The sequence below is a fragment of the Crinia signifera genome, chromosome 5 (assembly GCF_055691185.1).
Source record: "Crinia signifera chromosome 5, ASM5569118v1, whole genome shotgun sequence".
Taxonomy (NCBI): domain Eukaryota; kingdom Metazoa; phylum Chordata; class Amphibia; order Anura; family Myobatrachidae; genus Crinia; species Crinia signifera.
Window position 1 is genome coordinate 221636207 of NC_139221.1, and position 144179 is coordinate 221780385.

General features: G+C 43.7%; 1 protein-coding gene across 10 annotated transcripts; it reads right to left on the bottom strand.

Annotated features, from left to right (window-relative positions):
* Window positions 1-59693: 59693 nt before the first annotated feature.
* On the bottom strand, window positions 59694-120722 carry LOC146080876 (uncharacterized). 10 transcript variants are annotated; one of them, XM_083188566.1, is made up of 5 exons: window positions 67575-68067; window positions 63418-63445; window positions 61810-61894; window positions 61668-61711; window positions 59694-60671 (listed from the first exon to the last, which is right to left on the bottom strand). In XM_083188566.1, the coding sequence occupies exons 1-5, from the start codon at window positions 67651-67653 to the stop codon at window positions 60605-60607; spliced, it is 303 nt and encodes a 100-aa protein (XP_083044692.1). In that variant the 5' UTR covers window positions 67654-68067; the 3' UTR covers window positions 59694-60604. The 10 variants fall into 10 exon arrangements, 1 of the variants encoding a protein (XP_083044692.1); XR_014475022.1 differs by lacking the exons at window positions 63418-63445; window positions 67575-68067 and adding an exon at window positions 120161-120722 and having other exon boundaries at window positions 59694-61711; XR_014475015.1 differs by lacking the exon at window positions 67575-68067 and adding an exon at window positions 120161-120722 and having other exon boundaries at window positions 59694-61894.
* Between the last annotated feature and the right edge of the window lie 23457 nt (window positions 120723-144179).

Consider the following 144179-nt stretch of genomic DNA (forward strand, 5'->3'; position numbering starts at 1 on the left):
GCCCGACAGTTGTATAGATGTGTACCCAGATTTACCTGAGAGATAGAATGGCAGAACAGAACAGGAGAATTGCACAGCAGAATAGCAGGGAGATGGAACGCTGGAACAGGAACAGCAGAAGTGTAAAATTCACATTGAAACAATTCTGCTCATGTGCAGCACCCGCAGCTCCCATGCACAGAGATCAAAGTGCAATATCATCCCGGAATGATGAGATCGTAGTTTGATTGGAAGCGGGGGGGGAGCGGTCTTCGGGGACCCTAATTATGGCGGCAGTGCACCTGCATCCCAGCCAATCTGGGAAGGCAGGGGGCTACCCTTAATGCCTGGTTCTGTGATAGGATCACACTTGAATTATGATTGCATTGCTGAGAGGCACGGTGTACGCTGGGCGGCCTTGCTCTGTGCAGGGCAGTCCTCAGAATGCGAACTACCTCAATTGCAGAATTTCTGCACGACCCCCTCCGCAGTCGCACCCGGAAGGCGTCACCCAGTGCACCCGTCACCACCATTTTACAAACTGGAACAATACATAGATACAGCATGGAAGTACTGGCAAACTGAATCTAACGTACAGATATAACTGTATGTACTAAAAAAACATTAAAACACACAGCACTACAAAAAACACTGCAAACCCAGGTTCTCATTGAGCCCATGGGGACTCAATGAATCAAGCAAAAAAATCCATCTTGCCTCCCTCTGTAATAATACCTTGGATCTATTCCCTCCCCTTTGTAGTGGGGGTATGTGGTCAATGATAATATGACGGAGGGCAGTGGGAGAATGACCAGCTTCAACATAATGTCTAGCAACAGGTTGTGTGCTAGACCCTGACATAATAGCTGCCCTGGTGGCCATACGATGTTGCGCCATCCTGGTCTTAAATTGACAATCGTTTTTTCCACACGGTCAAATAAGGGCATATATTACAAACATCGATGTGCACGGTAATCGGTGCTGTATCTTAAATGTCTGGGCAGTATATGGGTGTTTTATGCTGGTACCTGTACGCATGTAGCCACATGTCACACAGCCCACACATTTGACGCATCCCAATTTGGGGGTCCCAAAGAACACCTTAGGGTCCTGTTTCCCCATCTTGGTAACGTCAGCATGGACAACAAAGGCCCTTATTCTGGTTGGTGCGGTCAGAGCCGCACACGGGGCTCCGACCGCACAAACCAAGGGCCGCCCACCAGACGGATCGCCACGGCCGTCCGTACACGGACGGCTGGCGATCCGCATTAAAATGGTGGAGGCTACGCCTCCACCATGGTGGGAGCTGCCCCCTGCATTCGATGGTCGTCGACCATCGAAGGCAGGCCCGCACGCCGCGGCAGCTCCCGCAAGCTAAGACCACACGGACAATCGTCCGTGTGGTAGCTTGTATGGGGGCTGAAAGCTGACATCCGGCGACGTCAGCTTTCCGCCCCCATGTCATGGTAATGAGGGCGTCATGCCCTCATTACCATGCATACGCCCCGCGTTTGCATGGGAACGCCCATGAAACGCGGGGCGTACACATAGGGAAATGAGGGCATGAAGCCTCTCACGCCCCTATACGCCCCCTTTGCGGCGGACGAAATACGTCTGCGGCGAAGGGGGCTGCACATGCGCAGATTGACCTCTGCGCATGTGCAGAGTCCAAACATCGGCGGTACGGCCGCACGCGGGCCGTACCGACCGAATCAGAATAAGGGCCAAAGTCACGTATGTTTTTACCACGAGAGTAACTCGGCATGATCCTTTTCTTATTAATGGCAGTCAAATTAGTGTCTGAGGAGACAATGGGCAAGAATTTAGTGATGGCTTTTCTAACAGATTTACTGGAAGTGTTGTATCTCGTCGGCCAAATGATAACATCATTGAGATCTTTTTTAGGCCGTACCACGAGCGGACTTTCCCTGGTTCTCCTCATCACCTTCTCTTTGGTCTGTAACAGTTCAGCCCTATCATGTCCCCTCTTGACAAATTTCTCCACCATAAGGTCTAATTGCCTATCAGCATCAGAATCTGTGTTGCAGATTCTTCTGACCCTCAGCATCTGCGATAGCGGAATGCCTTTGTGTACTGAGGGGGGATGAAAACTAGATGGAGGTAGAAGTACATTACGGTCAGTGGGTTTAACAAATAGTGTAGTTTTTAACCCTTCTGATGTTTTCTCAATTCGTACATCCCAAAAATCGATGGATGTCTCTGAGATGATGGATGTGAGTTTGACCGGACTCATACTGCCATTATGTGCATTAAGGACACTCTCAAATGTGTCACGACTGCTCCCCGAAAACAAAATCATATCATCAATGAACCGAGAATAGAAAATGACATTACGAGATACACCTGCAGCAGAAAAAAAAATATCATGTTCAATCGCTATCATGTAGGCATTTGCATACGCCGGGGCCCCCATAGCGCACCCCGACGTCTGCAAATAATAAGCCCCATCATAGAAAAAATAATTTTTTGTCAAAACCATTTCAAGAAGAGCACAAAAAAACTCAACATTGGGTCCCTTGTATAAATTGTCCGCAATCAGTTGTCTAACTGCTTGTATCCCCTGAGTATGAGGTATACAAGTGTATAGTGAACTGCGGAGGGGGTCGTGCGCGACGCTGAGAGGGAGGTCTGGTGATGGCAGCCACTTGGATAAATGGTGAGTGTTATCTATTATGTATTGTTGCCCTGACGAAAAATGTGTTATTACATTTGAAACGTTGGCGAATAGCTGGCTTGTTTGATTTCTTTATCTGGGTGCCGCCGCTGGGGACTTGTATTCGGCCGTCTGTGTGGATACCAGTGCAGCTGTGGGAAGGCACCGGAGCAGTTAAGCACCATTAAGCAGGGAGTGCCAGAGCTGTGCTGGACTGTGTTATGGGAATAGTTACTCATCTGTAAGTACACTTATCCCTTGCTTGGGCACCCTGGTGTTATATACAAACCGTCCGAGGGCTGCGGACTGCTGGACCCATTGAGATCCTGTATGCTGTTCAGGTTGTGAGAGACACCTGAACAAATCTGCACGTGTGTGTGGTGACATTTATCTGTACAATCATGGATTCATCCACAGAGAGGGTTGTATTGGACATTGGAGATGTGCTGTCCTTCTCTGAGGTAGAAGCTTCCAGTATAGTTTATACAGAAAAAGTAATTGGTGACACAGAGGGTGTCCCATTACAGGATCTATACAGAGACTGGACAAAACTAAAAAGGAGAGAGACAGATTTCTATTACCATGCAGTGACTTTGTCTGAATATTTCAGCGCTAAAAAGATACCACGCGGTTTCCGCGTGAGGAATATCCCCACGATAGGATGTAATAATGTCGCGTTTTGTAAAAAGTGGTGTGCTGTGCTTAATAAATGTTCCCTGGATCTTCTCCTCCTGGTGATAGAGGAGTCGACCAGGGAACGTAACATCACTAAGGAGAACATAATTGCTTTTGAGAGTAAGCACATGCAGCAGTTTATAAAATGACCAATCATGTGATTGGCTACAAAAGCTTCAGACCCAGGTTGAGAACTATAAGCGGGATCTGATAAAGTACAAATGCGAGAAATTCACTAAAGTAAACAGTGACTATGAGTCCCATAATGTATATGCTTGGTTGACGGGAGGTGGGTCTAATCCCCCATAGTCCCAATATAACAGGAGACCCAGACGTGGCTATAGATTTGATACATCCAACGAATCAGCCACTTCAGCGAGTGAGGGGGAAACAGTACCTCGTAGATGCAAAGCTGCGCCGGTCCCTTTTGGGACGCGCACTGGGGCACAGCAAAGATTGCCAGACATAAGCACAACCGTAGAGGCGGCCAATGCAACCGGATCAAGAGGTCGCAAGCCGCCTGCTCAAGGAAAGAAGAACTTATCTTTAATCTCTTGACTACCCCGCTTACCAATGATGAGATCAATGTGTTTGAATTTTGTCCCCCACTACTCCATTTGGGATTCAGTATTGAATCCCAGGGGTTGGGATCCCGGCGTTCAGAATCCCGACGCCGGAATCCCGACAGCCGAAATGCCGACAAGGGGGGGACGTGGATCGCCCCCCCTTGCGGGCACGCTGCGCTCGCCACGCAGCGGGCCCGGTGCCTCGCTACGCTCGGCACACTAATTTATTCTCCCTCCAGGGGTGTCGTGGACACCCCAGGAGGGAGAATGTGTCGGCATTTCGGCGGTCGGGATTCCGGCGTCGGGATTCTGAACGCCGGGATCCCGACCGCCGGGATTTTAACTGCATCCCCTCCATTTGACCCTTTCATATGGAAGACTGAAGTTTATAAGCTCAACAGACAGCTTAAACTACAGGAATACTTCAAATCTGCCGATAAATCTGCCCAAACCGAGAAAATACCTGCTGAATTAAGGAAATTGAAACCTAAATCACAGTTTGATCCGCCTTTGATGGACCCTTCCATCAGATCATTTACTCGTACCTTGGAAGCCACAGTAGACACCCCGCCAGCTTATCCAAAATACCAGAAAAATCTGAGTAAATCAGAATGGTCAGCGCTTAAAGCTTTGGAGAAAAGAGAGGATATCATGATACGATCCTTAGATAAGGGTGGTTCTATAGTGGTCCAGGACATTGTTGACTATAGGAAGGAGATAGAACGTCAATTGGCGGACAGCCTGGTGTACAAAAAACTCACTGGTGACCCTACTAACATCTATAAAAAACAACTGGAACAATTCCTAACAGATGCGTGCGAACACCTTGATAAAGGGGGCAACTGTCCCCGAAACGTCGGACACTGTGTTTTATATGCTTTAATATACTATTGCACAAGACTCCTAGTGCCGCTTTATTTCTTAACCGTATATATATATATATATATTATTTTTTTTTTCTTTATAACTATGACAGAAGAGATGAAGCATTCTGATTAAACGCAAAATACAGGTCAGGTGTATATATCCAATACATTACATCTCTGACAGGACAATCTGATCCATATAATTTCCTCCTATGTAGCTGTTTAGTCTGTTTAACTTTTACATCATTTCATGTATATTAAATAGAAGCAGTAAATTGTTTTTTTAACATGTTTAAATTGGATTTTAATTGAATAATTAAGCTATTGTAACATCCAAAGTTGTTAGAAGTGTGTTTTTGCAGGTCTCCCAGAGCCAGGTTTATCCTTAGGCAGCTGTCCAGGATCTGGGGGGCTACACCAGGTCTACCTATCACGGAATTAAGTATGCCTATGAGGAAGACATCCTTGATGTACGTAATGCAGGTGCTGGCTGTGGTATTTCTAAGATACCACCTCCACATTTTCACGTAAGGTGCTGGAAAGTGAGTATTAACCTTAATGAGATATCCAAATTCTGTTTTATATTTTTATATTTTCTTGAATCAAATAAGTTTGTGTGTCTCCTACAACAGCACCTGTGGCTCATCTTAGGTACTCATAACCTGAGGAAGTTTGATATATTTTGTTTTTAATGCTTGTCAACAGCGAGGTTGCTATTATTTTTAGACAGCTGAAAAATTGCACCATATTACACAGGTCACATGTGCGATTTTCAGCCAAAAATCTCACATGTAATAGGGTGTGAATTTTTAGACAAAGTCGGAAATCACTTGCTATTTTTGGCAATATTTTAGTAAGGGGAATGTGCGATTTTAAGTAAAGGTGCAATTTTTAGTAAAGGTGCAATTTTTTGTAATGGGAATGTGCGATTTTTTTTTTTAATATTGGGAGTGTGCATTTTATTTAATTTTTTTTTAAAGACTATGCCTTCAGCATAACTGGTTCTAGAGCACGATGCTGGTTTCTTAAATACCCCCCCCCCCCCCCCCCCACAACCACCTGCATTTTGGAAACCAGGACTGGCTCAGTGAGCCCAGAGTTGGTTATGCTTCGGGGGACCACACGCCATTTTTTGGTACTTTTACTTTTAGACACTTTTTATACAGAACCATGAACAGATTTCACTGATCTTTACATGGTTCTGTGAAACTCACCCTATTTCTTTTATTTGCGATTTTTGGTAATGTTTAGGGTGCAATTTAAAAAATCACACCCTGTTACATTTGCGATTTGCTGTTTTCTAAGAGAAAACATGTGGATGTGATTTTTTTGGTCACAGCAAACCATGCAAATTTTACCTCTAATCACACACTAGTGCGATTTCCAGTAAATGTGCGAATTCATCCATTTTTGACCAAAAAATCCAATATCTAAAAATCTCGCTCTATTACCTTTCACCTCAAGCATCCATTTGATTTCATTGTTGCATCTTCTTTCGGCTGTGCTTAGTAGACTGTCCTGAAATCTATTGTTCATGGTTTGTTATTTACAGCAAATTTTCACTTTCAAGGGATAAATTGCATTTATCTTTTTTTTTTCACTCAACAGTTTGTAGCCATTTTTTTCCATTGTGACATTTCACTGTATTAATCGTTATTCACATTAATTTAAATGTTCATTAGTATTTTCAATTAATCTTTTAGACTTATTGAAATGCACTAGAGCATGTTGGTGTTTTCCAAAAAGCTTATTTCTGTGAAGTTTGGCATATGTTCAATGTTCTTGAGTTTTATACATAAATTATGAAATGTATTATTGTGAACAGTTCAGTCCTTAGTTCTTGTTATCAGTTATCACACATTAATTATTTGACATTTTGTTCACATGAATAAAATAAGTTTATATTCAAAAATGTTTGCAAATCTTATTCATAATCATGTACAAGTATAATTTGTAACTGGCTACACATATGTGATATTAGCTGGATGGGGTTTATTTCATAGACGTGGGGCACAATTCAGAGTGGATTGTTGATGTGTGAAATCACATTCTGCTACATTACTGAATGACTGCACATGCATAAGGATCGTAAATCTCATGTTCGAGCCCAAATAGTGACAGAAATAGCGAAAATACCTAAACACAATTGGGGGTGAACACCAGCCATTTTCTGGGAGTGTCTGAAAAAAAGCAGATGTGCTCAGGCATTAAGGGAGGGTTTGTGATGACAGCACCGGCCTCGATCAGTGGTTGCAGAGTTGTAGAAGGGTCAGATTAAGGCTCCAGTGGCCTGGGTTTTTTTAAGACAAAGGGGCCCCTAAAGACTAAACAACCACATGCACATAGAATACATTCCCCCAAACACGCACTACATACACATACACACACAAAGCATACTTACATATATAAAAACACGCTGCATACATACAATACACACACACCGCATACAGACACATAGAGCATACACACTATATACATGCATACATACAATATACACACATAGATCATACATACAGGACATACATGCATACATACATACATACATACATGCATACAAAAACACACACATCATACAGCACTTACCCAGGGCCTTTTCAGGGCACCGGAGTGCCCCAGGTGGGGGGGCGCCCCCGCGCTCACCCGCTCCATGGGGGGGGTGCGGCTGCACCGGAAGTGGGGGGTGGAGATGCAGCGTAGCTCCACGGGGGGGGGGGGGAGAGGGAGAGTGAGCACCATCTCGCTCCATGGGGGGTAGCGGGAGATGCGGAGATGGCCGCAGCATTGCTCCATGGGGGGGGGGAGAAAAAGAGGGAGATGCTCACCTTGACCTTGATCAAGGGTTTGCTGCTCCCAAGTGGCCACCCTCCAGTGGCCGGCACCCTAGGCAAATGTCTTAAGCTGCCTAGTTGTGGCACTGGCCCTGCACTTACCAAGAGAGGACAGGAAGAGATCCCTGAGTGCTGGAGGCTATGTGAGAGCAGAGCTGCTGCTGCTGCACGTACTCAGAAGCTCCCCCTGCTGGTGTGCCTGTATCCCATAGTCACTACAGAGAGCTCTGCCCCTCAGAGATTGGGGCCTGGGGGTACACAAACCCCCCCTTTATCCGGCTCTGGTCAGACTTACCCACATTTGCACAGGCTGGAAAAATCATTTGATGGTTAGTGAATTGTGCATGGAATTGCGACAGGATAGAAAATTGCCCATTTACACAGGGCAGGGTTTTCTCCGGTCTCAACCGTCTGTCCAGAGTCCATGCCGGTCCCAGCCGGTTCAAGTATCATCAAGACCCTGCCGGTCCTAGCCAGTTTAAGTTCCACCAGATGTCCTCCGGTTCCAGCCAGTCAGAGTTTGTCTACGTCCAAGCCTATACCGTCCTTCTGCCCAGAGACTCTTGCAAACTTGCCTGGTCCTGATAATTCCAGCCAGTCTTCTATTGTCTCCTATTCTGTTGAACAAACAGTTGACACTCCAGACACTCTTTACTTTGATGGGGATGTAGCTCAACTACGCATGATCGCCTGTCATCTCCTCTCTGAAATGGAGTCCAATCCATCAACAAATATCACTCCAAGTTATGCAGTCCGACATCTCTTTCGTTTTTTCAGAGGCAAAGCCTTGGATTGGGCTAATCCCTTTATAGAAACCAACAATCCCATCTTGAATGATCTTCCTGCATTTCTAAAATTAGTTCAACAAGAGTTTGCCATAAAACGAACTGGTTCAAAGTCTTCCCAAAAGTCTCAATTTATGGACATTAATTAATTAGCCTTGTCTCCTGCTTCCAAAGATTCCTCTAAGATTTATAGTCCTCAGTCATCCAAGATAGAACTTCCTGAACAAGATCAAGTTCTTCTTGACCAGTATATCAAAAATTTTCGAGCTGCTAGAAAACAAGCTGGTTCACAGTCGTCGCCAAAGTCTCAGTCCATAGATATGAAATTGAATTCTACAGCTCTGTCCCCTGCTCCTGAAGATTCTTCTAAGTTTGCAAATCCTCAGTCTTTTCCTTGCCAGTACTCATCGTCTTCAAATTCTACACTATTTCTAGAGTCCTCTGGAAAATTCCAGTCCACCAAAGCCTGTATCCAAGGACTTGAGAATTGGTACTCTCTCTCTCTGTCTCATCCTCAAGTGGAACCTTCTACGCTACCTTGTCCCAGCGAATCTTCAGAAACTTCCAACCAGAGTAAAAAGGTCTTAACTCTAGACATGGATTCTGATTCCGAGTATGATGAGGATTATGACTCTACCCCTTTCCTTGAAAATCCTGTTTCATCCTGCCATGTCTTACCTCTGAAAAAAATTGAGTTGGATGCTACAGATGGCTATCCGAAAGCCCCTGGTTATCGTACAAGATTTAATTTGAGTCCTAGTGGTGCCTTAGCCTCAAGGGCCAGATCTTCTCGTATCTCAGTTCCAGTCAAAAATACTTCAGTTATCCCCGATGAATATGATTCTACGTCTGTCTCCAGTGGTCCTCTTCGTCCTAGTCAAGTTTTCCTTCAGGACGGAAGTCATCCTCATTATCATGTCCGAGGGAACGGGAATTCTGTTTACATCGACGATGGATGGTCCACTTGTTCTGACGATGAGGTAGAATTGTGACTTTTCTTCAAAGTTTCCTGAAGTGTCCGGTGGCCACCCGAAAAGGGGGGGTACTGTCACAATCCTGCCAGAACTCTGTGTGTTTGTCCTGTCTTGCCTGCCTGTCAGTCTTGTATCTCAGCCTGCTGTAGCAAGATCTGAGTCTTTGCTAGTAATGAGCACCTGGGTGAGTTCTGTAGTTACCAGTGGAGAAGAGTCATGCTAGATCCCTGTTTGCCTCATCCAGAGACTGTGAACAGGTGTGGCCGTTTCTAATCACCCAGCTGCCCAATCAGTGCTGCTCTGAGGGGTTATCCTCCCAGCCCTGCATGAATACTGGGCTTTTGCATTGTTGTTAATCCCTTGGGAGAAAGCTTCAGCCTGTGCTCCTGCTTAAGCTCTGTGGTGTTCCAGTTACCCAGCATTTGTATCCTGCATTCCAGCACCTGCACCAGCATTCCTACACCTGTGTGCTTCCAAGACCCTGCACCAGCGTTCCTACACCTGTGTGCTTCCAAGACCCTGCACCAGCGTTCCTACACCTGTGTGCTTCCAAGACCCTGCACCAGCGTTCCTACACCTGTGTGCCTCCAACACCCTGCACCAGCGTTGCTACGCTTGTGTGTCTCCAAGTACCTGCACCAGTGTTCCCCTGTTCCTGCATTCCAATTACCTGCACCAGTGTTCACCTGTTCCTGCATTCCAAGTACCTGCACCAGTGTTCACCTGTTCCTGCATTGCAAGTACCCGCACCAGTGTTCACCTGTACCTGTATCCAGTACCTGCTCCCTGTCCCAGCACCTGTGCTTCCAAGTTGCCTGCACCTGTGCTTCCGAGTTGCCTGCACCTGTGCTTCCGAGTTGCCTGCACCTGTGCTTACGAGTTGCCTGCACCACCTGCCTCTGCGTGCCTCAGTACCTGCACCCGCGACCACCTTCACCGCTGCACTCTGTGCTTCCGGCACCTGCACTCCAGTTGTCCTACTCCGTGCTTCCGGCACCTGTGCCCCAGTGGTCCTACTCCGTGCTTCCAAGTAACTGTTACCAGATTCCAGCTTCCCAAAGACTATTACAAACTTTCAATTGTCTCCTGTACCAGTTTTCATTCTATGCAATAAACATTACCCATTTGTATCCACGTGCCTCTGTCCTGTTTCCATTTGGTTGTCAGCTAGCCACCAAGGTCACTCCCGGGTCCCAAATCCCCAGTCGTGACAGTATGCAATTAAAGTAAGGCATGATTTCTGCATTGCCCATCCCTTGCCCCGACCTTCTGGCTAGGGCAGGGACAATTTTTAATCTATGGTTTATGTGTGTTTTTGTCACGTTTATTTGTCTATAGGGCTGTCCTGCTATCATGAGCTGTCCTGCTATCCCTCCCTCAAAGGGAGAGCAGTGGTCTCTAATCCCCAGGAATGCTTCAACCAAACCTGGAGAAGTTGGGATGGCCCTGAGCCACAGGGCAAAGGGAAGTCTACTTATCCTAACTCCTTTTGGGGGTTGAGGGATTGAGTCTTTCCAAACTTCGGCAAGGAGGACCCACTGACCCTAACTCCTTCAGGAATTGAGAGTGGAGAAACAATGGTTGTCCATAATCTATGATATAGACATCCACCAATATTTTTTAACTGGTGCTGGGACCGACTGTAGGTGGCCGTATACCAGCAATGTTAATCAATACTTTTCTATTTTTCCACCTGTTGCTGGGACCATCTGTCAAAAGTGAGGGTATAGCTTCAGTGTGTTGGTAGCAGGACAGCCCATAAGGGTTATTTATATAGCCCAATACATGTAACAAAACACACAAGTAAAAATTATCCAAAAGGCTGGGGCAAGGGATGGGCAGTGAAATATTCACGCCTCGGTTAGAACTCATAGCCAATGAGAATTCCATTGCTTAAAGTTCAGCTGCAGATGGCTGATAACTAATGAATTGTTGATAGTTCACCTTGCTGGATCGCTTCTCTGCCCCTTTGGTGGGGTACCTGCAGGTTGAGGAGAGATCAGTTGGAGTGAAGGTTTTTGTTATCAATGAGTCTATTCTTTTCAGTAGAATGACAGGTGTGAGAAAAACAATTCGCCTGGAAGTTATGGAGTCAAGGAAAGACATATGTAAACTTAATTTAGTTGTGGAAGAAATCCTTTACAAGTTGGGTGGTCCCACTAAAATTTTTGTATTAAAGATTTTGTTTGATATGATATCAGTTTCTATAATGCAGACAAATGCATGAATGCTTTTGAGAATATGAGGTTTAAGCTGTTGCATCCTTGCACCCTTGTTTGCTGTTAGAGACACACCCATAACTGAGCTTATACAATCCCCGGAAAGATATTGACTTGGTTAGAAGGTTTCTGCATAAGGGTGAGTAAATGAGAATGTGTAATGTATGGGGCATTTTGGGTTAAATGTAGACCAGACCCAAGCTTCATTGGAGGTGTAATTCATTCCCCAATAACATTTTAATTAGAGGAAACAGGGGATACCTGTTTTATCCTAACCAGCTGTTGTGCAGGAACTGCCATGAATTTGGGCATACAAAAGATAGCTGCAAAAAAATCTGATGGAAATCTGATCTGCAGGAATTGTAATGCAGACACTTATAATGCAAGACTGAGCTTTGAAAGCAGAAAGTAGTACCTGTGTGGTGAGGAATGCCATTCATGTAAACCATGCCATAATTGCAGGTGAGGTAACATTATATTCCAGAATGGGGTTTGGAACGCAAAAGGACACCTGGGGTTTTGGTGGCTGCTATGGACCAGATTTTTTTTAACTGATCGATATAATATATTATACACTATGCGGTTTGAGTTAAACATACTTTTAAATGACCACACTATTGTGTGCCTCCTTGTTTCCTCTTTTTGAATATAGTTGTATATTGTACTGACCACTATACCCCATAGTTGCCTACCTTTCTGCCTCCTCCTCCTGGAGGGAAAAGCCTGGTCAGCATGTGGGGTAATGGCCAAGCAGGAAGACACTATGGGCCTTATTCTGTTTGGTACAGTGGGACCGTATACGGGCGGATCAGGGTTTTTTTTTTCATCTGTGCATGCGTAGCTTTCGCAATGCGCAGGTGCGGCGACCTCACACCGCTCACGGACGGGTCTCTCCCTGCGAAAAAACCTGTCCGCAAGAGTACGGTCATTGTGGGCGGCATGGAGGCATTTTTAGGGGAGCGGCCGGAATAATGAGGAAAACTGGGCGTAAACATAGGCGTACACGGGGGTGTGCACCTAAAATGTACGATGCTACAACCGCTCGATCGGCAAACGCACCGTGCATTTTGGGCCAAAAACAGGCGGATGCCAAAGATAGCTCCAGACCACCCCTAGAGATAACGTATGAGAGCGGACGCCTGGGTCTGCTAGTTAACACTGATTACTACACCTGAATGTAATAAGCAATGCTGCAGCCTATTAAGTGAAAACCATGATTTCACTACCTGCAAGCCACACACAGCCCTCAAACACATTGTTAGCATATCTTTCTACACTTCTCTACATGTGAAGGTTGTTTTAATTTTAGGTAAGATTCATTCTAAGACCTGCTTATATGGGGGAAATTTACCAATATGAAAAACCTAGTTTTTCGTATTGGTATTTTCCCTACGACTGCATACGACTGTTTAAGTCGTATGCAAAGTCGTGTTCCGGAGGGGGATTTACAAAGCAGTCATATACGACTGCTTTGTAACCCACCGATGTCGTAGGAATTCGTATTAGCGGCCGTATATACGGCCGCTAATACGAATTATTTCTAGCAGTCTGCACGGATCAGTCAGATCCGTGCAGGCTGCAATGTGTAAAAAAAAATAGAAAAATAAATAAATTTAAAAAAAAACCGGCGTGGGGTCCCCCCCACAGCCGAAACCAGCACCAGGCTGACAGAGCCTGGAGCCGGTAATTAAAAATCAGGGAACCCGACAAATAGGGGTTCCCCGATTTTTAACAACCAGCCCCAGGCTCCTGCTCTGGGGCTGGTTCCCAAAATACGGGGGACAAAATGACTAGGGGTCCCCCGTATTTTAAGAACCAGCCCCAGGCAAAACCAGCCGGCAGGGTAATGCCACAGCCGGGGGGAGACTTTTTATGCAAGTCCCCCCGGCCAAAGCATTAACACTACCGACCAGTCAGCCTGGCCAGGGGCCCTGGGGGAGTGGGGACCCCCCCAATAAAGGGGTCCCCCCCTCCAGGACTTACCTGACCAGGCTGAAGCCTGGTGCTGTCCTCGATGCCCCTGGGCGGTGGGCATCGAGCTGATGGTATGGTGTAAAAAATAGAATAAAAACCATTGTCTTTTACTGGTGAACTATGAGTCCCAGCAAGCCTTCCCCGCAAGCTGGGACTTGGAGAACCACAAGTCCCAGCCTGTGGGGCATTAAAGGGCCCGCTGGGTCTTGTAGTGCCACAGTAAAAGAAAGAGTTAAATAAACACACTGACACACGTGAAAAATAAAAGTTTAATACATACATAACACATACATACTGATACTTACCTTTCTTGATCCCGTAGGTAGCCCTGGTCCTGATGTCCTGTGTCGTCCATGTCGGCTGTCTGCGTCGTCCTCCAGGTCCATGTCGACGGTCCGTGTCGTCCTCCAGGTCCATGGCGGGGTCCGGGTCCGAAGAAATCCATGTTGGAGCTGTGGAAGGAAATCCTACTCACCTGTTCCTGCGCTGAAGAAGTCTTCTCTTGATCCGACGTAGTCCAGGTAATCTTCATGCTGTCGCCGGTCCCCGCTGTCTGCGCTGTCTCTGCATCGCGCTGAGGAGAGATGCTGAAGTTTCATATTCGGCGCCTCTCCTCAGACTGAATTCTATTGGCCGCCTAGCGGGCCAATCAGGAGCCGAGAAAGTCGGCTCCTGATTGGCCCGCTAGGCGGCCAATAGAATTCAGTCTGAGGAGAGGCGCCGAATATGAAACTTCAGCATCTCTCCTCAGCGCGATGCAGAGACAGCGCAGACAGCGGGGACCGGCGACAGCATGAAGATTACCTGGACTACGTCGGATCAAGAGAAGACTTCTTCAGCGCAGGAACAGGTGAGTAGGATTTCCTTCCACAGCTCCAACATGGATTTCTTCGGACCCGGACCCCGCCATGGACCTGGAGGACGACACGGACCGTCGACATGGACCTGGAGGACGACGCAGACAGCCGACATGGACGACACAGGACATCAGGACCAGGGCTACCTACGGGATCAAGAAAGGTAAGTATCAGTATGTATGTGTTATGTATGTATTAAACTTTTATTTTTCACGTGTGTCAGTGTGTTTATTTAACTCTTTCTTTTACTGTGGCACTACAAGACCCAGCGGGCCCTTTAATGCCCCGCAGGCTGGGACTTGTGGTTCTCCAAGTCCCAGCTTGCGGGGGAGGCTTGCTGGGACTCATAGTTCACCAGTAAAAGACAATGGTTTTTATTCTATTTTTTACACCATACCATCAGCTCGATGCCCACCGCCCAGGGGCATCGAGGACAGCACCAGGCTTCAGCCTGGTCAGGTAAGTCCTGGAGGGGGGGGACCCCTTTATTGGGGGGGTCCCCACTCCCCCAGGGCCCCTGGCCAGGCTGACTGGTCGGTAGTGTTAATGCTTTGGCCGGGGGGACTTGCATAAAAAGTCTCCCCCCGGCTGTGGCATTAGCCTGCTGGCTGGTTTTGCCTGGGGCTGGTTCTTAAAATACGGGGGACCCCTAGTCATTTTGTCCCCCGTATTTTGGGAACCAGCCCCAGAGCAGGAGCCTGGGGCTGGTTGTTAAAAATCGGGGAACCCCTATTTGTCGGGTTCCCTGATTTTTAATTACCGGCTCCAGGCTCTGTCAGCCTGGTGCTGGTTTCGGCTGTGGGGGGGACCCCACGCCGTTTTTTTTTTTATTTATTTAATTTTTCTATTTTTTTACACTGTAGCCTGCACGGATCTGACTGATCCGTGCAGGCTAAAACGCAAATACGACATGAAAATGGTGTTCTATTTTCCTGTCGTATTTGCGTGGGTGTTTTACACCACTAAGCAGCCGTATTATCAGTACGGCTGCTTAGTAAATCAGAAACCACCATTCTTTTGAATGGTGATTTCTGTCATATTCTATCGATGGTGTAGACATTCGTATTTGTAAATACAAATACGAATGTTCCATCTTTAGGACTACGAATTTTTGTATTTTTGGGATTGTAAATCCCGAAAATACAAATTCGTAAAAAAAAGGTGTATTTCTCCCTACGAATACACCTTTTTTCTACGAATCCATTTTGGTAAATGTCCCCCTATATGTCAAGGTAGTTATTTTATAACCATCTACACCCATTCAGTAAGTGTTTTTGTATACTTTAAAAAGCAGGACACTCAATTCACCGAAGTCGACACGTGTCAACTTTTTCACTGTAACACCAACATAACTTTATTTAAAAGTAAAACCAATGTGGGGACACATAGATAGTGATTAAAATGCAACATTAGAACATAATAAATATACATGTAATGAGGGTTAAAATGTTGTTTCATTAGGGTGTTTATTAAGGTAGACAATTGAGTTAATAGAAAACAATTATTGAATAACAGTTAGAATAATTAATTAATTGTCTTAATTATAGTTGAAAGGCAAGATTTGCAGTGCCATATATGTGAAGGGTATGTCACCGTGCACGGACGTACGCTCACTCTCATGATCGTTGATACACGCTGAGTTTTCCATTGAAAAAAGGCAAGACCCGTCCATGCACTGTGGCGTATGCTCAGATATACGGAAGTTGTCGGTGTGGAAACGGATGAGACCGTCCGTATACGGTGGAGTACGCTCTGTTGCACGCCAGTTAACGGTGTCTAAGAGGAGACCCGTCCGTATATGGTGGTGTACGCTCAAGTGTATGCCACTCCCCATTGTCGGTGTTTGTGACCGTCCGTATGCGGCTGATCTGTGGGCATACTTTCGCTCACTGTCCGCGTACGGGAAATGTACGGTGAAACGGACCATACGTACGTTTCACCGACCTAACCAGAATAAGGCCCTATGTGTACGAGGGAGTCGTGGAGACGCAAACAAGCCATTGTGGCTCTGCCGATACTTTAGAGTGCCATAAAACTAGCTTTGTATAGCAAAGGCGGGACTTTGATGATGTGATTCAGCCTGACCCTATTCATCTGATTATGCTAATAAGTGGGCACCGAAGGGAGATAGAGGTTGCAGGGGGTGCAGGGGTCCGAGGGGATGTGAGAGACCTGCCCACCTTCTCAGCTGTCCAGGCAGGACAACTGATTTCGGGTACCTCCCAGCCATTCCGGAAAGGTAGGCAAGTATGCTTTATACTACAGACATCATTCTAGAGCACTATACAAAACAGAATTAATTATTCTGTCCTATATGAAATGCATGTATTATTCTTCTGACCTCTATACATTTCAGAGACTATTGTATTGCATTTTGTTTAAATCTTTTGTGTCTATAGCATTCAAAAATCCAGAACTCTAATTAATATACAATATAGTTTTGGCCCAATGCAAGCATGTCATATTTTATTTTAATGAGTAAATAGAAACTGACTTCTGATCAGCTAATTCTAACAAACTGTGGGTGGGGTCGCTACATACTTTACTTACATTTTCTTCTAGCATTCTAGTTTGCAATGAAATGCATCAATCTACCATCAATCTGCTATTAATCTACTATGGTATCTGTTTAGGAATGCTGGATTCTGCTCTTGTACTTGTTAAATGTACTTGCTCTTTCCATCAATCCAGCCACATATCATTATCACTTAGAACTGCTGTTTCAGGCTTTAGACACCATGGACAGACTTTGGAAGTGCTTATTCTGTTAAATAGAAACTGCATACGCTTGCATATCTAATGACTATTTAAAAGTCATTTCCATTTTAAATACACTATGACTTCTGGAGTTCACTCAGCTACATTCTATACACATCATTGTAAACATGTATATTTGTAACAGCACCCCTGTGATGGTGAAACATAGAACAATAGATTTTTTTGTAAGGATATCAATATGCCTATTCCAAGCATGTTTACATTGTACTACTGTATTTTCCTCTACCACCTCTGATGGGAGGCTATTCCACTTATCTACTACTCTTTCTGTGAAGTAATTCTTCCCCAAATTTTCCCTGAATCTTCCTCCCTCTAGTTTCAGTGCATGTCCTCGTGTTCTGCTGCTCCTCTTCCTGTGAAGAATGTCTCCCACCTGTACCTTGTTAAAACCCTTGATATATTTGAAAGTTTCTATCATGTCCCCCCTTTCCCTTCTCTGCTCCAAAGTATACATATTAAGATATTTTAGTCTTTCCTGGTACGTTCTGTGATGTAGGCCATGCACCATTTTAGTTGCCCTTCTTTGTACACTCTCTAATGTATTTTTATCCTTCTGGAGATATGGCCTCCAGAACTTAACACAATACTCTAGATGAGGTCGTACCAATGCACAAAAAACAAAGAGTAGATTGTCCCCTCCACTGGCGCTTTAATAGGATGATACCTCCCTTGGAAACGAAGTACGATCCTCTTCTCCCAAATTAAACGATAGCAAAGGTATATAAATAAATACCGTACATCCCTCTTAGTACAGCAACGTTCCTCTTCTCCACCTCTGTATATTTGATTTCTGTATCACCAGATTGGGTACCCCTTTTCCTTAGGTGGTCAATGAGTGAAGTAGACTCTCCCCAAAACATGGCAAAATAGTGTGATACCATTTAATGTAAAAATTATACAATACAGAAGTGAAACGGTTTCACTTCTGTATTGTATAATTTTTACAAAAAAGCAAAAGGGGTACCCAATCTGGTGATACAGAAATCAAATATACAGAGGAACGTTGCTGTACTAAGAGGGATGTACGGTATTTATTTAGTACCTTTGCTATCGTTTAAATTGGGAGAAGAGGATCGTACCTCGTTTCCAAGGGAGTTATCATCCTATTAAAGCGCCAGTGTGGGAGACAATCTACACTTTGTTTTTTGTGCATTTTATGGTGTTAGGGTCACCATTTTCCCAGTTTTGAACCCACCATAGGCTGCTTTAGCGCACACACTCATTGACTTTTTTCTTGAGGTCGTACCAATGACCTATACAGTGGCATTATTACTTCTTTCTTTCTACTGCTGATACCTCTCCCTATGCAACCAAGCATCTGACTTGCCTTCTTCATTGCTCTGTTACATTGCCTACCTGTCTTTAAGTCCCCAGAAATAGTGACACCTAGATCCCTCTCTTCCTCAGTAGTTTCCATTATAGTGCCATTTATACTATATTTAGACCTTGTATTTTTGAGACCCAAGTGCTTGATTTTGCATTTTTGGGCATTAAAATGTAGTTGCCATGCTCTTGACCATTCCTCTAATCTACCTAGATCATCAATCATTTGTTTTACCCCTCCTGGTGTGTCTATTCTGTTGCATACCTTTGTGTCATCTGCAAAAAGGCACATTTTACCCTCAATTCCATTTGCAATATCACCAATAAAGATATAAAAAAGCACTGGTCAAATACAGATCCCTGGGGTTTCACTTGTAACCTTTCCCTCCTTTGACTGTACTCCGTTTACTACAACTCTCTGTTTTCTGTGCTGCAACCACCCTCTTATCCATTCAACTATCTTAAAATCCAATCCCAAGCTTTCAAGTTTATTTAACAGTCTGCGATGTGGGACAGTGTCAAAAGCCTTACTAAAGTCTAGATAAGCTACATCTACAGCCCCACCTTGATCTATTACTTTAGTCAACCAGTCAAAAAAGTGAATAAGATTTGTTTGACAGGATCTTCCCCCAGTAAACCCATGCTGTTTCGGATCCTGTAAATTGCTGGTTTTTAGATATTCTACAACTCTTTGTTTTAAGAGTGTTTCCATCAATTTCCCTACTACTGATGTAAGGCTCACTGGTCGATAGCTGCTTACCTCTTCCTTTCTTCCACTTTTGTGCAGTGGGACTACATTCGCCGTTTTTCAGTCCTCTGGGATTACTCCAGTAGTTAGTGACTGGTTGAATAATTCTGTTATTGATTTTTACCAGCTCCCCTTTAAGCTCTTTTAGTATCCTTGGATGTATCCCATCTGGCCCCATTGATTTATTCACTTTCAGTTCTGAGAGTTCTGTGAGGACTTTCTCCACTGTAAATGTACTTGTTTCTCCCTCATTTCTGACTATACTTGCAACTTAACTGTAGCCCCTTCCTCTCTCTTTCAGCAGTGAATACTGAGCAGACATAATTATTAATATGATCTGCTATTACATTGTCCCCCTCAAGAAGACTTCCACTTTCTGTCTTTACTCTTATTATTCCACTTTTTGATTTTCTCCTTTCCCTTATATACCAAAAAAAAAAGTCGTCGTCCCCCCCCCCCCCCCCCCCTTTACCCACTGACTGGCCCATTTTCTTTTCAGCCTGTGCTTTTGCACATTTGATTACCTTCTTAGCCACCTTCTGTCTAACAAGATAAACCTCTTTGTCCTTATTATTCTGTGTCTGCTTAAATTTCTTAAAGGCCAACTTTTTTGCTTTCACTTGTTACATCTTTCGCAAACCACAATGACTTCCTTTTCCTTGTGGTTTTCCTAACTGTGGGGGTTTTTCCTTGTGGTTTTCCTAACTGTAGTGCAATGTCGTACCTGGCTCTGGATCTGATGACTTCAGCAGCTTCAGAACTCTTCGCGGCCTCTTCTATGGAAGAACGGTATACCACAAGGAGGACCCACAAAAGGAAGACTACCACTAGTAGCAGCGACAAGGATTTATTTCACGACACACTGATTGGTCGCTGCAATATTTCAATGGTTATTTGCAAATTACATAACAAATACTTAACTGACAAGCAGTCGCTGTAAGGCATTAAATAAAGCAATTATTCTTCCAGTACTCTAAACATGGATAGTCTTTAACGGTTATAACTGACATTAGAACTTACCATATCAAGAAAGATCATTTCACTAAAATGCTATGACTGTAAATACCATACAACTGTTGAAGGAGCAATTAGAATTACAAGTGTTTCCTGTGTTTTTTAACCCATTCTGTGAGTATTGGCATACTCATTGGGACGTGTGCAGCAGTAAGTGCAGAAGTTACTATATACTGATTATTTTCCTGATTGATTCCCCCTGTGGACCTTTAATTAAGTGCCAGGTGTTTTTGGAGCCTGGATAAGGTTCTTGTAACCAGTCTCCAGTCTGCAATCTATCTCTATACCACCATACGACTGTAGGTTGAAGTGTCCGCCAGGTGGTGCTGCTTAAACTTTATATATTAAACTTCAATCTCTGGCTCTGCAGCCAATCTAAAACTCGCTAACAACTTAATGCAAAAAAGTAGCAAATCAACATACACTGTCCCAGATAAATAGTCACTGGCTCAAAGAAATGGTCTCACGAAGAAGGATCCTCAAATTGACATGTTAGGCCCTATAGTAGTGTGCACACTAATTTATGATCCATGGGGAAAGGCTAACATGGAGGGACAGGCAGGTTCCCTTTGCGGTGACTTCCTGTTTGGTACGGCCGGGAGGCACTGTGTATTGGGGGCCGGTCCCTGTGAGTCCCAAGGGAGTTGTGACTGAGGCGGAGCTAGGAGGCCGGCGGCGCCATCTTGGATGTAAAATGCGGATTGGACGCCAGGTTCAGGTTTCCTGCCTTCCTGCACCTTCTTAACCAATGACAGTCGCCCACTATGTATTTAGGGGATCTGTCCTGGTGAACTGGTGTCAGTGCAAAGGTTTACTAGCCTTGTGTAGTTGGAGACTCCTGGATACTCCTGTCCACTGCAGCCTTTACCTTAGTCCGCTCTGCTACTGACTCTGGGAATCCTGACCTTTCAGTGCCTTTCTGCTTGTGTGCCGGTGCTACCTGCCCGTGGGCTCCAGCCGGTACCCCGAAGTCCGCCTGCACCCCACAAAGGGACATTGCCTCCTGGGATATCCTGCAGCCTGGAAAATCACCCATTTACAGTCTTCTCCGTACCTTCTGGATCATCACCCATTTCTTTCCCGTGACCTTGCCTGAACTGTCATTCATTTCCATCATTACGTGTCTTTGCCATAAACCCTCCATTCCATCATCAAAGCTCTCTTTCCCGTATATAGGATCTCCATCAGTCTCACCGGTCACTTCGTGAGTTATGCAAGCTGTATTGCCTTTTATTATTATTTACATTTGTTTCTAAAGACTTTGCTCAAAGACGTTATTTGGGACTTTCTTTGTTTTCCTTATGTCAAAGCCGTTATTTGAATAAGTGACTTATTTTCATTTATGAAACCATCTATAATAAAACCAGCTCACTTTAACCCTACTCCATCTGGTCCTAAAGTGATTCCTGAGCACCACACGATCCAACCCAGCCCTCCACCCGTGACACTGTTCTCCCATGTGCCGACCATGCTCTCCTTCTACAGCTGCGGCACATGTGTCGGACACCAGCACCGCTTCCTCCTCTATGTGCGCTCCCCTGATGCCAGGCTGCCTCCTCTCTCAAGCTGCTCACACAGCTGCTGTGTGGCATGCTGCTCACTGGGCTGCACGGCGTCTCCTCTCCTCCTGTCAGCTGCAGTGCTCTCAGCTGACCTCTGACCTCCCCTTTGTGCGCCCTGGGCAGCCAAACCCCATGTGGAAAGTTTCCATCTCTGGGATCCAGGTAGGGACAGATGCTGGGTCCTAGTGGCTGCAATATGTGGGTACCCCCGGGGCATAGGGGGGTACCCACATGTTCTTAAACAAAATCAGTCTGTAGACTTTCAGGAATGAATTTACAAATCAAATATTGAAGACAATACAGCAAGCTTTGTTGAACTCAACACAGAATGGTTGGTACTCTTTTAGGCTTCAGGAGAAATTCAGGATTACATAGAGGTAACAGCAGGGGTGTAAATTCCTTCCAGGCAACTAGCGGAGAAATAAACTGGTGGTTCCCCTGCCTCTCCCTGGCCTACATTCATGTGCAGTTGCACAGCTGAGGGGCCAAAAGAGGAAGTAATGTGATCCCATTGTGATGGTAATAATGGTAAATAAATATTACTTATTGATGTGAATTGCAGCATTAAGGAATATTTATTTTAAGGGGCTTTTAACGCCATACCCCACAGGGAAAAAAACATATTGTCCCCCACAGGAAAAAAAATTGTCCCCCACAGGAAAAAAAACATTGTCCCCAACAGGAAAGAAAAACACATTAATTTCCCACTCTTGACCCAGACTTAACTGATACATCAGTTTGCTGAAGGAGAGGTGAGAGAGATGCTCCTAATCCCTCCCTGCCTTCAGATGCAGTGTGAGCGGCATTGGATACATCAGCCCAGCAGCAGCATCAGTGCAGAGTGCAGACTCCACTCCAGAGTACTGTGTGGGTACGATACCAGGGTGACCTATGAAGCCATACCACCATAGGTAACGGCCCGTGCCGCTTACGAAAAGAAAAACTGGCGGTGAGGCTGGCACTCTGCTTGCCTCAAGCACCGCCAGCTTTGATACGAAGATAACAATGTTGAGGCAGCTATAGTAGATATTTTTGTGTTTTTGACGTGTAGGTAACAAGAAGTGGTGTATTTACAATAGGTGCAGTGTTACAGGGCACACGGCCACTGAGTCCAGTGGGCCCAAATTGCACATGCTGCACCCATTTCTTTTCCAAAAAATGTGCAGGCAGAGAGGGGGGACTGGACAGAATCGGCTGCACATGAGCCTCTGCCTCTCTAAAATGCCCCTGGTAACAAGGTTGCAATAACTAGATATTTTGTCAAACTTAAAAAAAAACTTAAAAAGTTATGTTGCAAACAAGGCTGAATGAAGTAGCTGGCAACAAATATGATATGCTGGTTATCATTTTAAAGTTGCTAGATGTTCTGGCAATGGTTGAGCAAGTTGTATAGATAACAAGGCTGAAGCAACAAGCTGTTGTGCCTTCTATTTAGAAACAAAATATGATTCTACTTATTTATTTAGCACCTTCTAGAAGATAATAGATAGAATCTTATACAATCTTCAATAAACTTTAAAACTTTACCCCAGAGTTGCTCCCAGATCAGTCTATTATCTGTGAGTAACATTGTAGTCGCACAGTATGGCTGCAGAAAGTGAGATACTGAAGCCACTGTTACTGTATACAGATTGCAAACACATTTTCGGGCAACATGACACGAAAATGGTAACAGCACGCCTGCATTTATCCAGCCACTCCCTCAATTGGTCCATGAAGTCACTCACTTTGAAATAAATCTTCCCTGCGACATTCATCTCAGATGCCTTACAATATAAGTTTATTTAGGTCAGTATTATATTGCACCTTTTTGTTGTGTTCTAGTCCATCCTTTCTTGGCCAAAATATTTCAAGAATTCCCTTATATTTAATATTTTTTGTTTACTAAAAGAAATAGCTGAAGTGAATTCAGTTTAGAGTTAAATATATATAAATTTTATTTCAAGCTCCATTATCTTGACTCTAGACCTGCTCAGGAGTGTCTGCCTGGCATCCTGCAATACCAACCTGTCCCTGGGTCTATTCCTCATCATTTACTGTAGTTTCAATAAAAGCAGGTACAAAATTATATTTGCACCTACTTTTGTGGGAGGGAAGGATCAGGACCAATTATTTGTCCTGTAATGCATTATGGGCCTTATTCGAGTTCACTCTTTCTGACAAAATCCTTCTTAGATGGACAAAACCATGTGCACTGCAGGGGGGCAGATGTATTTTTTTGCTTCCTTATTTACAAGGGAAGAATCTTCAGAGGATCTCCAACAGATTAAATGCTCGGCTCTTGATTGCTCCCAAACTGTCAAAAATAGATTACAGAACCTAAATAGTAACAGATCTGCTGGCCCGGACTAAATACACCCTAGGATACTAAAATAATTGAGTTCTGTCATAGCAATATCATTATATCTGATATTCGATTAACAAAACTGGTGGACGTTACCAAGGGACTGGCGCATAGCTAACGTAGTACAGGTTGAGTATCCCGTATCCGAATATCCGTTATCCGAATTATTCCGAAAACCATACATTTCAGAAAGTGAACAAAACATTTTTTTTTTGCTAAAAACTTACTGGGAACATCTGTAACAGCACTAATGTGGGAATGATATGTAACTGGCACTATATATGTGCAAGACAGTGATTGCTTGGCATTTAAATTCAGTGCCTGAGATTGTACACAAACTATGTTTCATGTTTTGAAACCATGTTTTATGCACAAATAAAATATATTTGTGTTTATTTCATGTGTTTGATGTATATGTACAACATAAATGCAAGATACCTCAAGATACATCATTGAAATATTAAAATACTCCGAAATATGGAATAATCCGTTATCCAAAATTCTCCTGGTCCCGAGCATTTTGGATAAGGGATACTCAACCTGTACCAATATGGAAGAAAGGTAGCAAAACTATAGACCTGAAAATTATAGACCAATTAGCCTTACATCCATTGTGGGGAAAATATTAGAAGGAATAATAAGAGATAGTATCCAAAATTTGTTAGAACAGGAGGTATAAGTGATAAGTAAGGCTCAGCATGGGTTCGTCAAAAATAGATCATGTCAGACTAATTTAATTAGCTTCTATGAGAAAGTCAGTAGGAAGCTAGACTTAAGCCCCGTACAGACGGGGGAGATATATTGGTCAGCCACATATTGCTGAGCAATAATTGCTCAGTTTCTCCTTTTCATCAGCGACCAGAGATGGTCGCTGATGAAACTGCGGTGCCGCAGAGGTAATCAGCTGGTCGCAGGAGCAAGCGACCAGAACGGGGCTGAAAACAGGAGCGCGCAACCGACGATTTATCGCCGGGGCACACTCCCATCACTGGCAATATGGTCACCTGCGACCATATTTCCAGCGATTTCAGCCCCTAACGCCCCCCTGTGTGTACACAGCTTTAGGGAAATCTGGTTGCACAATTGGGGACAGAGCATGGTGGTAAATGACATACTGATTTAATGAGCCATTCGCAGTTTCACTGTACCGGCCGTGTGTACTTACACGTGCAGCTGGGATAAGGTCCAAAGTGGAGTCCTGCAAGGTTCAATATTGGGACCCACCTTGTTTAATATATTCATTTATGATATAGCAAGTGAGTAAAATTGCAATATTTGAGGACGACACAAAATTTAGTAATAAAAATAAACTCAGAAGAGGATGTGGATACACTACAAAGTACTTAATTAAACTGGAAAGATGGGCGGTAAGGTGGAAACTGCAGTTTAACGTTGATAAATAAAATAAATAAAAGTAATTCATTATGGGAAGAAAAATGAACAAGTAATTGAGCTATTTTAGGGAATTTTGCTGTAGAGAAGGACTTGGGGGTCATCATAGATGAAAAATTGGGTAATAGTGCACACTGATCAAGTGCAGCAGCAAAAGCAAACCGGACACTGGCATGCATTAAAAGGGGAATGGATTCAAGGGATGCCAATGTGATGGTACCTCTTTACAAGGCATTGGTGAGACCACACTTGAAATACTGTGTTCAGTTCTGGGCACCACACCTTAAAAAGAACATACATTAATTGGAACAGGCACAGAGAAGGGAGACAAAGCTATTAAAATGTCTTGAATCACTAGAATACAAAGATTGGCTAACCAGGCTGATGATGTTTTCACTGTAGAAACGGAGGTTCAGAGGTGATATGATTAGTATGTTCAAATACAGGATTGGGAATCATATGGAACTGGTGAGATGATGGGTGACATTTAATAGGATGCAAAGTTTAGTAACATTTCAAAATCGCACCTTATCGCACCGTATAACACTTTTTCAATTTGCATTTTTTCCTCTGAAACCGATTATGGGATGCGCTAATGCGCCCAAAAGTGCTGTGAAGTGCGAAGAGATGCAATGTGGTGCCATGTGGTGCGAATTTCTGACACAGTAATGTGCGATTTCTGGTGCTGGTCATGTGCGATTTTCTGACCAACCAGAATGCGAATTACAATGCGGCCTCTGCATACCAAATAACCCCCTAACTTATTGGCCCACCTAAGTCCCCTACAACACCCCTATATAAAGGGGCACAGGTGCCATTTTGACCTTTGAAAGGTAGTAAGGAGCATGGAGAGAAGGAATATCAGTGAGCTGAGGTATGTCCGGGAGTGCAGGTGGCAGAGGCAGCAGGGGGCCAGTCACAGCCAGCACTAGCAGAGGAGCCAGTGGAAGAGCCAGCAGAGGCACACCAACACCCAGCAGTGTGAGAGGAAGAGGCAGCAGTTTGGCAGACAGCATGGCCACATCAAGGCCTGGGCTAGGCTGGACCCCGGTGGAGCAGGCACAGCAGGAGGAGGTGGAGGACCCTCTTGCCTCCCATCTCATCCACTCACACAGGAGGACCTGTTCAGCACACAGTCCAAGGAGGAGCTGCAGGAGGGCCGCATGTCTGAGGACAACTGGCCTGAGGTGGAGGAAGATGGAGGTGAGGAGGGTGATGCTGCCCTGGAGCAGGAGGGGGACATGGCCGCAGAGGAGGTGGAGAAGGAACCAGAAAGTGGCCCCACCCAAAGTGGCCGCAAGGTGCGCTTCTCATGCGAAGAAAATGCGGCCCTGGTCCTCACCATAAAGCCCGTATTTGACAGGCTGCTGGGGAAGCATAACAACAGGACCACTGCGCAGCGGAAGAGGGCCATGTGGGAGTCTATCACTGGCGCAGTCAATTCCGTTAGCAGCCACAAAAGAAGCATAAGAAATGTCAAGAAGCACTTCAATTACATCAAAAGGCTACTCAAAGCCAAGATGGCCACCGAAATAAAAGAGGTCAGCCGCCCTGGAGGAGGCACCACCCAACCCGTGACATATATGTCATATGAAAAGAAACTCAAACGCATTATCCCACCAGAGGTCCATCCTGCGCCCCATGTGGCGGACACAGATAGGGCAGCAACGCCACCCCAAGCTGGTAAGTGTTCACACATTTTCAAGTACAGTACATCATCCATTGCAATGTTTTATAACTGTAATGCTTTCTTGTAATGTTTGCATAACAACAGGGCCGGCGCCACCACTAGGCAGCTCTAGGCATTTGCCTAGGACGCCGGCACCTGGAGGGCGGCAGTTCGCCCCTCACCCCCAGCATAGAGGGTTAGCGAACTGTGGTACCTGTGAAAAAACGTGCGTCCCCGGCGTCCCTGCAGTGCTGGTGCGTGCAGGGGTGTCCGTGCCGCCGGGGGAACCTGCGGCGCTGTTATTGTGTATAAGCTGGCCGCGGCCGGCGGGGTCCCTACAGTGAATAGAAAATAACTAGCGCTATGCGCGCGGCGGCGCGGGAAGCGCTAGTTATTTTCTATTCACTGTAGGGACCCCGCCGGCCGCGGCCAGCTTATACACAATAACAGCGCCGCAGGTTCCCCCGGCGGCACGGACACCCCTGCACGCACCAGCACTCAGCAGGGATGCCGGGGACGCAAGTTTTTTTACACAGGTACCACCCCACCCCCCCCCCCGGCACCGGGGCGCCCCCACCCCGACTCGCCTGGGGCGCTCCGGTGCCTTGCACCGGCCCTGCATAACAGTAGTGCTGGTGTGGAACTACATATCCCAGCAAGTTTAACTTATGTATATGTAATGGTCATAGATTGCAATTGTTGGTGATGCTGGTTCATGTAGTTCCACACCTGCTGGTATTGGTCAAATGTCTACCAAATTATGTTACAGGTTTAAATTGCTCAGGCCCCAAACATAGTTCGAATGTTGTAATATTTAAAACGCCACCATACAGCTTTATTGCGGGCATTTTTTTACAAATCTATTTTTTTTATATTTTCTAAAACAACAACATATTGGCCACAAATAATTGGTCAACATGACCCCTGAGTACCTATGGGGTAAAAAAAAAAACATTTTATGATGCATGCTGCTACGAAATGCTGTCCATGCAATATTTGTAACGGTTGTCCACCATTTTGTTTGCACGTACCACACACAGGACGACGCATATGTCCGGATGCAGAGGCTGCAGGTAAGCAAAATGAATGCAAAACCATTACACATACATTACACACAGCGTGTACAATGCACAATAGGCTACACTACAATCTACTCCTGCACCCTACTGTAAACCAAATATAGGTTAAATGTAAACTACATTGTTTAAAGAACTTTATGCAGCATGTTTAAATATTAATACATGCTCATTGATCCAATGTCATATTGGCTAATGCCAAACAAATGACCAGCCGAGGAGCAGTGAGCGATTGGTGCAGCAATGCAATAGCTCCAAAGGGGTGGAACCTTCTGACCACAGGTGATGACCAGCCGAGGAGCAGTGGACGATTGGTGCAACAATGCAATAGCTGCAAAGGGGTGTAACCTTCTGACCACAGGCGACGACCACCCGAGGAGCAGTGGGTGGTTGGTGCAACAAAGCAAAAGCTGCAAAGGGGTGGAACTTTCTGACCACAGACGGCGACCAGCCGAGGAGTAGTGGGCAATTGGTGCAGCACCAAGTTGGTCTGCGAGTGTGCTGTGCTGTGTATCTGTTTTTATCAGTTTAATATCCAATAAGACCAGTATCTTGCTTGATCATGTTTACCACCAGCCGAGGAGCAGTGGGCGATTCAGCAGCCTTCTGCAGGCAGTGGCAGAAACGCTACTGTCACTTAGGCCGTCTTCCGACGGCATCTGTTTGTGTGATGCAGGGTGAGAGCGGCAGCGGCAGACTCCAGGAATAATAAAGGGAATATACTCATCTGCATTACAGTGTCTGTGAATGTGACAGTCATGTAAATGTTATCTGTGCTTAAGGTATAGTGCCTTCATTTACAACACTGCAGAATGGCTTCCCAGAGACACCTGTAACACCCTATCTAAGACAGTAGATGCACCAGCAGAGAGGTATTATATGTACGGCAGTAGAATGGAATGGAACCTACGGACCAGACATAACCAGGTGACGACCAGCCAAGGAGCAGTAGGCGATTCGTGCAGCAATCAATGACTCTCAGCAGTGGCATTGGTCAGCTCTGTGATTATTACCACTTGAGCGCAAACATGTATGTGATTAAAGACGAGTCCACTTATCTCACATATCAATGACTCTCAGCAGTGGGATTAATGAATGGTGATGCAAGATGGAATTGTCCTTGGGACCTCCCACCCATCCATATGTTGCGGACATAGGACATGCACACTTTAACAAACCAAACATTTCAGCGACAGGTCCTACAAACTGTGGCTGAAATGGTTGGTTTGTTTGGGCCCCCCCACACAAAAAAAACAAAACAATTCATATCTCCCTGTATAAACTGGCTCTACAGAGACAAGATGTCATCGTCACTCGTCATCTTCCTCCTCTTATTCCTTGGCCCCTTCAGTGTGTACTTCCTGATCCTTACAGATTATCAATTTGTCCCCACTGGACTACTTGGATGCTGTCACCAAAGTAATCCTCCACCATTTTTTCAATGGCGACAGCATCCAATGCAGCGACAGTAAACATATCAGCAATCGTTGCCAGGTCCTTTAGTCCGGACCAGATGTCCAAACTCCCTCCTGCCTGCCCTTCATCCCCGCCAGCAGGTTGTGTGGGAAAGCGCAGCTGTTTCCTCGAAGACACAGGTGTGGGAGGAGCTTGGGTCATGTCACGGTCCCCTACAGGTGACAATCTCCTGACCAGCAGGTCTTTGCACCTTTGTAGACTTGTGTCTGCCGGAAACAGACACAACAAACGCTTTAAACCGAGGACGGTGGCCAGAATGTAGTCCTCTGACTTTAACAGACTGACCACCCTCGTATCCTGGCAATGCATATGTAGGGCTTCATCTACAAGAGCGACCTGCTTTGCGGAATCGCAATGCTTTAGCTCCTCTTTCACTTTCTCCAGCTGCTTCTGCCACAGCCTGATCATGGGAATCACCTGACTAATGCTGGCAGTGTAGGAACTGACTTCACTTGTAGCTAATTCAAATGGCTGGAGAACTTGCAAAACACGGAAATCAGCCTCCACTGCACATGAGTCAGGTGCAGCCCTGCTCCTCTGCCTATGTCGTAGATGGCCGTGTAGGCTTGAATGGCCTTTTGCAGCTCCTCCATCATCTGCAGCATATAGAAGGTGGAGTTTCAGCGCGTCACCACCTCGTTTAACCTGATGGCAGGGCAAGTTGAGGAGTTTTTGCTGCCGCTCCAGCCTTCGGCAAGCAGTTGCAGAATGCTGAAAGTGTCCGTGAATTTTTCTGCACCACCAAATTTATTGTGTGGACAACATCTGTTCATTTTTTGGGGGGTGTGCTTAGTGCTTCTGCACAGCCCCCTTTCTTGCACTGATAGATGATTTTATGCATGCTTGCAACATCTATACTTTGATCACCTGTTCCCTTGTTTCTCCACCTGCGGGATACTGCAGCCCATAGGTTTGACATTGGGACAGTTGGGAGGTATAGTAAAAAACTACCTAAAAACATTAGAAAAGCAAATACCAAAACACACATGGCAGATACTGTGCAAATAATTTGCTAATGACCTCACTTCACAATATCATAAATGTCATATCAAGAAAGTAAATATAGCACAATCATATATCACATGAAGCCTTCAATACAGTTAAGGAGACCTGTTTACAATAGAGAACTTAAATTCTTATACTTAGAAACATAGAATTTGACGGCAGTTAAGACCCATTTGGCCCATCTAGTCTGGCCTTTTTTTATCCTTTAGATAATCTCAACCCTTTTTGATATTTATTTCTTTGTAAGGATATTCATATTCATATGCCTATCCCAAGCATGTTGAAATTGTTCTGTTAGCCTCTACCACCTTTGATGGGAGGCTATTCCACTTATCCACTACCCTTTCTGTGAAGTAATTTTGGTACTCTTTACCTAGAACGGCGCCCATCGGGGTGATCGCGGGATCGCGGGCAGTACATAAACGGCCGCGACGCGATGCCCGCGATCACCGCGATTTTCCCATAGGGAACAATGTTAAAAAGCCAGATTGACCGCGATTTTGCATTCAATGCCTCAATGCCCGCGATTTTACCATAGGAATCAATGTTAAATGGGCTACAGAGCCCAAATAGGCTCAATTAACCCTTAAATGTCACCCCAATTTTTTGACGCCACCCCACGATCCACGCCAACCCAAAGCGTGGCGAGCGCAGCGAGCCCGCGAGGGGCGGCGGTACGCGTCCTCCGACCTTTTCATGCCCTACTATCCACGTCGGCGTGGAGTTGAGAATAGAATAGTGTGGCGAGCGCAGCGAGCCACCGAGCCCGAAGCGTGGCGAGCGCAGCGAGCCCCGCGAGGGGACGCGGATACCTTCACAGTTATACGCGTCCCCTCGCGGACTTCACAGGTGTCCGTGGCGACGCCGACACCTGTGAAGCCCGCGAAGGGACGCGTTTACCTGTGAAGGTATCCGCGTCCCCTCGCGGGGCTCGCTGCGCTCGCCACGCTTCGGGCTCGGTGGCTCGCTGCGCTCGCCACACTATTCTATTCTCAACTCCACGCCGACGTGGATAGTAGGGCATGAAAAGGTCGGAGGACGCGTACCGCCGCCCCTCGCGGGCTCGCTGCGCTCGCCACGCTTCGGGTTGGCGTGGATCGTGGGGTGGCGTAAAAAAATTGGGGTGACATTTAAGGGTTAATTGGGTCTATTTGGGCTCTGTAGCCCATTTAACATTGATTCCTATGGGAAAATCGCGGGCATTGAGGCATTTTACATTAAAATCGCGGTCAATTAGGCTTTTTAACATTGTTCCCTATGGGAAAATCGCGGTCATCGCGGGTACACGATTTTGATGTACCCGCGATTTACCCGCGATGCCCGCGATGACCGTGATTTTTTACCCCCGACGCCCGCGATTCTGATCGTGGGCGCCGTTCTAGGTAAAGAGTACCGTAATTTTTTCTAACATTTCCCCTGAACCTACCTCCCTCCAGTTTCAGTGCATGTCCTCGTGTTCTATTACTTCTTCTTGTCCCTGTAAAACACCTGGGGGAAAATTTACAAAGATGGGAGTTCTATTTAACCAGGGATGTTGCTATGGGCAACTATTCAGCATCTACTTCTTTATTTAGTACCTTCTAGAAAGTGATAGAGAGGATCTGATTGGTTGCCCATAGCGACATCCCATCTAAACTAGAATTCCCAATTAGTAAATTTCCCCCTTGGCGTCTTTAGTCACCTAAACCATTCCTGGATTTTAGAGCATTATCTGACTAAACATGTCATTTTTCATAGTTTCCTAATTATTAGATGTACAACATCAGCCCATCCGGCTAATGTTGGGATGGATGGTGATGTGTGATGCTAGAGTCTTAGACGATCAGCTACCGAGCTTACAATAGGAATTCCTGCACTGCTATTTTAAGGTACTACATCAATTACCAGATATCTCAGCAGGCACTGGAGTGGGGCTATAGAGACCTGTATAAGAAAAACATGGTGGATTATTTCTAACACATACTGTATCTCCAGCAAGTGTGTCCTTTAGGACATATACATAAAATATGTATACAACTCCATGTGACAAAGTGACACATTATACATTTTGGGGATGGCTGCCTTATACAGCTCAAGCAGAGTGTGATCAACTCTATTAATTATGTATATTTGTGTCAACCTTGGGAACAATTAAGTGAAATCTGTAATGGGGCATAGTGTTATTACAACTATCCCCTTCCATTTATGCTGTCTTTATGACAGCACTTCCCAATGTGTAGCATGTTATGTTGTTATCTAGTTTGGGAACTGAACAGCAGGAAATGATCATGATCACTGGACATGAATAAAGAATATATGTCACAGATGGAGTTATTGTTACAAATAAGCATTGGAAATGCCAGATACAGGAGGGGTTTCAACAATACTTTCCTCCAGTTTTTACATCTATATACACCTGATATTAAATAATATTTATTTAAAATATTTTACAGCATATGCTTTGGAAACATATATTTTGCCATTCTAAATTTTGTAATTCCCATTATATAATTCCCACACCTCAGTTTTTAACTGTGTGCATGAATCTGCCTGGAATATTCTACATCAGCCTCCATTTTATGGAATATACCATTTTATCCTTCATTAATTTGACTTCCTTACACTATGGACATTAAGGGGTAGAATAACTAAGGCTTCTAAAGCAAACAAGCAGAGGTGTTGCCCTTAGTAGCCAACCAGATTCTGTCATTCATTTTCTATAATGCAAGAGATGATGGATCAATGTGATTGGTTGCTATAGAAAGTAGTTTTAGAACTACAAATTTACACCATTGACTTTACGGGGGAAATTTACTAAAGGAAATTTGTAAAAAAATAGGTGTATTTGTATCCAGAAATACACTTATTTTTGACATTTACTATCCCGAAAATACGGTAATTCGTATTCGTATTGATAGCACATCCATACGAATACGAATTGCCGTATTTTCGGGATAGTAAATGTCACCTATTTTTTTTATTTTTTATTTCCTTTAGTAAATTTCCCCCTACATCTCTTTCCTACATTTATTTATTTATTAACAGTTATTTATACAGCGCACACATATTTCGCACAGAGAATAGTTGAACATTCACATCAGTTCCTGCCCCAGTGGAAAATAAAAAAAAGGGGGGGGGGCGATGTATGTGGGTGGATGACAAAAAAATTGTAAATACCTCAATTTTTATATAACACAATTTTAATTAAAAGTATATATTTATGGTTAAAATAGACATACAACATTTATGTGGATAAGAACTTAAATGATAAGAGACCGATAGCTCAAGGCGTCTATGTATATAGGTATAGTTACCCAATGGCATATCAATGGAGGGTGCAAGGGATGCCATTCCTATGGGGCCCGGCAGCTCGGGGGGCCCGAAGCCAAGCTAGCAATCCCCAGAACCCTTTTAACTTTTTTAAATAATGCCGCAGGCAGTGGCAGGAATCAGATGGCAGAGCTGCTGTCTTGTCCCAGTGACAGCGCAACGCCACTCACTGTAGGAGGTGTCCAGCTACTAGAATCCTGCCTCTCTCCTCGGACTCCTCCCCCTCTCTTCTGTGGCACAACATCAGTGACCAGCCCCGGCGTGCGATGTGAAATACAAAATCGCCTGACCGTCACCTGTCCAGCTTCCAGTGCTGACATGAGACTGTGCAGTATTGGATACCCGGAGGTGTGTAGTGGCACGCGGTGCAGAGACAGTGTTGTGCTCTGGAGACCGGGCGGTGTGACTGTACAGTGTAGGCACGGTGGAGATTTGGCTGTTCGGTGTAGAGACCTGTCAGGATTCTGCCAGAGGTAGTGTAATCTTCCCAAGGTGGGGGGGGGGGGGGGGGGGCACAGGATGGACCTTTACTGGGAAGGGTTGGTAATATGTACAAAGCAGCACATGTACTGCGTAAGGGGGTAAGAGTTCGAGGGAGGAATGATTGAAAGGTTAACAGCAGCACCTGTACAGGATAGGGAGGTCATAAATATGTACATAGCAGCACTTGTACTGGGTAGGAAGGGGGGTGATTAAAAGGTACACAGTGGCATCTGTACCTGGCATCCTACCCTCTCTCTACTCTCTCTTTCTTTCTTCTGTCTATCCCCCCAACCCCCCCCCCCCCCAAATGAGCATTGTAGTGACAATGGAGGGGGGGCCCTTCCAAGATTTTGCTATGGGACCCACATCGTTCTAGTTACGCCCGTGTAACTAGATAGTTCATGTGACCCTTTGTAGCTGAGTGTCTGTCCCTAGTGGTGCCTCATTGGTATGATCCTGGAAGCAGGTTGAAATGTTTATTTTATGGCTTTATGGAGGAAGCCGGCTCCTGTGCCTGTTGTAGCCTGGAATGTTGTGGCACTGGCTCACTTAGAAGTGGATGAGGACATCAACCGGGTCGTCACCCGGGAGAACCAATTGTTCCCCAGTGGAGCTTACAATCTATAGTCCCTAACACATATATACATACACACACATTAAATCTATGGTTAATTTTGTTGGGAGACAATTAACCTACCACTATATTTTTGGATTGTGGGATGAAACTGGAGTGCCCAGAGGAAACCCACTCAAGCACGGTGAGAATATGCAAACTCTGCTATATATACAAACTTTGTTAAGTTCTGTGTTCCCAGCTGCTTGAACTAATTGGTGGGAAAATGGAGGGATACTGGAAACTAGGCTGATTTAGGAATGACATGCAGCAACTGGAGATGAGCTGGGACAGAGTGTTGAATGTAACTAGGAACAGGAGCGCAGAGTCTAACCCACCAGTGGTCTTCACCAGGGAACCCCGCAAGGGGCTTTGGTCTTCGCTGCACCTGATAAGCAGGTCGTGGCCCCCTGTCCTGGTCCTCTGTGTACTGCTGCCAATGAGCTGGGATGTTGGAGATACAGGATACTTGGAAGGATGTATACTGGATGGGTGCCGGATGACTCTCCGACAGGGGGATGCTGACGTCAGAATCCCGACTGCCAGTGCACCGTCAAGGGGATCCCGACTCACAGGAGCTATTCTTCCTTGTGGGTGTTCACAACCCCCATAGAGGGATAATAGAACCTGTGCGCTGAACCTGTTGGAGTACTGGCAGTTGGGATTCCAACATCGGGATACTGACCGTCGGGATCCCCCTGTCGGAGCGCCATACCACACCATGCTGGATGACTTGAGAGGAAAGGTACTTGGTGGTGATGTTTAATGATTAGGGAGATGATTATCAGTGTACTGGTGTCGGTCTGGGAACCGAGGTGGGTACTACGCCTGGAAGCCTGTGAGCACACGGGGTGTGGTCTGAGAGCTGATAGTGATGCAGCCTTGGGGCCAATAGTGATGCGGCTTAGAAGTCGATGGTGATGTGGCTTAGGAGCTGATGATGTGGCTTAGGAGCTGATGATATGGCTTTGGAGTCGATTGTGATGTAGCTTAGGAGCCAATTATGATGCAGCTTAGGAGCCATTGATGATGCAGTTTAGGAGATGATGATGATGCAGCTTAGGTCCCGGTGGTGATGCCTGCTAGCGGATACCAGGTGGAAGATAATGAGGAGATTTACTAGCAGCACAGGTATAACGAATAGAATAGCCTGGAGGCCACAAAGCCTTGGACGGTGAGTCTAGAGGATATCACAGGGGACAGACAAGTTGTTCAAGACATTTTGATAGTGCTGGGGTCCTGACTTATATCCCCCGTGCTTGTCTGTGATTGGCTGCAAGTTGCAGCATCATTTAACCTGTGAAGTACCTGTGCATACCATGAGCATGTGATCGAGTGCACAGGTCGGAGGTCAGGGTTACCAGCTAGCACATTGGTGCAAAACTGTCAGCTGACAATGGTGTCATGGTGGTACCCATGCAACGGGAATCGGCATGGAATGCCGACTAGGCCCCTGGGGACCACAGGAGACATCTCACCACAGAATGCATCTGAGGACAGCGCCACCTGCAGATCTGCGCCGCAAGGCGCACCAGCATACAGGTAGGAGACACGGACGCACACTGCAATTCCTGACATCTGCATATCTGTCACATGACAGTCATACAGTGATAGCAAGTAAAGTTTTCAAGAAGATATTTTTATATGTACTCAATTAATATGCATATGGACTCAATAGCTCTAAATTGATCAATTAGTCGTTGGCTGAAAGAATGATATTAATTAGTCCATTTTAATAAATGTCTCAATAGAGAATATTAATTGAATCCTTTTTTTTACTATTATTGTTGTTTAAGTGTATTTTATGTCAACTTATGTCTGTGGACTAAATTTTTATAAATATTTGTGTGTACCTTTGAGCGCCCCCCGCTGTTTATATTTTTCTTGGTATATTTTTGGAGGTTGGCAATCCTCCAGGGTGGTGGCTGCAGGGTTACACTACACGTTGCGAGACTCCCTAGCGCCTTAGACAATTGTTCATTTACAGGGTAGCCGAGAGGAATGCTGGGCCCCGGTAAAATTTTGGGGCATGGCCTAAGTGTGGGGGGTGTGGGCACTTAGGCTGCGCCTATAAAATGTTTAGAGGAGGGTGAAAGAAAACTCTAAAAACTGTAATCTCAGCAGCAGCACACACCTACAGCATGTGCTGTGCTGACAGCAGGCTCAGCATGAGCTCTCATGCTGTCAGTGAGACACTCATGCTAAGCCTGCTGTTGCTACCCGGGAGGAATGGAGGGGGAAGGGAGGGGTCGGACCAGGGCCTCTGCAGTGGCAAACGCAGGATTTTCAGAAGGGGGTTTCCAGAGCGGCGGAGCAAAGCACGGAGATGGACACTTAGGTGACTTAGTATATGCCGGGTCAGTTAAAGTATAATAGATAGACCAAATGTATATAAATAATAATAATAATAATAATATATATATGTATATATATATACATACATACATAAATACATACATACATACAGGGGTGTCAACAGCAGAGTAGACCCCTGGGCATAGCAATGTATTGGGGCACCTACCGATCCTCCAGCGGTAGCGGTGGGGGAAGCTTTGATGTCCCCCGGGTGGTAGGGGGTATTATATCAACGGCTCAGCATGTAGGGCCTGCAATTACCCCTTTACTGCACAGATGGTGGGAGATGGGGTGGGAGAAGGGGGCATTGGGCTGAATGAAGGGGCCCTGATACATAACTTCCAGGGTGGTAGAGGATGTTTAATATGCAGAGGAGGGGTGTATAGTGGAGTGGGCTTATTATTCATAATTTTCTGGTGGGAGGACAGCTTGCTTGACTGCAGATATCTCCAGTTCTCAGAAATCGATTTCTAAGATTTTAATGGAATTAAAAACTAGAGAATCCCACCTACCAAATGGTATTGGGGACTAGGGGATGAGAATTCAGGAGGCAGAGCAATCTGCCAACGAGAATATAAAACTACATACCAGGTGTGTGGAGCTGGAGCAGTAACCATCTGCTGGAAGGCTGATATCTCTGGTTCTGGGCAAAGTAGTGACAAGCTACTAGTTTCCATTAAAGGGGAAGAGTCCCAGCTTTTGGAATATATGCTCAGAAAAACTCTAAATCAGACAGAACCTGAAATATCTGACTGGGAAGAGCAATTAACAGGCTTGGATGGGGACCACTGCTTTGAAGTCAGATATCTCCGGTTCCCAAGGGCCGATTTTAAAAATTCTTGTACGCATGGAAAGAGGGGACCCTCAGCTTTCAGATGAGGGCTGTTAGACTCCTGGGGGGTTTCTGAGTACTCAGAAACCCCTCCTGCGTGCGCTACTACCTCTGCGGGGCCCCTCCAGCAAGCCTGGGCCCAGGTAATTAGTAAACCCCACTCCTTCTCGGCTGTCCTGTTCATTTACTCTATTGCCAATTCTGTTTGACTTTCTGAATTTTAAACTAAAGAAAAAATTTATTTTATGAACATTTTTACACACAATGGGGCAGATGTATTAAGCCTTAACAAGAGATAAATGCAAGGGTGATAAGGAGAGATAAACGTTCAGCCAATCAGCTCCTTACTAACTTTTTTCAAACACAGGCTGTAACATGGCAGTTAGCAAGTGTTTATCTCTCTTTATCACCCTTGGATTTATCTCTTGTTAAAGCTTAATACATCTGCCCCAATAACCGAGCACTGCTATGAACTCATATGTAGCACCATCTTACACAAATTTTTTATACCAATAATTTTATTAGCTAAAAGAGGTTACAAAAAGATAAAAAGGGGGATTGATACAGTATGGATATAGCTCCGAAATCTCAATGAGAGAGGATTACTAATGAAGGAGAGGAAAGATGACGAGGGGTTCCGGGGCCATCAATATCATATTCATGCCACCAAAACCATTATAGGTGAGATTTTTACATAGGAAACAATGTTAAATGGGCCACAGAGCCCTAATAGTCACCGTGAACTCTGAAATGGCCCCCACAATTGTTAACGCCACCCCACGATCAACGTCAACCCGAAGCGTGGCGAGCGCAGCGAGCCCGCGAGGGGCGGCGGTACGCGTCCTCCGACCTTTTCATGCCCTACTATCCACATCGGCGTGGAGTTGAGAATAGAATAGTGTGGCGAGCGCAGCGAGCCACCGAGGCCCGAAGCGTGGCAAGCGCAGCGAGCCCCGCGAGGGGACGCGGATACCTTCACAGTTATACGCGTCCCCACGCGGGCTTCACAGGTGTCCGTGGCGAAAAGCGGACACCTGTGAAGCCCGCGAGGGGACGCGTTTACCCTATCCGCGTCCCCTCGCGGGGCTCGCTGCGCTCGCCACGCTTCGGGCCTCGGTGGCTCGCTGCGCTCGCCACACTATTCTATTCTCAACTCCACGCCGACGTGGATAGTAGGGCATGAAAAGGTCGGAGGACGCGTACCGCCGCCCCTCGCGGGCTCGCTACGCTCGCCACGCTTCGGGTTGACGTTGATCGTGGGGTGGCGTTAACAATTGTGGGGGCCATTTCAGAGTTCATGGTGACTATTAGGGCTCTGTGGCCCATTTAACATTGATTCCTATGGCCAAATCGCGGGCATTGAGGCATTTAACATTAAAATCACGGTCAATCATCGTTTTTAACATTGATCCCTATGGGAAAATCGCGGTCATCGCGGGCACCCGTTTTTAATGTACCCACGATTTACCCGCGATGCCCGCGATTTTTTACCCCCGACGCCCGCGATTTCAATCGCGGGCGCCCTTCTAGGTAAAGAGTACCTTTTATTCTTTACTAACAAATACATGTGGCAATAACAAACTGCAGTATGCCTTTGAGTCTAAATCTCACAGGTTGGGGATAATTATTCCATAATTGCATTCTTAATGCGGCATATGGTGCAATTAGTAATGAGGGTCTAAACGTTTCTCTGCCTCATTAGAAATGTGGCTCCAGGGAAGACACAAAGGGACTATGCAACTAATGTGACAGTGTCATGTACTAGTAGTGGATTCATGGGGGGGGCAGGTCCCCTTGTTGTTTATGAGAATTATTTTTATTGCAGGCAGCTGCATTTCCCTCACCAGCATGAGGCTGCTGCTGTCAGCCAGAGTTCCACTGAGCTTTTCAGCCCAGCTCCACCTCCAGCTTTCAGCACAGTGCTAGGTATGCAGTGATGAGGTGGACCTCTACAATATGATAAATCTATGGCTGGGGTAGGAGGCAGGCAGGGAGAATGCTCCTTGCTCCCTTCCATACCCAGCCACTCTGTGACAGTGCAGCTGAGCAGCTATGCCTCCCCCAGCTTTCCACTTATTCAGCAGTGCCATGGCAGGATGACCTGCCAGGTGCATCTACTCCAGGGGCATTAGTTATAAGGTAAGCAGTTGGTGCTGACTGTTTGGAGATATAACGGAGGAGTACTATGATGGGATGGTAAATATTGTAGCGGGTTAGCAATGTGAGGTGTATATGAGAGGGTTGTGCTGTGCTGAGACTTCCCAACACAGATGCTCTCACCTTTTCACCTGTATCATTTACCCTAGTGGTATTAACCCTGTCACCCACTGTACCTTTTGACATACTCACCATGTCACCCACCAGACCTGTCAACACACTCATCCTGTCACACACCAGGCATGTCCCCATTCTCACCCTGTCAACCCCCATACCTGTCCTTTCATACTTTCTCACCCAGTTACCCACTAGTCACTGTCAGCGCACACCTCTTGATGCACTCACCCTGTCACCCACATATTCTCTCACTAAGTGACCAACCAGACCTCACTATGTAGACCACCAGACCTGTCCTATCGTACCCAGTGATCCACCAGACCTGTTCAAACTCACTCTTTCACCCACCAGACTTGTTCCTGAATACTCATCCTGTTACCCACCATACCATCCCCACACATTTAGTGACCCACCAGACCTGTCTTTGTAAACTCACCGTTTCACCTATCAGACCTGTTTTTTCCTGTGCAACCCAAAGTTTGTTTGTTTTTCTTATGAAAATGTTTTTTATTTTTTCCTATGGTTGCTAATGTGTCTGTTTTTCATTCCTTTCAGGAACAATGTGTTTTTTATTTCCTGTGGGGGCCCGTCTGATTTTTTTTTTTTTTTGTGAGGAGCAATTTGTTTTTTTCCCCCATTGAATCCAATGTGTGTTTTAATTCATATTAAAAAAAAATATGCCAGTTAGTATGGCATTCCCTGTGCGGCCATGTCCCTTGTTGCAATGCATTCAGCGTACACAGAGGAAACGCCGCACTCCCCCTTCCCCTATCATGGTACCCCCTGTGATTTTGGCCCTTATTCTGATCGGTGCGGCCCGATCAGAATATGCGGCCACGACCGTGCAGGCGAATCCCCGCCTTCCATACGGATCGCCACCTGCCGTCCGTACGCGGATATGTGGCGATCCGCATGAAATTGGACGGGGATACGCCTCCTCCATGGTGGGAGCAGCCCCTGCATTCGATGGTCGCCGAACATCGAATGCAGGGCCGCACGCTCCACCAGGTCCCGCAACACAAGACCACACGGACACTTGTCCGTGTGAAATCTTGTATGGGGGCGGGCAGCTGACATCCGGCGATGTCAGATGCCCGCCCCGTACCCACGCGTCACGGCCTCATTACCATGCATACGCCCCGCGTTTGCATGGGAACGCCCATGAAACGCGGGGCGTATGCATAGGGTAATGAGGATAGGTAGCCCCTCACGCCCCTCTACGCCCCCTGTGCGGCGTATAGAGAATCCTTGCGGCGAAATCGCCTGCACATGCGCAGAGTGACCTCTGCACATGCGCAGAAGATAAACATCGGCGGCCCGTACGCAAGCGGGAATATCCGCATCGATCAGAATAAGGGCCTTTGTTATGAATCTGCCCTTGTCATTTACCCATGCATTATTATCTCTAACGCCTATAGAATTTTTCCAGCTCAGCATGAAAAGTCTTAATGTCACATTGTATATTATTCTAAGAGGAACAACTACACATAGAAAAATAAATGTGACAATGGTCACAAGTTTACAGCTACCATTAGTGAAATGTCCACACTTACACACTAGCACAGCAAGGGGGTAATGCAGCTTTTATTCTCCCAAACTGATGAGCAAAGCTGTCATTTCAATTAATTACTATCTTATTCTGTAAACAAGTCTGTACAGTCTCCTAAGGTGGATGTTTTATGTGTGTCTGATGAGATCTAGAGCTTATGAGAATCTGTCTAATGCTATTGTAAAACCTCATCAAGCCATTGATTCTCAGATCCTCCTTTTTAAGTGTTTTGCTTGTTTGTTGTCTGGGTTTTTCAACAGGCTACTTTCATTATAATGGTGCTATGGGAGCAATATTCCACAAGACAAAGGAAACAAGAGGCAGGGAAATAGTTTTACATCTAATTCCTTCAAAAACAGAAACTAGTGGTATTAAACCTGCTTAGAAATAAAGCTTTTATTGAAGATTAAAAAGCCTTCACTTGTGAAGATTTACTGTTGACTTTTATTTGTGAAAGTAACAACCAAAACAAAACAATGTCTCACAGTTTTAGATTACTAGATGTATAATTATGGTTATATGCATATGTGGAATATATGAATATGTCAAAAATATAAAAAAAATATACCCAGTTATAGAAAGAGATGTCTTATACCCTAAAAGTACTCTTATGGAATTTCTGGAAGAATTCACAATTTGGGGAAGTTCTCCTGTACCTCCACTTGGACTTGGATGTATCTGGATCTTTAGGAAGTCACCTTATAAAAGTAGCTGAGAACGATTCCTGAATCAGTGCTGAAAATATTGATTAGGTGGAGACTTAAGACTTAATAGGAAGGATATAATGAAAAAGTATCCTTACAGCAAGAACATTGCAAATAAAGATTGTCCACTAGACAGTGTCCCACAAACAGACACATAATTATACACTACATACACTGAATGCTGCGTACAACTTTAAATTGTAATAAAAGTAAATTCACCTGCAAAATACAGTGAGAAACACATAGACAGGAGCTAGTTAGGCCTCATATGGCTTTGACCGACAACAGCGCCATAAAGTGCATGGTATCTTGTCATCGTGCATAGGGGATTGGGCCTATAGGGGAAGTGCAGCGCCGCTCGGAGTGGTGTCCGACTGGAGTTTCCAAAGGACTCTCTGGGGGCACTACCGCTGCGATAGTGGCTGCCGTCAGCCACAAACAAGGTCATGCCCCATAGAGCCCTATGTTCTAGGCAGCTGCACCACTCTCACACCCCTAGTTATGGCCATAACTGACAGCAGCTATGACAACACAAGACACTTTTATCTGATGAAATCAACCTTATTTCATAAATATTTCCATTAGTCCTGTCTAACTAATCCACTTCATTTTTATTAAGCGTGACTGAGAGATACCATTGATTTCTCTCATAAAACTGCAGCGTATGAGTTAGATATAGTTTCATGTAACACTATTTGCACAATTTTGACAACACTCTGGTGGAAATTATCTTGTTCTGGACCAGTGGCGTAGCTTTGTTTGGGGCGCCCCCCCGCCGTTAATGGGGGGGCGCCCCCCCTCTCCCCCCCCCCCCCGGCTGCCCGTGCCCCCCATGCCCCCTCCCCCCATTGCCACAGGCTTACCTGTCCGACGCGCGTCCCGGCTCCCCTCCTGGCTTCAATTTATTCTATGCAGACGGACCACGATAAAATGGCCGCCCCCATACCGCAGACAGTTTCAGAGAACAGTCTGCTTTATGGGGCAACCATTTTATCGTGGTCCATCTCCATAGCATTGATTGAAGCCAGGAGGGTAGCCGGGACGCGCGGACTCTGGACAGGTAAGCCTGCGGGGGATGGGGGGCGGGGGGATTACTATAGCACCGCAGCCCCCCCGGCGCCCCCATATGCACAGCGCCCCCCCCCCCCCCCGCGACCGCGGGGGCTGCGGTGCTATAGCTACGCCACTGTTCTGGACTATGATTTATGACCTCAATGAGGGCCAGATGTACTAAGCTTGAAAAGTGATAAAATTGAGAGTGATAAACAACCAACCCATCAGCTCTTACCTGTCATTTTTTAAACCCAACCTGTGACATGGCAGTTAGGAGCTGATTGGTTGGTGGTTTATCACTCTCCAATTTTCACTTTTAAAGCTTGGTGCATCTGGCCCTGAGCTTGTCCAAGAATAACATTATAGAAAGCAGACCTAAAAGTGTGTGTGTTGGAATGGAAATAATCATTACTGTACTCTGTATGAAAAATGATGTCTAAATAGATTTAATCTACAGAAATTCTGTTTTATTCCTAAGAATTCTTTTGTAGAGAGTACTTATAGCCCCTGTAGTCCAACCACTGTGCAACCACAGATCAACCATATTGAATTATTGTTAGCTTGGCCGTGATGGTGCAGATTATGCATTTAAGTATCATCTAATGTATCTTTCTGCAGAAACCACTGTCAACAGTAAAGAAATGTACAAAGATACATGAATACATCCCTTTTACCAGTGCTACATGTCTGCTGGAATTACTACCATCACGCCACTGGTTATCTCTTATCGGTGCAAACATTGCTAGAAGAAAAGCACCATGTGTATTGTCATTCTTTACTGCAGCATGAAAAGCTTGCAGGCAGCAGACAAGCAAAGCTACATTTATCACCAGCCAGTCCCAGAAATGTATAAATACCATAGATCTCATATTTTGAGAAATGTGCAGGGAAAGTACCGTCCATTCATCTAACTGTATATGCTCCATTGTAAATGCCCAGTGTGTATGCACCTTTAGAGACATAGATTACTATCTTTATCTTTATGTTAAGCATTTTATTAACATACAAGGGAAGAAAAACACTACTCAAAATATACTGAAGACTAATACTACTAATACAAATATTAGCATTACTATTTTCTTATTTATTAGATAAGTGTTTGCATATTTTGAATAGTCCTTAGTATAAGTCACCGTGCATCTTATGCTAGGACCACATCCAGGGCTGGTATAAGGTTTCTTGGCCCTCTAGGAAAACTTTAGTCTACTGTCTCCCCGGCAACCCTACACTGCCACCAATACCCACTTGTGAAGTTGTCAGGGTGTGAGTGCGTGTAACCGGTACCTTGGCTTCCTGATTCCAGCTTTGTGCTATCAGCCTGTGGCCTGCCTGCTTCACTCGCCTGAATTCTGAGGGCAGAGGGACAAAGAACCCTGAAATAGCAATACCCCAAACACAATCACCAACAACACTGTCACCACACGTGAGGACGGTGATAGAATATTTTATTGTACAGCAAAGAATCACGGATCACCGCTGGAAGAAATACTGGATCATGCGAAAAACAGTGGCAATGAATGACAAAAGAATAAGAATGATTTGTGAAAAATATATCGTGCGCAATGGGACCCTCTCAAGCCACCGGGTCACAGTTCGCATGGTATGCTGCACAGCAAACGTTATTAAACAATTATGATATAATACGATCAATTAAATCACAGATTTGGTACAGCGTGTAATAATGATACAGTGCAATAAAACCAACCCGATGAGACATACAAGTGTCCTGAGTTTCAGTAATAAGTCCCTGAACTGCGCAGTTCACTACAGTGTAAGGTACCTTTTTGGCCTATGTGCACAATAACCTTAGAAGGTAATAATTGGATGTGTGCTCCTGAGCAGGTAACCTGCCATGCAGACTCAGCACAACGTTCGCCGTAGGTGCGGTGTAGTAAGCAGAAGCTGGTGAAACAGGTAAAAAGGGGTTTACTCCTCATGGTGAGCTAGATCAGGGATCAGCTAGACAAGGAGGGTTGTGCTGTGTCCCTTCACTAGTTTTTTAAAGGAGTGTCTATACCAAGGGTAAAGTAGCAATGACTCCCGGATGGGGCACACTTTCTTGTGTGAACAGCAAGCCTTTACGGTAGTGTCCTGAGGTTAAGGGTTAGCAAGCAGTTATAGTAAATGGTCCTTGTGCGGTGTAATGTCAACTCCCTGCGCAGCAGGATGACGCCTGCTTGAAGGGGGCTCTGGTTTCTTGGGGTCACCAAAAGAAGGGGCCTACTAGAGGAGATGCCCCAGGGGATGGTAGTGGGCCACAGCAGGGGACAATTGGCCAGTGGGCTGTGTAGAGCCAAGGTACCTGGTGGTCTGCTGCAGCTGCTGGCTCCTGCCAGTCACAACTCCTCTGCTGCCAATCACCACTGGGGGCCACCCTCTCTGTGGGGTGCACTGTGGGGTCTCAGGTGCTGCAGACCACCGTTCGGCTCTCTAGAGTCACGGTGGCTGTGCCGGCACACTGCCTCTTCCTCCTGGCTCCTGTCAATCACCGCCGGTGGTCTCTGATGCTGGGGACCGCTGTCTCACGCTGCCTGCGCATCCCTCTCTCCTTGCTGGTGCGCCCGGGGTCACTGTCACAGGGGTCATAGTTACATAGTAGATGAGGCTGAATAAAGACTTGTTGTATAGTATGTTCTGATATTTTAAAGACAGATTCCGTTACTTATTCGTACCCATGGATATTTTTAACTAATAAATGTTTATCGAACCTTATTTTAAACGTATTTATAGTGTCTGCCGACACCACTTCTCCAGGAAGAGAGTTCCAAAGTTTGAGTGCTCTGACTGTAAACAGTCTGTAAAGGGTCGCTGCTGTGTCATGCTGCCTGCACGTGCCTCTCTGCTGGCGTTTCTCTCCTTGGATGCCTCTCCTCTCCTTGGCTGTCAATCACCACTTGGGGCACTCGTCAAGGTTCTCAGATCACTCGTGCCATGTATGACAGGGCAGCAGTGCGACAGGGTCACCACTCTCTGGAGGCTCGTCTCCTCGCTTCACTGCATGGTGCTCCCTGCTCTTTCCTCCTCACCTAACACTGCTCTACTCTTTCGTGCCCAGCAACGCTCTGCCCCTTCTGTTTGGCGCCTACTGCCCAACAATCCCCAGCAGATCCTGGCCTTCCCGCTCTCCAGGAAACAGGCAAATATCCTGGGTCTAAAAGGCCGTCCTGTGGTGAGTAGGGATGGCCATCGAACATCGGTGATTCGAAATCATCGATGGTTCATGGCCGATGTTGAATACTTTTGCCATTGATGGGGGAGAAACAGATGTTTCCCTCCATCGATGGAACAGCAAAACAATGTTTTGCTTTTTTTTTTCAAAGTGCTCCGCCCCCCCGACACCCGCGATGCCACACACCGTGTTTTGATTGGCCCACAGGCCAATCAATGAAACACAATGGATGACCATCGACATGTAAAAATATCGATGATCAGCCATTGCATAGTTTAGCACTATCAATGGCCAGTTGCAGAATTGCCATTGATGGCACTGGCAACAATGGCCATCCCTAGTGGAGAGTGCAGCTGTGGGGTGGTTGCCTAGCAAACCCCCTGAGAAAACCTGTACAGCACCAGTATATCTGTGCCTATAGGCTGCGCTGGCCCCCAATGTCTTTCAGGGGAACCAAAAAGGGGTACTCCAATTGCAGGGTAGCACACACTTTTCAGTCCCCTAAGTGAAGGGGTTGAGGTGGCATCTTAGACATTCCTCAGTCACCACCTGCTTTAAGTACAACAAAGATGTCTTCCTCATAGACATCTGTACTTTTGTGATAGCCCCCCAAGATTTTGGTCGACAAGGTTCAAGGCCGAAAGGTCATTAGTTCAACAGGTCGTTAGTTCGACAGGTCATTAGTTCGACATTGTCTAGGTCGACAGTCAAAAGGTCGACATCCGTTTTTTTCCAGTTTTTTACCTGAATGTCAACACAGTGGACATGGACACAGTTTAACCCCTTCCCGACGGGGCCTTTTTTGTTAACTTTTCTTTTTTTTTTTCTCCTCGCGACACATGAGGGCTTTTTTTTTGCGGGACAAGTTGTACTTTTTAATGGTACCATTTACTATACCGTATAATATTCTGGGGAATCAGGAAATAATTCAATGTGGGGTAAAAAGGAAAAAAAAACGCAATTCCACAATTTTGCGCTGGTTACGGTTTTTTTGGAGTTCATAGTTCGTTTAAAATGATGGGTTATCTTTATTCTATGGGTCGTTACGATTCCGGTGATACCAAACTTATATAGTTTTCGTTACGTTTTACCACTAAAAAAAAAAATAGAAAATTTTACGGTTTTTCTAATTTGCGTCGCGTCGCCATGTTCTGCGGCTTATAACTTTTTTATTTTTCCACCTACGGACCTGGGTGAGGGCTCATTTTTTGCGGGCTGAAGTGTACTTTTTAATTAATACCATTATGGGATATGTGCGACTTTCTGATCTCTTTTAGTTACATTTTTTTGGGTAGGCGATGCGACCAAAAAACGTAGTTTTGGCGTTGGGAATTTTTTTCCGTTTACGCCTTTAACCGTGCGGGATAACTAATGTTATATTTTAATAGATCGGACTTTTAGGAACGCGGCGATACCAAATATGTTTCTTTTTTTTATTTTTTATTTATTTTTATTTGTGAAATGGGGAAAGGGGGGTGATTTGAACTTTTAATATTTTTTTTTTTTTTTATTTTTTTTAAACTTTTTTTTTTTTTTTTTTTACTTTTACTACAAGGCCCCCTAGTGTACTTGACCACTAGGGGGCGCAATCGCCTGTACTAGGTTCAGCCATAGAGCTCTATGGCTGAACATAGTGATTTTCAGCACTTCCTATTACATCCTGCCTCAGGCAGGATGTAATAGGTATGCTGACATGGCCAGCACAGGGGTCTACATTAGACCCCTGGCTGCCATGGCAACCGATCGGCACCCTCCGATCTCGCCGCGGGGGGCCCCGATCGGCGCCGGAGGGGGGCGCCCCCCCTCCGATCAGCAATTTAAGCACTGCGGGCGCTTTGCCCACGGTGCTTAAAGGGTTAAACGGCCACGATCGGCGAACTCGCCGCTCGTGGCCGTGAGAGCAGGTGCCTGGCTGTAATATACAGCCATTACCTGCTCTCTTTCAAGCCAGCTCACTCCGTGAGCTGGCTTGATTCCCCCGCAACCGTCGTATGACGTATATATACGTCATACGTCGGGAAGGGGTTAAAGTGCACCTCATCCCCTCGCATTGCTTGCTGCCGCTCATTATGCTTCAGGCACGGTGCCTTGCTACGCTCGGCACACTATTTTATTCTCCCACCACTCCCTAGTGGATGGTAGGACATGAAATACCGCCTGTCAGCACATGTTGGCTTAAAAAACAGTGAAAAACTCCATGTCGACCTTTTGACTGTTGACCTAGGCAATGTCGAACTAATGACCTGTCAAACTAACGACCTGTCAAACTAATGACCTTTTGACCTAGAACCATGTCGACCTTTTCCCATGTCGACCTAGACCCATGTCGACCTTTTCCCATGTCCACCTAATGGTGTCGACCTAATGACTGTCTTCCGTAATGTTGTAGACCAAATCCCTTAAAAACCTGTATCATCTCCAAACTGCAAATTAATAAGTGGGACTAGGGAGTTATTCAGTAAGTATCTCAAACCATGTGCACTGCAGGTGGAGCAAATATAACATGTGCAGGGAGAATTTGACCCCCATCCACTAGTGCAATTTCCTCCTTTTCATCTGATTCTTAAGCATCGGGCCTAGGAATTGGATGAAAAGGGTCACATGCAAATCGCATGTGTTTAACCTCCATTTCCGATGCACGGTCCCGTGTGCATCGGATAGGAGCCAGAGATTGTCACTGCTGTGCCAAGGATCCCTCGGATCCTGCAACCAGGAAAGGTATTGCATACGATACATGTATGTGCAAAAGGACCACATACAATGTATTATATGCAATTCTGCCACCCGGGAGCTGCAGGTGAGATTTCGGGGTATTGAATGCAACGTACGGCATGCAATGCATCACGTCAGTGAATGGGGGTCTTTACTGTGATCCTTACTGAATAACCCCCCTAGCTCCACTTATGTATTTGCAATTTGAAGATGATAGAGGTGTTGGTCCATTTTGGCTCTTGCTATCATTCTTCTTCCATTTAAGGTAATAAACTTTTTATTTTGGAATTTGATTCTGAGTCCTTTAAAAACGATACAGACAAAGCTAGTGACATGTAGCTAATCATCTATTAGCTTTGTCAGATTGTTCCTATCTGTATTGGAGTGTACATTCAGAAAGGTTCCTGGAGGTGAAATAGTGCCCTGAGTAAGCAAACCCCCATTTTGTCTTAATAGCCCCCCAACATCTCCCCAGCCAGTCTATCTCGCAGGCAGCCCCTCAGCCAGCAGCTTCTGCCAGCCCCTGCATCCATCCTCCTGCAGTCCACACTCACCTTGACTTCTGGGGGACTGCTCTTCTGTCATCGGTGCAGTCAGCTCCTCTGTTAGTATTGCAGCCTTTGTGACATTATGATGTCACGCGAGATGTATCCCCCAAAAAATATATTGATCACAAATCTATGCACAAGCAATCAGACAGGTGACCTTATGTTTAAAAGTTCCATTCCAATGACTTATGCATACTGGATGTCAGTGAGTTTCCATTTTAACACCTTTGTAAATTGGCCTATATCATTTATGCAGATCGCATTGATATCGGCCATATTGTCTTGTGTGTACACCTGATTTGTGTACATCCGCTGTCATTAGGAATGTCTTCTGGTTAATCCGAATACATCTTTAGGGATGACCGCTGTTCTATCGAGCTCCTGCGTGTCCCTCATTGCCTCCAGTTTGTACACCAGTTAAAGTTTTCTCTGTTGCTTTGATACCCATGGTATGCAATCTTTCTTTGGGCAGTATTCAATGAGAAAAGTTCTCCGTGTTTTGTGGAGAATTTGTGCTTTGTTCGCCTTGGACGGAGCATTTTGCTCTCCAAAAGCGAGCAACCCTATTCAATGTGAAATATTCTCCGTCTTTCTAAGTGATTTTCTCCGTGTCTCTCCGTGTAGCAATTCTCCATCTTTTGATGGGGAGCTGGAATGTGAACTTTTAAACTAAAAGGTTTTTTTTTTTTATTTTGGTGTAAAAAAATCAGGTTTTTTTTTCTGTGAAGGGGCATGTTATTTTTATTCATGTGCTTATAGCACATGAATATATATTTAATTTAAAAAAAAATATTTTTTTTAATTGTATTTTTTTTTTCACAGTGCAGCCAGCAGGGGGCCGGGGCGCTCGAGCCGCTCATTAGATATTCATATATTCACTGCACCCGATCGTTAATATGCACGAACGGGTGCAGTGAATACTGGGTCCCCCGCTGGCTATAGGGGGGTGCAGCCTGGGTCCTGGAGAGCCCCCCTCCCCTCCACAGTCCTCTGGAGCAGCCAGGGAGACTTTACTCTCTCTGGCTGCTTCCGTCCCCCGGCTCCCTGAAAGCTCCCTGCCGCGGACGCTCGTCCGCTGCAGGGGTTAAGACTCGCCGCGAGTGGCGGCGAGTCTTAACCACATTGAATAGAGGGAGCAGGAGTGGCAGCGAGCCCTCCGGAACACGGAGAGTGCATGGAGAGCGAAATAAAATGCTCTCCATGCACGGAGAACTTTGTCATTGAATACTGCCCTTTGTGTCCCCTTTTTTTTAAATCTAAAACCTGTTATTGCTTTCTTATGATGTGACTTTATACAGTATCTGAAGCTTTAAGTGCTATTCAAGTGTTACTATCAATGTAGTCATGTACAGTATGAGTTCTTCTTTAACCCTTTGTTCATCTATAAATCTGCATTTCGAAAAAATCTAGTGTTAATTCCACATCAGTCCTTGTTTTGATTACTTTAATCAGTGCACTGCATATTTCAGGTAAACCATGTGCGGCTTACCAGAATTCCGCTATTAATTGTGCAACTTCCCATTTGATATGGTTTCTTCTCTGTGAGAGATGCTCAAAATATCCGCTAAAAATGCCAGCGTTGCTCATATATGTTATATAAATGTAAGAAAAAAACATTGTGTTTATATATGTAATATTCTAGGTCATTATGACGAAAAAAGAAATTGCATTGTCCCGAATTTCGACACAGTCAACATGGACACTGAAACATAGAACCACGTTCGCTCACCATGCTTCAAGCACACTATATTATTCTCCCGCCACCCCCTAGTGCAGGGGTGTCAAACTCAAATTCATCGGGGGCCGCATCAGCAGTTTGGTCACCCTCAAAGGGCCGGTTGTATCTGTAGGTCCCCCTGTATAATTATAATTCCATGACACCACAGGCTGCTCCCCCTATATAATATAAAATGAATGCCATGACACCACAGGCTGCTCCCCCTGTATAATAATAATGCCATGACACCACAGACTGCTCCCCCTGTATAATATAATAAAAATAATGTCATGACACATAAATGATTATACAGGAGGAGCAGCCTTTGGTGTCATGGCATTATTATTATACACGGGGACACCTCAGGAAACAGCAGATATATATTTTTTTATTGTGAGTGTGATCCTCATCCTCACTTACTGTTTCTCCGTCTGTCCTGCAGCTGCTGCGGCTTCCAGCTTTTCTTCACTGCTTGCTGCGGCCACACTGTCCCCGACTCCCGGTCCAGCTTCCCTGCCTGCTCCTACTTCTCTACAGACGCATGGGCGGGCGGCGTCATCGTCATGACGTCCCCACCCAGTGTCTATCACTGCCGGGCATCAGAGGGAACAGGCGGCCGGGCCCTCCTCCACGTAGCCGTGGAGGCCGGCGTCCATGTTTCTGTAGCCGCATACATATGTGCCTACAGGAACATGGCTGCCGACAGTGGAGGAACAGGTAAGGCGGCCGCGGTGGGGTGGGTGAGAGGAGGTGGCCTAGGCAGGAGCTGGGACACACTGCCCTGCGTGCTATCTCCTCGCGCGGGCCACATGACAAGGTCTGGCGGGCCGGATTTGGCCCGCGGGCCTTGTGTTTGACACCCGTGCCCTAGTGGATGATAAGGCATGAAAATACTGGTAGATTGCATGTATTTTTATGTTGAGATGTGTCTAGGTGTATAACCTGTTGTACATTAGAATAGGCTTATTATTTCAAGCTTCAAATTGTTTGCAAAGCCATGGTAAATTTCCCTATCACAACATGCTGGATTACCAAAAAGGCTTTGGAAGACAATCAGTATACTATAACAACAAACAGAAACTAAAACAGTGACAAATTAAGACACAGCGCCACCTACTGTCCCTCTATTACAGGGTCTCATGCAGTACTCAGCCAGTAGCTGTTGCTGTACTCCAGCAGGATATTTTCTGTTTTCATACTCGTGGAAATAGAAATCTCTGTCATTGTAAAATCTTTGTGTTCAAGGTCCCTTTTCATTACATTTGTTCATTAGAGGCAGTTGTTAGATGAAGTTGTGACAGCTTAGGAAAATTGCTTTATTTTTTGTTATAAGTTCACTAATGTGCCCACAGCAGCTGATTACATACTATAGCTTTTGTTACAGAGCGATTCCATTGTTATACAGCTGGCAATATCCAGTCAGAAAACTGAAGTACACAAAGAAATAAAGTATTCGAAGTAACAAAAGCAGCACGGAGAGCTCTACACCAAACCAGGATACGTGAAATGACTTCTTTTGATAAATGGTGTGCCAAATAAGTTGACATCTATTGATATTTTGTGATACGTGAAATAATAAAACTACGTGACCAGGATAAAAACAATGCATGAGTGTGAAACTATGTGACCAGAAGGAGACATAGAATACTAATATATATAATGATTATCTGTTTATTTTTGTTGGTATATTACTAACTGTATAGAAAGGAGCATTAATGGTAAATTTATAATGATAAAAAATATATATAAAAATATCTGCCATAAAAATAATACTTCTAAAATAGAAATTTTAACTCTTTGTACCTTTATATTTGAAATTGAAATACGCTGTTTATGGTAACTGTTCTAAAATGGCCGGCCTGCCTGCATTCATCAATCAATCATTGAGCTTTGACTGTACAGTGGACAGCTATAATTGAAATCGTAACTCCTAAACTTTTCACAGATTAGTCTCAAACAATAATTCTGTTTGATTGGAAATAAAGGCTTTGGTGATTATTCTAGGCTCCAACTACAGGAAGTCTGGATGATAGGTTGACAATGTCTAATACAACAGTAAATAGGTCAACACCATATGGTTGACCTTGACAAGGCATGGCAATTGTCATGGCAATCGACATGGCAATTGTCAAGAAATGAAAAAGTCAACATTAGTTTTTTGGGATTGCATTTTCTATTTTTAACTTTGTCATACTTTACTGTCCAGTGGATGCTGGAGGTCTGTGAAGGAGGTTTTTCTACAGCCCTGCTGGGATGTGCGGAGACTTCTTTGCGGTCCCAGCATTCCTCCTCCATTAAAAATGTCCCTCGCAAACTGAATTGTCAGAGAAGACAATTACTAAGAAAGATGGAGGAGGCGGCCATTTTGGGGGAACATTGTAATAGGTTCAGGAGTAAGACAGGCAGTGCCAGCGGCAATGACTGCCAGAGTGGGGTATACCCTAACAATAAGCAGGATGTTGTGCAGCATCAGTGGCCACTGACAATCTTATGCAGCTGGGTTTAACATATAACACTACTGGCTAATCAATAATAATGATACTATAGGAAAATCATTAAGTATTGAGTCTTTAGTGGTAAATTATTAAAACATAAATGGAAAACGTTCCCCTCCCTCTACACCTACAGCTAAGCTCCCCTATAACCCACTAAGGATTCAAACAAGTATATAAGTATATATGCTGCCTGTAGCAACTGATTTCATTTTCTATAATGCAATAAAGAATCGATAGCTGGAATCTGATTGGTTGCTATGGGCTCCATCAATTTTCATTTTTAGAAGCATTGGGGGGGAGACGGGGGTGCGACAGAGGGGGCTCTAGAGGTGCTGCGCAAGTGGTGCACACCTGGACACGACTGGCACGCACCTATTCTAGATTAGTGGTATGCCCGGAAATTTTCCAGGACAGCCCATTGCAGCAGTGCAGCTGAGCCAGGAATATTTCCGGGCATACTGCCCAAGGGGTCCAAATAGACCACTCCCCTTTCTTGGCACGCGCGCCTTCGGTCCGCGCATTTTGTTGGCTCTTTAGCTTGACTACAGATATTTTTGGGCTCTTTACCTCTGACCGGATGGCCACCCCTGATCTAAGGAATATAGAGTAGAGGAGACCTGCAAAACAGGCACTGTGTGGGGTTCTGAGGACCGAGTTTGAGAACCTGTGGTCTAAATAGTACATTCAAAGTGTAGTAATACAAACCTACATCATTTGTTAAAACCTATTTTCTTTGGCTAAAAGAAGAAATAAAAAAGCCCATTAAATTGTTTAGCAGTGAGTGCAGAGTGAAATGCGCGATGATAATGTCTGTGAGACGATAGTACCAGCAACATAATTTATTTCCCTTTGGCCTTTGGATAATATATTATGTACCTGTACGTTAAATTACAAAGACAGTTCTATAATGTAAAAATCCTCTTATAAGGAAATATCTGGACATATAAAAGGAAAGAACATTCACTCAAGCACAAAGAGAGAGTATCAATATTCTGCAGAAGGACATTGGCGTTCTAGTGGCAAACATCCAATGTAACTTACATCTTCAGGGTCTCCTGTCAACACTTGCAAGGCAGTTTTGCACATACTGATACAGTTCAGTAGGTTTAGTGCCAGTAAAACTGATGGCACAACAGAGTCAATCTGGCAAAATGCAATATCTTTGTTCTTAAACTGATTCTAGAAGGTGCCCATTCAAAATATATATATCTAGAGAGATCCAAGGCTCTAAATAATGAAAAGGGCACATTCGGCCTGAATACAAATGTTTTCATAGAAAATAACATGATTGGTTCTATTCTCTGAGATTCCAATAAAGTATGTGGTGTTACACAAAAGTTTTCTCACTGGAAAGCAACTAAAGGAATGGAGCCTAAAATCTGCCAGACATACTGCTGCAAATATGCAACTGCTTTGGATGGATGTGATGCTGTTTTTGGTCCAGATTTATTCCACTGAAAGTATGACAGAAATGTCTTTGAAGTTTAAAATATGCATAAAAGCTAAAACTGTGTAAACAAAATTCATCCAAAATACAGTGGTCCATACCTACTCAGCTATACTACATTGTCATACAATTTCCAGGGATGAGTGTCAGAGCTTGACTTACTGTACCATCACTGTCATTACACTGTCATTATGGGAAATCACAGAAGGACATAAATTGAGGAGCCTGTGATCTCAGGGGACAATGGTCATTATTGTAAAATAAAGATTACTGAATAAAAAGATCATTTTGATTAGAGATGTGCACATTCATATTTACTCGGATATACTCTGATTTCAAAGCAGGATCTTATTGGCTATGCACCCTAGGCAAAACTTCAACCTACCCCCCCCCCCCCCCCCCAAAAAAAAATGGTGTGGTCCTCCCAGCCCCCCCGCCCCCAGGAAGGTGGGGAAAGTCCCCTGCTTTACCTGGAGGCCCTCTGCACCCTCCCCTTTGCCACCCACAACAGAGGAGGAGGGGGCAGCAATGTAGGGAAGTATGTCTCAAGGGAAAGTATGGAGGTGAGGTCTTAGAAGATCCACAGTCGCCACCTGCATTAAGCACAAAAAGGATCCTCACAGACATCCTTGATTTTTTGATTTGCAGACTTGGTGGCGCCCCCCAGATCCCGGCACCCTAGGCAGATGCCTAAAACTGCCTAATGGTAGAGCCGGCCCTGGCTATCCCAAATCACATGACAGTTGTTGACAGTTGATAACCAATAAGATTCTGCTTTGAAGAGTAAATCAGAGTAAATCAGAGCTTGCACAGCTCTAGTTTTGATAAAAGGTTTTCCATTGTAACCCCCCCCCCCCCCCCAAAAAAAATCAAATAATCGCAATTCTAACGATTATCGAACGACTGCGCATGTTTACTGATAGTAGCATGCTTACATGGGGTCAAAAAGCAACAAAACTATCAAAAATATCTAATAGCAATCCCATCACAATTTGACGCTCAGATGGTGGGTAAATTGCTTATGGATGTGTGACAGGGTAGCGGATTTTGAAATTTTCGCAATTCACTCGCAGATTTATACAAGGGGGCAGCTAAACACTGCAGTCATCTTCAAATTTGCAGATTAACGATCAATTCATAATCGAGCGCTTGATGTTTAATATTTTTAACTTAATTCTTTGAGCTCGTGTATCAGAAATTCCCATTTGTCCTAAAATTATGGGCAATCCTGGCTGTCACCTACAATTTTGACTAGTCTAGACGATGACTTCCTGTCACTCATGCTGGGCCAGATGCACTAATCAGCTCCTACCTGCCATGTCACAGACTGTCAGGTAGGAGCTGAATGGCTGGCTATTTATCACTCTCCATTTTATCACTTTTGAAGTTTAGTGCCCTTTGTCAGTAAAACCTCACTGTAACAGCACTTTTAAATCACTTGCTGCACATGTCTAGTGTGAAAACTCAACCTCTGGGGCAGATGTATTAAGCTTTAACAAGAGATAAATCCAAGTGTGATAAAGAGAGATAAACGTCCAGCCAATCACCTCCTAACTACCATGTTACAGGCTGTGTTTGAGAAAAGTCAGTAAGGAGCTGATTGGCTGGATATTTATCTCTCCTTATGACCCTTGCATTTATCTATTGTTTAGGCTTAATACATCTGCCCCAATATGTGTAGAATAGCTGCTTTTTACAGCCAACTCATGGTGTCTTCATATGAAATTATTTCAGCCACACTTCACAAAGTGACAATGGTTATAATTAAGTACCAACTTAACCCCTTCAGTGGTGTTTTTTTTTATAGGTAACGTTCCTCACTGGGCAAGTTTTTTAAGGGGAGCACTCTAACAAAAACCCACCACTCTGTCTCCCTGGGCCGGACAGCACCGATGAGCGCTATGTCAGCCACTGCCCGGCCCTGCCCCTGGCAACACAACATGGTGTTCCAGTCACATCGCAGACAGTAACTGGCACACACCAGGGGGGGTGAAAGGAGGCACTTCTGAGCAGCTGGAGCCGGGCAGGGCCAAAGCTGAGTTGCCTGATGCTAAACAGCGGCAATACCGAGAATTTCCTGGTTTGTTAGTCTGGGCACTGAAGCATAGCCCGGAAAATTCTCGGGATTACCACTGAAGGGTGCAGTGAGGCACAATATCCTGAGCCTTGCAAGCCATCTTAATCAGAGCTGATCGTTATCGCAGTATGCATACTCAAGACCAAACAGCGACAAAAACAAATTGGGGTTGGCAGTAGTAAAGCTACAGCTGCTGTTATTTTCGTAAACACAATTCATTGATACTCATTTGAATTTCAAGTTCTTTATTTCATTATACACGTTTGTTATACCAATGCAAGTTCACAAAATGTACATGTATTTTTTTCTGCATTTATTTTAACAATCTTAAATGAATACAAAGTTTAAAAATGTTTCTTTTCTCTACAATGATCTTAAATGTTTTCTTTACAATGATCTACAAAGTGTTGAAATGTTACATTTTCAAAATGTTACTTTGCTAATTGAACAAATTATCTTTCTGGAACCAAATTGTATCACACACATTGCATGTATGACCCAATTGTTTCTTAAAATTTAAATCAGCCACACAATATTGCCCAATACTATTCACTTGACAAGTTGATCCCACTGAGAGACCCATGGCCAGTCCTGCTTTGAGGGCCGATATAACACCCTCTATTTTTGTGAACCCCATCGTGTTTGGTATTGTTAGATTTGTTAGGCACATTCCATTGGTACTTTATTTTTTGCATTGTCCTTATCATAGCTCGATTTACATACAACGTAGATGGCTGGTGGTCGCAGTAGTTGAATTTTGGCATCATTCACAGGTACATTTTCTTAACCTGTTCTGTACTTTTTGCAGTTTTGGTTTACTATGGGACTCATTTACACATCATTTTACAACTTTTTTCTTCTTAGCCCTTGGCCATTTTACAAACAAGTAAGCCAATATTTTTCAATTTAGCTCCACGGTAATTATATATTAATTGTAGCTAACAGTCTAATGTACAATGATTAATATACATAATCTACTAAAATGACTGTCAATAAGGCTCAAACTGACAAATCACGTGCACTGAATAGCTATTATCAGAGCTATCTTTGACATTACATCACCAGAAGTGAGAGAGGTGGGAGGAGTTTTGGTTCCTAGCGCGGCGCCCATCGTGGGTTATCGCATACCTTAAGTTAAGGTATGCGATGGACGCGACCGACACGATTTTAGGGCTATTTTTAGCCTTTTCCCCGACAATTACAAAATCGCGTCCATCGTGTCCATCGCATGCCTTAACTTAAGGTATGCAATGCGACCGACGCAATTTAACATTGAATGCATTGTATTCAATGTTAAATTCCTCTGTAAAATCGGGTCCATTGTATGCCCTTATAATGGCATACAATGTGACCGATGCGATGGACCCGATTTTACATAGGGAACAATGTTAAATGGCCCAATGGACCCGATTTTTGATTGTATATCCACCCTGATGGGTAATTTGTATGTAAAATGCCCCCCCCCCCCCATCGTTAACGCCTCCCCACGATGAACACCAACCCGAAGCGTGGCTAGTGCAGCGAGGGGCGGCGGTACTTGTCCTCCAACCTTTTCATACCCCCATTATCCACGTCGGCGTGGAGTTGATTTTATATAGTGTGGCGAGCGCAACGAGGCCGAAGCGTGGCGAACAGATGCGTAATACCTGTGAAGTTATGCGCGTCCCCTCGCGGGGCTCGCTGCGTTCGCCCCGCTTCGGGCTCGGTATCTCGCTGTGCTCTCCACACTATAAAAAAAATCAACTCCACACCGACGTGGATAGTGGGGGTATGAAAAGTTCGGAGGATGCGTACCGCCGCCACTCGCCACGCTTCGGATTGGGGTTAATCGTGGGGTGGCGTTAACAATGGGGGGCCATTTGACATATCAGGATGGGGGATACAATAAAAATTGGGCCTGGGGGGCATTTAACATTGGGGCCAATGTAAAATCGGGTCTCAGGGACCATTTTACATTGGTTCCAATGCAAAGATCGCGTTGATCGCATCGCATGCGATTTGGTTGCATGCGATGCGGTCAACGCAATTTTTTAGGTCCCGATGGATACAATTTTTATCGCTGGCGCCGTGCTAAGAAACAAGTACCGTTTTGGCTTAAAGGAAATCATGCGGGCACATGTCCTCTATAAAACGGTACCCCAATCTCTCTCAGCTGTTTCATAAGTTATAGCAATTTTTTAGGAACACTATTTTGTTACACAACTTTTCTCGACAGTACACACCGCCTACAGAGTATAAAGACGTTCATTGTATTTTTCAAATTAATCTATTTATGGGAGGCAACCTGACCTTTTCTGGGAGTGTCAGAAAACCGCAGGTGTGCTCTGGCATTTTCAGGGAGGGTGTGTGATGTCAGCTCTGGCCTCGATCAGCCGGTCTCTGCTGTGAAGTTGTGAAAGGGTCAGAGTTACGCACACTTGCACAGACTGAAAAAATTATTTGATGGTGAGATGTGAATGGATTTGCAATGATGCATTCGAAGGTTATTCAAAGACTTGCACAGGGCGGGTTTTCACTCTGTCTGGGCTGTGACTATCTGATTGCGGGGCTCTGCAAAATAACACAGCACCGATCAGGTCTGAATAACACCCTTAATACCACAATGTTAGGTACATTTAATAAAGCATCCAAAAATGAAGAGATTATGTTGCCAGTGGTAAGCAATCAGATGCTGTCTATTATTTCTGTATTGCATCCTAGAAAATGATAGATGATTCCCATAGCAACCGATCAGGGTCTATCATCTTTTTTTCATTTGTAGAAGCTTATTGGGATATTCAATCACCCGCAGCCATCTTCCACTTCATCTACATCTCCCAGGATGCACCGCATGCATTTACAACTGATGTGAATGTTCAAATATTCTCTGTAAAGCGCTGCGGAATATGTATGCGCTATATAAGAAACTGTTAATAAATAAATAAGGACCAATAGGTATTACTGCATGTACAGATGCTGAAAGTGGCTATCTAATGCCCTACATATTCTCCCATACAGAGGTACACTAGGAAAGGAGTTTGTAACAGCATTTGCATAAAGTTGCCAAAGAGCCACCACCAAAAGCTGCTGCTGTGTGTGTGTGTTTCTGCATTACCACTGAACCAAGCCCAATAGCCAATGCAAATACTTACCAAATCACCAGTAGAGGTCCCGGTGTAAAATTAGTATGTTCTAATATGGCTCGACCATGCGGAAAAATAGTTAATGTTCCATAACATACATGGCCGCGACATCAAAACTGGATTTAGGACAGTCCACAACCAAGATGACCACCACATCAGTTCCAGCATGCATGATTTCATTTAAACTAGCCAGACAGTACTTAGGGGCTCTTCAATATTCAAACATGTTAACTGGCTTCCATGCCATGGTCAATATGGGTGTGGCATGATGTTGTGACAACAGACGACAGGCACATCATGGTACAATATTAGTCTCAAAACGAAGATGGCCACAGCTGCATTTCCGGTATATCCGGTGTGTTTGTATGACCTATTTTTATGTTTTTACTAGATTAATGGATTAATTTGTCTGTTAGAATAATACCTTTTTGAACACTTTGAAGTATATATACTTTTTGGGATATCCATCTGCGAAAAGAAACCCAGATGTGCTTTAAATCACTTTTAATATTGTGAGTGGGGTATGCTTATTGTTTCATATTATCATTGAGGACTCAAAAAGATACCTTTACAAGTGTACACCAGCCATGTCTATTTGTGATTGTGGTACGTCTTCTTCCCATCCCTACATAGGATGATTGTCTGCAGTCTCTACAACGAAAGGATTAATACATTTAAAGAAACCTTGATAAGAGGGATACCACATAAAAGTGTGTCAGAGGCTGCCTCCCTAACACAAGTCACAATACTTGCTTGTCTTAGAAACTGAAGTGAGTCATTATTTGTAAAAGACTGTCCTACACCATCTAGTGTTCTCTTTAGCCTGCTTATGTAATATTCTGTTTTCGCAATGCTTTGCATTTTTTGCTAATTGTTTATGTTCAGTGTGTTTCACTTCTCTCTGTCTTTTGGTCTCAAAGTGCACCATAATTGCATTAATGTTATATATTGTCTTCCCAATGTACTTTTTGTTGTTGTTTGTTTATCTATGTATATCCTTCCAAAACTCAAAAAATATATAATTGATTTAAATAACTAATTTCTAATACATCGTATTAAGTACACCCACCTTTCTTCCTTTTGTATATTTAAAATTAACTTCTAAACACATGCACTCATAAACATATGGGATGTAATAGGGTTTGAATTTTTAGACAAAACAAGGGTATTCAATCTCCCGCAGCCATCTCCTGATGGGGGAGATGGCTGCGAGGCCCTGTTCAATGCTGTCTTCCTAGACAGCATTGAGCAGGGGATCACGCAGAATGAGCCAGACTTCACAAGCAGTCGGGCTCGTTCTGCCGAGAACAGCCGGGAATTGACGAGCTCCCAGCCGCAGTTCCTTGATTCCCGGCCACTTCCCGTGGCCACGCCCCTTTATCGTCCCGCGACAGGTGGGACATTGAATCCCGCCTGCGATTTCTCGGTCAAGCAGATGAGAATGGTACAGGGTCACGGCTGTCGAGCCAGCTCAACAGCCGTGACCCCACATTGAAATGTGCTATTTTTCTTAAAGGTACAATTTTTAGCATAGGGATTGTGCAATTTTTTGTAAAACTAACATAAACATCCTGGGGGTCTTTGGCCAGTCCTGGTTTCCCAAATATATGGGGGGGGAGTGATGGGATCCTCCTGTATTTAAGAAACCAGCACCAGGCTTTTGGACATGTCCTGGTTCCAAAAATATGGGGACAAAAAGAGTAGGGGTCCCCCATATTTTAGAACGAGCACCGGGCTCCAAAAGCCAGGACTTTATACAAAGTCCCCTGGACGAAACATTAACACCGTGGCTGGTCAGCCCTGGAAGTGGTACCTGGGGGAATGGGGATCACCCCAATAAAGGGCTGAAGCCTAGGGCTGTCCCCCGGCAAGATTATTTTGTGCATTAAGATAGAACTAAAATCTTACATTGGGTTGTTCTGTGGAAAATCGCACCCTGTTACATTTGTAATTTTGATGTTTTATATCAGAAAATATCTGGATGCGATTTTATATGTGCCATTTTTTGGACATGGCAAAACGTGTGATTTTTACCACAACTTGCACACTACGATTTTTGTACGATTTTTGGTAAACGTGCGATTTCTAAAAATCACACCCTATTACATTTCACCCATAATGTGCACCAAAAGCAAACAATACACCTATCAATGCCAGCGGTAATTAGTCTGTACCTCTTATACTCTATCGATCCTCTGAGCGCTAGGGAGTATAAGAGCAGAGTCACATAAATGTATAGTACAGTACATGGGCATATAAGCATGCACACATTCTGGGCTACATACATTTTCATAGTGCTTACTCTTTCTTAGCCAGTGGCATATTTATAATGGTGCAATGGGCCCTTGAGTTCCTGGGGGGCCCACACCACATACACTGCACCCATTTTTAAACACTTACCCCTAGGGAGTCCCGCAGCTGCACTGCCGGAATCGCCAAGAAATGTCCACAGCGCCTGCACATGCGCAGCAGAGTCTGTGATGCTGCAGTGGGGGGAAGGGATAGGAGAGAGGAGGGGGCACGAGTGGAGGAGGCTGCACACAGGCCTCTCCACTCTTAACGTGGTATATTTTTATATATATACTATATATACTATATTAGCTGCTATATTTAAAAAAACATTTAAATAACCAAGTGGAAATTGGCCAAGTGGGTCATGAATAACTGTTATTATAAACATTTATAAAGGTCTAGCAACTCCATGCAGCTTAACAATATAGAACAATCTTGATAATAAAACAACAGGCTGGATAATAGCAGACAAATAGGGAAAACAAGTTTTTTGCAAGATTATGAAATAATAAGTTAATGGCCCATACACTCTAGACGCGCTCAGTAAAAGATATTGTTGAACAATTTCCCTTGAACTCTTGAAAGTCCTGGGGAAATAATATTGTGCATACACACTGAACTATGGGGCCTATTCAGACCCGTTCGGTCAAGTCCGAATTCATCCTCTTCCCCCATGGTCGGGGTCTGCGCATGCACATAAACTGGAAGTGAACAGCTTCGGCGAGTTTCACACTTGTCTAGCCATTTGCCCGAAGAGGGGAGGCAAGTGGGTGGTAGCAGGGGAACCCCAGTGTTTTATGCGAAAAGAAAAAAGTTTTAAAAGTTTTTACTGCAAGGGTGCTGTTAAATGTGCCGTATCAGTCCAGGTGTGCCGCCATGTGTGCTGTATAATTCCAGGGGTGCCACCATGTGTGCCTAAACAGTCAAGGGGTGTCGCGACATGTGCCATACCAGTCCAGGGGAGCTGTCATGTGGGCTATATAATTCCAGGGGTACCACCATGTGTGCCGTATCAGTCCAGGGGTTCCACCATATGCTGTAATCAGTCCAGGAGAGCAGCCCTTTTTTTATTAAGATGAAAAGTTTATTTTCTTTTACTGCAAGGGGTGCTGCTAAGTGTGCCACATCAGTCATGGGGTGCCGCCATGTGTGCCAAATAATTCCAGTGGTGCTGCTATGTGAGCTGTATAATTACAGGGGTGCAACAATTTATGTCATAAAGTTCCAGGGGTGCTGCCATGTGTGCTGTATAATTCCAGGGGTGCCACCATGTGTCCCTTATCAGTCCAGGGGTGCACCATGTGTGCTGTATCAGTCCAGAGGAGCTGCCCTTTTTTTATAAAAAAAAAAGGTTTCTTTTCTTTTACTTCAAGGGGTGCTGCTAAGTGTGCAGTATCAGTGCTGGGGTGCTGCTAAGTGTGCAGTATCAGTGCTGGGGTGCTGCTTAGTATGCCATATCAGTCCAGTGTTTGAGCCGCCCACTTGTGTCACTTAGCTTAGTCATCCAGCTACTTTTTTTCTATTGTGAGCTGTGAGTTGTTCAGAATAAACTGGAAATTAGTGGAAATTAATGTTATTGAGGTTAATAAAACCGTAGGTACAAAAAAATCCAGATCCAAAACCAAAACCCGGAAGGCAAAACCAATCCAGATGCAAAACACGAACAGAGATCCAGATCCAAAACCAAAACCTGAAAAGTGTCCGGTACATATCCCTACTCCAAACCCACCCACTCTCCTTCATTTTCTAGGAGTTTATCCAGCCTGATGTAACCTGTAGGATACCAGAGGTGGCTGCCTCACCTAGAATCTTTGTGAATAGGATAGAACTTCTTATTCATTAGGCGTTTTGGGTTCTAATGATGTAACTAATGAACTGTTTCATATGACATAGGTCTATAATGTGTTTTCTTATTTTCCACAAATGTTTAACATATCTCTGTGCATTGCTTATCCTGCTTAAACTATGCAATGTGAAAAAGTTGCCTCACCGATTGTGGATCGGATGAATGATACATGGGGCTGCTGCTGATGAATGTGTTTTTTTTTCTTGCTAATTGCTGCCATCAAAACTGCATTGTATATGTTGTATTTTCTTCATTATAACTACGGTTGTTAACTGCCTCACCTTTAACTGTATTAGGTACTGATATCCTTCAAAGAATGAAAAATGGAAATGCGTAGACGTAGGTAACAGGATTAGAATACTAATTGTATGTGGCAAACAATGGAAAGTTGTTAGTCAATTAAATCTATGTAGTGAACTTAATGGGAATGGTTTATTGTTGAATTGGCAACCAATATAAAGTAGGTAATATCTGTTAAAAGGTGGGAACATTATTAACTAAAATTAGGAGGACTGAGTTTGAGGGGGAGAGTGGACATCCATGAGGAAACAGCATTCAGTATTTCATCATGTTAGGTAAGTCTGAAATCCAATTTTTTGTAGTTTCCAAGCAGGGTGGTGTAGAAGTTCTATACTGATTCTTATCCTACTTATCATTATTCATTTCAATATTTGTCTCTCAATTTAAGTTTTCAACTCAAATACTCGTGGAAATTACGAGTTGATTGGCTGGTATGTAATCTCTATCTTTATACAATGCTTAGTAGATATACATTAGTGTCTTGAAGACTAAGGGCCATATGTATCAAGCTGCAAAAAGTGATAAAATGGAGAGTGTTAAACAACCAGCCAATCAGCTCTTACCTGCCATTTTTCATAACATGGCAGTTAGCAGCTGATTGGCTGGTTGTTTATCACTCTCCATTTTATCATTTTTATTTTTGAAGCCTGATACATCTGGCCCCAAGTGAAGGCAAGACTTGAATGATGATGATGATGATGATGATGATGATGATGATGAATCATTGGTTCCCTTGCAGATTCTGCAGAGCATCGGTAATGAAAGTCTGACTAAAGGGGCAGCAGGCTTAAATTAGTTCAGAAAGATGCCAGAGGGGAGAACGAGAGATAACAGGTATCAGATAAGCCTGGGAAGAGCACAGGAATTGGTGAACAGCAGTGATCAGCTTATTTGTCAAAAGACACAGTGAAATGTCAGGCTATTAGAGTGAGGGGAGCGGAAAAGAGTTTATACTTAATGATAACTTATGGCTACAACAAGATGAACTCCATAGGAAAATGCATGCAACAATATAATAGTGAACATAATTAACCATCTAATTAGAAGTTTGTAACTACAATGTGTAACCAAGGGAAATTTTTAAAATAGAAACTTTGGAAAAAAACGGATTCCTGTATCCCATAAAGTATCAATCCAGTGGTTAAGCTAATAATGGCTAAATTAATCACAACCATAACTTTGTATTAAAGCATGAACTCTTAATATCACACATGTACAGCACCACAGCTGTCAATATCAGCTGCATACAAAGATAATGTGCACAGGACCGGGATTACATTACGTGCCCCCGTACTCTAATATACCCACTCTAAGCAGAAGTGCACATATATACAATTATAGCAAATAAAATACATAATATATAGCCCAGAAGCAACTTCTGGCCCATGAAATTCTGTCACGCTAAGCCCGAGTCTATACAGCTTTTCCATAAATCTGCATGAACAACTGCATCACACATATAAGGACAGCACTCATTGCAAGCCTCTCATGTACACTGCATGTTGGTTATCACCACCAGACACATTTTCATGCAGTAATCATATATCTTACTGTCCCTTACTGCTCATGTAATGGGCTTTCAATTATTCAGCATTCTAGTGTTATGCATTCTGAAAAAAACTGTTTCTCTAAACTGTTAATGCGCAATTTACAGCCTATATGTAAAATACCAGCATCAGCAGCAATGAAAACTAAATAAATAATGACAGACCATACTGTACACTGGCTGAAAGGTACTAAAGAGCAAATTTAGAAAGTTCAGCCCCAGCTTTTTGGGTCTAGAAGCAGCCACTTTGCCTCTGGCACGACATGTGCTTTGTACAGTATTTCTGCATCCCTGAAGAGCCTCAGTCATCAATAAATGTCAACTACCATAGAGGGAAGGTCACTTACCTACCAGGTTGTATTTGCTCCTCTTCTCATTGTCTGTGTAGCTTCTCTGGAGAAGCATAATATAGTGGAGTCCATTCATGTGAGAAGCTTGTAAATGTGCTATGTGTTAGATTGCCTGCAGTGGTGTAACTACACCACTGCAGCCCAAGCGCTGGTGGGGAGGAGTCAGCACTGTACTTCTAGCATCTGTCAGGGGAGCGCAGCACATACAGTGCTACCTGGAATTGAAAAATCAGACAGGAAATGCAAAGCCATATTCATATTCAGTGTTAAGAGAAAATAATATAATATATTAATGAAAACATTAGAAAGAAGTATAAATTGGTATAAAAACAGTAAAGTAGCATCTATAGATGCTACGAGTGGGTGTCTCAATCCTTGAACATTCAGGTACCCAAGCGAAGGGCGTAGTAGAGACACTAGCATCACTTGCAGATACAACTGCAGCAAAAGGTGCAAAGACAGCCGCAACTGCATCAGTCGCAGCATCAGGCCCAGTGGGTGACATTCTATGGATTGAGATAAATGCGCATGTTTTCATATCGCACCACTTCACACTTTTGTAAATCGCAAGATTGGCCCGTTTTTCGCATATTTAATGAGATGCGAAAGACGGGCCAAATAGTGCGAATAGGTGCGAGTTGGTGCGATTTCTTTAGTCCTGAAAATGTGCGATTTTCATGTCTAAAGCATAACCAGCCCCGGGCTCATTGAGCCGGTGCTGGTGACATAAAATCAGGGTCCCCGACAAATAGGGGTCCCCTTGATTTAATGAAACCAGCACCAGGCTCAAGGTCCGGTGCTGGTTCCCGAAATACGGGGGACAAAATGACTAGGGGTCCCCCGTATTTTAAGAACCAGCACCAGACCCAACCAGCCAGCAGAGTAATGCCACAGCCGGGGGACACTTATTATATAAGGTCCCGCGGCCAAAGCATTATCCCCGTGGCTGGTCAGCATGGGCAGGGGTCCTGGGGAAGTGGGGACCCCCCCCAATGAAGGGGTCCCCCTCCTCCAGGACTTACCAGCCCATGCTGAAAGTCCGGGGCTGTCCCCGATGCCCCTGGGCGGTGGGCATCGGGCTGATGGAAAGTGTAAAAAATAGAATAAAAACTATTGTTTTCTACTGTCGAACTATGAGTCCCAGCAAGCCTACCCCGCATGCTGGGACTTGGAGAACCACAAGTCCCAGCATGCGGGGCATTAAAGGGCCCGCTGGTACTTGTAGTTCTACAGTACAAAAAATAGTTAAATAAAACACACTGACACCCTGAAAAATAAAAGTTTAATACACACATAATACACACATACTGATACTTATCTACCTTGAGCCCGTAGGTCGGTCCCTGGATCCTGGGTCCGGGGTCCGGGGCTCCTGGACAGAAGAGTCCGGTTCCGGGGCCTTGGTCCTGGTTCCGGGGCTGGTCCGGGGTCCTGGGCTCCAGGGCTGATGTCTCCGGGGTCCAGGATCCGAAGTAGTCCAAAAGAGGTTCCTAAGAAAGGAAATCCTACTCACCTGGTCCCCGGCGACGACCTCGGCATCTTCTCCGGCAGACGCGCTGCTCCCGGCTGGTACCCGCTCACGGACTGGAGAGGCGCAGAAATGTTCATCTTCCGCGCCTTTCCTCCGAATGATTCTATTGGCCGCCTAGCGGCCAATCAGGAGCCGAGAAAGTCGTTGGGGGGGTCCCCACTTCCCCAGCTCGTTAAATATGCGAAAATGGAAAAAAAATGCGATTTCAGCCGTTTCTGCGAAAAAACTCGCCAAAGTCTGATTATCTCAATCCATAGAATGTCACCCAGTATCTTCATTTGAAAACAAACAATGTATTTCTGCTTCAACACTTTCGCTTTCTTCTACTTTAACTTCAAAGTCATTCAGCTTGTCAACAACTGAAATCAATAATGAAGAGAAGACAAATATCATTACTAAAAGGAAAGTAAGTATTTTTCACCTGAAAATGATGAAACCATGAATGACTGTTAAAGATAGGGTTTTTTATATTTATTCCATCCTGCCCTCATTTGATTTGAGGCGATTATTTCTGACAAGTGGCCAAGCATTTCCTTTTTCCCCAAGCACAACAATAACAAGATCCATCGTCACTTCATACTCACATAAAATTAAAGGTGCCCATACAAATTGCGATTTTGTGTGCTGTGCGTTTTGCACTGTACAATGGTGCTGTGCAATTTTTCCTCTTCTATGCGATGCAATGTGTAATGTGTATTGTGCAATGCGAAGCAATGCGATTTTAGGATTTTAGCCTTTTTTTTTTAAGTATATAGTCCCTAATGGTCACTAGACAGGGGCGTAACTAGATATTTGTAGACCCCATAGCAAAAGTTTTTAAGGGCCCCATATTAAGCAACCGGAAGGTGATAAATGTATGTAAAATGTATATTACTTAGACAGTAAGGATGGGCCCCCTTCAGCTCTGGGCCCCATAGCAGCTGCACCCATTGCACCTATGGTAGTTACGCCCTTGTCACTAGGTACATCACATCGCACTGAAAAGTGATGCCATATGATGTAGCACAAAAAGTACTGCCTGCACATACTTTTTGTGCTATGCAATATTGTACCCACGGGGCGCGCGTCGCATCCCCACAGGTACACGGTGCGATTATAACCAAATTCGATGCGTTTTGAACTTTAAAAGTTCAAAATGCATGCTATAATTGCAACGTGTATGGGCACCTTCAGGGAAAAAAATAGTAAAACCAAGTAAATCGAGAAATAAAAAATCCTCTGTGGCATTTGATGCGAAGATGTTTAAAAAATTAGAGGTTACCGTACTTAAATTTAAAACCTACTGCCTGGCCAGAAACTATTTCTACAATCTCGGATTAGTTTGCATCAAGGCGTGATTTTCAGCAGAGCATGGCACGGCCGGGATGATGAAGAACACCCCAAGAAGTCAAACGTCACCTTAAAGAAGATATTGTTTCTGTAGATACAGATGGCCAGCTCATTAATGATAGTAAACAAAAATTCAATACAAAAGAGAGCGCACTTAATTAATCTAAACATTTTTTTATTTATTAAAGATAATAAAAAAACATAATTTAAAATAATTCATTTGATGAAAGCACCATACAGAATAATAACTTTTCTGTATTTCCAGCTGTCTAATTTTTTAAGGTTATAATAAAAAAATTGTGATCACATTCCAAGTTTTCCCCGATGCAGGAGAGCTGATCGCTTTGGCCTGGCAGAAGGAAGGTCTATATGGCAGGTATCAGGTGCCATAGACCTTCCTCCTGCCTGGTCAAAGCGAACGGCTCTCCTACACTTGCCACTTACCATCTTCCTCCTGCCTGTGGTGCGAATCCTTTTGCCATCGGGGACAACTTGGAATCTGATCACAATTTTTTTATTATATCCTTAAAAAATTCAACAGCTGGAAATACAGAAAAGTCCATCTGAGATAATGGATTCCGGGACTTAATTGCCAATTAATAACCCAACTCAACATTATTTCACCAGAGACTCCCCTCTCCTTTATTCAAATATATACAAGATTCAAATGGGTAAGAACATTGGGGATTTACAATGTATATATCTGGTAATGTTATGGAAATTTAGACAGGTATGATATACAATAGATACTGATAGATATTATTCTGTATGGTGCTTTCATCAAATGATTTATTTTAAATTATGTTGTTTATTATCTTTAATAAATGTAAAATGTTTGGACTCATTTAGTGCGCTCTCTTTTGTATTGTATTTTTGTTTACTTTGGCTCGATTTGATGTGGTGTTTTGAAAGATAAATTCCCTTATAGCGATTTAAAGTCATTATATTGCGCCTGATATACCTTAGCTATACATCATTAATGATAGTAAAAGTAAGAAGGAATGTGCCCTGTTATATGCCATGACTATTTTACACATGGCTTCCTACTCTTCATTATTGCTATTATATAAAAGGGTTCGTGCCAAAGGGTCAGTAACATGCAATAGAGGAAGTGAAGAAAATGGCAGAAATCAGTAGTGTCCAATCCTTTGAAGAAATATTTGTTAATGAGGATAGTGATGAAGACAAGCAAAAAAGGGTTGATAATATTTACTTCGTCTGAATCTGTGGACGTTAGCATTACCCTTAGTTTGAGTTACAATTAACTCATAGCAAAATACAAAAAGGTTGTCAAAATGTGTGCAAAGACTAAAAATGATCTAAAATTACACAAATACATATAACAAGAGTATGGCAAGCAATTAATTCATTTTGGATTGCAAATCTCTATGGCAAGCAATTAATTCATTTTGGATTGCAAATCTCATTAGAATAGTATAGTAAATAGTTAAAGCTTTGTATTTCAAAAGACATGATAAACGCAAGACCAGATATCCAATTCAATGACCAACAGTTCTGACCTAATAATCTATGTAGAACCTGTAAAATTAGCTAAAGAAGTACTGTGTAGGAGGGGATGTTAATGGAACCTAGCTCTTTGGAAGTAGGTGATCAGAAGACCAACAGCAGCACTGTAATGGTCATGATCCTGACACATTTTAGGCATGTATGCTGACCCTCCCCGTAACCTCAAGCCAACCCAGAACAACCCAGCACAACCCTAACCCTTTCCTGCAGCCTAACCCTTCCCCATTACACTGAATATAGAAAGGTAAAGTGGAAGATCACCAATTCCAGACATAAAAATCACAACTGTTCAATCTGTGATAAGTGAAATATTGTAACAATGTAGTATAGATTGTTAGCTTTGTGCACGATTGTACAGTACATACACAGCATTCCCCACCAAAGTGGGGCAATCACACTGTAACGCAACTTGTATAGACAAAGGACACAAGCATATTTGTTTTATGGCATTTTACAAACAAGTACAAGAACACAAATGCAGTAGCCATTTAAGAGCCTTTCAGACATACAAAAACACCTTAATTTGTTTTAAAATGTGCATTGTAAGATATGCACATATATTATGCTGGGTAAATGTTCCTATATTAGGTTTTTTTTCCAGCGTCTCTAACGTTATGTATATGGTAATTCAGGTGTGTTAAGAAGTGTCCTTGTAAAGGTAGATCATTGGTACTTAACATACAGGATTTTAAAAGTAAGTGCAAACAGTAGAGCTTAACCATTCACACATAATTTACGTGTATTTATAAAAGATGGACTTAGGCTAAATCAGCGTTTATTATGAACCTGTGAATGAGCTATAAGAACTTATCACAGGAGGCTGCTGCATTGACTGAATATGCTGACCTGTAAATGAAGGCCCCTGAGAGCTGACCGCTCCCGCTCTGCTCTTGACTTTCTGTAATATATATATTGTTTTATTTATAACTTTTCCAGCAAATATATATACTGTACAACATTATAGGCCTTCATTAAATTAGCTAATAAATAAAATATATCCATCACATAGGTAAGGTCACCTTTTGCGTTGTTAGTTTTTTCATAAGAGAGATTTACATTTTTTAAATATCATTATTTTATTATGTAATTTATATAGTGCACGCATATTCCTCAGCATGTCAGCGTGCTACGTAGAATATTTGACCACTCACATCAGTCCCTGCCCCAGTGGAGCTTACAATCTATATACCCTACCACATGTACACGCAAAATTATGTTTTATTCATTAAAGAAATATGCAGCAATCAATACTGCTATGCTGAAGTAAAATTATATGTATGTGTGCCCAGTTGACTAAGGGCCTAATTCATGTTTCTATGCAACTAAGATTTTCTAGGCTACGGAACTGCTAATGCTAGTAAGTGAAGTTGCCACCCAGAAATGAGTGTGAATCTCAGCCATCGCATGTTCATTCGCATTTGCTTATATATTTGCAGGTTATATGAAAAATTCTGAAAATCAAAGTTAAGGGTAGAAGTATGGATACATAGAATGGCCGCTGCAGTAGCGAAGCTGGCAACTTGTTTCAGCATACACGAATACAGCCAAAAGGCAGAAACACGGTTCAAAACTTACTTCCCATCAATCACTCTCTGTGAGCACAGTTGTAAAAGGCACCATGTGTAATCTGCTGATATCGCTCCATTGCGTGCACATCAGCCATCGCATACACAACTGAATTAGGCTCGAATGCACCTGAAAATTGGTTAAATCGTTTCTACAGATGTCCATCTTTGTTGTGGGAGTGCTATAGCCTGCAATGCTGCAACTGCTCTGCAATGTTCCGCTAACCGCAGTGGGACTGTGCTCACACACACTAGCATTGTAATTTGCTTGCTGTGTTGTGTTTGCAACACAACAACAATGTAAGCAGACACATCTGTAATTTGATAACTCCATTAGTCCAGTACATCAGTTTATGTATACAGTGATTTATTTGTACCTTTTTGTACATTTTTAAATAATTTTTATATTTTTTGTTCTGTTTTTTTTTTAAGAAACATGGGGTGGGGGCCTTTTAATTTGGGTTTCCACAAGACTCTATGAACAACTGAAAGGGCATGCACAAGTGAATTCCAGTGTAGTTATATATATATTTGGCCATCATTGTAGCCTACCAGATGCCAGTACAAGGTAAGATGTTATACAATTGGCTGGGGAGTTCCAATGTTTTCAATAAAATCCTGTTTAAGATGTTACTTTCTACTTTACATTGTCCTACTCTTCTCTAAAATCATACCTCCCAAATGTCCTAAGTTTCGCGGGACAATCACTTTTTGTGACTGTCCCTTCTGTGGGTGACAGTGTGTGGTGGTGAGGGGTTTGAGAGTCCCCCTGTCGCTTGCTGCTCTGCTTATAAGTGCAGCAGTGAATAGATGCTGTGTGTACTGGTCTGATTCAGACCTGCAAATGTTCAGAGCCCAGCAAGCAGGTAAACAAATGCACTCTCCCTGCCTCTGTGCACGGCTGCATATGCGTACACAGCCATGCACACAATAGGAAAATCATTCAGCATCAAATTTTCCCCCTGCTCGCAGTGCGGAATAAGTCTAGACTTCTTTGGCGCTGCAAAGGCCGTGGGGAGAAGGAGGCCGCTGATGACATCAGCGGCCCTCGCTCCCAACGGCTGGGGAACACTTGCATTTCCGCCCCCAAATGCATGCAGGGTGTCAATCACACTGTGAGCAATGTGTGAAATCTAGCTCACTTGCTGTCTCCAGTCAGACGGCAAATGTTGATATTTGGCATATTTGGCAATATGTGGTCGCTTGCAAATGGTGCTGCTTCATAAATATGCCCTTACAGTATGAGAAAATTTCTAGGCAAACATCAGCGAAGATAAAACATTTTTTTTTTTAAATTACAAAAGAAAAAGTGCAAAAAACAATCACAAGTGTCATATACTGCATATTAAAATGGAAATCAGATATCCTTGGCCATAAATTTGATCAACAGCAGCATATGAACTAAGCCGTAGAGAGAGATAAAGTACCAATCAGTCAGCTCAAAACTGCCATGTAACATGTTTAGTACATATGGCGTGTAAAAACTGTTAATTTAAAACATATTTAAATATAGTATTTTAGAAGGAAAGCAAAGTGTAATTTAATTTAAGGGATGGTTTAAAGTGGACAGACTATATAGGTACAGAGGTGCACAAAACAATTCTGCATAAACTGCACTTCATAAATGAGGCACAGTGTCAGTATTTTACTGACTATGCAGCTGTTTTACAGGTCAACATGGGGATATTGTGACTGGTCAACATGGGGATATTGGGCCTTATTCTGGTTCACTCTTAGAGGCAAATTCCTTCTCAAATGGACAAAACATGTGCACTGCAGGTGGGGCAGATGTAACATGTGCAGAGAGAGTTAAATTTGGGTGGGGTTTTTCTTCAAAGTGAGATCTATATTGCAGTGTAGAAATGAAGTAGTCAGTATTTTCCCTGCACAGAAACAAAATAACTCACCCAAAAATTCTATCTACACCTGTCACATCTTCCCCCTGCAGTACACATGGTTTTTGTCCATCTGAGAAGGAATTTGCCTCTAAGAGTGAACCAGAATAAGGCCCATAATGCAATCAATGCAATCAAAGAAAAATGTGGGCAAAAAGATGGTATTCATAGGGGGAAATTTACTAACAATTCGTATTTTCGGCGATGTCATTTGTATTCGTTTTTTCCCACATCAAATGGCTTTGTGAGTATTTGTGGTGTGACATGCTTGGTCGAGTACGTATAATTTACTAAGGTTTCGTATTTATGATATATGTATTTTCTGATGGCGTTGTTGTTTGTAGGCCGTATTTTTTCTGTCTGTATTTGATATGGACGGAAGTATATTGTATGTTTAATACGCACTTTGCAACGGTTTGTAAAATCAAATTTGTATAAAATATGCCCGTCGCCATTCGTAAACAAAACATGTTTCGCATCATCATTGGTTGAAAGTTCCTGACCCTGAAGTCGTCTTCTTCTGCGCTGCTGACAGTGCATCAGGTATGTCACAGCCCCTAATATGAAAATGTCATGGTTGTCAAAAGCTGCCAAGGCAAGAGAAAGGTTTTCTGTGTGCTTAATGGCCTTTTATAGGTACGGCCACACCGATTTGTATCGGTGTGATCGGGTCGGAAAAATCGCGTCGGTCGCATCGCATGCGACCAAATCGAATGCAATGCGACCGACGCGATCGACCCGATTTTTACATTGAATCAAATGTGAATACAGCCCCTGGGACCCTATTTTACATTGGATTCAATGTAAAGTAGTCCCCAGACCCCAAATTTTACCCCCTCAACGGCACCCCACGATTGACGCCAACCCGAAGCGTGGCGAGCGCAGCGAGCCTGCGAGGGGCGGCGGTACGCGTCCTCCGACCTTTTCATACCCCTACTATCCACGTCGGTGTGGAGTTGAGAATATAAAGTGTGGCGAGCGCAGCGAGCCCCGCGAGGGGACGCGTAAAACTTCATAGGTATACGCATCCCCTCGCGGGACTCGCTACGCTCGCCACGCTTTATATTCTCAACTCCACGCCGACGTGGATAGTAGGGGTATGAAAAGGTCGGAGGATTCGCACCGCCGCCCCTCGCAGGCTCGCTGCGCTCGCCATGCTTCTGGTTGGCGTCAATCGTGGGGTGACGCTCACAATGGGGTTGCTTAACTTTTTAACGATGACGGGGCCATATACAATGTGAAATGGGTCATATTGACCCATTTCACATTGTTTGCTATGTAAAATGGACTTAATCAAGTCCATCTCATTTTGTGCCATTATAATGGCACAAGACCGACGCCAATGTTAAGTGGCACAATGTTTAATGGCACAAGACCGATGCCAATGTTAAAATATTTTAACATTGAAGCCTATGGCAAAATCGCGTCCATCGTGTCAGTCGCGTCGCGGTCCATGTTAATGCACGCGACCGACGCGATGGTCCCGATTTTGCCTTTGCCTGCAAAATGGACCTGATTTCAAAGGAAATCGGGTCCATCGCGTCCATCGTGTACCTTAACTTTAAGGTACACGATGGACAAGATTGTGGCCGTTCTAGGAAACAAGTACCGGCAACTCAATTGAGCACAGATGATTGTTGAACTTGGGTCAGATGTTAAACTCGCATCAGAAACGTGTTCTACTTGAAAAATACGTAATTCTAAAAAATATGAACGTGAAAATCCCGAAATCCTGACATGAACGAAAATACAAATCATTAGTGAATTTGCAGATACCATTGAAATTAATGGGGATTTATGGATGTATTCTATCGATGGTGTATTTATTCGTAATTTTTGGAAATTACAAGCAAAATATATGAACCGTACACATTTCAGCCTTAGTAAGTTATACGATGTGTGAAATACGAATGTATTTCACATTGAAAGGGTACGAATATGATCGTACCCATTGGATCTTAGCAAATTTCCCCCATAGTGTGTGCATCATTTTCTAACCAAAGTGCTATATCCCATTTCAGCTGAAATATCCAGGCAGCTTAGCATCAGCAAATTTATGGTAATGCCACTTAAAAGTACTTCCCAGGTGTAGTCATGTGTCTAAATATCCAAGGACTGAGACACCCACTTTGAGCACTTGTTGCATCTTTAGGTGTGCAGGGTGTTCAGTGTACACACCACACACCCTGCACCCATACAATTATACTTACCAATCAGTCAGCCCGGCTCTGAATGCAAAAATCACTGGAAAAATGGCCACCATTTCCCAGTGATTCGTATTTATGCGATAGAGATGACTTTGGGAACTATGCACAGACGCCATGCCCCATAGAGTTGGGCATGTGCAGTGAACTCTGAGCTTGCAAACGGGCCCCCTCTGTTAAAATGCCTTTGACTGGACCCTGTCTCTTTTCCTATTAGCTATCTCCAAACAGCATTCCCAGCGGCTTCGCTTTACTAGAAGATGTTCTATGAAACTTTCCCTGTAAAGAATCAGTAAGATGCCTAAAAAAAAATATATCAAACAATCTAAAATGATGAAAAGGTAAGCAAATAATTTTTGGAATTAATACGAATGAGATTTAAATAATTAAAGATAACAGCATTAACAAAATAACTTGTTTTGAGAGCAAATAAACAATAAATCTACTTTTCTGCATCTTCTCATGTCTTGTTGCTAATTACAAGCAAATACTTTATGGTTTAGGTCTTTATAACTGCTGATTGCCCATGAAATACAGACATATTTGCTATTCTACTGTAACAAGAGAGGTGGGAGATAAACAATCACTGTACTAGGGATGAGGATGGGAGGAGGGTGAGGTCAGAGAAGGGGGAAGATGAAAGAGCAAGAGAAACACACACTTTGCCTTACCTCAGCAAATGTTTACCAGAACACCAAGACATGATTTTCCCATGGGGAAATCCCAATCTGCTTCCACCATTAGGCAGCAATGAGAGATGCTTGAAAAAATACACTATAAGGAGCTTTCTTTTTCTCGTTAAACAGCATAATTCATTTAAATTGCAAATGTCTTGCTAATTATTAAGCTATATAGATGCAAAGGGTATTTGTATGCATTCACAAGCAGTAATTACTAGTACAATGCCTCCCTGAGTAGATGTTCAAGCGTATTGGCCCTTATTCTAAATCGGACGGTACGGCCCGCGTGCGGCCGTACCGCCGATGTTTTTAGTCTGCACATGCGCAGAGGTCAATCTGCGCATGTGCAGCCCCATTCGCCGCAGACGTATTTCGTCCGCCGCAAAGGGGGCGTATAGGGGCGTGAGGGGCTTCATACCCTCATTTCCCTATGTATACGCCCCGCGTTTCATGGGCGTTCCCATGCAAACGCGGGGCGTATGCATGCTAATCAGGGTATGACGCCACTGATGGGGGCGGAAAGCTGACGTCGCCGGATGTCAGCTCTCAGCCCCCATACAATTTATCACACGGACGATTGTCCGTGTGGTCTCAGCTTGCGGGAGCTGCTGTGGCGTGCGGCCCTGCCTTCGATGGTCGACGACCATCGAATGCAGGGGGCAGCTCCCACCATGGTGGGGGCGTACGCCCCACCATTTTTATGCGGATCGCCAGCCGTCCGTGTACGGACGGCCGTGGCGATCCGTCTCGTGGGCGGGGATTGGTTTGTGCGGCCGGAGCACCGTGTGCGGCTCCGGCCGCACCAACCAGAATAAGGGCCATTATCTTGTTGCAGGAATGGAACATGTCAGTCTATAACACGTGTGCCATCTAGATCAGAGGTGGGCAACCTATGGCATGAAGACTCTAACAACTGTGTGTTCAATTATATTGTCTGTGATGATTCAACCTTTCCTATCCAATTATATCCCCACTGTACTGTACATACATATCCCACTTATTCTCTCTCACCTTTCCATCCTCCTGACCCATGGCCAACATTGCTGGGTGACCATTTCATACAGTCCTCCAAGAACATTTGCAATTGTCCAAATATGCAATAGATGACACCTATCCTTGTGTATCAATGTCTATTTCCCGATAGATTGTAAGCTTGCATGCAGGGCATTGCTACCAATTTGACTGTTACTAAGCATTTTATTGTATTTCTATTTATAATTGTAAAGTGCAAGGAACTTTTAATAAATAAATAAATAAATAAATGACTCTTCCAAGGTGCTTGTGCTACATAATGAGGCATACCTACCTACTTACCTTGAATTATTTTTGCCCCATTCCTTCCCCGTTGACTGATGCATTCTACCAAACCTATGTGGAACCTAATGGCATAAAGAGCCCAGCCCCAAAGTGGCCAGCTGCAATGCCTCTGTGAGCATCTCCCAGAATGGAGAAACATAAAGTATGTAATGAGGCCTGCTGAGACTTGTAGTTAAACAACCATTGTAGAGTGCACTGTGTAAAAAGTGTTCCATAGCTAATTAGCATTTTATATTAACTAGTGGTTTATAGAAGGGCATTAACCCCTTCACGACATTTGACGTACATGTACGTCATGGTCGGGAAGTACTTCCCGACATTTGACGTACATGTACGTCATGACTTCTAACTGTCACTGCGTCTAGAGACGCAGTGACAGTTAGGTGATGTCTGCTGTCCCTGACAGCAGACATCCCCCCTCGCCGCCCAGGGGGGGCAGGGGTGCCCCCCCCCGGTCGGCGATCGCTGTGCTTGGCTGTTCAAATCTGAACAGCCATTCACAGCGTTTCCTGTGTTACCGGCGGCTAAGCCGCTCGGTAACACAGGGATCGGTGGTGATCGGTGCTGTCAGGTACAGCACCGATCACCACCGATGTGCAGCCCCCCCCCTCGCACCCGCCGGGCACTCACCCGGCAGCAGCAGCAGCTCCCCCGGCTTCCCCGGAGCGTCTGGAGCGCACGCAGCGCTGCCCTCCTCCCCCCTCCCCCCCGCAGCAGCAGCAGCAGCATCAAGCTGCAGAAAAAGTTATAAAATTAAATATATGCACTGAAAATATATATATATATATATATATATATACACACATATATATATATACACACATATATATATATATATATATATATATATATGTGTGTGTATATATATGTATATATATATAAATATATATATATATATATATACATATATACACACATATATATATATATATATATATATATATATATATGTGTGTGTGTGTGTGTGTGTGTGTGTATACCGCACCGATTACCACCGATCGCCAGCCCCCCCCCCCCCCCTCCCACCCGGCAGCCCCCCTCCCTCCCACCCACCCGGCTGCCGCAGCGCCAGCACCCTTCCCACCCCCCCGCCAGCCGCAGAGCCAGCCCCCCTCCCAAAGCTGGTGACTAAAATGGGGTCACTTGTGGGGGGGTTCCACTGTATTGGTGCTTCGGGGGTCTTGCTAATGCGACATAGCACCCACCATTCATTCCACCACCAAAAATCACTCCTTCCCTTCTGAGTCCTGCCATGCACCCAACTGGTATTTTTTGGTCACACGTGAGGCATTGCCGTACTCGGGAGAAATTGGGGCACAGATTTTGGGGTGCTTTGTCTCCTTCATTCCTTGTGAAAATAAAAAATTTTGAGCCAGAACTGCATTTTTGTGTAAAAAATTACATTTTTTTACACAAAAATGTAGATCTGGCTCAAAATTTTTCATTTTCACAAGGAATGAAGGAGACAAAGCACCCCAAAATCTGTGCCCCAATTTCTCCCGAGTACGGCAATGCCTCATGTGTGACCAAAAAATACCAGTTGGGTGCATGGCAGGACTCAGAAGGGAAGGAGTGATTTTTGGATTTTGCAGCACAGATTCTGGTTGAATGACCCCCGAAACACCCATACAGTGGAACCCCCCCACAAGTGACCCCATTTTGCAAACTACACCCTTCAGGGAATTCATCAAGGGGTATAGTGTACATTTCAAACCCCCCGGGGTTTCACCAATTTTGATACAACTGAGCTGTGAAAATGAAAAATTATTTTTTTTTCATTTTCACTGCCCAGTTGTACCACAATTGGTGAAACCCCTGGGGGTTTGAAATGTACACTATACCCCTAGATGAATTCCCTGAAGGGTGTAGTTTGCAAAATGGGGTCACTTGTGGGGGGGTACCTAACTTTTAGCATCTTATGGTGCCTAGAAACCTACATGGTGCCTAAAAAATAATCTCATAAAAAGGAGGCTCCAAAATCAAGTAGGTGCTCCTTCTATTATGAAGCCTGTGGTTTGGTCACCGTGCACACTAGGGCCACATATAGGATATTTATGAAAACCAAAGAATTGGGGGAATCAATTTTTAGTCACATTTCTCTAGTCAAATCTACTGTGTTCCTTAGAAAAATGTATTAAATTTGCAAATCTGCAAAAAAAATGAAATTTTGAAATTTCACCTACACTTTCTTTTAATTCCTGTGAAACACCTAAAGGGTTAACAAACTTCCAAAATGCTGTTTTGAATACTGTGAGGGGTGCAGTTTTTGAAATGGCATCATTTATGGGGGTGTCTCACATACAAGTCCCTCAAAGTCACATCAGAACTGAACTGGTCCCTAAAAAAATCAGTGTTTGAAATTTTCTTGAAAATTTGAGAATTTGCTTCTCATATTTGAAGCCTCCTAGTGTCCAAAATAATGAAAAGGAGGTTGAAATAATGATTGCAACATAAAGTAGACATATGGTCTTTGTTAGTTATTAACTATTTTGAGTGGTATGTTTATTTGTCTCACAAGCAGAAAATGTGACATTTTGCAAATTGCAAAATTTTCCATTTTTTCACGACATTTTGGTATTTTTCACAAAAAAACACAGACTGTATCGACCCAAATTTACCACTAACTTGAAGTACAATGTGTCACGAGAAAACAATCTCAAAATCACTGGGATAAGTAAAAGCAAAAAAAAGTTATCCCCACTTAAGTGAAACATGTCAGATTTGAAAAAAATGGCTCTGTCATGAAGGCACAAACTGGCTCTGTCATGAAGGGGTTAAAGGAGGTAGGAATGCTAGGTTGACAGAGTCTAAGTTGACAGTCAAAAAGCCGGCCACTATTGGTCAACATTTAAAAGGTCGGCATAACAAAATAGATCGACATGCCTTATGTTGACATGGTCAAAAGATCGACAAAAGCAAAGGGTCGACATGGAAAAAGTATGACCTAAGTTTTCACTTTTTTGGTGTCTATGTCCACATAGGGCGACATTGACACTGTATAAGTGTGAAGCGTCTGCTCGCCATGCTTCGGGCACGGTGCGTCGCTGCGTTCTACACACTATTTTCCCTGGGATGGTAAAGTATGAACATGTCGGTTTAAAAAAAAAATCATGAAATACTCATGTTGAACTTTTTCAAGCTTGACCATGTCGATCTAATGCATGTGGACCCTTTTCATGTGTCAACCAAAACACTGTTGACCTACTGTAATGACCACATCCCATTAAAGACTGGTTTAGAATTATTGTATAAAACTGTTCCAGCATATTATTTTAAAATATTTACTTGGGACTCGGAGCATATATTTAATTAATCCATAACAGGAAATTATTGAATTGGAGGCGAATACAAAAAAAACAGAGGGGGCAAGTACTGAGCTTTATAATTGGGGTCATAGGTGCCGATTCTGTGGGTGCTCAAGGGCCCGAGCACCCACAGAAATTGATGAGCACCCACGGGCCCGAGTCCCCCTGCTTGGCCGCCATATTAACTTGCTAATTTGCGACTGCAGCACCCACATCGTCGGACCCGCCATCTGGGAAACAGTATGCCGGGAAGGAGTGTATTCTGTCTGCACTGTGGGGGCATTTATGTAACTGCACTGTGGGGGCATTTATGTAACTGCACTGTGGGGGCATTTATGTATGTGGAATTATGTTGCCGTAATTTGAATATTGGAGACAACTGTGCTCCATAATATAAATTGGTATTATTTTGTGGCCACACCCCTTCCCCATGAAGCCACTCCTCTATATTTTTGGCTTGAGCTCCCACCAGCAAAAACATAAATCGGCACCTATGATTGGCGTATACCTTTCTCCATAGTCCATAACAGAAAGACTCAATTGTTAGGGACCAGAAATGTCAATTGAACATATTGATTTATGTTGTTTATGAAGGCCTATGAAATTTTGCCTTTTGGCAATAAATGTTGTTTATAATGTAATTTTCCACTTTGCAGTTTTAGACATGTTTCCTTTACCAGAAGCCTGTTCTGGTCTTGGTAAGGTCATCCACTCCACTACTGGAGCCATAGATCTTAGAAGTACTAATCTCGGCCTGACCTTTTTTCATTCATTTGCACATTACTTAGAAGAAGGAATTAATAGTAATGTCAGTGATGACATAGTGGACATGTAGGCAGGCACTATAAAACGGAAGCATAATGATAATATTGAGACAAATATATGCAAAGTAATCAACTCAGAGACGTCTTTTTTTCTTCAAAAGGGATTTGATAGATTTGAGTTTGGATTGTCAAGTGGCATATTGTTGAACATAAATTTAAAGTTATACATATGGGTATTAGGAATTTGGTGGGTAAGAATATTCATGTGATGTATACACTAAATGGGATTTGGTTGGATAAATCCATGACGAGGAAGGATTTGGGACTCACACCAGACCACAAACTGTGCAATGTCAGTCAGTGGCAGCCAAAGCTATCAAAATATTTTAATGCTTTAAAAGCCTCATCTAAGAAAAGTATAATCTAAGACCTCATAAAAATGACATAATAGAATTAAAATGTCCGGAGTCAAGCAAATTAATCATGGTGGTGAAAGACGTTACTTGTGAGTAGGTTGCTTAGTGCACTTAGAAATAGATGCATCTGGGATGGAATCTTCTTATGATACATTAATATTTATAATATCAGTGCAATATGCATTCTAATGACTTCTGCATTAACACAATGTCATATAATATATCAGTATTGAGCTTCCATAATATTAAAAAAAGCAGGAAACATTTTATCAAACACATTGCATACTCCATATTTGCTGTTCTATACAATTTTCAGATTCACAAATAGTTGATGTTGCTATTATTTATATAGGAGTAGCAGAAGAACAACTTTTATGAGATACATACTTCTTACATCATATAGCAAATTAAAGGTATAGATCCATACAGTTTCAAAAATATTGGTGTTGTAATTGGTTATCGCATCTCAAAATTATGTGCCAAATTGTCCAACTTCACAATTGTATTCTAGAAAAGCGTAACAGTTTTTGGATTCTCCATGTACATCTGCTACAGTTATTTGTAGCCAGACACTAAGTGGGGATTTTACAAAATTTGACTCTTTAGGGGGTGAAAAGGGAACTTTTGCCTGGTTGAAACTAGGCATATAGGCATATATACAGATTGGAATGCAGAAAAACTGCAGACTCTTCTAGGATCCCATTAAACTATCTGACAAATCAGGATTCTACAGCAGGATTCCAGTAGAGTAGGTAAGTCTGCTCTTGAGATGAATTTCAGTACCATGATGAAAACTCCACTTTAAGGACCTTTACTCCCAACGTGCATTCGCAAGGGGAGTGATGTTTTCCTAATGCACATACGGATATCTTCCCATGTGCATGCAATGGATGCGAACGGGCATGGCACATGCTCATTCGCACTCACCAGTGCGGGCAGGGGGCATGGGGTGGAGGTGGATGGACGTGCCATGGGACCGCCCAGCGTTTCATAGGTGTTCCCATAAAAATGCTGGACGTTCCCATGGTAATGAGACAGTGATGCAGCTGCTGGGGGCAGACAGATGACATCATCGGATGTAAGATGCTCACCCTGTCCTCGCACTGAGTGCACGCAAAGCTAAGACATCTGAGAGTGTCTTAGTTTTGCGTGCTCGTTCCACATCATTCGATGGTCAGCGACCATCAAATGATGTGGTCCTTGCCTCCTAGGATGCAAATTTATGTTTATGCAAAACAGCCATTCGCAGCCGTGCAGGCGAATTCAGCGTGCGAGGGGGGGGCAAGCAGTCGTGCGAGTGGCGATAAATCCACACGCAGCGCTGCAAACTTCGAAGCACTGCGTGTGGATCAGAATAACCTCCTAAGAGTATTATGAATTATAATATAGCTCCAAAATCTATTATAAGGTGACTATGTGAACATTCTCCCTATTAACAAAGAACATTTGTTTATTTTCTCTCTAGACAGTACATTTTATAAACCTCAGTCCTCTACAAAAAAAATATTTAAATAATATGTGTAACTGAAGAAATACAGTTTATTTTAATTTTCATTATTATTTAGTTTGTAAGTAATTTTTACAATAGATATGCTTTTCTTTAGGAATATTTTTGTTTATTCATGAAGTAACTGCCACTCATCTTGTGCCCCTATGCGCAGTCTTTTTTCCAAATTAAATTTTGCAGCTGGCCTGTATGCTTCACCTCTGTAGCATCTCTGGAGTATGTATGGTGTTCATTTATAAACACATCACATGTAAATTTGATATCAGTGCTTATGGCAATATACAGCACGTGAACATACCTCAAATATTAACATATTAAGCTACTACTAAAAGAGAGAAGCCTCAAAAACAGAAGAATAAATAAAAGTGCACTGTAGGTTACTAAAGTCAGCATTAAATCTGAGTTATTTACATATATACACTTTCAGACAGTGGCAGCCGAATAACCCGGTAATGAGCGGCAATTACCTGTTTTTTCAAGCGCAGGGTTGTTCGGCTGCCGCTGTCAGACCCCCTTTTCACACAGGAGAGCAAATCTCCAGGTCTAAAATTTTGACCCCCCTGTGTGAATGGGTCAATCCGGATCTTAAACTTCGGGTCTCCAACCCTTTCACACAGACAACAGACCCGTGTATTTAATGAAATTCCCAGGTGGAACTGCTTCACCCGAGATTTTCATTTTCTGTGTGAAAAGGTATCAGTGGCCAAGAATGTATCCAGTTAAGATTTAAATTCATTTACTGCAGTTGCTGTAACCACTTGACCATGTAAACATTTAGGCAGGTGTGGAAAAAATGCTTTTAAAGTAAAAGTTTTAATAGTGAAAATTATATAGCGTGGAGGAGACCAGTAATAAGAAACAAGTAGTCAAAGACACAGAAAAGGGAAAGCAGGGCAGTTTTTGGGTGGAAAGACTAAGTAGGAACACAAAGAAAGCGATAAAAGTAAAAGGAGAAAGTGGAAACTGGATTCTGAAGAACTGAAGAATGCCAAAGTTGTAGATAGAGCAGGGCTGGGCAATAAGCGGCCCTCCAGCTGTTGATGAACTACACATCCCAGCATGTCTTTCATCACTTTAAGCATGGCCAAATAGCAAAACTAAGGCAAAGCATGCTGGGATGTGTAGTACATCAACAGCTGGAGGGTCGGTTATTGCCCAGCCATGATCTAGAGCAACAGTGGATCAAGAGTAGAGGGAAGAACTTCTGGAGATATGCAAGTTGAGTGCTGCAACAGCAACTTTCACGCTTCTGGTGGCATAGCATGTCATTCTCTTTCATTATCAATTTCAGAATAGCATGTGTGCATGTGGTATTCATTGCTGTCACATTGTTTATTTTTGCACTCACACTTCCCTAATTTGGGTTTCCAGTATAAATATGAATAATTTACCTGAGGGCACAAATCATATATGTAGGAAAGCCAGATAGGAAATATTGATTATTGTTGATATAATATGAAACCAAAAATCCCAAACCTCTGACCTCACAACATGCCATTATACAATGCAATAAGCATGCTTCTGATTAGTGGCATTTATAATAGTTGGGGGTATATTTATTAAGGGTGTAGTTTATTTTATTTTTATTGATTTAAAACAAATGAAAATCAACCCTTTGAGTGCCAATGTTGCTGTTAGAGATGTGCAAAATATCCGCTAAAAATGCCAGCATAACTTAAAGCATGGGTCTTCAACCTGTGGCCCTCCAGATGTTGTGAAACTACATGTTCCAATATGCATTGCCACATTTTTTCCTATAAGAGCATGCCAAAGCTGTCAGGACATGCTGGGACATGTAGTTCCACAACATCTGGAGGGCCACAGGTTGAAGACCTGTGACTTACAGCGACTGTTCTTTTTTGGGGGGTAAATTTAATATTGAACTGAACTTCAATTCATTGACTTGGCTGTTTTTGTTTATTTATACTAAAAGAACAGTCACTGTGAGCAACGATGGCATTTTTAGCAGATATTTTGAGGATCTCTCACAGCAATGTTGGCGCCCAAAGGGTTAATCTAAATCAGGGACCAGCAATTGGTGGACTGCGGTCCATCTCCGGATCGAAAGGGATATAAAAGCAGACCGTCTAAACTTGATCTGCCTGTGAGTCTCTTCTGCCCGCCCGTGGCCCGGCCCAATTCTGGATGACTGACACTCCACCGCGGCACCCGCTGGGAGGGGAAGTGTCATCATGATGTTCCCTTCTCCTGTGCCACGTGATGGCGTACCTCAGTTTCCCACTAAGGCGCCAGGCGAGGATTGGTCCCGGCAGCACAGCACTGCACAGCCTGCCCAGTGCGTGCACCGCACCCAGGAGCAGCTTGCCTGCCACACTGATTGAGACACTGGCACAGTCTGAGTCTGTCACTGTCCAGTAAGTGACTGTTCGGGGCTCTACTGAATCGTAATTTAAAGTAATAAGTAATGTAGACTAGTAGTAATACAATTATAGTTAGCCAAGGAGAATATGTGGGCATTGGGTGACATACATTATGTAATTAGGATTCATATACAGACCAATCCCCTGGTTCGTTTGTCTTATTGCTTTTTTAATATTTTCACCCACATTATCTCCTTGGCTAACTATAATTGTATTACTAGGTTAATATGTGTAGGGGCAGCACACAAGATGGCTGATGTTAATAAGGGGATGGAGGATGGCTTCTGGTGAGTGCTCCTTTTTTTAAAATAATATATATATATATATATATTTATATATATATATATATGACATTTCTGGACCTCGAGCGACATAATTATATATAGATATGCAAACTCCGTTACAAATTACTTGCCTACCCTTGATCTAAATTATTGATTGTTGATGTGTTTTCAGGGGCTAAAACATACATTTACTAACATTTAATAATATTAAATAAATTTTTAATAAATCAACTTTTACTAAATAACCCACTGAGATTCTTGTAAGGCCACAAAAAAATGAATTATAATTTAAATATAATATAACTAGGTGATTCATCGCGCCCTACGGGCGCTCTTCACACCATCGTAAGGGGCTGCGCATCCTTAATTTGTGAATGTTTGTATATGAGAAATATGGTTAGAATTGTATGAAAGATGCCCTGTATTGCAACTTGAGTTATAGGTGAAATGTGTTATATAGAGAGCATATGATGTGGAAGGGGGTGTGTATTGTTTTGTTTAATTAAAAAGCGGTTACAGAGTAAGATGTACATTGATAGTGTGGATGGTACAGTGACATTTGTGGGTTTGGGGGGGGCTGTGTGTGCGTGTTGTTTAGGTGTGTGTGTGTGCAATAGTATAGTAGGGTGTTTTTGAGTAAGCGGCTCCCCACTGGCGGAGGTCACGACACAGGAAAACAGGAGGCTGGGTAGTGATAGGGGGGTGTGGACATAAGGGGGACTAAAGAGGAGGGTGGGAGACACTGTGCAGCTTCTGCCAGTGGTTGAGGGTCCAGCGTGGCAGTACAGGAGTACAGGATGGTGGCCCTGAGTCTGTGTCTTCTCCTACTGGGTGGGAGTTAGGGTGCATGAGAGTAGGAGGCTGGGCTATAAGGCATGATAGGGGTATGTGGGCAACACAGCGTCAGCGACTCCCCAGTGGTGGAAGTTACGGTTCAGGAGAGCAGGAAGCTGGGTAGTGATAGGGGTGTGTGGGAATACGGGGGACGAAAGATGGGCGCAGGGGTGAAGTGAATTGCGGGAGGGGCGCTGGGGGTGCCGTTAATCAAGGCAGGGAGGGGGGCAGAATTGCGGGGGGGGCACAGGTGTCCGCAAATCGCGAGGGGGGGTTGCGAATTGCGGGAGGGGGGGCGCCGTGAATCGTGGGAGGGGGGCATGAATCGCGGGAGGGGGCGCGGGGGGTCCGCGAATTGCGGGAGGGGGGGGGCACGGGGAGCGATGAATCACCTAGTTGGTTATATATTCTTGTAGCAGGATGGTAGGATGTTGCTGTCATTCAGAATGCATTTACATAAACAGTAATAGTGGCAGTAAAAGATCTGACTTAAAACACCTACAGAACAGGTGTTGTATATTATACAACGTCTTGGTTGGTGATGTCTAGGCTGACGTGCACAAAGTTGCCACTGGAAAAAAATTGCCACAAGAAAAAATCAACACAGAAAGGTCAACACATGTAAATGTTGACATAAGTGTGGCACTTCATTGGTGTCCATGTCGACACATGAGCAGGGCCGTAACTAGGGGGGGGGCTAGGGGGTCACGCGCACCGGGCGCTGGAGGGTGGGGGCGCTAGTGTGGTGTCCCGGCAGCGTGGTCCCTGGGATGAGCAGCGGGGGTCCGGGGACTGGTGGGTTAATGCCAGGTCCTTGCGGGGTCCCGGGGACTGGTGGGTTAACTCCGGCTCCTAGCGCTGCCGGACGGTGGGTGGGAAGCAGGTTTTGAAAAGACTTGCCGGACGCTGATTGGCTGAATTCAGCCAATCAGCGTCCGGCAAGTCTTTTCAAAGTCATCAGCGCTTCCCACCGCCAGGCAGATAGCGCTAGGAGACGGAGTGAGTGAAGGCTGCCGCTACACCAGTCCCTGGACCCCTGGACGCTGCCTACCCCCGCTGGCTGCACATGTTGGCTGCCGCTACACCAGTCCCTGGACCCCTTGACGCTGCCTACCCCCGCTGGCTGCACATGGCAGCAGGGGTCCAGGGACTGGTGTAGCGGCAGCTTTCACATACACAGCCGCTCGCTATTTGCCTGGCAGTGGGAAGCGCTGATGATTTTGAAAAGACTTGCCGGACGCCGATTGGCTGAATTAGCTTTGCCGCGAATCACGTGAGGGTGGGGTCGCGGGGGGGGGGAGGTGCCGCGAATTGCGGGAGGGTCACTGGGGGGTGGTGCCGTGAATCGCGGGAGTGGGGGGGAGTTGCCGCGAATCGCGGGAGGGGGGGTCGCGGGGGCGGGGGTTGCCGCGAATCGTGGGAGGTCGCGGGGGGTTGCCGCGAATCGCGGGAGTCACAGGGTGGGGGGTGCCGTGAATCTTGGGAGGGGGGTCGCGGAGGTGTGCCACGAATCGCGCGGGGGGGGGTGTGTGTGCCGCGAATCGAGGGGGGGTTGCCGTGAATCACCACAAGAAAAAATCAACACAGAAAGGTCAACACATGTAAATTTTGACATAAGTGTGGCACTTCGTTGTTGTCCATGTCGACACATGAGAATGAATATGAAAACATTCAAAAAATGAAAAATAACTCTTCAAAAACTCATGTCAACCTTTTCGCGGGAGTCGCGGGGGGCGCGAATTGCGGGAGGGGGGGTCTCGGTGGGTGTAGGGGTGGGTGTTGCGAATCGCGGGAGGGGCACTGGGGGTTGCCGCAAATCGCGGGAGGGGTTGGGTCGCGGGGGCAGGCTGCCGCGAATCACAGGAGGGGGGTCGGGGGTTGCTGCGAATCATGGGAGGGGTCGTGAATCGTGGGAGGGCGCGGGGGTTGCAGCGAATCATGGGAGGGGGGGTGGGGGTTTCCCACGAATCGTGGGAGGGGGGTTGCGGGGGGTGGTTGCCACGAATCACGGGAGGGGGGGTCGCGGGGGGATGCCACGAATCGCGGGAGGGGGGTCGCGGGGGGTGTGTGCCACGAATCACGGGAGGGGGGTCGCGGGGGGTGTGTGCCGCGAATCGCGGGAGGTCGCGGGGGGGTGCGAATCGCCACAAGAAAAAATCTACGCAGAAAGGTGTTTGCCACGAATCGCGGGAGGGGTGGTCGCGGGGGGCGGAGTTTGCTGCGAATCGCGGGAAGGGGGGTCACGGGAGGGGAGTTTGCTGCGAATCGCGCAGGAGGGGGGGCGGCAGCAGGGGGCGCTCACCTGGTTGCGGGGGGTGGTTGCCACGAATCACGGGAGGGGGGGTCGCGGGGGGATGCCACGAATCGCGGGAGGGGGGTCGCGGGGGGTGTGTGCCACGAATCACGGGAGGGGGGTCGCGGGGGGTGTGTGCCGCGAATCGCGGGAGGTCGCGGGGGGGTGCGAATCGCCACAAGAAAAAATCTACGCAGAAAGGTGTTTGCCACGAATCGCGGGAGGGGTGGTCGCGGGGGGCGGGGTTTGCTGCGAATCGCGGGAAGGGGGGTCGCGGGAGGGGAGTTTGCTGCGAATCGCGCAGGAGGGGGGGCGGCAGCAGGGGGCGCTCACCTGGTGGCTGTGGAGTAGCAATGTCTTTGGGGAGGCAGAGGGTGCCTGGCACTGTGGGCTCACTGGGCTGGTTCTCTGTCATGTGAGTCAGTCATGTGAGTCAGAGGCTCCACCCAGCGTTATACACACACTCACCCACTTTGAGTGACAGATGTAGCCAAATATATAAGAGATAATGATGCAACATCTTATGCAGTTTGAGTCTCCCATATTCAAAATTCTTGGGACCAAAATGATTTTAGATGTCCGATTTTTCCATGGTTTGGAATATTTGCACATCATAATAAGATATCTTGGGAATGGGACCCAAGTCTAAACATGAAATGCATTTATGTTTCATATACACCATATACATACAGCCTGCAGATAATTATATATATTATTAATAATTATGTGCATGAAATAAGGGGGTTATTCAGACCTAATCGCTGATGGGCAATTTTCATTCCATTCGCAACTTACCATCAAATGATTTTTCCAGTCTGTGCAAGTGAGCGTAACTCTGACCCTTCCACAACTCTGTGTCAGAGAAAGAGTACACTAAGGAATAGTAGTGCTATACACCAATGGAGAATTAAAAAATTAACATTTCATATTTCTCATAAAAAGACATAGCACAATGCACCACTAAAATTCAAAGATAGGGATCCATTTCTAGGAATACCGCCAATTGTTTGTGGGTCCACATAGCGATAGTAGCGACATATTCCCCCTATTTGTTTTTATAATTACCATCTGCTTAGCCGATGGAGGAATTATTCCAAATTGCAAAGCATATTTGTCCTCAGTAGTAGCAGTGACAAAGATCTTTGACAAAGCTGTACCTGGTTACATCCGAAATTGTGAGCCCGTCTATTGCAACATTTGAGCATGTCCTCATTTGGATCCAGACCAGCCGCCTCCACATTCTGGAACATCTTTCACACCTGAACTTTACATCAGAGAACTGCACTCCTTTTCCACACCGCTACTACTGAGGACATTGCTGCTATGCATTCTAACTCGGATGAATTCCTCCAGCGGCTAAGCACGTGGTAATTATAAAATCAAATAAGGGGACTATGTATTACAATCAGGGATGCTACTATCTCTATGTGGACCCACAAACAATTGGCGACCCACAAACAATTGGCGGTATTCCTGGGAACAGATCCCTATCTTTAAATGATAGTGACAACTGTTATGATTGCTAGTGGTGCATTGTGCTATGTGTTTTTATGAGAAAAATTAAATGTACATTTTTTAATTCTCCATTGGTGTATAGCGCTACTATTTATTTTTGTTCTTTGTTTCTGTAGGGATATACTCCCCCCTTTTTAAGTAGCTGCATGACGACTCACCCCATGCCAGCGCCTTATCAGTTACCTTGGTCACACTTACTTCTTTCTGCAACAGAGACAGGCTGATCGAGGCCAGAACTGATGTTATACACCCTCTCTGAATATGCCTGCGTACACCTGCTTTTTATGAAACTACCAGAAAATGGCATGTTGCCTCCCATAAATGGCAGCTTCCCATCAGTTAATTTGAGGTAGATTGCGATTAGATTTTTAATAGTATTTTTGTCAAGGTTTGGCCTTGCGCATGCGTATTACAATCAATCGACATGTAAATTCGCACAACAGTGATCAGCTCTGAATAACCCCAAAAGTTTTGTAAATATAGGGAATAAATGAATGTTTCATATAGAGTATACATTATACCAGGGCTGGGCAACACCGCCCCTCCAGATGTTAATGAACTACACTTCCCAGGATGCTTTGCATTAGTTTTGCTATGTGGCCATGCTGAAACTAATGCAAGGCATGCTGGGATGTGTAGTTCATCAACATCTGGAGGGCCGGTGTTGCCCAGCCCTGCATTATACACACAGCAAGAAGATAATTTTATACCACAGTTTAAATCAGGCATGTCCAACCTGCGGCCCTCCAGATGTGCTAAAACTACACATCCCAGCATGCATTGCCATCATTCTATCATTCACTAATAGCCAAATTGTGGCAAGGCATGCTGGGATGTGTAGTTTTATCACATCTGGAGGGCCGCAGGTTGGACAAGCCTGGTTTAAATGATGTTATGCATTTAAAAAATTCATAACATCAGAATGAAAAGGTCTCACAGTCAAGCTCAAAAAATGAAAAATTTCAGAATATTCTGTATTTTGACATTTTGAACATGGCATAGTTGCCTATGAAGCAGAGATACTATTGGAGGATATTTGCATTTGAGACAGTTGGAAATTCATTGTGCCATTTGGTTAATCCACAGGATATTATGACAAATGTAAGAGACATCTAAAAGAAGTTGAACAGTCCACTGCAGCCCACCATCTATAGCACTGCATTTATCCTTATCAGATTATTTTGATAATAGTTTGGTGACATAACGGAACAATGGATAACAGGGAAAGAAATCAGTTGATGTCGGAATCATTAGGTGGTCATAACTAAGACTTTGTAGTGTGCTCTGATCTCTAGAAACTGGTAGCCCAAAAGGATACCAAGAGCTAAAAATGGTAGAAAAAAAAAACTACATACAATATTATGATATAAATATTACAGAAATAATAAGAGGAGGATGAATTGTGATTAGATAATAGTAAGTGTTGTGCCAAGTAGCATGTAATGGAGGAGGGCACTACACTATAGTCACACTTACTACATTAATGAAATGTCAAGCTTAGCATAGATTATCAAATTGACATCTTGTTATTTAGGAGTTATGACATTTACTTATCCCCTCCAATTCCCTTTAGATTCAAAGAACAACTGTGATCATCAAAGTAGCCTCTTAAGTGCATGACTCCTTGATTCTGCTCTTCCTCTGATTTCACATCATCTACCCTCACCAATCGGAAGGCCAATTCAGGGTTATTTTTTATTCAATGCCGGTATTCGTGATTTAAAAAAACTATAATTCCAGGATTATCTGGATCCATCTCCAGATGCCGCATGGGAACTGATGTGAAGCAGCCTTTAGGCAAGTGGATGCTGCAGAGGGCATTGGTGCACAGCGTCACCTCTAACATCACGCTGCGCACCTGTGCATCCTACTTGCCAGGCAGCGCCTGAGCCAAGCTCATTCACTAATAGCCAAATTGTGGCAAGGCATGCTGGGATGTGTAGTTTTATCACATCTGGAGGGCCGCAGGTTGGACAAGCCTGGTTTAAATGATGTTATGCATTTAAAAAATTCATAACATCAGAATGAAAAGGTCTCACAGTCAAGCTCAAAAAATGAAAAATTTCAGAATATTCTGTATTTTGACATTTTGAACATGGCATAGTTGCCTATGAAGCAGAGATACTATTGGAGGATATTTGCATTTGAGACAGTTGGAAATTCATTGTGCCATTTGGTTAATCCACAGGATATTATGACAAATGTAAGAGACATCTAAAAGAAGTTGAACAGTCCACTGCAGCCCACCATCTATAGCAGTGGTTCCCAACCTGGGGTACTAGTACCCCTGGGGGTACTCTGCAGACCAGTTGGGGGTACTTGAAAATAATATTGGTAATGGAGGAAGATGAAAAAGTCTTTTGATGGCAGAAGAAGAAGACCCATTGCTATGTAGAAGAACCATGTTGTGTCACTTATGGTTCTGTCTTCAGCGTCCTCAGCGTCTCATTGTGCTTTTGCCTGACCAGCAATTCACTGGGAGCTACCCGTGCTGCCCTCAGACATCAGCGATCATCTGTCCTGCACTGACACGGGTGGAAGAAGCAGTGGCATTAATCCTACAGGTGTTAGTGGGAACCCTGGAGGAGACAATACACAACCAGTGGCCAGACACAGAAGGGCACGATTCCTGTCCGCTACTCCTTAATATAAGGACATGCATAAGGACACGCATAGCGCTCACTTCCACTCCACTCATAAGTACTGTCTATATTTTATATTTCGAGGAGGGGGTACTCATCAATGAAAAGCCTAATAAAGGGGTACGGGAGAGAAAAAAGGTTGGGAACCACTGATCTATAGCACTGCATTTATCCTTATCAGATTATTTTGATAATAGTTTGGTGACATAACGGAACAATGGATAACAGGGAAAGAAATCAGTTGATGTCGGAATCATTAGGTGGTCATAACTAAGACTTTGTAGTGTGCTCTGATCTCTAGAAACTGGTAGCCCAAAAGGATACCAACAGCTAAAAATGGTAGAAAAAAAAAACTACATACAATATTATGATATAAATATTACAGAAATAATAAGAGGAGGATGAATTGTGATTAGATAATAGTAAGTGTTGTGCCAAGTAGCATGTAATGGAGGAGGGCACTACACTATAGTCACACTTACTACATTAATGAAATGTCAAGCTTAGCATAGATTATCAAATTGACATCTTGTTATTTAGGAGTTATGACATTTACTTATCCCCTCCAATTCCCTTTAGATTCAAAGAACAACTGTGATCATCAAAGTAGCCTCTTAAGTGCATGACTCCTTGATTCTGCTCTTCCTCTGATTTCACATCATCTACCCTCACCAATCGGAAGGCCAATTCAGGGTTATTTTTTATTCAATGCCGGTATTCGTGATTTAAAAAAACTATAATTCCAGGATTATCTGGATCCATCTCCAGATGCCACATGGGAACTGATGTGAAGCAGCCTTTAGGCAAGTGGACGCTGCAGAGGGCATTGGTGCACAGCATCACCTCTAACATCACGCTGCGCACCTGTGCATCCTACTTGCCAGGGAGTGCCTGAGCCAAGCTCCAATCCTGCGAAACAAATCTTAACAAAAACTGGCCTAAATCACAGGATCAGATATACAGGGTAACAGACAGCTAGAGCTGTCGGACTTAATCCTCTACTAATCCCCTACTGTATTGTTCTATGTATTGTATTGCAGCTGAGAACAACCGATTACAATAAGCCTTGATGAGCCATGGCTCACCATGGCTCTCCAGAGAAGGCTAGTTGAAGAAGGCTCCATCGTCTCTGTGAAAACAAACAAGGATGGTAAAAACCATTACATGTATATTACATATTGAATGTGCTTTTACATGTATAGGGCGGGATGTAATAGTGAAAAACCATGCCTTGTAAATGATTGCCCCTTTAAAAAAAGTTTTTCCGGTAGTCCACATGGCCACTGAACTCGGATGCTATCACATCCAGCTCCTATAGTATATACAGTATATATGACCTCTAGATAACCTTACATGCAGTTTCACTTCTAATTACTCTGCCATACTCCATTTAATTATGTGAATTGCAGTTTTAATTACAAGCAACAGTATTATAGGAAAAGAGAGATATTATTGTGTGTTATTGATTAAGGTTAATGTAGCGGTAACACAATTAAATAGTGTTCAATAGCTTCAGTTTCACCTTACTGTAGGACTAAGAGGTACAAATAAACATTATTGCCCATGAAAATATTTTCTTTCACAAACACAGAAATTCAAATATTCTAAATAGTACTTTATTTTGTTTCTGCCCTCAGTAATACATACTTATTGTCGGGCAACATACTAGGATAATGGCAGAGTGACTGGAAATCAATAGGATCATTACATGGCATATTGGTAAAAGCAGTCTCAGTCTTTATTAAAGATTTATTTTACAATCACTGTTGGAATAAACAAATATATATCTATAATATAATCATGAATGGCTGTGTCGTTTCCATCATGGTCAGAGGGAGCCGGAGAGCACATGATCCTCAGCTAACAGCTCCCACTGCTATGAAGAAGAAATGAGAAATACAGAGAAGCAGAAGCCTACCAAGCAGTCCATTGCTGGTGTATGAAACATTTCAGCCTGTGTATACTGTGTGTGTGTGTGTGTGTGTGTGTGTGTGTGTGTGTGTGTGTGTGTGTGTGTGTATATATATATATATATAAAGAAGTTCAACATAATATGTACAAGATGGGCAACATAATATGAACGTATTATAAAGGGGGAGCAGCCTGTGGTGTCATGGCATAATGCCATGACACCACAGGCAGCTCCCCCTGTATAATAATAATGCCATGACACCACAGGCTACTCCCCCTGTATAATATAAAAGTAATACCACAGGCTGCTCCCCCTGTATAATATAATAAAAGTAATGCCATGACACATAAATTATTATACAGAGGGAGCAGCCTGTGGTGTCGTGGCATTATTATTATTATTATTATTATTATACAGGGGGAGCAGCCTGTCCCCCTGTATAATAATAATGCCATGACACCACAGGGGGAGCAGCCTGTGGTATTACTTTTATATTATACAGGGGGGAGCAGCCTGTGGTGTCATGGCATTATTATTGTACAGGGGGACAGGCTGTATAATAATAATAATGCCATGACACCACAGGCTACTCCTCCTGTATAATAATTTATGTGTCATGGCATTACTTTTATTATATTATACAGGGGGAGTAGCCTGTGGTATTACTTTTATATTATACAGGGGGAGCAGCCTGTGGTGTCTTGGTATTAACAATGTGCTGTTACTTATGGGCCAGTGCTCTGGACTTGCCCCCCAGGCTAAAATTTGCCAGCCCCTGGCTGTGCTGTACCTGGTCCATCAGGCCTCCTGAACAAGAGGAACCTAATGAATGTGCCACAGCAAATGGTCCAGAGCAGGTGATGAGCTTCAATCACAGGAATGAAGACGCCGTTCACAGCCGGATCATCAGTGTGCAATGAGCCCCTTCACCATCTGTACTGCCTATACCCAAGTGTTAGCAGATGTGCTATCACCTGATGTATAGACTAATGCTGTGTACACACGGGGGAGATATATTGCTCAGTTTCTACTTTACATCAGCGACCAGAGATGGTCGCTGATGAAAAAGAAACTGCCGGGGGAGCCCGTCAGTGGTAATCAGCTGGTCGCAGGAGCATGTTCCTGCGACCAGCGATCACCACAGGGGCAAAAACGGGAGCGCGCACCCGGCGATATAGGTGCACACTCCCATTGCGGGCAATATGGTCGCTCAGCGACCATATTTCCCGCGATTTTGCACAAAATCGCCCCTGTGTGTAAGCACCTTTAGATAGATGTGTGTATTATAAGATATAACGCACCACTTTTGTAAATGACAAATATAAATCATTCCAAATTTCTGTGATCTGTAAAAAAGCACCATTTATATTTTCCTATTAATTTGCAACAATTTTCATAAATATTATCTGAGGATTTTGTACACCCATAAGAGATACTGTATACACGTCTGACTATTTTTCATTGAGACTACATTATAATTAATGTACTGTATTTTATATTAAAAAACTGTTTTTTTTTCTTCATTACATAACCTGTTACAAAGTGATTCATATCCAATGGATGCATTTTAAAAATGAGCACATTGTGATCTTAGACCCCTTGTCTGCTTAGCTAGTTTTGGGTGACCTCCCCACTTGGTGAGTCAAATATTAAAGACTCAGTGGCTAAAACAAAACAAAAAAATAATAGAATAGTTCAGCTAGAGGCAAAACAAGACACACAGAAATAAGAGTCAGTCTTTCACAGTAGTTAACTATGCCAGCAGAGGAACATATCTAATGAATTGAGAGATAATGATTTAATTGTATCTGGACATTTTATTCGGTTTCCATAGAAACTACCAGAATGCCCTAAGTACCAGAATGAGTTCACTGCGTTAAGACAGAAAATAGTTGGAACCACTGTATTATATGCACAATTAGGCAAATATGTTTCATCCATCAAGTATTTATACATATTATTGTGCATATTATATTTCTGAAAATAAATATGTTTATTACTATTAAAGTGGTAAATACCCACAGTGTTTTTTCATGTAAGAGTAATATGCAAATGTATTTACTAAATTATACTTTTTTTTCATCTTCTAAAATAATTTTTACATTAGAGTGTTTGTATCAGACAGCGTAACAAATCAAATAAACCGGGTCATATTAATTAAGATAACAACAGCCCTTTCTGATCTAAAGCTGTTTTCAATAATGCCCGGAGGCAAGAAAAAAGTTGGCAGAGAGAGGGGGGTCAGGCAGACAAAAAGAGAGGGGTGTCAGGCAGAGAGAGAAATAGAGAGGGGGTGTCAGTAAGAGACAGAGGGGTGTCAGGCAGAGAGAGAGAGAGGATGGGGGGGGGGGTCAGGCAGAGAAGTGCTGATCCCTTCTGGGCTGTGCACACAAAGCAGGGTCTGGTGTGAGGTGACAGGAGGGATGAGAGGGTGACAGGTACCTTCTGCATGTCCTCGGCTTGCTACACTGCAGCTCCTCCGGATCCTGCTGACAACGCTGCTGCGGGCCGGCTGGGCAGGCTGGGGCCTTCCCACGGGCTTCTGGGTATTCTCCCAGTGATGGTGATGGGAGGCTGGCCAGGCTGACACCCGGCTGCTGACACCACGTGGGGCTCGTATGGTGCGATCAGGAGCGGAGCTACACTATTTTTCTGGGGGGGATGATCCCCCTTGTCCCCCTCTGTATTCATCCCTGAGTGGTGCGGTCCCTCACTGGCTTCGGAGTCTCCAGGTCGACTCCCGGCTCCTGTTGGCACGCTGTCAATTGGTCACGTGTCAACTAATCAGGTGACAAGCAGGGCGGGGGGGTTGGATGGGGAGGGTGGCGCCGCTGCATACTGTAAGGGTACTGTCGTCAGAACCTCTACAAATAAGCATAACATAGGGGGGGCAATGGAGTCAGTGCCCCCTTCAAGGATGACTCCATTGCCTCCGGGAGTTCCAACACTGGTCATAAAAAAAAACAGATAAACAATGAAAAAAACATAAGGCGCTGAAGCATTATTTTGCCCAACTTGAAGGTGTAGCAACTATCAGAAATGGAAAAGAGTGTGTGGTGCGCAAGTCAACAGCGGCTGGCACAGGGCGGTCAAGCCCTAGAAAATACAATGTAAGAATAAAAGAATAGTGCCTGCGCTGGCTGTTCCAAATAATTGTATCAGATGTTTCTCAAAAAATTAAACAACAATTTATTAAAAACACTCAAATATAAGTAAAAAATCACACTAGGCATACAATGACTTAAAGTCCATATTAGGGGGTATATTAATCACTGGGATAGCGATTGCGCATAGAATAGCTGAGAATAATAAGATGCTGTGAGATTATATTACCATCCTGGTCGGTCTGGAAGATGTTCGTTTAACCAGATGTGGGATCACAGTCCCGAATGTGCCCTATTGTGGGCAGGGGCTTGAACACTCCCCTCAGATGATTATGTCCTTTGGAGACCGGGATTTAGGGATTATGCAGATATCCCAATAGCTGGAACTCCAGTTTTTTTTTTTTTGTATGCCTAGTGTGATTTTTTACTTATATTTGAGTGTTTTTAATAAATTGTTGTTCAATTTTTTGAGAAAAGTCTGATACAATTATTTGGAAAAGCCAGCGCAGGCACTATTCTTTTATCCTTACATTGAAGGTGTAGCAGTCTCAATTTGAGGTCTCTACCAGCGGTGAATAAGAAATACACAGGATTTTTTCATGGTGTAAAGGCAGTTAAATGTCGGTACTCTTTACTTAGAAGGGCGCCCACGATTTTGATCGTGGGCATCGTTAGTAAAAAATCTCGGGCATCTCGGGCATTGAATGCACTAAAAAATCGGGTGAGATCAACCGACGAGATGCCCGAGATTTCCCATAGGGAACAATGTTAAATGTCTCAATTGACCCAATTTTCCTGTTCAATGCCTCAATTGACCCGATTTTTCCATAGGAAACAATGTTAAATGGGCCACAGAGGCCAAATAGGCACCCTGAAGTGTATAATGGCCACCCGAATTGTTAACGCCACCCCACGATCAACGTCAACCCGATGCGTGGCGAGCGCAGCGAGCCCGCGAGGGGCGGCGCTACGCGTCCTACGACCTTTTCATACCCCCACTATCCACGTCAGCGTGGAGTTGAGAATAGAAAGTGTGGCGAGCGCAGCGAGCCACCGAGCCCGAAGCGTGGCGAGCGCAGCGAGCCCCGCGAGGGTACGCGGACAGCTGTGAAGCCCGCAAGGGGACGCGGATACCTGTGAAGGTATCCGCGTCCCCTCGCGGGGCTCGCTGCACTCGCCACGCTTCGGGCTCGGTGGCTCGCTGCGCTCGCCACACTTTCTATTCTCAACTCCACGCCGACGTGGATAGTGGGGGTATGAAAAGGTCGTAGGACGCGTACCGCTGCGCTCGCCACGCTTCGGGTTGACGTTGATCGTGGGGTGGCGTTAACAATTCGGGTGGCCATTATTCACTTCAGGGTGCCTATTTGGCCTCTGTGGCCCATTTAACATTGTTTCCTATGGAAAAATTGGGTCAATTGAGGCATTGAACAGGAAAATCGGGTCAATTGAGACATTTAACATTGTTCCCTATGGGAAATCTCGGGCATCTCGTCTGTCGCATCGCACCTGATTTTTTAGTGCATTCAATGCCCGAGATGGCCGAGATGGGCGCCCTTCTAAGTAAAGAGTACCATAATGTCATGCGAGCAAGGGTGCTAGGAGCAGGGGTGTAACTAGAACTTTGTGAGCACCATAGTCATTTATTGAAGGGGCCCCTGTCCTACTGCTTCTTGAGAGACACCTCTCCATAGGCAGTGTTTCATTTGTTGCCCCATAATAATTCTATAGATAATTTTCTTGACCACAATAGGACCCTAGTTAAATTTATGACCCATATAGCGCCCTATTTTATTTTATGAAACATTATAGTGTCCTAATGCACATTGTAGGTCTGCCAGTACACATTATGCCACACAGTCAGGGATGCCTCTACCATTACTAGGGGCAGGTATTGAACTTCTAAAACGCCACATTCACACCTTTACCTGAGGCTCTTTAAAGTTGAAAATTGGAGCATGGATGGTGGTGGGAGCAGTAAGCTAAAGTTTGCCTAGATTGCCAAAAACCCTTGCACTGGCCCTGCACACAGTACTGCCAATGACATACAGGGAACAATTCAAATGTTTGCTACATTGTTCAAAGTAATGGGAGTCTATTAGAGATATTAAATGATTGCTTCGATTAGATGCCCATTATCCACAGAAGTCACATCTCAGCACACAACCCCTGGAGGTGGCATGCTATAATGTATGGAAAGTTGGCTGTTTGGGCACCCAAACTTCACTCTTCTTAATAGCATCCATTACTTGACTAATTAGGTGCAATAAGCGTGATAATTAAGGATGGCCCAAAACAACTGAATTGCAACAATGGGCATCCATTCATTATCACGCTATAACAAACAATTGAATCATCCTTATAGTGTCTCCAGTTCATTTTTATGCCACATTACAAATCCCCAGAGAGATGGAGCTCCTAACACATCTTTGGTAAAGAGTCCTGATCAGAAGTAGGGCAAAAAACTGAGATTGAGTAGCTGTGACATCACTGGCCCTGATTCTGTGTGTGCATCAATACATCTACATCACTCATTTCTACAAAACAAGTCTGCCGAACTGTCAGTCACTTTCTGCTCGCTCAGTTGGAGATGCACCTGACATTCTGCTACATGAGAGCATTGTGAATATAAAGACTAAAGTAGTTTTATCATGTACTGTATAGTATTGATCTCTGTAAGATTCAGTTGCTCTTTTATCCTGAAAAGGTAATTATTAAATCTTACAAAATATAACCCTTTACCACCCACCTAATAAAAGAAAATGACCCAGGCAATGTAATGAGTAGGCTAAAAGAGCCACCTGGGTGTTTTCAGCTGTCATAAGCGAGTTTAGATGACACGGTTGACCTGATCTTCTTGTGCACCTTTTGCTGGCTTGACTAGGTCATTATTTTTCTTACTTCTTTGTTTGCTGTGGTCAGATGAAAGATCCTCATATACAACTTGTGCAGGCTTACTTTTTCTATAGATACGATATGGATTAATGATACAGAAGAGATGTAACAAACTCCAGAGAAAAAATGTGGGGAGAGGTAAAGTACAAATCATCTCGTAACAGTAATTTTCAAACACAATCTGTAACATGGCAGTTAACAGCTGATTGGCTGGTACTTTATCTCTCTTCCATGTTTGATACATCGCCCCCGCGGTCAGCAACTTCAACCATGAAATGTCTGCTGGAGTCTGGAAACCACAAGACTGGAAACTCAAATAGTACATGAGGCTAATGACCAAGTGGTGGACAGTGTTAGTAGGTGGGCAAAATGGCCTTTTCCAGTAGAACCTGTCAGACCACAATGTTCAGATAAAAAATCAGCTTCTCTGACTCCCATGAGACAAGACTATTCTTTTTAAAGACTGTGATGTCTCCAAATGTAAGCATCCCATCATAGAAGCAGAGTTACATACTAGGTCGACAGTGTCTAGGTCAGTGATGGCTAACCATGACACTCCAGCTGTTGAACTACACATCCCAACATGCCCTATCAGTTGTAGCATGGCCAAATAGTAAAACTGTAGCAGGGCATGCTGGGATGTGTAGTTCAACAACAGCAGAGTGTCAAGGTTAGCCATCACTGGTCTAGGTTGATAAGCATTAGGTCAACCATAAATGGCTGAAAAGGTTGACAGGGTCAAAATGTCAACCCAAGCAATAGGATGACAATGAAAAGGTCAACATGAAAAAAGGTCAATATGAGTTTTTCATTATTTAAAAAAAAACTTGTTCATACTTTACCATCCCAGTGGGCATAGAGGGAGAATAGAATAGTGTGCCAAGTGCAGCGAGGCACCATGCCCGAAGCATGGCAAACGATGCAAGCCATGCGAGGGAACGCAGTACACTTATACTGTGTCCATGTCGACCTATGTTGACATAGACACCAAAAAAAAACTGAAAACGCACATGTCAATCTTTTCACTGTCGACATACGGGTTGTGTCAACTTTTTGAGCCTGTTGTCCTTACCCCTTTGAATGCCAATGTTGCTGTGAGAGATCCTCAAAATATAAAATATCGGCTAAAAATGCCAGCATCACTCACGACTGTTCTTTTAGTATAAATAAATACAAATACAGCCAAGTCAGTTAATTAAAGTTTAGTTCAATATTGCACCCCAAAAAAAGAACAGTCACTGTGAACAGCACTGACATTTTCACAGATATTTTGAGGATCTCTCACAGCAAAGTTGACACTCAAAGGGTTAAACATGTCAACCTTTTTCAGGTGTCGACCGATGGCCTGCCGACCAGTAGTGGTTGACCTAATGAGTGTCAACCTAAATCTTGTCGACCATTTGACCCATACCAGCTGGGACTCTACTAGTGCATCAGGTCTTCTCATTTTATTGTTGTTTATTATCTGTGTGATTTGTTACTGGAGAGGAGTTGCATATATACAGTAACCTTATGTATCAATACTGTAAGTGCATTGTAAACTAGGGTATTCAACATGTGGGGCTCCAGCTGCTGCAGAACTACACATCTCATCACGCCATGCAAAAGTTTTAGCATGCACTAATAGCAAAACTGGTGTGCGCAGGGACGTGCAGTCAGGGGAGGCAGTGCCTCCCCTGTCATTAATGATTAGTGTAATAAAATAATACAAAGAAAATACTTATGACACATATTATGGGTGACATTCTATGGAACGCGAGAAATCGCGCTGGGACAACGTGACAGAAGCTGTTAGCTGCATCGGAGACAGTCGGTTGTCCCCGCTGTCAGTGCGGGGGTAGCCGGCTCTGCAGCAGAAGGGAGACCAGCGCTGGATCCTGGATCGGTGAGTATGTGGGTGTAAAAGTGAGGTGTGTGGATGTGTATGTAATAAAGTTTTACTTTTCTGTGTGTGCGTTTTCTTTTAACATTCTTTTTACAGGTGGACTACAAGTCCCAGCGGGCCCATTAATGCCCCACATGCTGGGACTTGTGGTTCTCCAAGTCCCAGCCTGTGAGGGAGGTCTGCTCGGACTTGTAGATCTCCTGTATAAAGCAATGTTAGGATTGAAAGATTTTACACCATCAGGCCGGCGTCCACTGGCCAGGGACGCCGGTGACAGCCTCGTGCTTCAGCCCTGGACGGGTGAAGCCTTGGGGGGGGGCCTTTATTGGGGGGTTCCCCACTCCTCCAGGTACCCAGTCCAAGGCGGTGCTCATGGTACGGCCGGGGGACCTTATGTAAAAAGTGTCCCCCGGCTGTGGCATGACACTGCGGGCTGTTGAAGCCCGGTGCTGGTTTCAAAATACGGGGGACCCCCAGATTTTTGTCCCCCGTATTTTTGGAACCAGGACCGGTCCAAGAGTCCGGGGCTGGTTTCAGAAATATGGGGGACCCCTACGCTTTTTGTCCCCCGTATTTTTGGAACCAGGTCCGGCTCAATGAGCCCGGGGCTGGTTATGCTCAGGAGGGGGGACCCCACGCAATTTTTTTCAAAAAAAAAACACATTTTTTACCGCAGAACCCTGCACAGATCTCAATGATCTGTGCAGGGTTCTGGCCAACTCGCATATCAGAACCTGGTCTGAAAAAATGGCGATTATTAGACACCTTAAAAGTGCGATTTGCGAAATCCCATTCCATTAAATAAGCGAATTGTATACTTTTCTATTGGGAAACATCTGGATGCGATAAAAGTGCAAATTTTTACCGCACTTTCAGTACGCATGACTTATCGCTAAAAATATGCGATTTAGGGACATTTTCGCATCATATTAAATATGCGAATTCAAGGAAAAATGCAAATTAGCCGTTTTTTTGGAGAGAATGTCACCCCATGTGTTATAAGATATGCTTTGTATTATTATAATAATTTTTACTCCATTTTTATTAGTTTAGGAGGCACCAAGTGCGGTGCCTCCCGCTGCCTATAGTATAGTATTAGATGCAGGGGGCGGGCAGTGGGAGGGGCCGAGCACCCCGCTGCAAAAGCCCATTTAAAAAAGGTGTATACACGGCACCTATACCAGTGCCTCAGTGGCAGGGACGTGCTTTCTGCCTATATGAGCAAGCCCCTGTCACTGCGGCAGATGTGATTGGGGACAGTGGCGACTCCTCACTGACAGGGGCGTGCTTTCATATAGGCAGAAAGCACGTCCCTTATTAACACCGAGGCTCTTATAGGTGCCGCTTATATAGGCATACGAGCCGTACAGTGCACCACTGCACAGCTCGTCCCCCGAGTTGTATTGCCGTCGTTGGGGGGGGAGGGGGTTGCACGGAGCGGGATGCACGGAGCCGGGTTGTCAGCTCCCGCTGTTATCTGGGCACCGGCTCGTGCTCCATGCGGTCTCTCACCCTCTCCTCTCTGGGGTCTCTCTTCTGCCTCCCGCCCGGCACTCTGGCTCTGGGGGCCAGTCACTGCTGTCTGTACTGCTTAGGTAAGCAGTGTTTGTGCAAAATGGTGCTGTGTGTGTGTGCCGCTTGTGGAGGCTGTGGTGCGGAGGTTCAGATGTTGGGGGGGGGGGGGGGGTTGTGCGGAGATTCAGATGTTATTGCGGCATGGGGGGCATCCATTGCCACTAGCGGGGGGGATGTCACCATTGGTCAGGCCAGGGATGGGGTTACGGTGGTGGCTGTGACAGTGCCTCTCTGTTCACAGCCACCACCGCACATCACTGGGTGTGCGGTATGTTGGGATGTTCAACTGCAGCCGAAGGGCTGCACGGTAAATACCACTGCTCTATACCTATATCTCTACCAGTGGCAGAATTTGTGGGTGGTGAGCCCAGATGCTAAAATATACTTTGGGCCCTTCGCCACTCCAGCTCAAGTTCACAATAAACAGCATGGCAGTGGGTGACAGGCAGAGGGTGGCAGGAAGAGGCAGAGTGTGACAGGGAGAGAGTGACAGGGACAACAATGGGCCCCTTAGGGGTCCTGGTGTACTGTGTCTGCAGCACCAATTGTAGATTCCCCTCTGCCTCTTTAATGGTTTATTATGTACTTTTGTCTAAGAATTATCACACAGCATGTATATTGCAAGAGCTGCAAGAAGGCTGCATTCCCTCACACTTAGGGGGGTATTAAATCTGAGGGTCACGGCAGTCAAGCTTGCTCGACCGCCGTGACCCAGTCCCGTTCTCGGTCAGCTCGACCGAGAACATGCCGGCGGGATTCAATGTCCCGCCTGCCGGGGAGCGAAAAGGGGGTGTGGCCGCGAGTTGCGGCCAGAAAGAGGTGGGCTGCAGCCTGCAGCTCGTCACTTCCCGGCCGTTCTCGCCGTTCTTTTTCTGCCGAGAAACCCTGCTCAATGCTGTCGGGGAAGACAGCATCGAATAGGGCCCGGCGAGCATCTCCCCGACGGGAGATGCTCGCCGGGGATTGAATATCCCCCTTAGGGTTCGTGGGTTATCCAGCAACGGTTATCCATCATTGTTGATTAACCTCCATGGTATGTAACCATCTGCAAGGGAACCATTAATGGCTGCAGGCCAAACAGAGCCGGGGTTGTCCTTCGCAGGATCATTGGGTGCAGACCTCAGCTACGTGTCCCAACAACTTGGAGGTGTAAAAAATAGTTTTCTTTATCATTGAAAAAATATATACATTACTGTGCAAAAGTTTTAGGCTGGTGAGGAAAAAAAGCTGCAAGGTAAGAATGCTTTAAATGAATGATAGTAGTATGTACAGTTGTGACAGTGTTTACAGTTGTGGTACAATAATAGATACAATAATAGAAACTCCAATATAAATTTGGACTAAGGTGACATAATGAATTAATTATTCATTCCATATTTCAGACTTCTTGGTCTAGAACTTTGTATTCGCTGTTTTCAAATATTGGGGGCAATTCAATTCAAGGTGCTAATGAATAGTGCCAAGAATTCAATTAGCCACAGGTTTCTGCTCGTACTCTGACAAAACTAGCACAGAGATGCGACTTGCGGGCTTACTGCCCACGCTAACAGCATAAAATACCATTTACAGCGACTAAACAGCATTTATAAGGCGTGTGATGTGCATCTCCCAACTTAAGTGGAGGGTGCATTGCAGCTAATTGGATAGTTCTGGCCATTCGTTCCTGGCACTATTTAATTTATTTAAATTATTTAATTTTTTTTGACAAAAAAAATGGGTCAAGGAGAAGTTATTAAAATTGGATATCTATATATTTTATTATTCTTTTATGGGTTTTTTTTTACAAGCTGCACCGTTATTCTGTTTAATATGACAAATATAAATCATCATATTAGCTTATAAGGAATTACTGACTGGACAGACTGGACAGAAGACAGATTTTGGGACCAGAAAATAGTATTGCTGTTGGTATATATTTGCTGCCTCAAAAAAGTGACGCTCTTTACAATGGCAAAAGAGGGGCATAATATCTGTTACCATTAGAGTGGGAAAAATCGGTATTTATTGGCCTTTGAGATTAGAACTAGTTGTGTACAACAAATTCAAATACTGTATATTATTTACTGCAATTGCTTTTCTGTGGTATATTATTCAAATATGGTTATTTTCTCTAAAGGTAAATCTCTATAGATCAATTATTATCTTCCTTTCCAGTGATTAACTACTGAAGAGATACTGCTCCAGTCATTACTTGCTGTGACTAACAGACCCTAAAACCATGGCAGGAGCTGACCTATACTGAGGATTATTACAAGCATTTATTTCAATGATTGAATGTTGATTAAAAGTGATGTAATATGTACACATACTGCAAACTAGCCTGTATCATAGGGAAGCCGCAGCACACCATCTATCCTACCTCTGCCCTAGTACGCTTGCAATGACCAGTGATAGAGGCAGTCAGAACAGATGGAGCAAATGTAATTGATTAAGTATATTTCTAAGAGACCTGAAGCTCTGGGGATCTCATTATATAAAAAATATATAATATGCATGTCATATAAACTGCTTGTGAATAATAAATTATACAAGTATGTTTGTAAATATTAAGATGGTAGAATGGCAAGCTATATTTGTTCATTACACATTATATAAAAATGTTTTCCCCATTTCTGCAGAACCGAACGATAACAAAACGCAAGTACTGCAAACAGAAACAGGTCAACAGTTGCAAGCCTGAATGGTAGCACGCTAGTAAGTGTTCTAATAGATTCAATAGGTGGGATGAACATGGCCTTTTTCATAAATCAGATATGTCCATTAGAAAATTTGGGTTGTTTGTCATTACAGGTAAAATGTGCTACAGTTGCTATGTCTACATCATTTAACCTCAATTTTATAACCCAAATCCTTAAAATGTGAATAGACTTGTTGTCAGCAAAGCACCTAACTCATTACAAAGTAATTGGAAAGACCTAACTTATTTCCCTGACAATAATATGGTGTTCGAAATGAGATCCAAGTTGTATTTATAATTCTAAGACATGATGACAACATTAATATATATAGATCATAAATGTAATAAATGGATATGCATACCTGATATATGAGTTTAAATCTCGAGAAAAAAAAAGTCACCAACAAAACTACCACAAGTGGCACCTTGTCGTGTCTGTGGTTTCATGAGGTCACCTTCAAATATATATCACTCCATTCATTGGAAACCCCATTATATATATATTTTTAAAATGTATGCATTTTGTATCATTTTTTCATTAGGACAGTGGTTCCCAAACTGTGTGCCATGACTCCCTGGGGGTACCTCAGGACACTTACAGGGGTGCCCCAGGTTGGTGGTCCAGGACCAATTCAAATTATTTATGGTTAATTATTTATTATTATTTATGGGCAAAACCAGTGCCGGTGGCTGCCAATCATAAAATGTGTACAAACAGAAGCAAATCCTACCACATAACTGACCATAACAATGGTCAGTTAGGCCTATTTGGCCTCTGTGGGCCATTTAACATTGTTTCCTATGGAAAAATCGGGTCAATTGAGACATTGAACAGGAAAATCGGGTCAATTGGGACATTTAACATTGTTCCCTATGGGAAATCGCGGGCATCGCGTTGGTCGCATCGCATGCGATTTTTTGGTGCATGCGATGCCCGCGATTTTTTTTACTAACGATGCCCACGATCAAAATCGTGGGCGCCCTTCTAGGTAAAGAGTACCATAATTTGTAGCTTCCAGGACCAGTTATATTAATCTTGGTCACCAGGCGAATAGATTGAACCAGTCTCTATATTTTGATGAATATCTAATATAACTAATATAATGGATGCACACATTATATGCTATAATTTCCACTCTGTATTGTTCAGATATTAGCATATTGTTACAGTATATACAATTTGTAATTGAATAACTTATATTTATTTAATATTTTAAGGAAATATAGTTAATTGTTAATAAATTAATTTTGATACAAAAAATGTACATTACATGATATTCTAAGATGATATAATTATATACTGGATAGAGTTAGTTTATGTATTATGTTATTTTGTCACTATGGGGAGTGCCAATGTCAGAGAAGGGGTAGAATTTATAAAACAGCCTAGGGTAATGGATTCCAAACCATGTTACATACATCACTCTACAATATATACAGTATAAGGTGCTTATTTATGAAAAGCAGCCAATAAGCACCACATAGCACCTTTTGTACCAGTACCATAAATGGTGCAGGTAAAAAGATCCAACCTCTTACCATGATAACCAGTTCAAAGCAACTAATTAAACCTTATTTTTGCTCTTAAATAAAACAAGAGTGAGGGGACTTTAGGACTATCTCATTGCATAAGGGTTTGCTGTATGGTTGACAGTTATCATCAAGGGTTAAGTATATGGACTGTCAAGGCCGTGCATCACAGTAGACGTATACTTGGCCACTCTATGCAGGGCAATGCAAATGTGTTACCATGGACACACTGTGCACAGCCACAACCATAGCAAAGGGCAGAGGTGGCAGGATTACAATAGGGAATTTCCCCCAAAAAACATGTCATCCTGTGCCCTCATCACACCTAATTTGTTAGGAAGTAGCAGGAGGATGTCCCACAAATCAGGCACTCCATAGAGATTCCCCAAAGTTCTCTACATAAGTATAAATAGGCTCTTCATTGTGTGTGCCCTGGTAACTGCTCTGATTTATTGCTATTCTACTAAACACGGTTCATTTTGCAAGTAAAGAAATAAAGGAAGCTGACATGGAGCCTTTTTCTTTGAAAAGGTGCTTAGCATAGTGCATATGGCAATGGTTCCCAAGTTGGGGGGGAAATGTATGAAGCTTAGAGAAGTGGTATCTATCCCCATATGTGCAAGGTGATATTGAACCAGCCAATCAGCTCCAATATGTAAATTGACAGTTAGGAGCTCATTGGCTGGAGCATTATCACCTTGCACATAGGGGTAGATGTATGAAGCAATGATAAGGTAGGAGAAGTGATGGTTGTTAGGCAGAGAAACGCGTTAGTGTGACTGATTGCATCTCTAGTACCAGTTTCGTTTTTGCTGTGGACAGATGTATTCCCACCATTGATAAACCCTAGTTGGCTGAATTGGAAGTGCTAACCCAGCCTTGGACTGAATTGTGACATCTATGATTCAGGTGGCTCTCTGTTGGATCCATAAGAACATGGTTATTAAAAAGACAAATAACATTGCTGCTACAAAGGAGTGGTAACTCTAAACCTAACTTTGCAACGGTGATATGCTATGGAAATAACTGACTAACTATTATGGACTAATTAAAACCCCATCTATGTGCGCTTTCTTGCACTACCAACAACTAAAAAGTATTCACAACAACTGCATCAAGACCTTCCTGCTGTTATACTAAATCAAACTAAAACTGAAAAATCTCTCTCTCATAACAGCTTGATCAGGAGTCGCTGTTTTACTGCCATATTATATTATTTTGTTTCTGTTTATGTTTTAATAAACAGCCTATTGCAGTCTTTGCTGCTGCCTATCAAGCATACACAAGGCCTTTAAGCTGTCCCCTCTGAAAGCAGAGACGGAAGCCAATTCTGTGCAGCAGGGGCTGTAGTGCCATGATCAAGTCATAGGGCAGTATTCAATGAGAAAAATTCTCCGTGTTTTATGGAGAATTTTTGCTTTTTTCGCCTTCGACGGAGCATTTTGCTCTCCAAAAGTGAACCACCCTATTCAATGTGAAATATTCGCCGTCTTTCTAAGTGATTTTCGCCGTCTCTCTCCGTGTAGAAATTCTCCATCTTTTGATGGAGAGCTGGAATGTGAACTTTTAAACTAAAAGGGTTTTTTTTAAATTTTGGTGTAAAAAAATCTGTTTTTTTTTTCTGTGAAGGGGCATGTTATTTTTATTCATGTGCTTATAGCACATGAATATATATTTAATTTAAAAATATATATTTTTTTTAATTTTTTTTTTTTTTTTTTTTTACACAGTGCAGCCAGCAGGGGGCCGGAGCGCTCGAGCCGCTCATTAGATATTCATATATTCACTGCACCCGATCGTTAATATGCACGATCGGGTGCAGTGAATACTGGGTCCCCCGCTGGCTATAGGGGGGGGCAGCCTGTGCTGCCTGGGTCCCGGGGAGCCCCCTCCCCTCCACATATGTTCTGGGGCATCCAGGGAGACTTTAATCTCCCTGGATGCCACCGTCCCACGGCTCCCTGTCAGCTCCCTGCCGCGGACGCTCGTCCGCTGCAGGGGTTAAGACTCGCCGCGAGTGGCGGCGAGTCTTAAATACATTGAATAGTGGGAGGAGGAGGCTCCGGAACACGGAGAGTGCATGGCGAGAGAAAAAATCTCTCGCCATGCACAGAGAATTTTTTTCATTGAATACTGCCCACAGTGGCTCCATCCCAGGCTATATAAATATGTGATACCTGTCATTGAAAAGAAGGAATGGGGCCATGACAAAACAATTCAACAAAGATACATCTCATGAAATAGGCAAAAGCAAGTTTAATGCAGGATATTGGCCTAATAACTATAATAACACAGAAATTCCATAGTGTCCTGCACAGTGCTTCCTATCCCTTTTGGTGAATAATATGTACGTTTTTGGAGGGAGCACTCATGACATTTTCCAATAGTGAGCAGCAGCAGAAAAAACAAGCGCACACAGGTGGGTGCTAAGTCAACGTTTCGGGTGGTTATCCTTTATCAAGACATGATGTCTTGCTAAAGGGTAACCACCCGAAATGTTGACTTAGCAGCCACCTGTGTGCGCTTGTTTTGTTTTTTCTGCTGCTGCTCACTATTGGAAAATGTCATGAGTGCTCCCTCCAAAAACGTATATATATATATATATATATATATATATATATATATATAGCTTCTGAATCCATCTCACTTTCTACCAAAAAGCTAAGCGTTCTTATTTTTTCTCTTTTTTTGTACTAAGTAACATATATATCCTTTTTTTATTATTGTGTTTTTTAAAAATATTCTTATTGTACTTTTTATTATATACATTCCCCCCTTCCTTTTTATACGTATACATCGTATTTGTATGTACAGTCCCTTAAACCTTCTTAAATAAATGTTTGTATTTTTTATATCTACACCTAGAGTTTTATTCTTGTTAAAAACCTAAACACAGGTCGCCAGGGTCAAAAACTTTTTTTTCCAATTACCTCCTAGTATTGAGACGGTACACCGCCGCCTAATTTGACCTGAGCAAACGCCTCATATCTAAGGTAGTGTTTATTATATACTATTATATGTAAATACCTACCCTGTGTCCTACTGTGCTTTTTTCCTTGGCGCTGAATCCCTGTTCTTTTGTATCATATATATATATATATATATATATATATATATATATATCCAAGGGCTCAGAGATGACCTAATGAAAGCAGTTATTAAAACACCTCAGAAACATTGACCACACTTGTTTGTTGCTTACATTGATTTAAATACAGTTTCAGTGAGAGCCGGCCATAGCTCATATCTGAACCCTTATATATATATATTTTATTGGCAAGGACACCGGAGGCAGTTGTCGGAGTTTATCCGAGTGCCGGATTGCAAAGTCTCGTATATATCTATATATATATATATATATATATATATATATATATATATATATATATATACATACATATATATATATATATTGCTGCTTTCTACTGGGGATACATATTGCTCCAGGCTTACTGGATGTACTATTGAAAGTCTGTTTGGGAGCTACCTGCCTTAAAATGGTTGTTTAAAGTGATATTCACCAATGAGTGTCCATCTTCCGTCCAATATTGGTTTTGACTCCTCATTGCTACAGAGCCTATTTCCTTTGTCTGACTGATATTTGATACAGAGCCTGATGGTATCAGTCTTTTACAATTGTGTTTTTAAATGAATTTCTTCTGAGAGCCCCAGCTCATTGTTTAGATTAGACCAGATTAGATTCAGATCACCCCTAAGGAAGTCCTAGTGGACAAAACGCGCAGGGTTGTATCTGTACAACTACCTTCTAGTGTTGAATCATCTATTGAGTATCTTTTGTGATGATTTGGTTGCAAATTCATTAAAATCCACAGCTGGTTTTTATCTTATCATTGAATCTGGAGAGTGCTTCCCATTTTATATATATATATATATATATATATATATATATATATATATATATACACATATATATATATATATATACACACACACACCGGTATATATATATATCCTATTTAGAAAGTATGATAAATCCACCGTGCTCTTTTATTGAGGATTTGGATTTACATTTCTGAATGTATGTGCCGTCTTTGCAAAGGAAATGTCATTGACAGGTGATAACAGAGATGGTTTCTGTAGTTGTATATGTAAATTGTATGATGTTTTTATAGTGTTATTTGTAATGGCTTACCATTTTTCACAGCTGGCATATGCTTTGTGCCAGGGGTGTAACTTACATAGTTGCAGGGGGTGCAGCTGCAATGGGGCCAATAGCTGAAAGGGGCCCACTTTGCCTGTCAAAGTATCATGTGCTGTATACATTTTTCAGCATTAGGTGATAAATAGGGGCCCTTACAAACGTTTGCTATGGGGCCCACATATATCTAGTTACGCCACTGCTTTGTGCAGTATAATCATCAGTGTTTTCATCTTCTGTTGGCAGTTTGGAGGTGGCTAAGTACCAGTAGTCATCACAGGTCTTGTGCATATCTGTGTGTTTAGTATTGTTTATCAGGAAGTAGGGGACAATATGTATTCATTGTATTACTGCCCTACAGTTTTCCTTTTTAAACAAAAAATAATAATAATTTGTTGGTTACATTTTATATAATGTATCTAATTGTGTCTTCTTTTTGTTCAGAAGTGGGTGGGCAATCATATTTTAGGTTTATCAGTTCAAACTAGCATTTGTGAGCTGTACTTTCTTTACATTGAACTGTTGTTGTCCTGTTTATCTGCATGTGAAACATTTTGTTCTGCTTTCAGAATGCATCATTCATCAACAGATCTGTATAAATGCAGATATTCTAAGCCAGCAATTAACCCACATTTATATTAAATGAATCAGGTGATTGCTATTAGTTCTATGTTATCTAGTTCATCCATTATTGCGGTTTGTTTTCTGTTTCAGGATCGATGCAAAGCTCGGAGTTGATGGAGAAAAGATGCTACATTACAGATAATTAAACAAACAGGAGGAAAAAAACCTGAATCGAATGAAGGTCTGATATTAGCAAACAATAGATCAGGAAAAGATGGCGCGTGCAGAACTTGTGTAAGCATAAAAAATTATGGAACAGCGCAGTCTTGTGGGGGTGTGAACATTCGGATGGTGGGGGAAGGAGCGAGATGGGGAAAATCTTCCAGGTTTTTTTTTTTGCAAAATAATAAGATGGATGGAAAAAGGGCATACAAAGACTAGATTTCCTCATTGTCTGTAAAATATAAACACAGATGAATTCTGTCTGTGGTTGGTTCATGCCTTTCACTCTACACAGCGGGGACTCCCTTAAGAAGTTGCTCTGTGAGAAATTTCTCTAAATAGGAACCGTGGACCTCTCATGATGTGATTATAATCACACACTGAACACTTTTTTTTTTCTTGCCTTAAATTTGTCTTTTACACAACGTTCGATTATTAGTTAACATATACATATACGAAAAATGCTATCCACATGTATTGTAAAAGTATTGCGGAGGTAACCTTTCAGTGTGAGTTGCAGATGAGCGTAAATCTGTCATAAGCAACACCAGTTAATACTTTTTTGGCAAAGCACAAGTGACGAGCTGAATATGAACAATTTTAGCTGAAAGACCACGTCAGCTGTCTGCAGCCACTGCAATAGCTCACCATGTTGCCGGCAAACAAGAAAAAAATATAGATTTCATGGTACTGCAGAGTGCTAAAGCCTTAAAATGCATCCTTAACAGTTTATTTATTAATACAGAGAATTTAGTGAAAAAAAAGATCCATGTTTTAATCTTAATCATCATCGTTTACAATAATTCCATTGTTTCTGAGTTTCAGCCTTTTTGGCGACAGCATATTTTTTCCTGTGTTCCGATGAGTTTTAGATTTCTACCGCAGTGTGCATCTGCAGTCCCATAATCCTCTGCTTCAATAATCCGTACTGTGAGGGGGGCACACCCCTAACCTTCCTGTGAATGGCAAATGAGGAGCCATTTTGAAATATGTATAGGGTTGTATAATATATATATATATATATATATATATATAATTACATACATGTTTTTATTTTGTGATGCAGATTAATAAGACTTTATATGACAGAAGTATTCCTAATACATGCAACATTGTGCTTGCATTTTGAGTAGTGGCTTCATTTAACATTGAATATCCTACAGACTTAACATCTGAACACAGGTGTACGCTTTCTTTTTCAGCTAATTATTGTATAATACAATCGTACAATATATAAAAATGAAAGCAAATATCCGATTGGATTGGTATGGTCTAGGGCAAATATTTGCACTTAAATTAAATGTTTTGAAATACGTCTTGAAGGTCTGACCGTGAGATTTCAATGTTCAAGACTAATCTCAGATTCTCAAGTCACAGTCCCAGATCTACACAGTGACTAAAGAATTGTGTTTTTTAATGGCCTACAATTTTAAATACCTGTCTGATGCACCTGTGACATTTTCTTATATTTAATTTAAATGTATTATAAACAAAGATTTAAAGACTGCAGTTTAAAAATATTGAGGCAGATGTATTAAGCCTTAACAAGAGATAAGTGCAAGGGTGATAAAGAGAGATAAACATCCAGCCAATCACCTGCTAACTGCCATGTTACAGGCTGTGTTTGAAAAAAGTCAGTAAGGAGCTGATTGGCTGGACGTTTATCTCTCCTTATCACACTTGCATTTATCTCTTCTTAAGGCTTAATTCATCTGACCCATTGACCTTTCTCTTAGGAAAGACATGATTTTTCTTCTGAAAGTTTTTGTCCCTTGGGTCAGTATTTTTGCAAATTTCCCGTTCATGCCAATCATGAGTGCCTAGTTCTGCAATTCTAGTTATGGCTTGATAATGTAAATAGTTGGAGAATGCTATTGTTTCATGGATAATTAGATCTAGACACATATGCACATTCTACATGGGAGGACTAATATAGGATTAATATTATCATAATTACCAAGTATTTACATAGCAACAGCATATTCAATTGAGCTTTATATTTTAAGAACAATATAGTAATAAAATGAGATAAAGTTTTATTGTTTGTTTCTGAGAAACGTTAGTAATGCCTCAGTCAACCAAGCTACAGCAAATTTACTAGCACATATAAGAAAGACCACTCCCTGATATACAGTAGGTAACACATTTTAGGATTGTCCCATGAAAATTGGGACTGCTGGGAACATCCATGTCTCAGTTGTTTATTTTTCATCATTTGATCACTAAACAAATAATATTAGTCAGTATTTTTTAATAGGCCCATTAGGATGTTACTAGTCTGTCATATACTATAGAGATGGTTTAACAAAAAGAGGTGGAAAAAAAACCTGCCTCCCGTTTTCAACAATTTGTTACCCACACTTGGAACAGACTTTCACATCATCTAAAATTGGCTGGGATAACCAAATCAATTGACAGGTACAGTAGATATGAAAACAGATTAATATCAATAGTTATCCACTGTGTGTATAGGCTTTGTCCCCTGCTAGTTCCATAAATGATCATTTCATAAGTAGGATTTTAGATACAGTATAGATAAAAAGGTTTTTCTGTCATACATAGAAGAAAAAAGAATCTCCCATCAGTTTTGTTTTTATTTTTCTTAATTCAGATATAGAAATATGTGTATTGCTACAGAAATTTTGTTATCAGACACTTACAGTTCAGGTAGGATATACCAAACTCGCTCTTACGAATAGACCAAAATGAATTTCATAGCAAATAATTGAAAGGGCACAAGGCATTAATACAGCTTTCATGATACATCAGCTCCCTTAAACTATTCCTCTGGAATGACATGTGCCGATGAATGGAAAGTACAGCATGTCCCACGGAAACAAATGAGCATGAACTGACAATTGAACCTTAGGGACTTAACATTTTAGGAGAGCTGGGCTTCACGATCATTATCATACAACCTCCCACTGCATTTAAATATAATTAAGTATATAAAAAAGTCAAATTACAATAATTGAAAACTTATATTTTTATTTTGAATTGCAAGCAGTCTATGGTAGTGCTGGGACATAACTTATAGAATACTGGGTTTACATTAAATTTAAAGTGAATGTTGCATAGCTGATATGCATAAGGATATATTTTGATTGTATGTTATCATTCAATAATAGAAGTGTCAAATGCTATACAGGTGTGTTAAAATATATATACTTTGTTCACAAGGATAAATTGAACAGTGACGTTCAGTATACAGGTTATAAGGGTACATAAAAGAAGCCATCGGTAATTTGGCCTTTGCAATGTAAAACAGAATGAGGTCTCCTTCAATGGTGTCTCGAGTGGGATCAATCTCAGCACTGGCAGTGTGTGGGCAACCTGGTCGCCAACCCTTATAATCGCTCTGTGCCACGTTTGATAGCATTACCAATGAAACAATCTTGCTGAGAAGTAATATCTACACCCATCTTTTTTTACTGCACCCCTGGTGAATATAGACTTTACACTCCATCCTCTTCCATTGCAAATGGTACATGATATAATAAAAATCCTGGTACTGACAATGTGTGGCCTACCGATTACCAACAATTTCAAAAGTTAACTCACAAATGTTTTATAGCATTTACTATGATGACATCCTGCGGAGCAGCTATACCTACACCAAACTAATGTTCTGTACTTCACTCTAGGTGAATACCCTTCTATTACTCATGGTACTTTAAATTATGATAATGAAGTTTATTGGATTTGAATGTATTTTAAACATTCCACTTGACTAAATGTGATGTGATACAGAGCAAAACATATCCTGAGAAATGCATCTAGCACACAATAAAATATAAGTCATCAATTATTACCAAGACTTCACCTATGCTGTGAAACCAACAACATTTCCAACCCACCATATTGAACACAGACCTATATTGTTGCTCTATAGATAAGAAAACAAAACACATACCTACAGTTTGCTAATTGTGCCCAACTGGAAGACCTCATAAGCTAGAAATTACTTGTGCTATTACTTATCATTAATAATGCTATCATAAGCATACTCAATACAGAACACTGTTAAACATAAACATAATTCTACATGCTACCATTTAAGACAATACTCACCTCCTTAAACGCTTGCATTATATGCCATATACTTAGGAAAGGTAGTGCCTAAAAGTTCTGTGGATCCTTCATTTCCTACAGTGCATAAGGCAAAGCTTGGCTCACATTGAGACTGGATTGTGGAATCCTTAGTTCAGCTAAGGATTTGTGTGTATCTCTTTGTTTTCTTTCATCTTCCTCACATCAGGACGTTCTTAGCCTTGACTTTGTTTTCACTCCTCGCTGCTCAGTTGTCCCCTGTCTCCAGTAGTCTCAATCTTTTAACTTTCTTCTCAGTCCCTGTATTAGCCCACCAAAACCTCCACCTCCACATCCAGAGTGCTATGGGATGTAAACTTGTGGCATCTATCCACCAATTCACAACTACTTCTCTCCCTCATGTTGAGCTTTGTTCGGGCTACCAGATTCTACAATGGCACAATCCCTGCTGTTCCAATCAGTCAGATCACAGTAAATATTCCTGAAAGGCAGAACGCTGTCAGGGGAAGTCTGCCTCTTACTTTAAACATTATAGAAATACACCATAATCCTATAATAAAGTACTGTGGCTTCACTGCAAAGAGACCCTAATCATTTTCTCATATATTCTCTGCCCTGCAATTTGAAAACAACTTCTTAACTATATCAAACACCTCTTTTATTCCTGAACTCAATCTGAAGTCTCACAGCAACATAATTTCCTATGTAATGTATAAATGAGATTGGCAAAAAGAGACAGATAATGTATGTATCAAATGTACAATCTTCGTTCATGGTTTAACAGAGAAAAATCTCTCCTTGCCCCTTCTCATTCTTCCCTTGCCTCTTTCCATGTCACAACCACTGCTCTTGAAATTTTTTTATTTTATTTCACTTACCTTATCTATTTTAAACATGAAATGCAAGTTACCTAATATACCAAAGCTACCATATAATATTCAGATTTAGTGGGTGTCCTATTACCCACGGTAATTTATGGCACAGGAAAAAAATTTTCGCTTTTTTATTTGCGATAAAAGCCTGATGGTCGTTATCGGACTATCCAATTATAGCCCCTTTTTTTTCCATGCTGTAAATTACCATATACCACCTGGAAACAAGTAGGTTCCATGAAAAGCACCAAACCTACCTGTATGTGTTTCTTGGCATGATCATGGCTTTGAAGAACACCTATTTGGGATTTGTGGTTTGGCATGTCTGAGCCAGGCAGAACTTAATCCCTGATAAGTGCCGGTGTTTGGGGCTAATAGGATAGTCTGAAGTGAGTCAATTAGCTGAAGCAATTTACTAAGGCTAATTGCATAATGCCTTTAGGTTGAATACATGCCCATGGTCACAGCATGGAGTCACACTGTGCATGCTCACAAACTGAGCAGCAGATCATAAGGTTAGAGGACACATTAGGGTAAGAATGAGGTGTAGATCTACAGATAGTGGTGATCCACTACACTTGCTGTGTACTTGGTTGATGTACAGTACATAATTTTAATCCATATCTGCCAACTATTACATTTTTTGCTGGACAGAATTTTTTTCTTTCATTTCAGATGGTTTTTATTTGTATCTTTATAAGCAGGGCCAGATTACTGAGAAATAATGGGGCAGATTGAACTACAGCTCTAAACCCACCCATAAAAATAGGCCCAATCTTTATGATGGTAAAATGACCAGCCACCCAGCTTGTAAAAAAGTCAGCCAAAATACCATGATATTAAATTTGTATTTCTATTTTACTGACAAAATCAGAACAAAATCAAACCAGCCACTGACTCGAGACTATGAGATCTTGCAATGGAGGCAATTATCTTAAGACAATATGGAATCAATCACCAATTATCTATTGTCTATACTCCTGAGCAAAACTGTGTAAATCAACAAGTAGCTCATATAGTGGTAGTGAAAGCAAGATATATGCTGAATGATTCAAACCTAGACAATCAGTTTTCCACAGAAGCTGTGTTCATGGCAGTTTATCTAGAAAAAAATTGTTCTTCTACAGTTGCCATAAAGGCAAAACTAGAAGTGTTTAAATGCACTGGCTGGTCCTACCCCAGGCAGAGGGCATTTTCCCCACCTGCATTGCACACGTATTTTCCCATTTTGAGAACAAATTTGGGTACCTGTTTCCTAGCACGGCGCCCCCAATTTTGATCGAAGTGCATATTATACAATCGCATCGCATGCAATATACTATCCCGAAAATACGCTAATTCGTATTCGTATTGATGGCACATTCGTATTTGTATTTACAAATATGAATGGATACGACATCGATAGAATACAAATAGGAATCACCATTCAAAAGAATGGTGATTCCTAATTTACTAAGCGGTTGTATCAAATTACTGCCGCTAATTATCGGTAAACGGCCTTTAATTGCCGGCCAAATACGCCAGGAAAATAGACTTCAATTTCCTGGCGTATTTGGCTTTAGCCTGCACGGATCAGTCAGATTCGTGCAGGCTTCAGTCTGTAAAAAAAAAAAAAGAAGAATAAATACATTTTAAAAAACGGCATGGGGTCCCCCCACGACTGTAACCAGCTCCAGGCTCAAAGAGCGGGGCCTGGCTTTAAAAATCAGGGAAAATTTTTCGTAGGGCTCCGCTGATTTTTTAAAACCAGACCCAGGCCTGGTTCCCAAAATACGGGGACAAAATGAATAGGAGTCCCCCGTATTTTAAGAACCAGCCCCAGGCCCAACCAAGCAGCAGAGTAATGTCACAGCCAGGGGACACTTATTATATAAGGTCCCGTGGCCAAAACATTAACTCTACAGACCAGTCAGCCTGGTCCCAGCAAGCCCATTAATGGGCCACATGCTGGGACTTGTGGTCCTCCAAGTCCCAGTATGCGTTGCAGGCTTGCTGGGACTCATAGTTCCACAGCAAAACCCAATGGTTTTTCTATTTTTTACATTTGAATCAGCCCGGTACCCACAGCCTAGGGGTACCGGGGACAGCACCAGGCTTCAGCCTGGGCAGGTAAGTTCTGGAGGGGGGGACCCCTTCATTCGGGGGGTCCCCAGGACCCCTGCCCAGGCTGACTGGTTGGTAGGGTTAATGTTTTGGCCGCAGGACCTTATATAATAAGTGTCCCCCGGCTGTGACATTACCCTGCTGGCTGGTTGGGCCTGGGGCTGGTTCTTAAAATATGGGGGACCCCTTATCATTTTGTCCCCCGTATTTTGGGAACCAGGCCCGCCCCTGGGGCTGATTTAAAAAAATCAGCGGAGCCCTCCGAAAAATTTTCCCTGATTTTTTAAAACCAGGCTCGGACAGTTTTTTTTATTTATTTTTCGATTTTTTTTATACACTGCAGCCTGCACGGCTCTGACTGATTCATGCAGATTGCCTATATGAATTCGTATTAGGGGCCATAGATACAGCCGCTAATACGAATGAATACGAAATTGGGGATTTACAAAGCAGTCGTATTTGACTGCTTTGTAAATTCCCCTCCGGAATACGAATTTGCATATGGCTAAAACAGCCATATGCATTCGTATTCATTCGTATTCTTAGTAATTTTCCCCCACAGTGTCACAGATGAGGCACAATGGAACTTCATGTGAGAAGAACCTGCAGGATCTGCATTCTAGCACTTTCTATACAGATTCTGACTCACACAGTTGTGGAGACGTCATATTGATCAGTGAAACAAAGTGAAGGAGTTTTGTTGCTTCAAATTGTTTTACTTGTGCAAATATAACACAAATTGTTATCAGAAAAGGTGATTAACGTGGCTGAGATCTCCGGGATCTGACTTTCTAAAAGGGCTCTTTGGAGTGACTGAAGTCACAGTTTATTTTAAAACATCTGTATTTACTGATACAGTTGCTGTTTTACAGCAAATGAAACAATCAGCCTATTGAGGTTAGTAATCACATCCTACCTGCATTTAATTAAATTAAATTTAAATTTAAATTTCCATTAATTGATCTCTAATATTACTTTCATATAACACACAGGTTAAAATGGGCATACCTTACACTGGGGGTTATTCTAGTTCATTCTTTCTGACAAAATCCTTCTTAGATGGACAAAACCATGTGCACTGCGGGTGGGGCAGATGTAACTTGTGCAGAGAGAATTAGATTTGGGTGGGGTTTTTCTTCAAAGTGAGATCTATATTGCAGCGTAAAATCATGCAGTCAGTATTTTCTCTGCACAGAAACAAAATAACTCACCCAAATCTAATTCTCTCTGCACATGTTACATCTGCCCTCCCTGCAGTGCACATGGTTTTGTCCATCTAAGAAGGATTTTGACAGAAAGAATTAACTAGAATAAACCCCACTGTTAGATGTCATATCAGCAGATATAGTTGATAGTTGACAATTGTCTACACAGCAGTGACCTTTCTAGCAAAGCTGAGTGACATCACAAAGAAAGCTGATCATGAGGGCATTTTACCTGATCAACCTATTGAGGTTATAAATCACATCCTAACTGCACTTCACCATTGCAATCTATCTACCCATCGACTATATCTAAAATGTAGGTATAAGTAAGCTTACTTTACAGTCAGCAGACATACAGGCCAGTATTCAATGCTCCCAATTCTCCGGGGGGTTTTTTGGCTAATCGGGCAGTTTTCACTCCTTGCGGTGAATCTGTTTCACTGACAATGTGATTCATCCTATTCAATGTTCACTGTTCGCCGAAAGCAAACAGTGAATGCCGGCCAGTTCTCCGTTTCATGGTCACTGCAAGTAACTGGAGTATTTCAATGGAGTTTTCACTGGGATTCGCTGAGAGTGTATTCAATGCTAGGATGGAGAACTGCTTTCGGTACTTGTTTCCTAGCACGGCCACAACGATCATGATCGTGGGCATCGTGAGGAAAAATTGGGGGCATCGATGCCCGCGATTTCCCCATAGGGAACAATGTTAAATGCCTCAATTTAGCCGCGATGCCCCCGATTTCCCATAGGAAACAAGGTTAAATGGGTAAATTTACCCAAATCATCATAGGGAACAATGTTAAATGGGCCATAAACCCCCCAAAACACCCCTGAACAGTGAAATGTCCCCCCAAAAGTATTTTACGCCACCCCACGATCAACGCGAACCCGAAGCGTGGCGAGCGCAGCGAGCCCGCGAGGGGCGGCGGTACGCGCCCTCCGACCTTTTCATACCCCCACTATCCACGTCGGCGTGGAGTTGAGAATAGAATAGTGTGGCGAGCCACTGAGCCCGAAGCGTGGCGAGCGCAGCGAGGGGACGCGGATACCTGTGAAGCCCGAGAAGGGACGCGTTTACCTATGAAGGTATTCGCATCCCCTCGCGGGGCTCGCTGCGCTCGCCACGCTTCGGGCACTATTCTATTCTCAACTCCATGCCGACGTGGATAGTGGGGGTATGAAAAGGTCGGAGGACGCGTACCGCCGCCCCTCGCGGGCTCGCTGCGCTCCCCACGCTTTGGCTTCGCGTTGATCGTGGGGTGGCGTAAAGTACTTTTGGGGGGACATTTCACTGTTCTGGGGTGATTTTGGGGCTTTCTGGCCCATTTACCATTGTTCCCTATGATGATTCGGTGAAATTGAGGTATTTAACATTGTTCCCTATGAGAAATCGGGGGCATCGCGGGTACATTGAGCCATTTAACATTGTTTCCTATGGGGAAATCGTGGGCATCACGTCTGGACCAATTAAGGCTTTTTTAGCCACATACGACGCGACCGACGCGATTTTGACTATTTTCAATGCATTTCAATGGTAAAATCGGGGGCATCGCGTCGGTCGCGTCGTATACCACTAAAAATGACACACGATGCCCGCGATTGTGGCCGTGCTAGGAAACAAGTACCCTGCTTTCTCCATGATTTTTGCCATGATTCGCCGTTTTGCATTCGACATCTTTTTTAGGTGAACAGGAAAGTGATCTTTTGAAATAAAGGATTTTAAGGGGGAAGTTTGGTGTCAAAAAATCATATATTTTTTCTAAGAAGGGGCATGCTATTTGTAATCATGTGCTTAAAGCACATTAATATATATTTAATTTAATTTTTTTAAAATGTTTATACACTTTGGCCAGCAGGGGCCCTCCTCAGTGTCAGGCGCAGGCAGGGAGACTTCCATCTTCCTGCCTGCCGCCTTCCCCCAGCTCCCTGCGACATTCGCCGCAGGGGTTAAAATTCGCCACCAGGAGCTCGCTGTCCCTGACGAGTTGAATAGGGTGACACGGAGGGCTGGCAGCCAATGCTCCAGCCCTCCGGAACCCTGCGAATGTGCAGCGAATCCTAAACAGGATTCGCTGCACATTTCGTAAATGTGCATTGAATACTGCACACAGTTGTGTTCTCATGCACCTAGCCTTAATACGCCATACAGCACGAGACCCACTGCCACTTCCAGACATAAAAACATTGTGAAAGATAAATGTAATGTATCATCATTTTCTTTAAATGTAGTGTCTTATTTGCAGTGCAAGCATAGCAAAACACCACTTTGGATTTTCATCTATTTAAAACTGATGAAAAACCAATCTAATTTGATCTTGTGTTTCATGTGCTACAACACACATGTACTTACATTTCAAATTAATATATATATATAAAAAAATCAACTGTTAGTAAATGTGTTTTATAGCCCCTGAAACACAATATCTATATATCATTTTTTTTAAATTTTAGATCTAATTGACCATTAGTAAATATTCGCCAAAGTGAACTACAGCCATTGGGCTACAATGTGGCCCCGTCGCTAGCTAATCAATTTTTTTTTACCGATGTAAATATTTCTAAAAACATTTTCTTTTATGCACACTGTATCAATGACCTCCTCATGATGTGGGTGGGTAAAAGGGAAGAGATGTGTTCACTTGTTGACTCCATTAATAATCTTACTTATCAATATGATCTGTTAAAAATCAATTATTTGGTTCTATCATTATCTGCAAATCCGCCACTTTTACTAATCTATTCCTCAGGCCCCTCCTTCTCTTAAAAGATCCCCCCTCGAATCTCTCTGCAGACAACCCCAAATCACGAAAAAATTAATTTCAACTATCTACCAGATCCTCAACACTTTCAACCATCCACAGAAAGAGAAACATGACGTTGCATGGGAATCAGATATGGGAGAGGAACTCAGCGTAAAAACTTGGTCCGATATCAGATTAGCTATTGCAAAAAGCTCTTTATCGACACGTATCAAAGAAAACGCATATAAAATCTATTACCGCTGGTACTTGGTACCAACCAAGCTTCACTCCATTTATCCTTCTGCCTCCTCTCAATGTTGGAGATCATGCGCTCAAGAAGGCAATCACCTCCACATATGGTGGAGCTGCCCAATTATTCAGCCCTTTTGGCTAGAAACCCATGAACTAATCAAAGAGATCCTAAACATTCATATGCCCTCCTCCCCATCTTTCTCCCTGTTGATGAGACCAGTCCTGCACATCCAACCTGCTTCACAAAAGTTAATCAACCATATCCTCAATACAGCTAAGTGTCTAACAGCCAAAAATTGGAAGAGCCTTTCCCCGCCCTCCAAACGTACCTTGGTCAATGCTATCTGGTCCACTTACAAAATTGAGAAGATCACAGCATTCTTAAACGATTCCACTCCCTCTTTCATAAAAACTTGGTCCCCGTGGACCTCCCATTTTCAATCCGAGGCCCCCTTGACGCATATCTAACTACTGATTTTGTATCACCCCAACCCCTCATTTAAAATTGCCTGCCCTCCCGGCCCTGACCCCCCTCCCACCCCTCTCCCCTATCAATAGTCTGTTTCTCAGTTTCAAAGATCCACCTCTTCTATCTTTATCCCCATCCCTTCCCCCCAGGCCCTCTCGCTCCTACCTCTTGCCCACTCCACGCCCTCTTAACTCCTACTCCTTTCCTTCCGTTCATTATGCACCGTCCAAGTCCATTTATGTTTCGCTGTAGCTACGCATATCTAACTACTGATTTTGTATCACCCCAACCCCTCATTTAAAATTGCCTGCCCTCCCGGCCCTGACCCCACTCCCACCCCTCTCCCCTATCAATAGTCTGTTTCTCAGTTTCAAAGATCCACCTCTTCTATCTTTATCCCCATCCCTTCCCCCCAGGCCCTCTCGCTCCTACCTCTTGCCCACTCCACGCCCTCTTAACTCCTACTCCTTTCCTTCCATTCATTATGCACCATCCAAGTTCATTTATGTTTCGCTGTAGCTACACTATAGCTCTATCGAGATTATATCTGGACCTTTCTTCAAAAACCAAAACGTACTCAATTTGTATGTACCAAGTTAAATGTTTTATTGGTTTTGTCTGTACTGAAATTTTGATGCGAAAAACCCAATACAAATTTATTTAAAAAAAAAAAAATCAATTATTTGGATGTTTCTATACAAATCACTGAGGCCCATATTAATAATCTATATACACAAAGCCCACCGACCAGAATACCCTATTGCACCATAGCAGCCACCATGCGCCCAGTCTAAAGAAGGGACTACCAAGATCCCAGATGCTGAGAACAGCTAGAATAACAAGTAATTCTGTGGAACTTGAAGCAGCTTTGGATAATGTTGTATGTAAATTCCTCAAAAGAGGATACGATTACTGACTTTTACAAAAAAAGAAACTGGAAGTTTTGAATACTTCCAGAAACCAATAGCTGACTAGTAATAAAATAAGTGATAAACAGAATACCATTTGTTACTAAATATTTATCCACTAGCTCAGCTTTACCACGAGCCCTGAATGCTCTCTGGTCCCTCTTGACTAGCAATCATGCTCTTCCTTGCTTTTCAAAAACCAAATTAATATCTAGCTTTAAGAGAGAAATAAACTTTGTGGTAAAACCCAATCTTGTACCACAGTCTCCTGATTGCACTCAGATTAAACCACCGGGATGCTATAAGTGTCCATCATGTGTCACATGCAGTTACCTAGACACTGGTACGTATATTAAACATCCTAGAACAGGCCAAATATATTCTATTAAACAGGTGGTCACATGCACCACCATGTATGTTATTTAAATCATTGTGTGCTTTATTATGTAGGCCAGACCAGCCAACAATTTCGTGAGAGAATGGAACTACACCTTTTAGCAATAAAATACAGTTTAGAAGGCAAGAATATTGATCAGCCGGTGGTGCACCATTTAAAAAAATTTCAACATACATTGGCAAGCCTCAGGTACCAGATAATTAAACACAACCCTGTTCCTAATCGTAGGGGAATAGAAGAAAAACATTAACCCAAAGGGAAGGCTGTTCTATTCTTCACACACTGGAAACAGTAGTCCCAAAAGGGATCAATTAAAAACACTTGGGGTATTTTTCTTTAATATAAAAACACCCAAAGCCCTATTGGCCATTTTTAAAAAGTATGACTTTAATTCCCAATAATTATACAAGATAGTGCTATTGGTGCTATGGATTATATTGCTCCATTTGAGAATGGACCACAATAGGTCATTCAAAATGCACAAAATATATTAAGAAGTTATCAAAACTTCTATGCATATTTAACTTAAGATATTTATATGTCACACTTATTCTGATGGCTGTTTATAATGTGTCCTTTATAATGTTTGTGATAATGAATAAATACCATAGGTGTGCGCAGTCCATTTTCTTAGGGGGTGCACCATTGGAGGGGCGTGTCCATCACCGCCTACTGGACATCAATGCAAAGTAAATAAGTGACTTATTTATGTATATGGGCTTCAGAATTAATCACCCCCCCCCCCCAAACACACACACACACACTAACAACAGGGACAGGGTGCGCCTAACCTAATCCTCTCTGGAGGATGGATGCCTGGTTGCTTGATCTATGAAATGCTGTACTATATATCCTGATGATGGTCTGTTCAAGAACGAACCATCACGTCGATGGTATGATTGAGTATGCATTAATAAAATTTTTAAAACCTTGACCTTGGTGAGTGCCCATTCCACCTGCAAGAACAGAGAGACGATGGCACGCTGAGGATTCCCTAAAACTTTGGTGTATTCAAAATTAACACACCAACATTTCAGGCTGGCACGCTCCTTTGTCAAGGTAAATAAAGTGAATTTACCTCGACAAAGGGGCATGCCAGACTTTCTATTCTCTTCCTGGATCCACCGTTCATGAGGGGCACCGGTGTGATTGTCCACGCTTGCCGGGCTGCAAGCACGCACACACACACACAAATATATATAGATGTGTAGAGATGGCCAGGCACTCTCCCTTAGTGGTAACTGTGACCCCGGTGCCCTCCAAAGGAGTGAATAAACAGAACAAATGGCACTGGATGGTGGCACTTTGAGGATTAATTTAATGCAATAAGCTGCAAACCAACGTTTCGGGGCTACAATGCCCCTTTGTCAAGGTGAATGCGAATCAAATCTGATTCACATTCAATTTTCAATTCACATTAGAATTTTGAAATGGATCCTCGGAGTGCCACCGTCCATTTGTTATATATATATATATATATATATATATATATATATATATATATATATATACATATACACATATTCCATATATGCCGGCACTCCAATTATACTCAACAGCTTGGTCGGTGCATAAAGTACTTTAAAGATGACAAAGGGTGTCCCATGCTTTTAAAATGACGTGGGACCGGCTGGTCCACATCCTTCCCCTTCAAACTCAAGTAAATAGATGACCGATGGGCCACCATCCTCTCTTTAAACATGCGGGTTGTTTGGCCCACATACCATAACCCACATGGGCAAATGATAGCATATACCACGTGTGAAGAGGAACACGTGAGTACAGATCTAATATAATACCTCTTATTACAGTGGGGATGTTGGAAGTCCTTGCACTTAATCAAATATTTACATGTAATACAGCTACCACAGCTATAGCACCCAGGGGGTTTCCTATACACATTGGGCGGAATCATGGCAGAATACTAATATTATCGGAGTATTCTGCCGTGATTCCCATGTGGGTTATGGTATGTGGGCCAAACAACCCGCATGTTTAAAGAGAGGATGGCGGCCCATCGGTCATCTATTGACTTGAGTTTGAAGGGGAAGGATGTGGACCAGCCGGTCCCACGTCATTTTAAAAGCATGGGACACCCTTTGTCATCTTTAAAGTACTTTATGCTGGATCAGGTCCCATTAAGTGCCAGGGGAGGTGATCGAGCCAAAAGATTGCTCATTATGGAGACCCAATGGATTTTGAGACTTGGGACCACCAAACCTGGTGGTCTCAATGACAAAATCAATTGGAACAGTCTTACCTAATCTTCCATTCATGTCCTTAATTCATGTATCTGTGCAATATAAGATATGTCCAGGCTTATGCCGTATAGTCTAAGATCTGTTTATATTGCAGGAGGAGTCCTGATATTGCCCATCGGTTGGTTAAGCTTAATCATTAACCTATGTATTATGTATATACAACATTATGTGTATGTCTAGTGTAGTTTATGGCTATTTATATGTATCTCTCATAATGGGGTACGTATTGTGTATGTTTTTCTATGTTCACTGTCTCATCGTTTTTATTATTGTTTAGGCATTTCCCTGTCCTTCAGCGCCGGCATCCACGGGGGGCAGCACCGCCCATCAAGGAGGAGAGACGTTTTCATCCAGTGGAACGCGGAAGTAGGTCTTGGAACGCACGCTGTGCGCTCCATGAGTGAGCTTCCTGTGTCCTGGAGAATGTGCGATGACGCACTTCCGGTATGGCGATGTGCGGCCGCGGGAGCTGGGCGACTGGACAGGTGAGTAATCAAACATGTTCTCTATATAAATGTTGTTTGGGGAGGAGTCGGGGTTCTGACTACACCATTGTACCTGTGTGGCTACCATCCTGATGACGGGGGTTGTATCCCCTGAAAGCGCTAGATGTTACTAGCCAGAATACACTTGCGGTGAAAAAGTTTATCCTGTGTCGTGTGCCTTCATTCTTGGAAGTCTATATATATACATATATATATATATAGATTTGTGGGGGCGGCACTCCAAGTAGCTGGTGGCTGTGGTTAAATGAAGCGGTGCCCTCCTCTGTGTCAGGGAACTCCCGACACTGTATGCAGCGGGTGGGGGGGACGGCGGCACTCGCAAATGAAACACTGGAAGAAATTGTCTCCAGTGTTTCATTTGCGAGTGCCGCCGTCCCCCCCACCCGCTATATATATATATATATATATATATGAATACTGAGATATAGAGAGCGCTGAGTTATATTCCACCACCTGGTTGAAAAGTGCTTTTACACCACATATAATCAAGTGTACAACTTCAGATTATACAACAATCATTTATTAAAAAGTTTATCCTTTTAAAATTTCATAGAAGCATTCGTTCATTTCTTTCGAGACGCCAAAACAACCCAACGCGTTTCGCCTTTTTCGCCTTTTACAGAGGCTTCATCAGGGGTTTTTAAAGGTGTACACTGCAAGTATTAAAAAATGCCAAACATAAATTGCACTTTTCATCATAGGACATAAATCCGATAGTGATGTAGATACATACCGGAACGAACAGTGCCAGTATAGATTCAATCACTGGTGGAAGTGACGATTTTTAGTAAAACTTCCCATAATCTATAAATATAATAAATTAATTCTCTTAGTTCACTAGTATCAGTCTGGTGGAAATTCTGTTGGGTAGAAGTCTCCTTAAGGTAAGGTTGCATTGTGATGTACTGGGTTTAGAATAGGTTTCTGTATCTGTATATGGGGAATACCACTCTGTCAATGGTCTCTTTTGAAAGTATATGTCTATTTTAGCAAAATGTGGGACATCTCTGCATATTGAATGCTGATCTTTGTAGCCTATTTTGGATCATGTTATCAATAAGCCTGAACATGCTTAAAATTTTTTTTATATTTCACTAAAAGTGAATTGGACTTAGTCTGGAACAAAAATTTGTAGAGGGTGATTCCTATATAAATTAAATTAAAATCCCACCAGTATGAAATTTAAATAAAACTTAAAACTTACAATTAAAAAAAATGTCTATAGGCACTGGCACTTGATATTTCGATATCGGATCCCTGCTTACATTAAGATCCTTCCACCAAATGGTGAGATAGGTTTCTTTCTACATTTGGTATGTAACACTTATCTTCTGTATTTCATAAATACCCGGTTTTACTCCAAGGGTGATAATTATGCACTATCTTTCCCCTGTTAGGCTTTCCGCCATCTTTGATTCTTTTTGTGAAAAAAATATTTAAAGACCTATTTCCTGGGCTGTTGCCACTGGACCTGTTTTTACCACTGTAGGTACCATTAATTGTACATGCTCTCGTCCTCATTACCTTCAGAATTTTTTTTTTTTTATTAAGATAATTAATTTATTATATTTATAGATTGTGGGAAGTTTTACTAAAAATCGTCACTTCCACCAGTGATTGAATCTATACTGGCACTGTTCGTTCCGGTATGTATCTACATCACTATCGGATTTATGTCCTATGTTAAGCATTATGATGAACAGTGCAATTTATGTTTGGCATTTTTTTAATACTTGCAGTGTACATCTTTAAAAACCCCTGATGAAGCCTCTGTAAAAGGCGAAACGCGTTGGGTTGTTTTGGCGTCTCGAAAGAAATGAACGAATGCTTCTATGAAATTTTAAAAGGATTAACTTTTTAATAAATGATTGTTGTATAATCTGAAGTTGTACACTTGATTATATGCGGTGTAAAAGCACTTTTCAACCAGGTGGTGGAATATAACTCAGCGCTCTCTATATCTCAGTATTCACATTTCTTTTTCATCTCCCGCTAACAGGGGTGACTTATAGAGTAGCTGCTCTCTTGTGGCGCACTTGGGGTCATCACCCACTCATATATATATATATATATATATATATATAAACAGTAGTTTGGAGGTGCGGCACTCCCCGCAAATTAACAGGACATGAAGTGGTTTAAAGGCAACGTTTCAATGTCTTTATTGCGACATTTTCATCAGGCTAACATAATACATGACAGGAACATACCTTTATTCACCTCTGTGCAGTTAGGACAGCGTGACTCCCCGCCTCCCACACAGTGGGCGCTTAGGGATGACGTCATCCTGCTGGTGGATCGTGCTACCATCACCATGGGAACACTAGACAACAAAACGAATACAAACAGAACAATGATATGCAGGCTCATGCTGGGTACTTGCTCTAATCGCTATAATAAACCATGTCACTTGTGCATCGTTTCACATAATAAGCAAATAGGGAAAACAATTACTCTGACTTTTTGTAAGTAATAAAGCGCATGAACAATAGCAAAATTGGACCAGCAGCATTAATGAATAGTACTAAGTATATTAACATTGTGCGCATTGGACAAATATGTCTTAAAGTAAAAAGGGAGGAATTTCTTAATGTTAAGAAAATCATTATTATAGCTTCCTGGCAAGACAGCTGATGCCCAGGTGCTCATTTAACCCCTTTGGGGCCAGGGTATCAAGGCGGTGGATCCACCTGGTTTCACATTTCAATAGTAACAAACCACGGTTTCCACCTCTCAGGTTCAAAGGAACATGATCAATCATTCGGTACCTTAAAGAAGGCAACGAATGTTTGAACGCCACAAAATGTTTAGGGACAGGTTGATCACATTTGCCTCCTGCGAGAGCTTATATTTATTCATATTAAAACTTGTAGTAGAGCCGACTAGTGGTCGGCCCTATCTGACATCCCCTTTGGTGCCGTACCCATCGGCTCAGCCTTGTACCAAGGGATCCAGCATTTAGAGGGTTCACAGTTCGCACTGCGCTTAGCGCAAGATACATGCCCTGCATATTTGTCACAATCCCTATCCCTCCCGTAGAGTCTCACAGACTGCACGGTCTTGCACATAGTCACTTTGTAAATAACCCCTCATCCACACAGCAATGTGAGTTGCTGAGGCATCCCTCCCTCCCCCTCTCCTTACATTAAACGGCATTAGCAATCATCAGCAGCCGTCACGGGGATTCCCGCATGACGCGCCTCCAGCCAGCCAGGTGTTGCCTAGCAACATGACGCCTCCAGCGCCGCTGTTGGTGCTGAGTGACAGCGCAAAAAGTTTGAAGTTCTGGGCGGGCTTGGCACCTTTTATGCTATGTTAAATACTGCTTCATTGCCATTATGCTGTACCCCTGATGACAACTGGTTGGAGTCCAGTTGAAACAGCCCGACGGATCTGTTTAATGTTACCAGAGATGTTTGCCATGTTGTAAATTCATCTTAATACACCCATCTTCTTTCAACTAAAAACGAGTGCTGGTCTGTCTCTTTCCTTGCTGCGAAGTTGAGTAAGTGCTACTATTCTTGATACTTTTCTGGACCCTGCACCACTGTTGCTGTAAATTGTACTCAGAGTGCCGTTTTGGATTCCACTGTTATATATATATATATATATATATATATATATATATATATATATATATATATATATATATATATATATATATATGAGAACCAGAGGGGATGTGATTTTCCAGTTATACATATGGTTGCTGTAACAGTTTTACACTTGGAGGCTCATGTTTAGTTGGAAAAACCCATTGACACATCTGAAGATGCACAAGATCTACAACACATGTCATAGCTTTGCATCAAGAACAACATGTGTGTACATGATAGTGGCTTAGAGAAAACTGACATACAGCTTAGAGATGTAGCTTTATAGTATCAGCAGCAAATGCTAAACTCTAGACCATTGTTTATCAACCACTGTGCCGTGGCACACTAATGTGCCTTGAGCTGTTCTCAAGTGTGCCCCCAGCTCTAGAGATGCCCAAACCAGCTTACAGCCACCACAAGTTCAACTGTTATTTACTGGTCTCTTCTTTTCATGTAAAGGGCCAGTATGTTTTATTTTTGTTACCTGTGGGGACCAGTGTGATTGTTTTTTATATGGAGGCCAATAGGTTTGGTTTTTCCTGTGGGGGCCAATGTGTTTTTTTCCCTGTGGGGATCTTATGGTGTGCCTTGGCAATTTAAAAATCTTATTTAGTCTCCCACAAGGTAAAAAGGTTGAAAATCACTGCTCTAGACAGTATTTAAACAGTGTTATTAGTAAATAATTAACATATTATCAACCATATAAAAGGGGATTTTTGTAAGAACTTACCGTTCGAACCCCTTTCTCTAAGTCCAGTCCGGTGACACAGCTCACGATGGGATGTAGGAGGGTCCACAGGAGCCAGGCACCTATGCTTCAATTCTTTAGGAGCAGGCTCCTCCCTCTGCATCCCACAATGCTGCAGTTCAATTTCAAGAGCACACTAGGATACACAACTCAGTACAATGCCTGAACATCTTATATGCAACATCATAGAACCATAACATGACAACACATGAAAGGTATACTTAACTGCGCGTGAGGGAGGGATCACTGTGTCACTGGACTGGACTCAGAGAAAGGGGTTAGAACGGTAAGTTCTTAAAAAAATCCCCTTTTCTCTTTCATCCAGTCCGGTGACACAGCTCACTATGGGACGTTTATGAGCCGGTCCTTTGGGAGGGTACGCTCAGACTGACAGTTCTCATCACTGCCCGTCCGACGCGAACTCATGAAACCTGTAAAATTTGGTAAAGGTGTGAACAGAGGACCAGGTGGCAGCCCTACACAACTGTTCTGCCGTAGCCCCATGGTGCACCACCCACGAAGCAGCAACTGACCTGGTGGTATGTGCGTTTATCCGAGAAGGAACAGGCCTACCTGCTTTACAGTAGGCAAATGCAATGGTTGACCTTAACCAACGAGCGATGGTCTGCTTAGAAGCAGGCCACCCAATCTTATGCACATCATACAACACCAACAGCAAATCTGATTTGCGAATGTCCTTTACCCTATCCACGTAAATCCGCAAAGCGCGAACCACGTCTAACTTTTTTAATTTGTCCCTATGTCGTACCCCTTCAGGGGGAGAAAACACAGGAAGAACAATGTCCTGGTTTAAATGAAAGGAGGATACTACCTTAGGAAGGAATTTAGGTACTGTTCGAAGCACAGCCCTGTCATCATGAAAGATTAAAAATGGTGATTTGCAGGACAAGGCACTCAATTCTGACACCCGTCTAGCCGAGGCAATGGCTAACAAAAACGTAAGCTTCCAGGAAACATACTTAAGATCGGCTGATCTTAAAGGTTTAAAGGGAGGGTTCTGCAAAACTGACAGAACCAGCAACAAATCCCAAGGCGCTACCAGCTGCCTGTACGGCGGTTTAAGCCTAGTAACCCCTTGTAAGAAGGTCTGAACTTCTGCCAGCAATGCTACTCTTTTTTTAAAGAAAATCGCCACGGCTGATAATTGAACCTTCAAAGACTACAGGCTGAGTCCTGTGGAAAACCCATCCTGCAGAAAATCCAAGAGTCTTGACAACTTAAATCTAGACGTGTGAACTCTCTGGCGTTCACACCACCTAATATATATCTTCCAGACCCGGTGGTAATTGGCTGCAGGCACAGGCTTACGAGCCCTAAGCATGGTCTGAATAACTTCATCAGAAAACCCTTTCTTTTTTAATAAGGAGGTCTCATAAGCCACGCCGTCAAACTGAGACGAGCTGGGTCCGTGTGAAGAAACGGTCCTTGTATTAGTAAGTCCTGACAAGGAGGAAGTCGCCAAGAATCCGTTGGCAATCTCAGTACATCGGAGTACCACGACCTCCTGGGCCAGTCTGGAGCAATGAGAATTGCTTGTACTCCTTGACTCTTTATTCTCTTCAATACCCTTAGGAGCATGGGCAACGGAGGGAATATGTAAACCATGTGAAAATCCCAAGGAACTGTCATGGCGTCCACTGATGGATCCCTTGCTCGAGTGCAAAATCTCGGTACCTTGTCGCCATCAGGTCTATGTCTGGTAGACCCCAGCGATTCACAATCTCCCAAAACACTTCCTGATGAAGGGACCATTCCTCCTCCAGCAGAGTCTCCCTGCTGAGGAAATCCACTTCCACATTTCTGATGCCTGGTATGAACACAGCCCAACTGAAAATCCATGAGACTTCCATCATTGCCATCTTGCTGCGGGTCCTGCCCTGATGGTTTAAATAAGCCACTGTGGTGGCATTGTCGGACTGTACCCACAAGGGAGATCTTTTCAGGAACTCCTCCGCCTGAATCAGTGCATTCCAGACTGCCCAATGTTCCAGAATATTGATGGGAAGTGTAGATTCTTCTTCTGACCAGAGGCCCTGCAGCCGCAGATGGAGGACTACCGCCCCCCCCCCAACCCTTTAGACTGGCATTGGTCATGATGACCAGCCAATTCAAGGAGCGTAGGAAACGTTCCAGCTGTAAAGTCTCCACATCTGTCCACCAGATCAGAGAGTCTCTCGATTCCTGAGACAGGATTAACCTTTCTTTTTTTAAAGTCTTCGCGTTCCTCGACCAGCAAGATAGGATGTTCCATTGGAAGACCCTTGAATGGAATCTGGCAAACTGAAGGGTCTCGAACATTGTCACCATTTTCCCAAGCAACCTTACTCCTTGCCACACTGTAGGTGCAGGTGCTTGCAACATATCCAAAACCATCTGCCGAATTTCCACTGCCTTGGGTTCTGGAAGAAAAACCCTGTGTAGGTGGGTATCCAGGATCACCCCCAGAAATTTCAGACTCTGTTTGGGTGTTAAATGAGACTTGGGCAAATTCAGTACCCAGCCTTGGTTCTGTAGAAATTGCGTCGCAATGCTCAGATGTTGCTGAAGCGTCTCCGACGATTCCGCCTTGATCAGCAGGTCGTCCAGATAAGAAATAATGGTACTCTTTACCTATCACGGCGCCCATCGCGGGTACATTTATGTCTGGCCGCGACCGGCGCGATGCCCGCGATTTCCCATTGAAACCCATGTTAAACATGGAAATCGCGTCGGTCGCGTCACGGCCGGCCATAAATGTGCACACGATGGCCGCGACGCGATGCCCACGATTTGCCATAGGAATCTATGTTAAAAGGCCCGATGGACACGATTTTCATGTTAAATGGCTGAATGGACCCGATTTTACCATAGCAAACAATGTTAAATGGGCCTTAGAGCCCAAATACTTACCCTGAACTCTGAAATGGCCCCCCCAATTGTTTACGCCACCCCACGATCAACGTCAACCCGAAGCGTGGCGAGCGCAGCGAGCCCGCGAGGGGCGGCGGTACACGTCCTCCGACCTTTTCATACCCCCACTATCCACGTCGGCGTGGAGTTGAGAATAGAATAGTGTGGCGAGCGTAGCGAGCCACCGAGCCCGAAGCGTGGCGAGCCCCGCGAGGGGACGCGGATACCTTCACAGGTAAACGCGTCCCCTCGCGGGCTTCACAGGTGTCCGCGTCGCCACGGACACCTGTGAATCCCGCGAGGGGACGCGTATAGCTGTGAAGGTATCCGCGTCCCCTCGCGGGGCTCGCTGCGCTCACCACGCTTCGGGCTCGGTGGCTCGCTACGCTCGCCACACTATTCTATTCTCAACTCCACGCCGACATGGATAGTGGGGGTATGAAAAGGTCGGAGGACGCGTACCGCCGCCCCTCGCGGACTCGCTGCGCTCGCCACGCTTCGGGTTGACGTTGATCGTGGGGTGCCGTAAACAATTGGGGGGGCCATTTCAGAGTTCAGGGTAAGTATTTGGGCTCTAAGGCCCATTTAACATTGTTTCCTATGGTCAAATCGGGTCCATTCATCCATTTAACATGAAAATCGTGTCCATCGGGACTTTTAACATTGATTCCTATGGCAAATCGTGGGCATCGCACGATGTCCATGTTTAACATGGTTTTCAATGGGAAATCGTGGACATCGCGTCGCGTGCGGGCATCTTTAGCCCGCATACGACGCGACCGACACGATTTTTTACCTCACGATGCCCACGATCAAGATCGTGGGCGCCGTGCTAGGTAAAGAGTACCGAAATAATTATTATTCCCTTCAGCCTGAGGGCTGCAGCCATGACTGCCATCACTTTTGTGAACACCCTCGGCGCCGTTGCCAGACTGAAACTGCCAATGGTTCTCTCCAATTGCAAACCTGAGCAGGGACTGATGTTCCTTGTGAATCGGCACATGAAGATATGCAACCTGAATGTCCACTGATGCCAAAAACTCTCCCGGTTCTATGCTTAACAGCACTGACCTCAGAGACTCCATGCGAAAGTGATCCACCCAAAGATGCAGATTTAAAGATTTCAAATTTAGAATGGGCCTGAATGACCCGTCTGGTTTCGGTACTAAGAATAGGATAGAATAAAATCCTTTCTTTCTCTCCTCCTGAGGTACCGGAATTACCACCCCTTTGTCCTTGAGAGACACGGCTGCTCCCAGAAGCGCGGACCTCAGTGATGTGGTCCATGGTTACAGAGTAGGAAGAAACCTACGAGGGGGAGGACCCCTGAAATTTATCCAGTAACCTTCGGAAACAATGGAAAAAACCCAGGGGACTCCTTCCACCTGTCCCGAAACTGTAGGAGGCGACCCCCCACCCTGATCCCAGAACAGGGAGCCTCCACCCCGTCATGCAGAGGACTTGTCGTCCCCTTTTGCTGTATGCTTCTTTGTGAAAACTCCAAATTTTGACTTGGGAGTTCTTCCTCTACTGGCCTGGAATCTTCCACATCCTGCCTGTCCCCGGTTAGACGCTCCTCCTCTAAAGGTGGAATGAAAGGACGGCTTAAACGCTCCAAACTTCGAACCCGTAGGCTTGGAAGTGGTGGGTAGAAGAAAAGTTCTCTCCCCCCCCCCCCATGGACTGTTTGATAATATCTTCTAAATCAAACCCAAATAGCTACTCCTCTTTGAAAGGCAGAGTTTCCAGAGGATTCACTATCCGCTTCCCATGCCTTTAACCAAAGTGCACGCCTGGCTGTGACGGATGTTACCGAAACCTTTGACGCCATCTTTGCACCTTCCTCACCGGCTTCGCAGATGTAATCTGCAGCACATCTCAACTTTTCAGCTAATAAATAGGCCTCAGCATCCTGCTGCAGCTGGTTGCTCAAACTGTCCGCCCCCTTTATCATTGCTTTAGCAACCCAGGCCGAAGCGATAATGCCTTTCGGCAACCTTCCAACTTTTTATCCACTTGGTCTTTAAAAGTCGCGCCACCCTGCACCGGTAGAGCTGTGGCTTTGGACAATCTGGCTACAGATTCATTAACCAATGGGACCTTTTCCCATATTTTAATATGATCCTCTGGCATGGGATACAAATTTGCATACTTCTTAGTCATTAACAGTCTTTTATCTGGGGATTTTCCTGCCTCCCCTAATAAGGAAATCATCCCTTAATCCCAAGGGAATGAAACTGGGTCCTTGCGACTCTTTTTAAACACACACTGAGCAGGGGTTTTCTCCTCATTAGCCAAATTTAAGGCTTGCTTTACCGCATAAATTAAATCCTCAATACCAGAGACTGATGAATCTACTTCCTCACCCTGGGTCCAACACAAATCCTCTTCAAACACCCCACCATCATCTGAACCTGAAGTCAAAAGAGGTGGTGTAGAAAAAGAATGTCTATTTGCCATATCCTCAGAAGACTTGTAAACTGCTCCAAAAGGGAAGACATCTTATGCACCCCCTGAGCAGTAACCTGCATAGCCTGCAGTAAAATGGAATCCCTCTGCGCTGGGGTAACAGACCCCCCAGAAGCCTGAGATAAAGGCACCGGGCTAGGAGATCCTAACAAGGAGACCCTTTGCCTGTTCAAAGCCTCTGTTAAGGCATTCATGGACCTTCCTAACGCAATAGCCCAAGCCGGCTCAGCTGTCTCAGTCTTTTGGGCCCGCGACCCACAGGGAACAGCATCACAGGAAGGGCACTAGGGATGCCAATCCCGGGGCATTTTTTCAATCCCGGGAATCGGGATTGAAAAATGCTCAATCCCGGGATTCCCGGGATTGGCATCCCTAAAAGAAAACCGCCCCTGTCCCCCTTACTTTAGTGCGGTGGAGCGGGCTGGCGGCGGCTGTCCCCCAGGAGTGGTGGAGCGGGGCTTGCAGCGGCTGTCCCCCATGAGTGGTGGAGCGGGGCTGGCGGCGTCTGTCTGGCGGCGGCTGTCCCCCAGGAGTGGTGGAGCGGGGCTTGCAGCGTCCGTCCCATGAGTGGTGAGCGGGGCAGGTGGTGGCTGACAAAGAGTAATGCTGTGTGCGGCCGTGGCCCGTGAGTGTGTTCTGGCGCCGGAGGTGCAGCACTGCGGCCTGCGCAGCGTGACCCATAGGTCACACTGCGCAGGCCACAGCGCTGCACCTCCGGCGCTGAAACCCGCTCGTCACCCCTCCCCTCCAGTCAGTGTCACGGACACTCTCCCCGTCTGACCCCTCTCGGCCGTACCCCGCGTCGGTAACAGCCGGGCAGCGTCTGAGCGTGTGCTCAGACGCTGCCCGGCAATAGACTGTACAATCCCGAAATCCCGGGATTGGATAGTCCAATCCCGGGATTGAAATCCCGGACATTTTGGGGCCAAATCCCGGGATCCCGCCGATCCCGATCCCGGGATTGGCCACCCTAAAGGGCACAGTTCCCCCTGGTCCAACTGTTCACATTAAAACTTCACATTACATTTCTTGCAGTAATCAAACATGTCACTCGCTCCCTCCTCCCCAGCAACAGAAGTGCACTCGTCAGCCATGTTAAATAACACAATGCAAAACGTCAGACACAGCACAGAGCAATTTATTAGTGTACTTAACTGTGTCCTTGTTGCCAGTAATCAGCGGAAGAAGCACTTTCCAGGAGAGACCTCTGCACAGCAAACTGGCCAGTTTCAGCTCCGCAGCAAGGAGAGAAACGGCGCCAGAGCACAGAACAGGAAGAGACCAAGTCTCTGCATCAGCCTTCCCCCCCACCCACCCCCCTCAGTCGCTCCCATTAGTGCCTCTCTCTTCTCCAGTAACTCCCCCTCCAGGGACCACTTGGAGTTGTCTAGCAGCGCTGGACTCCTGTACAAGATGTCAACTCCCCTAGGGGATTTCAGTCTTGAAACCCAGTAAAGATGGCGGCCGCCATCGCTGGGGGACCCGTCCCCAAGATCCCCTTCTACACAAGGCGCTGGTTGGGACGCCCCGGAGCCCAGGAAAACCTCTATTCTGCTTTCAGAGGTAAGCGCTGTACAGAGGGAGCAGCCGCTTCCCTCTGTACACAGAGACTGACAGGACGAGCTTCTGTCAGTCTCTGCTGCACTCTCAGCGTGTATCACTTCAAGCTGAAGTTACATGCTGGGAAAACCTGCACTAGTAAAAGTTAATAAATTAATAAAACCTAACTAAACTAATAAAAATCTAAAGAAAAAAACACAGCAGCAGCGCAGCTGCTCAGCATAGCACCCACTCCTTTGGGCACCTAAGTCGAACTGGAGCATTGTGGGATTCAGAGGGAGGAGCTTGCTCAGAAAGAATTGAAGCATAGGTGCCTGGCTCCTGCGGACCCTCCTACATCCCATCGTGAGCTGTGTCACCGGACTAGACGAAAGAGAAAACTATTTAATACAGGGGAGGGGGTATTCAGGCTTGACCACTGGGCTGAAAATTTGCAGCCCGGCCAATTATCCATCGACTGCGCATTTGAGGATGGTAATTTGCCGTTTACTGAGTGTCAGGGAAAACACAGGCATTTTCAGGAAAGTTGTGTGACGTCAGCTTCGACCTTGATAAGAATGTTTCTATCACACCGGCTGAGTGGGTCCTGGGTTACGCACAGACTGCACACACTGGAAAATCATTTCATTGTGAATTGCGAACAGATTTGCAGCTAATCACCAATATGTGAAATTTTCACAAGCCTTTTGCATCCTTGCACAGTGCAGGATTCTGGATCAGGGTGAGAAATTGGGTGAAAACGGTCCAAATTGGATGTGTTTTGACATCCACTCCAATGTGCGGTCCAGTGCGCACCAGGTCAGAGTCGGAGGTCGGACGTGCTGCAGCGGAGAACAGGGTGGCATGCGATACATCACATGCAGAAGGACCTTCCCGGGTGGCTTGAGGGGTTCGGATGGCCATAGGCCATACACTGCTGCGAGACATCACAGTAGTGTATCCCCACCCTTAGGCTGGGTAGATACCAGGCAGACATGGTGTCAGGTAAATATACAAACTTACTGATCGCCTGCTCAATATGTCAGTCCTCTCATCCAGCT

Bases quoted from the DNA above. Each gene is read 5' to 3' on its own strand.
- LOC146080876 (XM_083188566.1), bottom strand. From the start codon at position 67,653: ATGAATGGACTCCACTATATTATGCTTCTCCAGAGAAGCTACACAGAC. The intron at 61,712-61,809 runs GTATCTTTTTGA...TTCTTTTCGCAG, and splicing joins GCTGGTGTACACTTGTAAAG to ATGGATATCCCAAAAAGTAT. The intron at 60,672-61,667 runs GTATTATTCTAA...GTTATTTTGCAG, and splicing joins ACTTCAAAGTGTTCAAAAAG to AGCCCCGCAATCAGATAGTC.